The sequence below is a fragment of the Gavia stellata genome, chromosome 1, assembly GCF_030936135.1.
Source record: "Gavia stellata isolate bGavSte3 chromosome 1, bGavSte3.hap2, whole genome shotgun sequence".
Classification (NCBI taxonomy): Eukaryota; Metazoa; Chordata; class Aves; order Gaviiformes; family Gaviidae; genus Gavia; species Gavia stellata.
In genome coordinates this window covers 3408539-3552717 of record NC_082594.1, presented here as the reverse complement: position 1 = coordinate 3552717, position 144179 = coordinate 3408539, and the positions used below count along the sequence as shown (strand labels likewise).

The 144179-nt window shown below is 42.4% G+C and overlaps 2 protein-coding genes across 2 annotated transcripts; one reads left to right on the top strand and one right to left on the bottom strand.

The window, feature by feature from the left end:
• Positions 1 to 76143: 76143 nt before the first annotated feature.
• EMSY (EMSY transcriptional repressor, BRCA2 interacting) lies at positions 76144 to 114738 on the bottom strand. Its single transcript, XM_059816135.1, has 20 exons — positions 114669 to 114738; positions 111024 to 111123; positions 110332 to 110406; positions 107943 to 108118; positions 106646 to 106798; positions 102988 to 103247; positions 98193 to 98463; positions 96049 to 96191; positions 95898 to 96003; positions 93541 to 93690; positions 91837 to 92010; positions 89439 to 89575; positions 87759 to 87932; positions 86663 to 86861; positions 85118 to 85282; positions 84716 to 84871; positions 81674 to 81876; positions 79739 to 80302; positions 78362 to 78874; positions 76144 to 76808 (listed from the first exon to the last, which is right to left on the bottom strand). The coding sequence occupies exons 1-20, from the start codon at positions 114736 to 114738 to the stop codon at positions 76614 to 76616; spliced, it is 3984 nt and encodes a 1327-aa protein (XP_059672118.1). The 3' UTR covers positions 76144 to 76613.
• A 10706-nt stretch (positions 114739 to 125444) lies between these two features.
• THAP12 (THAP domain containing 12) lies at positions 125445 to 138704 on the top strand. The gene is made up of 5 exons (XM_059817879.1): positions 125445 to 125533; positions 133242 to 133362; positions 134950 to 135057; positions 136111 to 136147; positions 136432 to 138704. The coding sequence occupies exons 1-5, from the start codon at positions 125445 to 125447 to the stop codon at positions 138378 to 138380; spliced, it is 2304 nt and encodes a 767-aa protein (XP_059673862.1). The 3' UTR covers positions 138381 to 138704.
• Positions 138705 to 144179: the final 5475 nt, after the last annotated feature.

Here is a 144179-nt window from a genome sequence, read left to right as displayed (position 1 = left end):
TTTGCATTCCAGTTGTCCACATTGCAATCACACTAAGAGTCCTGCAGGGATCAGGACTGCCCTGTGTTAGGTGTGTATCAAAACATGTCTGAAGAGCTTCCAGTCAAACTCAACCAAAAATGGCTGGAGAGAAGCACAACCGGGCTCCTTCCATAGATGGGGAGGACCTGCATAAGTCCCTCCAAGCACACAGAGAAACTACGCAAAGTGACTCCATTTGGAGTATCCTTATCCAGTAAATATCTGCTTGCACATAGCTCTCACCCTGCAGTGTCTGTCGGTAGCTCACACCCCTTTTTGCAACAAAATGCATTTTGCATTGGCCAAGGGTGAAAATGTGCATAAGGCAGGGGCTCTGCACTAACCCCAAGACATACACATCTTTGCTGAATTTCCTTGCAACGGCCGTTCCCCATCTCTCCAGATCCCCTGGGGTAGGAGCTAAACTTGAGGCTTCCAGTTTAGTAACCAGACCAATCAGCTCCTCGGCCAAAGCTGAGCTGAATGGGGCTTCCCTGTATTGTTCTGCTGGCTGGATGGCTGCCCTCCTCCCTCCCTTGTGTTGGGAAAACCCATGTGTGGCTCCCAAAAGGGAGCTGGATCCCTAGGATGTTGTGAGAGAGCACCTTTCCATGATTTAGCAATTCTCAGATAACATTTAAGAGCAGCTCCTTATTGCAATGTAGGAAAGCAGAGAGGGATGGAGCAGTCAAAACAACCCCAGGGGGCTTGGCAGCAGACTTGCTGCCTCTCCAGGATGCTCTTGGATACAGCAGTAGGGAATAAATCATGCTCTCCCCAGACCCCGGCTACTCAGTGCTACCGTTTTCCTTTCATGCAGTAACATGTGTCACATATCATGTCTTTATAACTCAACCCTATATCAGGCTATGAGTGCATTCCTCCATTAAGGAAACAGCCCCCTGAGGAGGGTTGCTCCAGACAAGTCCTGTGCCAGGGAAAATGTGTCTGGGCAAAGGCGTTGGACAACCCTCCCCAGCAGCTCCGTCTTTCTCTTTGACCTCCCCAAGGGTACGTCTCCACGGATGGGTGCAGACAGATGTATATTGGCTCCACCCAAACGCTGAGCTGGTCGGCCACAAGCCAGCTCTGGCTGGGATCTGCATGGCTTCATGTGCCTGAGCTCACAGCTTCCACCAAGGAGCGTTCATGGGCACAGAGCACCCAGACAGGGTCGTCTCATGCCCTACCAGTGCCTCTCTACGTTGACAAGCCCAAAGTGAAGTCAAAGTCTGAAAAGGCAGGAGGTGACGTAGCTGTCCTATAGCGCTCCCAACTATTAAATTAGGAAAACACCTAATAAAACTGGAACCAGCCAATGCCTCAGTCCACTTGGGCTGGCAGCAATGACTCAGTAGCCAGATAGATCACGCTGTTCTTTAGTGCTGCTTTTACCCAACATGAAGAAAGCCCAGAAAGGGCAGCATGGTGTGCTAGCGTGGCTCACCACGTCTGATTTGGGGAATGGTCCAAAGATTGTAGCTAACATCACAAACCCAGGATAGCTAAGCCCAGGCTACCTGCCCTGCACTGTGCGTGGGGAGGGGTAGGCACCTATTCAGCCACAGTGTGTTGAATCATGTTCTGGCCATGCCTTGTGCTCACAGGGAAGCTGCAGCAAGCTGAAGTTGGATGTATCTTGGTCTGCGTGTCTTTGGCTTTGTCCCGTGTTACGTTCATAAGCTCGTCCGATGGGCAGCTGGGATGTGAGGGATGAGTCTTTGCCATATAGCATGCATGATTAGTCAACACAAGCAGCCCCATTTCCCTTTAGGGTCCTGAAGAAAGCTGTGGCTCTTGCAGGATAGCAACGCTCCAGGGAAGAATTAGGTTTGGTGCCTGCGGATGAAGGAGCAAGTCATGATGGAGCCAGTGTTGCAGTCAATTCACATAAATCAGTGGGTGTCCCGCCTAAGGACTGCATTGGGTGCAGTCCATTCCTCCCCAGTGAGGAAGAGTCACCCGGACCTTGCCGGGCTTTCCATTGCCTCTGCAATATTATGGTCACACTCCAGCAAAACAAAGAGGTAGATGGGACAGGGCTGAGGCTCAAGTGCTCCCTGGAAGCAGACCACAGCCCTTTGCTCACTGAGTCCTGGAGAGGGGAGATAGGCTGGGAGGGGTGCAGAGAGGCTGTTCAGCAGCCCAGGGGAGGGTTTTTTGGCTGATTCAGCAACGTTACTCATGCAGACTCTTTGGCTGCCCGCTCCTGACTGGGGCGGTTTAACAGATAAGCAGTTCCCTGATTATCAGCTGCAGAAGTGATAGTCGATTTAACGAGCCAAATATTACATTTTTCTCACAGTGGGAGGATTGTCTCTATTGGTGAGGTTTGGACAATAGCCAAAGGGGCATGAGAAATCAGCTGGGGTGCGGGCAGAGGCCATGCAAGGTAGCAGACACTCTTTTCCTGGGGTACTTTCAGGTCTTCAGCCTCCACTTGCAAAGTGCCAGGTAGTGCAGGCACAATCTGAGCAGTCTGGGGTGCACGCAGATGTAGGGTGCAGGACAGTGGTCTTCATTGTTTTTTCTGTTGTCACTGTTTTTTTCCTACCCAATTATCAACGGCAATTGCAAGGCTAAACAAACAGCCTTCCTTCTGGCATAGCTTCTCTTTGGCTGCGTCCTCGCTCCCCATTCAGGTGGCTCTGGCTTGCTGCAGAGCTAGTGGGATCTCTGTTGTTCAATTTTCCCCTAAATTCTGGCTTGAATCACTGTTCACATGAATTGTATTGCTGCGAGGGCAGAGGTCTGGAGGAGAACAATTAGCTGTCATCACTAGGTAATAATGGAAATCACAGCCAATTAATCATTATTATTCATTGATTTACAGCATTTACATTAATTATCAGTGTTTGAATATCTAAACCCCTTTCATCTAAGGTTCCCCAAAACATTGCACTCCTATGTAATTACTGGAGTCTTGTAAAATATTGAAACTGAGCCTTGGAGGAGTTAATTGAGTGTAGAAGTGTAGGTGGAAATTGAATGTAGAAGCTGTGACTCACAGTCACTTGCTCGTATCCCTGTATTGTTTGCATTGCTTGTACTGTTTGTAGAGCTCCGATTTCTGAAAACTGGCAGCTTTAGCCAGCCCTGTGGAAATAAACAACAATCTAGAATTAAAATCTGAGAAATAAATACCCTAAAGACTAACCAATACATATAAATAACAGTTACCCGACATCCCAAGTATGAAAGGTTGTGCATGTTGGAGAGGTTGCTCTTCACAATAAGGTTAATTGACGGCATAACCAAAAAAGGGCCACTTGGGGTTTTGGTTGTGTATCCAAACAGAGGGTGGCAAGACTCCAGCCAGGGCACCACTGCCAAGTCAGATGGGAAATTTGAGAACCTGTTAAGGAAGCTAAAGGAGCACGAGGGGAACTACAAATTAAAACCAGACAATAGGACACTGTTCATGCAGAAGGAAAAAAAACAGTGCTTGTACATACACAGTATTTACTTAAGATCTCTTAAGCCACCCATGCTGCTATGGTATGAAAATATATGACAAGCTGTTATGGGGTCCATGGAATATAGATATATATTTTTAGCCCATTCCACCTGAGATAGAAAAATCCAGTTTCAAAAGATTATCAGCCCAAACTCCAACTGTAGAAGGTAGCTTTCAGTGGGACAACCATGGTTATTGTATAGAAAGTTTTTGAACAAGACGCCATATACGATCGAGTTGCATATGGCCTTGGTTGAGCATCTTGCATATGGGTAAAGTATCACCAGTTTGTGAGAGGTTACCATGGAAATGAGGAGAAATAACAGTCTCAGTCATCAGGGCTGCTGACTTAACTCAACCCAACGTGCCAACATGATCCCAGAACCACATATGTGGCTCCATCATATCTCATTCAGCAAAACCAAGGGAAGGGTCACTGTGCATTATCCTACTCAGCTGGGACAAGAAGCAGAGTGGAGCTTTGATCACGCACCCTTGCAGACTTGAGAGGCCTCACTGCACAAACACATGGCTCTAACAAGACTGAGATCTTATTTCTTTTTTCTAAAAAAACACATCAGGCTGACCTGAAATCGTGGCTGCACCTGGGCTGTATGTCCTGTCAAATTTCAACATGAAAATTTGCATGAATAACCATAGAAAGCCAGCATGAAGCTGCTGACATCACTGATGAGTGACGATGACACATGTGACAGCTCCTCTGATGCCACTGATGGAGGTGCTGTCATAGGGCAGCCTGGTCCAGGGGTCCAGATTCCATGCCAAGGGAGGGCACAGGAAGGCAGATGCAGCATCTCAATGCCCGTCTCCCACCTCCAAGCATGAACCCAGACTGCTGTGCTACCAGGCACTCCAGAAAGGAGAAGAAGGAGAAGGAGAAAGAGAGAGAGGAGAAGGAGAAGGAGAAGGAGAAGGAGAAGGAGAAGGAGAAGGAGAAGGAGAAGGAGAAGAAGGAAAAGAAGAAGGAAAAGAAGAAGGAAGCTCCTGAAGGAGAGCTCTCTGAAGAAGCCTTTCTGAAGGAGAAACAGGCTTCCCTGTCCCAAATAATATTTTAAAAAATTAAGGCAAACCTTGGAGAGGTACTTGCATTCCAGAGCCATCTAACCTATGAACCTCTTAACCATGGTTATCCAATGGGGAAGAGGTTGTGATGCTACCTGGGTCCTCCATCCAGCTCAGCACAGTGAACGGCACTTACCACTGAGGACACCCCCAAAATGCTGGAGTGGGGCTCCCTTCATTAGAAGAGACTTGAAGGGATTTGAATCCTTGACCTGTATTCCAGGGACATTCTTTTGCCCTGGGATTGATATTGAGCTGTTCCTGATCTTCCATTTCATGAATGGCACGTAAACCTAGCCTTGGTTTCCACTGATTTTTGGTCCAAATACATCAAATTGTAGAGCTGAACCCAACTCTTTTATTTAACCACCCCAACAGAAAATGGCTTGAAAATTTAATTTCAAGTTGATCCAACCTATCTGTTTAGTTTCTTGTTTGGTAACTGATCCAGCAATATATATGGTGGGTTTAATCTTCACCAACCATAGCTCGACCAGCTCTGTTCTAGACAGAGGCAGTCACCCTTCAGAGTAGCACACGCAGCCTTAGCCAGGCCCACGAACTTTTTGTTTGCTAGTAAGCTGCCACCGATGTCTTTCATTTTCTGAAAAAAGTCACTGTAAATTTATAGCTGAAAGCAATTTTGCAGTAGTCCTGATGAAATACAAAGCAGATGCTTTCAAGAAGCAGAAACAGAGCAGAGCTGACTGACGCCTTCGTGGCGCAGACAACTTTGATCTGTATTTCAAAGACTGAACTGAGAGTGGATCTGCACTTCCAAATTTGGTTTGTGCTTCTTTCTTAAAGGAGTTATCCAAAACGTTGTATTTGGCATTCGTTTTCTTATAAACAGTGTAAAAAAACCCTACTCATTGTTCCTTATAATCTCTTCCCTGGATTTGGCCTATTGTCTGTGTTTAGAAATGTTTGTTCCCAGTTTTGACTCCTAGCAGATATGTCTTCGATATTTTGCTGAATGACTTCAGATTTATTACATTCTAGTTTTGGGATTCCAGTCTCAAGATGTGCCATTTTACACTTCGAATATTTAAGTTACTTCTATAGCATTACTTGATATTGGAAGGAGATCTGGGACTCACATACGTCCAGATAAAACTTAAGTACAACTGGTTAAGCACATCAAAAGCACTAAGAGTCAGTCTTAAAAGGATCCAGTATAAATCATTGCATCATTGCTATTGGAAAATGTGCAGTTTAGGTCTCAGAGTTTCCAGAACATGTAGACGGCGTTCTGACACCAAGAGAGATTACAAACATGTGTTTGTGCTTCGACAGAAAATGGGAAAGTATCAGAAAAAAGTTATTGGGAATATTAGTTTGATTCTCAAAATTATACTTCCCGTTACAGAAAAGTGTTGCCTGTCTCATGATGTGTTGAGCTGGGAAAAACATCAAAAAGGAAAAAACTTCATAGATCATTAATGAGTGCAATAACAACAAAAGTAACAAGGCACTGACACTGGTAATTAGAAACATCACCAAGAGTAATAAAATGGACTATCGTCAAAGGAGTCTTATATTAGAAAAATATGCAGATTACAAAGGGAGACTGTTAATGATATATAGAAATTGCATAATAATGTAATGATTAACAAACAGTCATCTGAAATCCCGTCTTAGACACTTAAGTAATTCCCTTATTTACGTAATGGTTGTCCTCTTATTCCCTTCCACAATATTTACTTTCCTACTTTCTCATGTACTTTGCAAAGCTAGTGACATAACTTTGAGGTTTTGGACTGTATGTGCACCTCTATTATTGAAAAAACCTGTAAAAAAGAGGTGTGGTTTCACCTGGGAGCTCTGAAAGAATGAGAACGGGCCATTTATGGCACTGGGACTGAGAAAAGAAGTACAACAATTTCTGGGAAGTGCCTTTCACTTTGCTATGTAGAAAATTGGTTTTTGTTGGGGTTTTTTTCCCAATTTCATTTTTTTACCAGAACTCAAAATTGCTTCTCAAATGTAGAGATTTCAACTTACCCAAGTAGTCCCTTTAAACACCCATTAAAGGTTGTGACATGACAGTAGCAGCACTTATAATCTTGAGCATCTAGAAAATATCCTGGTGTCAGCTGCAAATGACAGAAACACTCTTCCTGTTGCCATCAGAGTAGAGCGCTGAATTTTTAAGATGTACTTTCCATCAGGGCCTGATGGAAGGATAATAACAGCAGGCGGGAGAGAAGACTGATGGTCTTCTGGTCATTTAGCTCTTCCCATTTGGTTTCAGCCTTGCAATAATTTTTATGTCACCTTTGAATCAAATGAAGCATTTAAGGAAGTCAGATTGCCACTGGCAGATATTTTTGTTATATATAGCTAATCTCTTCCACCTACGCTCTATGGGCTCACTTTTTTCAGAAACAGGTTTTAAAGGCCTATTAAGTCTTCATTTTGGTAGAGGCTACTTTCTCTTTTTTTTTTTCCTTTTTTTTTTTTTAACCTGGCACCAGTTTGGTCTGGAATCTGAACACCTTCAAGGTCATCTCATGGAAATCTTTTTTCACATCTGGGCTCTGAGTCCCGGCCTGATGATGGGCAGGTTCATCCCATCTCACCCCATCACACTTAAAGCCCGGCAGATAATTTCAGGCATTGGTCTATAGCCGACAGAGATAGAGAGCTACCTCCAGAGGAGCCACATCACCAAGAAGTGATTTTACATATTTTAGGGCAGAAAGGGTGTTCTTCAGAGATTCTTTTCTCTCTGCACAGCCAATAGTAGAAGAGTAACTTAAAGCAGGTACATAACTTTTCAGAAGCTAAAAAAAAAGTCAGATCCAGCCATTAACGCTTCATCAGTTAGTGCAGGATTAAGCCATCTGTGTGTGTCTTTTCTACTGAAGTCAACACGGTACCTGGTCTTTCCCTTTTATTAGAAACAGCTCAGACAAACACTTGCTAAGGAAGGTCCAGAAATGCTTGATCCACCCTAGGAGACTGAGTGGGGACACAGGTGAGCTCTTCAGGATGTTCCCAACCTGTATCTCCGTTAGATTGTATGGAATCAAGACCAGTTGTTGGATCAGTCTCTAACACTGCCTCTTTCTCTCCACTGGCAAAAAAAGGGAGCACAGACATAAATATCTACATCACATACATCTATATTTAATCTGGCAAATCCCACCAATATGGTTCAAATAGAAAGCACATCTTGTGCAATTTAGTCTCAAATATTTGCAGTTTTGATAGCGCAGCTGGTTATCTCCTGCTTACTAGCAAAGGAGAAAGACCTCCAAAGCCATTGCAATGCATATGATGTTTATTAGAAGTAAAGAGTCTCTGATATCTGCTATTGAGTGATAATGTGCGAGGTTGAAGAGCAACCTCACAGTTTATAATTCAGCACACTTTCTGGTTGTCTAAAGACCAGATGTTTCAGTAAGAAGATGATGAGCAGTGAGTAGGCGGAAGGTTTGAGGAGAGGATGATAATGTGGAACTGAAAATTGCACATTCTCCAGAATCTTATGCAACTATAAATCACGGTGGGCTCCTTCAAACTGCATCAGGAGCCAAATTCCACGTACGTCCTCCATCAAAATGAAAATTTATAACAGTGGGAATAGTTACAGTCTGGCTTTGAACAAGCAGGAGTTAATCAAGTAGTGGGATGAAAGCAAATGTATTTGCAGTTTAGGGTAGCATGAATTAAAAAAAATAACTGAAGATCACCTTCTACCATATTGTTACAATGAATTTGAATGGATAAATGAGTGCAGCACATTATAGTCAATACAATTCATAGAATTAGTCTTTGGAGAAGGCAAAGATTTCTTCCTGTGTATATGGAAAAGGAGTTAAAACCCTGACTACCCATTCATCAAAATGCCAAATCAGGGATTAATAAGGAGATCCTCTTCTCTCTCTATCCTCTGCAGTGTTATGCTAAATGGACTTCTCCAACAGCAGCAGGGATAGGATAGATCAGTCTCGTCAGAAAATGGGTGACTATTTGCACAGTTTCAGGTGGATGGTATCTCTTGGGTTACAAAACCCAGCTATTTCTGGGAACAGCACCCTACATTTCAACATAGTTCAACGGAAATATAGCCCCTATTCCACCTCATTTCTAAGTCTGATGCCATGTTAACTTTACTCTATACTAGAAGTTGGCAACTTGACTTATGTTTTTTCTAACAAGCTGAAAGCCAAATGCCAATGGTAAAATTCTGGCATCGGTAAGGGCAGGGATTTTGATTTTAATGTGGCGAAAATTCCCCCCAATATCTGAACTCTGGACACTTCTCCCTCACTCCAGACGTTTTTGATCCAGATTTAAAGGTTGTGGAAGGAACTTTCTTAGGATTGGCTGGCTCAATGGACACCTCAGATGGTGTCCTCCAGCAGTGCTCGTGTCCCACAGCAGCAGTAATATTGTTCGCCAATAATAAAATGATGTGACAAGATGAGTTTTTCATAGAGGCTGGATTTACAGACCGTAGATTATTTTCCTTTAGAGATATGAAAGATATAAACAGGATGAAAGCTTCCTTCTTGCAAACATTTACATATGTGCTACGCTTCATTTATCAGAGTGGGCTAATTGACATCAGACACTTGTGTACATAAAGTTAAATATGTGTATAAATACTATCAGCACGGGGGGTCGAAAAGTAAAAGAAAGCCCTTAGGCAAACAGTTATATTTAATCAAGTGGGTGGTTAAGAAGTTACGGCTTGTCAGCCCAGGTCTGGTACTTGGCTTGTGCACGTTCTTCATGTGCAAGAGCACAACTCCTCTTTGACACGAGCGGTGGAGGAGAGATTTAAGACTGAGAGGGGGAACAGTGAGGGCAGCTCAACAGCGAGCAGCATTTTGGTAAAGGTCAGCGGAGATGTGCTGCCAAATCTCTGAGCCACCCTTCTTCAAAACCACTTTTCAAAGGTCATTCCTGCAAGTGATAGGAGGGGTTGTGCAGGGGATGAGGAGTGTGTTTCCATTGTAGCTTGGGGAGCTGCACAAATTTTGCTGTAAGTTTGGGGAAAGGTCCTGTAACCCCTTTGGAGAATAAATCTTTACTTTATCTCAACACTGTCTCTTGCAAGAAGGAGCAACACTCAAAAGATTTGCACAGCCAAAGTGATTACTGACATTGCTCAGAAGCATTTACCCCAAACACAGTGATTCTTGACTAGCAGGAAAATCTAAAAGAGACATTTTAAGAACTTTTTCTTTATAAATCACTTTCGTGTTGCCTCTCTGCAGTCCCAGAATTGAGAAATGGCATGCAAACTATCAAATCTGAGTGTAGGACATATTACAAAAATGTGTCAGCTTTTCTGGGTCTACTTCATCTGCGCGGGTAAAACCAGTTAGCTGCAGAAATAAGAGTAAGCCATGTGAATTTTTATATGAGAAGCTATCATGCAGAGGAAGGAGGACTGTGTTACTCAGCGGTTTGTTGATATGAGAGGTGTAGGTGGTGAAACAGCATCTTTCTGTGATTTCCTATAAAAGGCCTGGAAGGACATAAAACCAATAAACAAGTCTGACAGCACTCCAGGTCTGACAGCGTGCTGAATAAACCTGAGTCATGTGAATTATAATAGCTCGTTCATCAGAAACACTGGAGTGCGCTGGGAGAAAGGAAACAAAAAACACTTAGAGTTCTTGGCACCATCAGGGAGCGCACACCAGTCCGTGTCAGCATCAGTCTGATAACATGTCTGTAAAAGAGCATTGCAAAGGACAGGAGATTTAAAAATAAATATTGCTCCAAAACGCTCATAATGGATCTTGGGAAGGACTTACCTTGGTCTGAACTGCACAAGAGGATGTGATGCTCTAAGCATTGCAACTAACTGCACAAGGGGATGTGATGCTCTGAGCTTGGGTCTGGTCTCTTGGTTTAGCTTTCTACTGAAAATTGCCAGGATCAGTTCTCTGATCTGACCTCCTTCCTCAAAGCTGCAAAATCATGGCTGAGCACCCTCAAAACCCCACAAAATAGAGCTCAGCACCCCAACTGCAGTTGGCTGCAGCAGGATTGGGACATATCAGAGATCCCACAGGATTCAGCCCCAAACCAACACCTTAACAAATTGCCAGATGTAAGTGGGAACCTGCACTTTTTCATTCATAATTCTTAGAAAAACCCTTGCTTTGAGAGCTGAAGGGTTCTGGTGAGGAGGGTAAAAGTGCCTGTCAAGAATGCGTTCATCAATTCTGTAACCTCCAGGAAGAGGCTGGTACTTTGCTGTTGAATTGAAGGGAACAGGATTTCCCCTTCCTTGAGCAGTTTCACAATGATAAAGCTCAAAAGATCTTGGTTCTAATCCTGATTTCTTCTCCTCTTATTGAACAATTCATTTCACCCTGTGTTCTCAGCCTCTATATTCCTTAACAACACAGGGTGCAAGATTTTCAGAGAAAGTCTTATTTTATGTATGAATAGTACTTGGATGCAAATGATGATTTTGTTATAGAAATAGTGAACCAGTGCTCAAGCTGGTGGGTAACTTCTGCCTGTTCATCAAAGCTTTGAGGGTTGGATTGTTCAGCAAGAGGTTGCAGATTAAACCCTATGCCTTCAGTTGCAAATGCTGCCAACAATGCTCACTGCCTGTCTATTTTTACTGTTGGCCACCAAAATAAGAAGCTCAAATCTAAAATAAGAATCCAAACTTACTTCAAATTCAGGCTTGTTAGCTCTTGTGCTCTGGTTTGGATAAATTACAAAGCCTCCATAAGAGAAACCTGAGGTCTAATTAACAAAGATAGTCCAGCAGTTATAGTTTACACGCTGGGATGAACGAACAGGCATTATATTCCTTTGCCTGTGACTTTGGACCAGTTAGTTGTGGTCAGACCTAAAAAGGCTCTTAGAAACCCAAGTCCCTGTTGCTTCAGAGGACTGAGGGACCTGGCTCCTTTTGTGCATGTGGTCCGTAGTCCTTCTCTTTACGTGTAAAATAACAACTCTCCTTAGTTCAGTGGTCTGTTGTGCTGTCATATGGAGTGACGATAACGTTTTCCTCAATATTATAGTAAAGATTGGCTGTATGTTTACAAAACTTTGCCCCCCTCTTTTTTTCAGTGTTTCCTGAATTGAGTATAGCATATAATATATATATAAAATATATATATGCATAATACAGTTTCCTCTTGCAGAAGAAACTAACAGCAAGGCTGATATTTCATGCTTCATTGAACACTGTAAAGCAATGACATTTTTTAATCAGAATAAAAGCTGTTGTCCCAGATAAATATTTTTTCCCTTAAAAATAATTTTGATTAGTCACAGCTTGGATATATGAGAGTGAGATAGTTATCTTTGGCTGATTGCAAGTGATATTATGAGCTATCTTAATATTTGAAAAGTGACTCAGAAGCCCTGACGCTCATCTTTGAACCTTTGACACAGTTCAGAAGGCCAACGCTATCCTCTCGGCAAGCATCGCTGGGCTGCTCGTCGCTCATTTTCTATGAAAGAAAGGCTGCAGATGAGCAGAGGTGCAACACAGGTCTTCCGAGTCAGCAACGGGTTATCTTTCCACGGGGCCCAAAGCACCACTGTAAGTTGCAGCAGACATGGAAGCATGCAATGCCTCTCCCGTACACAGTAGTTTCCTATAGCTCAGTGTCATAACCCCACTCCTTAAGGGTTCAGTGGCATTGGCAAAACATCATCCACGGTTCCAGGACTGGGAACAACTCAATCCTCTGGCACTGCAACACTTTCTACTAGAAGAGGAACAAAATACAGAGCGTTCTCAGGGGCCGGGATGGGACAAGCTCCCACAGGAACACAGAAACCCCACAAACATTGCAACTCTCTATTCCAACTACAACACACATTTCTGACCTCCCTCCTCTAAAATAAGTACAGTACACTAAAAAATCACAATAATCCTTCCAAAACAAAACAGCCCACTGCATCTCCTTCTCCCCCAGAGAGAATGAGAGAACAAACACATGATACATTAGTCATAGGCTGTAGGATCAGAGGAGACCATGGTGATCGTCTTGTCTGACTTCTTGCGTAAGAGGCCATTAGGCTTCTGGCAGCTAATTCATGCTTGAAATGGAGAAAAATGTACTGTGGTAATTTGGAGAATTGCTAGCAATGGAAATTCAACCACATTGCCTGTTCCAAGCTGTTCCAATGACTTGTTACTTGCCTTTATTTTGTCTAGGTCCAACCTCCAGCCTTTAGGTCTCATTCTACTTTTGTTTCTAAGACTGAAAATTCTCCTAAATCATCTTCTGAAGTAAGTACTGTAAGACTGATCAAGACACTTTTTTCCTCTAGCTTTGACAGCTACACAGTGTGAGCACCTTGTGACTTTTGCTACAAGGCAAATTTTTCAACACCTTAATTATCCTTGGTTCTCTTGTCTGAATCTTTCCAAGCTTCGTTGTTTGGTTTGGTTTTTGTTTTTTTTAAAGAGACACTGAAAATTAGTACCTCATTCTGGAGACAGTCATTGTTGAATGGAAACAGAACAAAGCTCACAGTTCCCCCACTTGTGTGCTCTGAGATGCCGTCAGATGGTTATGTTCATTTGAGCAGCAACCTCCCAAGTCTCTTCCAGCCTTGCTGCTTTCCATGATCTTCTTCATCCTGTAAGCGTGCCTTTCTGGTTTTGATCCTGTATACATGATTTTACATTTTCTTATGCTATAAATTTCCCCCTTTATCCTTTGCCTTTTTCCCAGTGTTTGTATCATCTGTAAATAACTGATTATGATTTTTAGTGACACCAAGGCTTTGATCGGATTATCAAACTGCATGTGGTCAAGAAAATCTTTCCCCGAGACCTGGTGTTCACTAAAGAAATGAGTACAGAATGAGAACAGAAGTAGCAGAATATGGAAGGCTGCTTCCATTACGCTTACTTATTTCTGAATATTATCTCTGGAAACTGATGGTATTCTCCAAATGCAGACAGAGGTTCTTTGCTTAACTTTGTGTTATGTGGAACATAAGTGCCGTGTGGTGTCATTACCTTTTCACATCAAGTTTGCATCAAGAGCACCTTATTTCTGTCTTGGATAGATCACTACTTGAAACCTGATGTTTCCTTCTCTGGGCAAAAGCTCAATGGTTTGTCCACAGTCCCCTCTTTGCACAAGGATTGTCCATAGTCCTGTGGTTTTTCTTACCCACAGAGAAGGCACTCAGTTCGGCTCTTCTGCTGGCTGGTGCAGGGGTGTTGGAGACAATACAGTGCCGCCCTCCATTCCCTGCTGATTCCGGATCTCTCCTCAGCTGGGCAGGAGTTCATGAGCTGATCTGAAGCTGAGCATGAGCCTGAGGTTGCCTAAACCGGACTCGTCATCTGGGAAGTGGAAGAGGATATCCACCAAGGGTGTGTGTTCCCAGGGGCACAGGCATCGTGGGATGCTACTGCAGGCTCCCCAGCAAAGTCCTCAGGCCACAGACCCACAGCCCCATGATAACCTTGGTTGACACTGCCCCAGGTGGGGACACAACTTTAGCACCCCATCAGGGGTGGGAGAGGCAGCCTTTTTGATGCATAACCCCCTCCTCTGGCATCTCGGCCACTTGCTAGCAGAAGCCAGGCTTTCTCCAGGTCCCTGAAGTGTTTAGGTGATTACTAAGGCCCCAGATCCACCCCACTCCCCTTTCAACCATCAGCCACACCAGAAGCTGTTGGCTCCACCCAAAGCAGAACAGGGACCTCTCCTTCTGCTATGGGACCTGACTCAGCTATTCCAGACACACGGCTTTATCATCCCGCAGCCTTCTTTAATGAGTTTATCAAGTTCAGCTGGCACAAAGCAAGCCATTAACACTTACAGCAGTGATTAGAAGCAAGCAAAAATAAAGAGTACGTCAAATACAGGAGTCTCATATTCCTCGCGAGCTCATTTCCAGCAAACATTGTCCACAGCTCTTTCTCCAAGTTATTACAAACAACACCATTTCCTTTGATCCCAAACCACTAAAGATTTTGATATGAGTTGGCTTACCACAAAGCCCTCTTGCACACACACAGATTTGACCTCAAAACCAACCCACTGGTTTGGTCATTGAAGAGACAACTAACGTCAGCCCCTTCAAGTAGACAATCATGTGGGAATGTCCCAAAACAAAGACTTTCATACTCTGAGTGTGGGGTCTGACCCAGCAATGAAGCAGAACAGAACCCAAATTACCAGCCTCCCTGAAATACACTAAAAAAAAAAAAAAGCTTAATTTGAGAACAATGTCACAGCTTTCAAAAAAAGGACAAACTTTATTAAAAAAAGAAAAAAAAACCCTCCAAGTGCAAATAGTGGCATCCTGCTTTTTGCATTCCTCAGTGGCTATAAATTAGGTAACCGAGGATCTGGTACAAATGTGTATGGATATAAATAACACAGGCAGATAGCGGAGTTCTGATAAAAACTTAAAGGCAGTTCCCAGCTGAAAAAAAAAATTGCAGGGAGCCTGAATGGTGGCCCTGAGCATCTAGTATGTGAATTGCTTTTGTGAGCCAAAGCGGAGGAAGTATTTCTGCATTTGGAAACCAGACGTTTGTAGAACTTGATTCAGAATATTTAATTATTCTTGGCTTTAATTCCTGATTTTCCTCATTACAAGGAGAGACATCTAAGAAACATGCAGGTCAAATTTTACTCGCATTTATATCCGTTCAACCCCAAGCGGTCAGCAGGACCCTCCAGAAGCTCCTCCATGGGCTTGCCAGGAATGGGGGTGTTGAGCATAACTGACCCTTATGGCCCAGACCCATCTGACTCATCTGCCTCTTCAGTTCCTTGAAATCCCAGACACTGTGCCTGATGCCAAGAGGAAGCCCATTGTGTAGTGCTCTTCCTCAGATCTACTTGTCTTTGCTATCACAGCTTGTTCTTCCCTGTTCCTTACAGGACAGTGGGTTCCTGTGGAAGCTATACTTGGAAAACACCCACTGTTAGACCCTGGACTTCCCTGGCAATGCCAGGAATTGAAGTTTCCATAGGATTTCACCTTTGAATCATTCATTGCCCTACTTTTTATGAGTGTTTTATTAGCCATGTTAAGCAATGGTTGAAAGCAACCAGGCCACCTCTACTTTGCTTGAAAGAGCGTGTCTCTGCCTACTCGTCCAAGAGGACTAGTCTAACGGGTTGCAGAAAAGGACAGATATCTGCTCATGGTCTGGTGATGCTTCCTGCCCAGATATGACTTCTTTCTCAGTCACACTAGTAAAAGCAGTCTGATTCACAGGTTATAAGACCAGAGTGGATCAGTTTGATTTTTCAGCCTGATTGCCTGTATAATGCAGGGAACAGGCTCTTTCAGACAAGTTTCTATTTGCACGAAAGAATATTTGTAAGAAAAACATGGCCCTGATGGAACATGTTACAATAGATATGTTTTTTCCTGTTTTTTCCTGCACGCTGTTAATAATGTGAACTTTAATTAGTGCTATCACTGATAAAAAAAATGGGTTAATAAAGAATGTTCAGATGTAAGATTACAACTTACAGTTTGTTCCTTCTGGGGAAAAACATGCTGCTAGCTCATGATCTGGGCCAAAATGTTTATTCTGTTTGAAACACTAGAGAATTCAGGAATTTCAGAAGCAAGGACACACTGGTCCATCTCATCCTTGAGTTTGTGGTGACCTTCCTCCAGAACCGGGAGCAAGGACCAGAATGAGTTCACAGTTCTCCTTTCTTGATTTATGAATGTGATTCCCAACATAAGATGCTTGGCTTGCAGTTTAGCAGCTATTCACGAAATATCGCATATCCCATACATTTGTCTGTCCTAGCAGTCATTCCCAGGTCAGTGTGAGCCAACCAGTGTATTTTGAAGTCAGCAGGATAGAGGAACTGGGAGGGTTTTGCGCTGTTTTCATTAGCTCCAAACATTTCCTTAGCACTTTATATCATGTATTTCATCTGAGGCGAATATGTTGTAATTCTAACTGTCATGAAAGGGTAAAAAGATTAATGACTTTGCAGCAATGAATTTTACAGAGCAGGGGGAGTATATTCCCTCAAAAAATTGGAGCACCCGGAAAGAGTGCTGGCAGAAGAAGCTGCTGTGTTTCTGTGTTGTAAGAGCTTGAGGAGGTCTGATGCCCTTGATCAAAGCAGAGATTGAATCTCCGTTCTCGCATCCAGACTAAACCACTGGACAGTCCTGGGCAGGGTTGTTGTGGTACTGCCTCCTCATGATTACCTTCATCCCCTGCCCCAAAGCTTCCCGCTGAAACTATTTGGCAAATTCTTCCAAAATTTGGGGTAAGTTCAGAGATGAACAAAATAATTTTGTCTGGTGCTTAAAATTATCGATGATAATAGTTTCTCCACTTCAGTGCCTGCGGTGCATAATAAGCATTCCACCCATGGCTTGCCAGCAGGACCCAAGCTCAGGACTCGGAGTCTAGTTTCCAATATTCGGTCTAAGGGACTGCTCTCTTACAGACCACCAGGAACCACATTTAGCCTTGAACGGCCTTTCAGCAGATGACATAACATACACTATAATATTTGCTGATCATCCTGTCTCCTCGCACTCCATAATATCCTTATTTATTTGTCTCATAGGTCTGTTACATCATTTGTAATCTTGTTGAGAGAAAGACTGTCGCTGCTTACATCTTCCTACAGCACCTAGTGTAGCAGGATCCAATTTCATCTCTACACAATGCGGAGGCCAATGCTATTGCAGCTCTGCCAGCAGGTTACACACACACGCATGCACACATCAAAGGAAACATGACCTTCTGTCCCCTCTGCCATTTAAGGACTGCAAAAAATCAGGAACAACATGTGCGGGGGAGAAATTCAGAGCATGGAGACTGCACGCGAAGAGTTTACATTAAAGCCTACAAATATTGTTTAAAAGAAAACTCATAGTTGGGGGAGTTTTTATCTCTGCTTTGAACTGCGCAGCCAACGGTATTTCCCCTTCACGTTCCATATTCTCTGGGGATTATTGGGATTTTCTGCCAGACTCGAGACTATCTCAGCTTCATTTCCCAAAGAGCAAATATTTTATGTGAGTTGCGGTTACCCAACAATGCTATTCTGAAAGCTCCTTTGGAAGAAAAAAGAAAGAAGTCATCTCTTCGCTAGAGGAGTTCCTGCTCTTATCTGTTGGAGATCATTAGCTTGGAAGCACTTCACCTGCTCTGTCTCTGCCAGGGAACCTCCCAGCGGGCATTTTGAAGGCAAAGTTCCCAACAGAGGACTATTGCTGTGAGAGGAAAAAAAAAAGCACTGTTCTATTTATTGCTACTATCACATCCTACTCTTGTTTCAGTTTTGATTTGTTTCTAAAATTTCTCAATTCGCTGGGAATTTTCTTTTAACATGCTGGAAGGTTGTGACCCTGTTAGGTCTCAAGAAATTGGAAAAAGAAGCTTTCAAAGTTTAAATGCTAAATTTCACCAAAAGACCAAATATTTATTTGTTACTTCTGGCACCAGCATAATGCCAAAACCCTTCATTTAGCTGCTCGCTAACCCTAAAGATCCCTAAAATCCCATTTGTCTGTGTTCCCAGTAGCAGCACTCCATAGTAGCCTACGATAGTCTTTGGGTGGTATGAAAAAGACTGCCTAAGCCTTGGCATCAGCCTTTCAACATCCAGCTTACTCCTAAAATCCAATGGAGCTCATAAACCGGATATTTCCCTGTCTTCTTTTCAGGGTCTGGTCTGGTAAAGACACCCAGATGTTGACCTGCCCCACAAAACAACAGTGGAGGGATGTGGTCCTTTAGCATGCTGAAGGGCACTCTTATTTTGGGGAAGGAGCTGTGTCTTCAAGTCACCTGAGGGAGAGGAGGGACTTGGATCCAGCATGTCATGTCTTCCATGAGCACTTTAAGGTCACCTTGAGTTAAAAGGGAGAAGCTTTATTCCTTCAACATATTGTGTGAGAAAGGATTTAGATAGCACAAGAAGAAAGCTTATGTATCCTGAGCAATGCCTTCCACCAGGTCAGCACTGGGTGGGCTGGTCCTCTTCAGAGTCTGAAGGTAAAGCCCTGTTCTCCCATTACATTTTCTGTTTGCTATCTTAGGTAACTCTCTGCTCAGCAGCATAAGCCTTGCCCTTGGTCTACAACATCATATGGTAAATGCAAATCCAGCATAAGCTGCCCAGAAGAGGCTAGGCACCTAAAACACCACTACACTGAGCAATCCTCCCTGTAAATCTGACCCTGGTGACAACTACTTACTCATGCTATTAAAATAGCACCCAGAAAATAGTTCCCTCGGGGTAGGCGTTGTAAAATAAACTGAAAACAAGTCCCAAAAGTCTTCTCCTGAAGTGATTACAGCTTAATGAGACAACAAGTGGAGGCAAGAACCAGGTTTCCCAAGGTTGGCAAACAGATGAAAAAGCCAGGGAGAAGACCCTGGCTCCCAGCTGCCAGGCTGGGGCTCTCTTCCATGTTTTGTCATGATTATCTCGGGTGATTCAGCATCTTATCTGATAACGCACTGCTCGTTTAATCCTCACTCCGGGCATCCTAAAAATGCAGCCAGTTTCCCGAAAGCCAGGCTGACGTTTGCTTTTGGGCCTCATCCCATTTGTGCTATTTCCTCTCGGCAAAGCTCAGTAAATAATCCTTCGCTTCCTTTTATGTTCACAGCCTTCACGTCTCAGCTGACTCCTATCTTGCGACCCTCCTCAGTCATCTCCGTGCCAAGCTTTATGTATCAACCTCTTTAATCCTTTCTCACACATCTCTAGCTATCCAGGAACATGGTTCCCAGAAATGAATGACGTGCTCATGTGGAGACCTACCACAGCTGTGGAGCACACCCATATCTGCAGCTTGGGAAAGGGGTGCGAGTGAAGCTCTGCTTAAACCATCTTCATCCAGTCCCCCCTGGACCACAAGAAGCATGAAGGACACTGGAAAGCCTCCTTCCAGCCACCTTTCAGAGGCTGGAACAGATCATGGTCTTTTGGACCAACTTTTCTTGAAGTTTCAAGCAGATTTAGGGCTATTTCACAACAGTAGTGGCATGAAGGTTGTACTTCTGCCTTCAGATGTGGTAGCTATAACTCAAGATAGTGGTTGCAATTGCTTAAAACAGAATAGGTCCTTTAGCTAGAGTGGACAAGGAATGGGAGGACTAATCGGGGACCACTACATGGTCCTCAAAGAGAGGAGAGGACATCACTCATGCCTGAATTAATGCATTTGAACTTCGCATTGAATGTGAATTGAATTTTTCATAGAGGCAGAAAGGGTGAGATTCAGCTGACCCAGCGCAGGTATCTGAGTTATCAACTGAGCTGATGACATCCATCTAAAGAGAAATACGCAGTGATATGGTGCAAACCACCTCTTCCTCAAGAAGATATGTAAAATAAGGCGGATGACCCTCCAAAGTGCCTATTTCTTTCCATTGACTATGAAATGAACCTGGGCAACCAGAACCCCTGGGTATGCCTCCACTCTATACACATCAAAATTACGGGAGATGAATCTCACCTAAAATGCTGCAGCAACATCAAAAGGCTAACTAGACAGTGGTCTGTTTCTGAAGAGCAGTGTGATAGCAATTGGTAACCAGAGAGCAGAATGCTAACCTTAAATCAGAGCTGTGAATATGCTTTTAAGTTAAAACCCAGCTTTTGGTTCACTTTGACTGGCAAGGTCTTGTTATTGGTTATTGGAGGATTATGAGAGCGAGTTTGGGAATCCTGAAATAAACTGTAACATTTATTCACTTAAAAATTATCACTGAAACTGTATTTTGGAGCTGTCATCCTCCTATTTAATTTGTGTGCAAGCAGGGAGCTTAAATGATACCATATGAGCTATATGTAAAAAACAACCCCAAAACAAAAACAGAAGCAGAGGCCAGTACAAACCCGAACGAACGGTACAAAAACAACCAAGTATCCAGCAGCAGCTCCCAACTGAGAGGTCAATGAAGTTATGAACAGGGTTATGAGACTGGTGGAAATTCAATTATTTTTGAACTGAGGACATCAGGCTGATTAAAATGGAGTTAAATTTCACAAGTGGAGCCACAAGAGGAGAAATTGGGAACCCTTGCCACAGAGTGAAAACTTTTCAGTGAAACTCTTTTCTTACAAATAATAATGGAGTCTCAGAAATTTCAACTGATTAAGGAATAGTATTTCAACAAACCAAGGATTGATTTGTAACAACTATATTTGGTATAAGTGCATAGTCCCTATTAGAAATAGCTAAACCCTCTTTTAGCAACACTTTGATAGAAGCCTCCATATTTTCTACAACTCTGGATGAGTTAAATTAGAGTCTTCCTAAGAGTCAGACGGTGAACATCTGGTTTGCATCACTGAGATCTAAAGTGTGTGTTTGCATGTGTGCAAAATAACTTCATTACTAACCTCCCCCTTTGCCGCTTGTCTTCTCTCTCTGCTTGGAGAAAAAAAAAAGGGGAAAAAAAATCACATGCCCTGTGATCTCAACACTTCACTGAGAACAAGACCTCAATTTCTCACAGATTCCCTCTGAAAAACATCCTAACAGAATCAACAAGGAGGAAAAATGAGATAGTCATGAAATTATTCATAGCAGTACATTTTCCATCCCCAGAAGACGTCAAGTTTGGATTGTATTTTCCAGCCGAAGACTTGTTTCAGAGGGTTAAAAAATCTTATCTGAACTAAGGCTGTCCCTTTCTCCCAGACTCTCCAGCTGTATCTAGCTAAGTTGGTCTCAGAGGTCCCCAGGCTGGCTGGGCTGTTTTCTAGTAGACGCCCCTTTGCTTCAGATGTTTATCTGCTTTATCAGGAGGAAAGTCTGTGAACTTAGTGCTTGGAAGAAAAAGCTTTCAAGTCTCAGAAACTTTGACAAAAATGTCCAGGCATGACTGACAATAAAAATGAGGAGGGGGAATCTAATCAGAAGACAGAATTGAAAATAAACCCTCCCAAGGAGATGTTGCTAGTGGCACATACGGCACATATTTATATATGCACGTATATCACATGTACTTTATATTGCTGATTCTGAATTCAACTGATATATATTAAGTCAGTTGGACAAATCACATCTGTCCCACAGGCAGGGTCTTCAGGCTGGCCACTACCACCACCACCATTGCAATCACCCTCTTCAGGGTTTACGTCTGTAGGTGTGGTGGCTGCGTTGCATGAGTGCTGGTGATGGCTTAACTTTTTCTGATAGCCTGCCCTGGAACCGGACCCTTGCCCCAGGCAGCTGAATTGAAAACACTGTCTTCATAACAGAGCATTCAACTCAGCCAAGAGAGAAAACTTCACATAAAAAGAGGAATGGGACACAAAATCCAAATGTCCTGACACCATTTATTATCCCATTTATTATGCGCTGAGGAACTAATGGAAGAAAATGGGAGCATTTATGAAAAATCACCTGCGTGTTGCTCTTCTCTCTGCTTTGGCTGCTCCACGTTGGGTCAGGGCATGGCTCAAGGTTGGGACACCAGGAACACTGAAACCTGCTCTCCAAGTGTGAGCTGATGACCATGGATGCATGTAAAACATGTCACAATTTCTCATGCAGAATTTATGATCTTTCCTTTAATCCCAGACCTGCCTCTCCACCCCTCTGGGCCAAGGATTTAAAATGGGCGATCAAGCTGCCTCTGATGGAGAGTGCCCAGCCTCAAGCATGATAAACCCTTGCTTTGAAGGTGACAGCTAGGCTCTTCCTGCGGACAATATCTCTGTCTGGGTGCTTAAAGCCTGCGGCATCTGAAATTAGCATTTCCTACTGGGACTTTCACACACTCTTGGGACCATCATCCAGCTGCATGAATAAAGCAATCTCACCACCTGCCTGCCTAAAGGTTGGTGCCATTCGGATAGTTGCGTTGGAGAAGAACGGGCATTTGTCAGGACAACCCTGAAGTAGCACTTCATTTTTTTCAATAGTGTATATTCATCATTGATTTCTTTGCCAGTAGTAGTACATAAAATCCAGCAGATAAACATCTCTACTTTGGCTTTCAGTTCTGTGGACATACAGATGGTTCCAATTCATCTGCCCCAAATATTAGAATATTTTTCTGAATATGCGTCCTGGTATGCATAGTTATCAGTCTTGCTTCTCTTACCACACCCATGGGTGATCAGCTAACCCCATGAGAAAATGCAGTGGAAGAGTAAAGGGGAAAAAACCCTGTAGTTTCTGACCAAGGGGATATCTTTCTCCTAATGGAGTCCCACTGAAGCCTGGAAAAGTTAGACCCTTCCCCGGCCCAGAGACCACGATAGTGAAAAAATAGTGTGTCAAAAATAACGCCCTACATTGCCTTCTCTTCTGACCTGGACAATGGCAACAACAAGGATTTTTTGAGAGGAGAAGCTGTCAGATAATTAGCTATCTGCCAACTCCTGGGGCTGACTACCACCCCTGTCCTGCTCGGTGACCCAGCCTGTCTCTCTGCTTGCTCAGCTTCTGGTGCAATGAGGTAAGCAAAGCAGAACAGGAACTTGTAATGTAATGTACAAAAGTAATGGTATTACTGGGCAATAAACAGGTAACTTGTACCAGATCCACCCAGCTGACATGACCAACAGTCAGGTAGGGAAACAAATGTGGTACCGTAGCATCCTGCCAGTCCAAGACCCAAGAGGCATTTTCCCCCCTGCCAAAATATATTCCTTCAAAGCAAAAATTGGAGGAAACCTCCATCCTTGTGGATGACAGATTGAGGACCTGGCAAAGCTTTCCTTAACATGGGTGAGGTCCCGTTCCTGGCAGTTTTGTTGTTGTCACTGCTGTTTGGTTTTGTTTCATGAAATAAAGTTGATCTTTCCTCCCCAGCATCAGCATCTGATGCCATTTATCTGCAGTTGCTTATGTTAAACCGACAGTTCACTCTACACGCCTCTTCCAGACAAAAATGTGGAGGGAGTAAATGATCTTCACTGATTTAAAACTATTTTCTGTTAAACAGCCTAACCTTTCTGGCTCCATTAATTGAGTATTATTCATTTTTCCTTTTAAGCAGCTTGAATCCTAGGAATTTCTACAGACTTTACTGCTTGAGACATTTTAGCTAAGAATTACTACATTTTTTCTGTGCCCCTACGTGAGGTCAAACTTGCTCAAAGAAATACAGGCAGAGGCTGCAGTTATTTTGAAGTTGTCTCATTCAGCCCTGTGAGCTTTTGGATAAGAAAACCCTCGCAATAAAATTTATCAAACTCCCAGGGTCCACGACTTTCCAGGCAACAAGAAGCTACATTTGGGTTCACAGCTACCCGCTCTGCTCTAATAATAGTGATGTGATTTTGACAGTCGCAGTCACAAAAAAATATTTGGGAGAGCTATTTGAATTTTTAGCGTGTGGGTTTTTTTCAGGGCACAGCTCCTTGCAGATTGGTGAGGAGGGGAATTTTTACTCTGGTTTAATCCTCCAGGTGCCTAAAAATATTGTTAGACATTTAGGATCTGGTTCAGCACGCATTCCCTTTGACAACCACTGTGAGGGGAAAAAGTCACATATTTTTTCCAGTATTCAGCCTAACTAATAAGGCTTGCTGGTGTTGCTATTTTGATGATGTGTGTCCCACCTACTCAAGCCCTTGCACCGCAACTTGTGATGCTGAAATAGGTCTGTTGGTCTAGGTTTGGACTACCTTCAAATTTCTTACCATTATTGTTGTTTTGGTTTAGAGGGCAATTTTCTTTTCCAAAAAACAAACTGATGTAATAACTACCATCAAGATTTGTGCTTGTACAAAAGTGCTGTATGCCACATCAGATCATCTCCTTACACTTGCGGTAAATACGCTGTCCTAAAATAAACCTAAGTGCTCCTCTAGCTTGAAAAGGAGGCTCTGCTGTTTCATTACCTTCACGGCAGCACCATTTATGTGTATGGTGAAGTCTCGGTTAGAAGAACATCGCACTAAATAACAAGTACCTCTAAATTTCTGAACAAAGATGATATAAAGAAGATGTCTCATATCCCTCTGGAGGTTTGCAGGATCAAACTCCTGGCATGCCAGCAAACAGAGGGGGTAACGTAGAGCACTTTGGCCCACAGGCAAAATTCTTGTTAATCCAAATGTTTCCCCAAAAGACTGAGTAGGTCTCTAGGAAACAAACACCAAGAAACCAGACAGACCACATCACCTTTTACTCATTTCTCCCAAGAACTCACCCTGGTGTGTACATGCTGCAAGAGCCCTTTCACTTTTCAGCTGTGGCTGACAGAGCTACCAACAGTTTCTCCATTTTTATCACAGACATGACATTGTTCATTCCCATTGACAAACATCTGGGTGCAATCACGAATGCATCCTCCAAGGATTGCAGATTGTGAATCAGCAGGCTGCTTGACAAGAAGTCCAGCCCATCAAAACTGCCAGGTCTAGAGCATGATCCACCAACTTGTTGTCTTCTTTGATTCTTTTTCTCCAATTAATCTTAATTTCTATCATCCAGTTTTTGTCTCTATGGACACGACATTAAAACATGGCTTGTTATTTTCTGCCAGGGATAAAGAATTATTTCCTTTCTTGCACTTGGCGAGTCCAACAGGGCAGGCTAACCACACCAGGATGAGTTTATTGAAGCAAATACAAAAAATCATGTAAGAATTTGAAGTATCTATGAACAAAACTTACTAACAAGTGTGTGAGAAAGGAGGCTCTGGCGGTATGAGCACAGGTTTAGGTCCCATGAGGCGCCCACGTGAGTACTCTTCTCCTGGGGCACAGCAACCAGCCACCCTTTGCCACACTGTCCTAATAGGATATAAGACCTTCTCTATGCCACACTTGTCCTGGGAAGGCGACCATGTGAGTCATCAGAAGGGGATGAGATGAGGTGATGACAGACACTATGTTGATATGTAGGAAAATAACCACTAAATCATGTGTATATTTTGTGCCATCATACCTATGAATGTGAACAGATGTCCTCGGACATCAGATCTTAGAGCATCTTTCTGAGGGTGTATCAATGCACTCCTAAATAAATGCTTACTACATACTATAGTGAATAAAAGTATGTCAGACAGGCTTGCCCTCAATTCTGGCTCGTCGACCCTTGTTCATTGTTCTTTAGCTCCCTGGCTCTGTTCAGGCCTGAGCTCGATCCAGGAGAAGAACAGGTCATGCAGTCCTCCAATACTGGTTCAGCAAGCTTTGCACCTTCAGATGCTCCCCAATGCTCTGATCCACCACCCAGAGCATTGAACACCTTTGTGGTTTCATCTTGTTGCCACACCATGCTGATGGGATCAGCACTGCCTATGTTATTTCAGATGCTTTGAATGGAAACACACATAGAATCACAGAATCATACAATGGTTTGGGTTGGAAGGGATCTTAAAGATCATCTAATCCAATGCCCCTGCCATGGGCAGGGACACCTTCCACTGGACCAGGTTGCTCAAAGCCCCGTCCAACCTGGCCTTGAACACTTCCAGGGAGGGGGCATCCACAACTTCTCTGGGCAGCCTGTGCCAGGGCCTCACCACCTTCATAGTGAAGAATTTCTTCTTAAATATCTAATCTAAATCTACCCTCTTTCAGTTTAAAACTCTTACCCCTGGTCCTACCACAACGCTCCCTGATAAAAAGTCCCTCCTCATCTTTTCTGTAGGCCCCCTTTAAGTACTGGAAGGCCACTATAGGGTCTCCTTGGAGCCTTCTCTTCTCCAGGCTAAACAACCCCAACTCTCTCAGCCTGTCCTCATAGCAGAGGTGTTCCAGCCCCCTGATTATCTTCGTGACCCTCCTCTGGACCCACTCGAGCAGGTCCATGTCTTTCTTGTGCTGAGAACTCCAGACCTGGTCACAGTACTGCAGGTGGGGTCTCAGCAGAGCAGAGTAGAGGGAGAGAATCACCTCTCTTGACCTCCTGGATGCACTTCTTTCGATGCAGCCCAGGATGCAATTGGCTTTTTGGGCTCGTTAGAGGTCTTGGAGCTACGAAGTCCAGAGCAGAGTCAAGGCTGTGTAAATTCAATGCAAAATGTTGACTCTAGAGAGTGATAACTGTGAGCAATGAATATCAGTCTTAGACCAGGTCTCAGTCGCTGCCCCTCTGGCTTAGTGGCGTAGAAAGTATACACTTTCTATTAATTATAGAGGGAGCCTACAGTGACGTGCCTGTAATGTGGAAAGCACAGCTCATTGCCTATATTTAGGTAGGATGAATCCAGGCGCTTCTAAAATGTTTACAGTGCCTTTTATTTGCGGCTTGAACCGGAAGATAGCAATTATACATATCCCAGATGGAGAAAGATGTTTAAAGGGACGCTTGGTTATACCAAAAATCCTGTTGCTTGCTTTTTCTGTTTGGCTGTTTGTTCATTTCTCCTACAGAAGGAGCAGGAAATCTTTAGGGACTGGCTTTCCCTCCTCCGCTGTTTCCAAGAAACTGCACCTCTTTGATCTTTTTTAGTCTTGCAAAACCTGGGCCTGCCCTCGTTCCAACCAAAGCAAGTGGCAAACTCACAAGATCAGATCCTTATCTGGATGTAAATTGGCACAACCTCTGCACATCAAAGAAATTCCCCTGATTTACACCTCTTGAAGACCACAATCCTCAAGGTCTTCAGGGGAGGCGGGACCCCAAGCCCCGACCTTGGTCAGTAAATTACTTAATTAAAAACAGTCATTAAATAATCTTTAGCTGAATGTTTATTTCTCCAGGCTGATCTGTTTACACTGCTTGTTGCTGCTCTGCATCATGCCGGAGCGACAGGAGGCTACAGCAAGGCTGTTCCTGCAACGTGGTGGATTTCAGTGCCCGTGCTGCAGCTGGAAGTCTTGGCTGTGTTTCTCGCAAGAAAAAGTGCAGTCTAATGATTCAATGGGGAGAGGGAAGCGAAGAAAACACTGCAAAACGTCAGGGTTGAAATCTCTGGTGAGCAGACTCTTCTCTTCTGCTCTCCTCCCTCCTTCCCAATGGAGCAAGTTTTACCTTGAATCTAGGATTTAAAGTAAAAGAAACCCATGGTCTCCTCCAGAGTGAGGTTATGCAGGTAATTCCTGCTGTCAAAGAAAAGCTGGATTCATGCTATGGTTTTTCCCTCAGCTGGAGCCTTTATTGGGACTTTCTCTGAGCTGCCCATTTTCATGACACTGTCTTGAAGCCCTCTGGGACATTCACTATTAGGTTTATAAAGAAGAGTATGGCAAACAGACCCTTTCCACTGCACGTAGATGCCAACTCACAGGGCCACACTGTCTTAGGAAACAGCCCAAACCCCAATGCTGACCATGCTGCATTGCTCACTCCCAGCAAAGAGAGGTCATTCCCACCCCAGAGTTTGGAGGGGCAGTGCTGTGAGGTCCTTAGAGATCTTTTCCAGGGCTTCTAGCATGAATCTTGAGGTCTCACATTCTCAGGCAACTCCATTTCTGAGCTCTCCAGGAGCAATGACTTGCAGAGGATTCCTTCCTATGACCACTGACCTTAATTGCCCAGGATCGGGGCCAGGTCCTCCAGAGCATCTCATCCAGAGTTCAGCTCTCTGCTTGCAGTTCACTGTCCCAGGAGCAGCCCCACAGCTCTCTGTGCCCTTCTTCACCTCTGAAGAGGGGAATGGCAGGAGGATGGTCTCCTTAGCACATGCCATTTCAACTTTCATCTTTTTTCCCCCAAAACTATGTTTATGATGTTAAATCCCAACTCCTCCCATGAAGGCATCCCTTCAACCTCCTTATTACACACTGGAGGACAAAGTCATGGTTCATTCTCCCCTGTATGGACAACTCCTTTTCAATTCATAAGAATGGGATTATTGATACGTGCTCTTAGCGATATTTTAGAAGAGCCACTTGAAAATGCAGTTTGCGATGTAGTTCTGCCAGGGATGGGTTCTCAAACGTTGAAGCTATTCTTTCAGGAAGGTCATGCTGTCATAACAAACATTTCACCAAAATAGAAACAATACCCTGGGAATCTGAACGTCAGAGTGGAAAGTCAGCTTCCTGGCAGATATTTCTAAAGTGCTTTGAAGATGTGAAGAACGACACCGCTGCTAGGAAGTATTTATTCCCCTTTTTGTACTATGATGTTGATAAGCTTAATTTTTTTTCAGTGTGTAATATGACAGAGGTGACATCTTCTCCACACTTGGGGATTAAAAAAAAAAAAAAAGAAAGAGAGGAAAACTCTGTGATATCTGTGCTATCAGCAGAAATATAAACAGTGCTGATTTATGTATAGATTTTTCCATGGCTCTCACTACTGTGGTATCTGAACGACTTTACAAACATTTAACAGCTACAATAATTTTGTGGAACAGTGAAGTATTGTTGTTTATATTTTGCCCAGAGGGAATTGAAGCACAGAATTAATTAAGCAACACAAAGTGAAACAGGAGATTAGATACTGAATGCTGATCTCCCGAATCCCAGTTTACTGTTTCTTCTATAAAACGATGCCTGTTAGCTGAAAAAAAAAAAAAAAGAAGATAAGGTCTTTACACAGAAGCCATTTAGTGCAGTTCTTTGGCCAGAGTTGTACAACCCAGATAAGATTATCTCAAAGGTCCCGGCTAACTCCAAAGCCTTGAAAATTATTAACTTTCTCTAATTCCTTTGTGTAAGCCATTTTGTCTATATACAATCCCCCAAAAGAAGGCTTTTGTGGGTCGTGGGTTCATGTTTGTGTCTATCCCATGTCTCTCAGCTGTGTTGTGTTCCCATCAGCTGGGCAGGAGAGAGGCCCTACAAATGCTTGTCTGAGAACTCACATGGGGGAGAGAACAAGAGAGAGAAATGCTATAAATGACGCCACAGCTAGAAAAATATAAGTTAGAGCTCACAGGCTTTTCAGGCACCGAAGGCACTCAACCAAGAGCCGCAGCTCAGTAGGAAACTGGGCTTTGTCATTGCTGGTGTTTGCAGGACTCGTGGGGTTCTGAAAAGTTTGAGATGCACCTTTTACACTGCAAACCATTTCTCCCCCAGAGAGGGGTTTACCACACTATCCAGTTTTAGCATCAGTGGAGTGTAATAGCAGAGTCTGGCTGTAGATGAGACACCAACCGATGTTCAGTCAAGACTCAGCCCAATGAGTCATTCAGAAGGCAGATTTGGGGCTGCTTTATGTTCTTCACCTCTGATATTGCTTCCAGCTACTCTGAGACAGCCCTCCTGCAGCCAGAGCTTTGCCTCTCTTGGGTCGTACACCCCACATAATCCAGCTCTCTGTTGGACTTTGTATCAGGATGAGGGCAGTCATGCCCTGGTATCTGCTGGGGCTCATGAGAAGGCCCACGCCTCTGAGGGGATGGATGGGTCAGTTCGCCCCATGTCCTAACGTAGCCCACCCCACTGCTCTGAGGCGATTGGCACCCCGCAAAGTTCAAAGAGTAGCCCTGGTGCAGGAAGATATTATCAGACCCTTGACATGACTTGAATTGCATGTTTGAAGGCGATTCAAGCCAAGCTTCATGTTGATGAAGCAGTTCCTGTGATTATGGTGAATAAAGCTTCTCGCTCCAAAACTCAACTGGAAGTGAGATATCCATATCATACACACTGGAGAGAGAATGGGAATGAAAAATTGCTCTGGACCCCTGGATATATGCTTCAGGCCAAACCTCCAAAATAATTTTTTTGCTTTGGGCCCTTTTGCTATAAAAAGAATATCAACCTGCCAAGATACCTAGAATGAGCTTTATCAGCTCCACTTAGGTAATGAGGGTTTCTATGAAGAACAGAGCGGGGAGCCGCTTTCTCACCCAGTATTCCCCTTGTTCGCTGTCTGTTTTCATGGTGGCTGTCCTAGGAAGTGCTCTTGTTTTCAGGTCTTATTCACTCTCTGCAAAGGAGGGCGGGCTGACCATAAATTGGTGTCTCCCAACAAGCTGCCCCCAGCTGTTCCACATAGGAGAATAGAAAAGAAGAGACAGAGGAATAGTTTTGGATGGCTGGTTTTTTTTTTTCCCTTGTTTGTTTTTCTGAGACTTTTAAGAAGCTTTCAGGTTTAGGAGGGCTAAAACAAGATACGTTTTTTTGTTTTAATCCTACCTAGCAGGAAGACAATTTTCTTGGTCTGTAAGTCAGGACATGGTAGGAGGTTCTTAACCACTGGAGTAACCCACGCAAAGTGTTTATTTCCACACTTGGTTATAATCGAACTCTTCCCAGAGATGCAATTAAGAAATGATCATGGTCCCTGCCTGCCGGTAAAAGCTTTCTTTGTGATTTGTCTGGAGGGCCGTGGTTCGTAGTAGTCATAAAGGGGATGAGATTTCTTCTGATGCATGCAAAGAAACAGTAGATTAAGTCCTGGGCAGGACAGAAAAGCTTGATTAAAAAGTGCTATGCCTCTGCTTCGGTCTGTTACAGTTGTGGAATGGCCCTAGTCCCACTACCTGCTCATCTGCTCACCAAGCAGAGAAGAGTTTGCTGGGGAAGAAATCCCTTACACTCCCCGTCTCTAAGCAATCACTGCTGACCACTGCCAGAGGCAGGAGAATGCAATAGAGGGAATGTTGGGTATCACATAAACTGGGATTTTTGCTAACTAAAAGAAACTGCCACAAACCTGATTGGATCTATCCAGTTATCCACCAAATTCACCTTCTTTTCTCTCTTGAAACTATAGACCCAGAAACACTGATGACTACAGAGATATTGTGCCCTTTTTACAGTGCCTTCGAACCCTAGCTCACAGAAGCCAAAGAAAATCCCTGTAACACTCACAGGTTTTTTTTCCAGGCCGGATGACTGAATCGAATCTTGGGTTAATTTCATATTTGAAGGGTACAGATCTATTAATGAAAATTACGGGCCTTCCAACATCTTGCTTGCAGCCCCTGGCTCTGATATAATGTCCTTCAATACGCTCCTTAATTTTCCTGTAATCATCCGCTGCTACTTCAAAAACTAGTGTCTCTTGTAGAAAAATTTTATGAGTCATCTCATGGTATGAATAATTCCAATGCACGCTTCATTTTGCATTGCACAGAGATGACTAGAAATGAAAACTCTGGAGGGATACTTTACAGACTGACATGTAAAGGGGACAGTAAGTTCAGTGAGGAAAATAGAGCACAATGTGCATTCCTCACCAATGTTGTGTGCATCGCTGTACAAAGACAGGGTTTGAAATTGTGTTCTCATTGTCCATGCGGAATAAAGCTGATTTTACAGTCAGGAATTAAATTTCCTCTAACACAGAAGAGAAAGCTTGAAGTCAGTAGGAGGATTCAAAGGCAGATGACTGGTCCTTGATGAAAAATATCCTAAAAGAAGTAAATGAAGTGAATAGTAAAGACCTAGAAGACTACTGACTACAACAGGAGCTCATATACAGTTCGCCATGAACCTGCACTTTTACGTACTTTAGGAGGGATAATGTACAAGTCAAGAAATTCAGACATTCTTCAGCTTTTTCATCTGGGTGCCAATATACTGTGGTAGTGGAGGAAGATGAAACGATCTTAGTGCTGGTACCAGTGGAGTGAAGTCACACCTGTTCTTGCTGGCAAAACTGTAGAACGATTTTGGTGAAGTTTCAGTTGAAACACTGAAGGTTTGTGGTGCTGCAGGTGTGAACGCAGTTTGGCCCCTGATGCCCAACCTGGATCATGGAAGGAAGACTCTTTATAGCCCAGGAGAAAGAGAGTACAAGGCAGGAGCTAGGACTAAACCAGAGGTCTGCCACTCTTAGTAGAGCAGTGAAGAGATGGGAAATTGTTTGATTCTCCCTTCCAGAAGTATCTCCAGATGTCGGTTGGCTCTGCTCAGCTCTGAGGCTCCTGGGCAGAGGGAGCAGCACTGCCAGAGCTGAGGCAGTGCCAAGCAGAGGCAGTGAGAAGGACAACAGCCCCATCTCCACACCCTCTTTCTCCCTTCTGCTGGAAAGAGAACTAGACAAGTAGTAGGTCCCCAGTTTTGGACGAGATAACAAGACAGAGGCATAGGAAGGCCTGGAAGAACAGAGCAAGTTCTGGCCAGAGTGACGATGATTGCTTAGAAAGGGTCACAAGACTGATATGGTTTGCTCATACAGCAATCATACCAAGCCAAAAAAAATGTGGTGTTGTCTGGTACTGCATACATATAGAATTTCATGACTAGCCTGGTATCAAAGTATTGCTTCCTATCAACAGGCACTTGACCACAGAAAAGGCCAAATACAGCTGCATCAGCAGGAGACCTGAAAAAAACCCTCAGGGCACCTACAAAGACTTGAAGATTGTGTTCAACTGAATGTTTGCCCAAGCGTATCTGAATTGTACGTAACTCCCATGATGGCTACACTGGGTCTAATGGGATTTCCTGCTGGATAAGAAAGACCACAAAAATGATGTTTTTCTGGGGTCTTTGCTTGAGAAGGTGGCAAGAGGGGAAAGAACAGAAGAAGATTTTAATTCATACAAGCTTTTAGTTTGACACTGGTTTTGGATGAAGAAGTTTGTGAAACAAGAGAAGTCTCAGGGGTTGATATCGCTTGAAGGGTAGAAATAAATGACTTCTTTTCACAGTGGAGGTGTATCACCAGAGGACATCTAGAGGATCTTCAGTACAGTCTGTACCATGTAGTACATCCATAAATTATCTTAAAAAGGGAGTGAAAAGTGAGGGGACAATGTATGTGAAGGACACTCAGTTATTAGGAATCATAAAGAGGAAAATAACTCAAAAGTTGTAGAAAGAGGGATAAAAGTCAAAAGTAGTAAATGCTTCATTGTGCAGATTGACATAAACAACCCTTTTTTCCTACAAAGAGAAGGTCTCTGAACCACCCTTGAGCACTCAGTAAGGAGATGTTGGTGTCATAAGAGTGAGTTCTACAAAAACGTCAACTGAACACAGTTGTGGCCAAAAAAACATTTAGGAAAAGCTATTATGGGGAAGCCATTACTTGGAAAGAGATAAAAAATTACAGGATGATGTCACTTAAGAAACCACAGAGTATCTGAATCCTGACAGCTCGTTTGCTCTCTGAACTTTACTCCTCAACAAGGATATAGTAGAATTAAAATAGTTTTAAAATGATCAGAGGTGTAAAATGTTTCTTCACAAGAAGTGTAGAAAAAGATTAAGACTGTTCAGCCTCATAAGAGATTATACAAGAGAGACACAATAAACATCTCTACAAACTGGTACACCATGGCATAGAGAATAATTATTCATTGTTTCTAATAATGGCAGAATTAGGGTCATCAAATGATGTTATTGGGCAGTAGGCTTAGAAAAAATACTCAATATTCTGCCTTTTCACAAAGTCTGGAGTTCAGTTATGGACCTTCCTGTCAGCAGGCATTATGAATACCAAACATTTATACAGATCCCAAAGACAATTGCGTAGCTAAGGCAAGAAATGTTCATCAGAGGCTCTTCAACACAAATCTACAACCTGTGGCTTGGCAGAGGAGGTATCGGGGCAGTATCACTACCCTCTGGTATGTTTTTATGCTCCTTTCCTAAGCTTCCACGCCAGGAGGGATGGGGAACAGATACTGACTCAGCACTGTCACTCTTATGCCCTTACATGCTTGTAAAACAGCTTGGAAAGGTCTCTGGCCAACTCCAAGCCAGCAGAATCATCTGCTCAGTGACCCAAACATCTGCTTTCTTTCAGCACCTTCAGCCCTTGCAAACTCAACTGCTTCCCAGGAAGATTGGAGAGCTGGGGGAACCCAAGGCACTCCTTCAGTCATGTTGGCATGAAGAGCTCATATTTTAGCAGACAAGACAGGCCAGGGGAGATTTTAATCTCTGTTGTAGAGAAGCGAAGTCCCAGACCCAGTCAAGCAGTCTGGCCAAAAGCTTTACGAGGTGGGACAGTGCAGGAAGGAGTTTGGTGCCGGTTTCCCAAGTTTTGATCCCATGCCTTGCTGTCTGCAGCTCTGTGATACATCTGTGGTGCTCTGCAAGTAGTTAGTGCCAATTCTACACTAAACTGAAACCAGGAGTGACTGAACAATGAGGATTCAGCCAGGAAATGCCGATTCATTGACCTCCCAATCCACTTGCATGTAAAACCTGCTTCAACCCCTTTTACTCTGTGTCATCACTGGCTATTGTCCTCTTGTTCTGTTAATATTCATCTCTGCTACCCAGGAGATTTCTGGTTGTTTACATTTTGAAATATTCTCCCTTTTATCCCTTGTAGTGGCTTAATGTCTCATTCGCTCTTGGCTTCACTGCATTTCTGATTCAAACTTTCTCTATAAGGGGCCTTTCAAATATGAAACAGCTCTGACCAAGGCAGCTGCTGCCTTGTCAGCTTTCATTTCTACAGATGATGACTAACTCTTCAGCTTATCATCTTGGTGGATTTTCGTACTCTACCCCAGTGCTTGGATCACTGGTGTGGGATTTGCAGTCTACAAAGTCCTCAACATATTGGTCCCATTAGGACTTCATCTGCGACTGATGCCGTCTCTGGAAATGGCTCTCCTCCCAACCACCCAGTTTAATTCATGTCATTGACTTCTGTTAACATGCCCTTGGTTTACCCTGAGCAAAAGGCTGGGATTGGCATCACACCCTCCAGTCCTTGTGTGGGAACAAGCTACTGTCTGTCCTCTGGGATCTCCTCCAGCCCCACCCTTTCTCCTTTTATATCCTACAGTCATCCCTGGAGCTGCCAAATGATCATATTTTTCTGTGGTCCGGGAATGTTAGTGACGGCTCCCCAGAAATACTCATCATGGTGTGTGTGAAAGTTGCTGGTAGGAAAAAACCCTCCTCCTTCCACTGACTCTGCAGACCCTCACACATAGCGAAAGCTTCAAGGTGAGTGAAGATCCAAAATTTACATCCAGACAGCTCTCAGGGCAAGAATACTCCTTAAAGATCTGAATGGGAGAGATGACAATGATAGAGGGGGTCACCCAGCCAAACCTTTCACAAAGCACCTCTGATTGCTCTGACAGCTCTCTAAGGGCTTGTGGCACCCACATACAGGCTCCCGGCAACATCATCAGCTGTATTACACGAGATGCTGGTGGTACTACAGTAGCCTGCTCCAAACACTGAGTAAACATTTAGTAAGAGTTTTCCCTTTCCCAAAGAGCATCCCATGTACACCAAACAAAAGAGGGATGTGTCGTCACCTCCACTTAAGAGATGAAGAGCTGAGCAGGTCTAATGTGGCATAAGGGTACCCAAATCCTATGGAAATCAATAGGACCTGTGCAGCTGTGTACTTCTGAGGACTTCAGGCTCTACTTTCAAAACAATTTGGTGACTGCTGTAGAACATGGCTTTTTTGACCCTTGCCACGTGATGAAATCCTCAGGTCTGCAGGGTGCAAGGTGCCTCCTTCCTAGAGAGAGAGATATATGTATATATATGTATATAACAGAGAAAAGATCTCCAAATGCAGGAGAATGGAGACCTTCCTCCACTAGCCAGGCTGGAAAAAGGGAACATGCCTTAAGCACGTCTAGCCAAGACATGACCCTTCTTCTGCTTCAGCACCAGTACCCAGATACCGTTTGTTTCCTTGCTGCTAGATTCGATAGCCCAGTATTTCTGTTCAAAGAACATTTCCCATCCCATGATAGTAAGGAGCTTGCCAGCTTGTGTCCTAGGGAAAAGTGATAGGAGCTTTGGATTCATGGGAAATTGAAGTCAAGTCTCTTCTTCATATCCAGTGGAGCAAGAATGAGATCCTGGGTCACCTGCATGAAGAAGGACCTACGCAAACATGCACATTGTCACCTGGCTGACTCTTGTGCAGGATGTATTCAGCTCAGGCTCAGAGCTTCTCTGTGTGATCAGGTAGCAGAAGGGACCAACCTAAGAATCCTCCTTACGGCTTTGGAATAAAGTCTAATCAAATCCTTGGCTGCAGAAGATATTAACATGTTGGTGCCAGCTAGCAGAAATGTAGCATCCTCAGGTCTAGACAGTGGTTGAGTAGCAGTTCTGGCTGCCATGTCCACCACAACAGTGACAGACAATTACTAATGTATTTAGTCCGGATCTGGCAAAGCATCTTAGCCAAGATCACAGACTACTCTGTGGCAGAGCTGGGAACAAAATCTGACCCTTTGAGATTCAGTCTAGTGCTTTAACCACATGAATACATTTGTTGTGTTATCTGCTCCCCCTTTTCATGAACTCTACTTTACTGTATTTTTCATACCTAATTTGTTCCTGATAAGGAAAAAAAATACCCCCTTTCAAATGCATATTGCAATGAACAAAAAGCAGATTCATGGACCTTAAAACCCTTCCTGTTCTAAGTCTCTGTAAAATATGTTCTTTTGGTGTTCATTAATTACAAAGATTGTGAGGTGGGAATTTTAAGTACAGTAATAAATCTATTCAGTTACACCATGGTGCTGGGGATTTCATCCAAGCAGGATTTTATGTCATTAGATTAGAGCAAAAGTTTTCTGAGACACGAGGAACAAGTCAATACTTCAGGGGCTTCAGCAGTAAGTCCGTGAATGTGCTGATCCCTCGCACAATGTGTTTCCACTTCAGAAAAAGACGTAAGTGGTCCAGAAACACACCAACCTGTGCACCAAAGGGCTGCGGGATGGCTGGGGAGTTGTTGCTGGTTAGGGACCAACAAAAGCCCTAAATTAAGCACAGTTGGCCATGGGAAGTTGGTAGGTAGAAAGAAGCTGGAGCAAAACAGGGGGCAACACAGAGATCTGAAGAACCTGATAGTTACGGGCGACAAAATGAACATCTCTGTTTTGGTGGGGGTTCAACACTGAAGTCTGGACTTTACGTACTGTTCACTGCCCCAAGCCTTTAGGTATTATACCCTTGCAAAAAGCCACAGGTTTTGTTACTTGGTGTTTAATCTAAACACCTTCTGTCGGCCCTACAGATATTAACACAACATTTTGTCACTGCCTTGGTGTCTGTCATCACGTTGACTGTTGCATTTGCTGCCCCTCCATGAGGAATAAGCATCATGATAGCCTCTTCTACGACTTCCCACCAGGCCCTCTTTAAACCCCTACTTCCCCAAAAAGTTAAACTAACTACAGACAAAGCTCAGCAACCAGTGGGGACAGCTGATATTCTTCACATCTCCGGAGCCTTCATGTCTCTGCAGAAATAGTGACTTTGAAGCACAAAGCGTGCTCGCTGCTGCTTCATGTCCTTGTAGGCTCCTGTCTCGGGGACTCCCAGCCTGCACTCCTACGTGCCCAAACCTGTTTGCTGTGGGAACTCAGAACAACTTTTGCCTTCTCTTGGGAGCAAACCTCCTCACAAGTGCTGTTGCAAACGCGCTCCCTGCTCCCTGTTCTTGCTCTCCGACTGTTGGCATTTTCCATCTGTGCTATTTCAGCCACTTTGCTCTGTGTCTTTCCAGCCGGGTGGGGCTAAGCTATAAAAGGGATCTGACTATCTTCTGTCGTCTCTTGGCGCACAGCCTTGGGCTATACACAGCTCAGCTAAATCATTCCATGCATTCCTTTCTCTCCCGGGTAAGAGCGTAATTCATTGCAAAGGTTTTTTTCACCATGCCCTCCTGAGACAGAAAATTCTCTGCTTTGCAGCCTTGACACATAGGTCTCGTGATGAGCTTATCTCAAGCATCTTGTGTGCAGAAAGATTCCATGGCAGCATCAAATAATAAACAGATCTCGAAAGAGTGTGCAATGTGCAAGCAGCCAAGCAAATGCTCTGTGTTCCTAGAGAGATGTTTCTACCCTGATCTTCCTCCTGCTGCCATTATCCAGTTAGAAATAAATGGTTTGAACCAACCTCTCAAATGCCAGCATTTTATTAAACCTGATGCAGTTACTGTTCGGTGGACCATGATCCAGCTGCCCTTTCCACCACTGACTCTGATGAACCCATGGTTGCTGATATTACGTGTTTTCATTCTAAAACAGATACGGTCACATTGCATTAAAGCCACGTCCTGCTCCAGGGATAAGGACTAGCCACATTTTTAGCTTTCGTCTACAGAAACTTGAGAAGCAAGACACAAACTCACACAAACATCATCATGCCAAGAGGTTGTCTTTGAAAGTGGGTCTCAGGTTCAAGAAGGGCATTTGCCTGACCTCTAAAGCCCTTGGCAGGCATCAAAAGCCACTTTGCTAAAGGTGTTTGCCCCAAGGACAGAGCCCTGGCCTCGGGGTGGGGACCATCGGGCACCCTATTTCTACATTTCCAATGCATAGCTCTTGGCGCTGTATATATGTATTTTGTGGTTGTGTCTTCTCAGACAAAGTGTTTGAATGCACCAGTTGTGTTGCGGCCGCAGAATGGTGTTTTACACTGTGGTGGCAAGGACATGTGTCCATCTTCGGGCGCAGATGGGGGTGAAATACAGAAATACAGACCCACAGTCCTGGAGGTGACTGCGGGTGCAAGGTTTCCCAGGCAGTGCTGGAGGACTGTGTGGAGTGAAGGGTGCAAAGCTAGCGCTGGCTCATTCCGAAGCACAAATTAGCTTTTCTTTAGTCTGGGTGACCAAGGAGGCAGGACTGGGAATGATTCAGGGAGATAAACCATATGATTATGTTGACAATCCCTCTGTCTCCTGCAGTCAAAGAGAATGGTATAGGACAAGGTAAGCCAGAGTTTTGAAAGTGTGTTGACATCTAGTTGTATCCCACAAGCCTTCCATGCCAAAAGCCCATCCAAGCCCCTTATTATCACCCTTTTTCAACCCCAGGCTGGATATCCAATGTCCAAGATGGCTAAAATTTTCAGGCTCTAGCATCTCACAGCCTGGCTGGTTTGCCCATCTTGGCAAAAGAACTGAGAATATCCCAATTCTATCTGAGCGTTTGGACTGAGAAATGACATCCTTCAGCATCTGGTCTCACTGCGGACATGGGACCCTTCTGAGAGTTACACATCTCCTTCCCAGAAGATTACCACGTATGCTTATTCACTTGCACACCATATTTTTTCTTGCATTCAGAGTGGTAACTGAATGTGTTACGGAGCGAACTCACATCATCTCTGTGGTCTACAGAGCCGGCTTACTGGGGATTTGGAAAGGCCAGTGCAACACTATGCCTTTATGATCCTCTGTATTTCAAACTTCAGACCTCTGGATAAATATTTGGCTTACGCTGTGGGCAGGTTCTGGAATGTGGCTGTGAGCTGTGCAAAGATATGAATACTTGGTCAGGGTGAGAGGGCACTGCCTTTCTCCAAAGGGTCTCATAACCGGAAAAATAACTTCTTGGAACAGCCTTGCCATTGTGCATGGGATGTGCTGGATGGTCCCCAGAGGATGCCCCAGAGGAAATGGTTTCTCTCTAGCACAATTAGGAATGTGACCACGCAATCTGGGCTGTGGGTGATGCCCTCGTTAGGAAAAGGGAACTGGGATTTTCAATGAGAAGCTCAAGCCGGGAAGGAATATTTTATACGCTTTCTGATCATCTGCTCCAGGGCTTGTAGAGCACATCCTGTTTGAAGAGTCCATTTTTAGTAAGCAAAGAGCTTAACTCCCATTTGAAGTGCAGGGGATTTAACATGTGCCTCTCTGCTTTGCTAAATCTGAAACATTGAGCACATACTCAGTGTTTTGATGACTTCAATGAGAAAAAACTTCTGGGGGTCTGCTCAAGTGGTGACTAATTAATTGCAGACATACCAATCCAGATGCTTATTCCTGTAATTTCCAGCCAAATTTGGCTGTCATATTTCTTGCTGCTGGCTTTATCTCCATTTCTCTTACTAATGGACCAACTGAGGTCTATGAAGTACTCAGAATACCAATTAAGAATTCAAAGTTTATTGTCTGAAGATAGCACCACCACTGATTTATCTCATTGATACATGAAAAAATTAATATTTAATATCATGCAACAAACTTGTTAAAGTCAGGGAAAAAAGTGAGCTATGAGGACAGTCACCAAGCGCTTGGTTTTCCAGCCCTTGCTCCAGCAACAGTGCCTGTGTTTGAGGGAACTGGAGCTCCCAGTAGTGCAGGATCTCTATTTATCAGCCGTATTTCTCTTGTCACAACATTTATCACCATCTCACGGTTAATGTTCTTACTTTCGTAGGAGCAGACCTTTAAAATGAATTAAACAAATTCATCAGTGACAGAAAACCACACAGGAATCTGACCACCAAACTACGCATTGGGTATCATACCTTACCACAGAAGTGGATGCCAAATGGGTGGTCTATTATTCACAGGTCCAGGCAGCAAAAGAGGAGGAGTTAGCAATTTCTGCCTAATGGCAAAACTTCCTTCTTTGCGACAATTCTGTTAAAGGGATTGGTATGAGCACTGGAGGAAGCCTGTTACCGGAATAAAACCTTATACTGTAGCCCTGTCTCAGGGCTGGTGCTCATCATAGCAAGGGATTGGAGACCTCCTCATGCAACCAATATCCAGTACATACATTGAAGTATGGCAGATGAGATGTTTCCAGCTTTCGTGGAGCAGGTCACAGCTCAGACTTGACTTTGCACTCCCTCTTCTTGATTACGGCTCGTGCCACTGCTGATCTAAGTCGTCAAATAGGTACATTATTCAGAGCATTGGCTGTGAGAATGAACCAAGAAATATTTGTCCCTTTAGTGAACCTGGATTAAAAAAACATATTTGGAATGGCTGAGTAAGCATTAGCATGGGACACACATGTTGTTAATCTCCACATATTAGGACGCTATTTAGTTTAGGTAAGGGGCTGAGGCCCGTGTAAAAGGCTGCTCATTGTGTGGTCCGACACCGCTTGCTAGAGCCTGCAAGGAAGAAGGGAGATGCCTACAACCCACTCCCCAGGCTGTAGCCTCCTGAGGCAGCATCATCACCGGAGCAGAAGCAGCAAGAAAATGAGTAAACATGGGACCTGCATTTCGCATCAGCAAACCTCCAAAAACTGGGAAAAAAAAGAAAAAAAAAAATCATTATCATCCATCCTTTACAGATGAGCAGGCCACGAGCAAACATACAGAGATGTCCTGAGGGCACCCAGCAGCACAGAGCATGGTACCCAACGCATGATGGTGAGCACAACCCACCCAGCTACCTTGCTCTGAGGTTCTGCAAACAAATAAGTGAGATGACCCATCTCCCCACCAGCTCAGGACTGCAGCCAAAAGGCTTAAAAGGCTTATATTCCATTAAAGGAAAAAGAGATTTTTAAGGCTGTAAAAAGAACTGGGTCAGGATGACCTGAAAGCCTAGAAGATATCAGCATCTTCCCATAGTGTCATCTTCATCTTCAAACATTCTCTGAGTTTTTCCATCTAGGCTATAGGTCATTTTGCAGATTCTTTGTTACGCATGTTCATGCTATGGCCCCTCCTAACCATCCGCACAGGCACGATGTTCTCAACATCTTGGTGCTTCAATTATTGCAACTTCCTTTACTCTCATTCTGACAAATACAAAACAAAGATTTCTTGCCACTCATATTAAATCATTTTAAACAATTTTAACCATCTCTCCCAACTTTATATACCAACATAGGCTTCTCTTTTTTTAGCTCATAATCAAAACCAAGCTGGTTTTCTCTACCTCAGGCCTCTTTTCAAGTTATGCTTGCCCTATCTTTTTTGTTTTGGGTCTAAAAGTTCACATCCCACCTACCATTGATGTATTTGCTATGTCCTAGACCTCTAAGCAAATTAGTATACCTGGACCTGGAAGACATGGTTCAGTTCCTGGCTATGTCCTTCTTGTGAGATTTTGCGCTGTACTTCAGTTCCCTCACAGTATACAGAAGAATAATCCTTTTTGCCCGCTAGTTTTAACCACTTATGTCAGTTATGCCTGTTTAGTTTGTATTTATAGAACATCTCACACAGCAAAGCCCTGATCATAGACGAAGTCTTCAGACACTACCAGGACCTAAACTAAAACAATATTTTGGGGAAAATAAATTCTAGATTATCAATGGGGAACTCCCAATGATGCGAGCTATTTGGGTGCAGAAATGTCTTCAGAAATACTGAAAGTATGTAGGTTATGGTAGATGAACTATAATAAATAGTGGAGGCCTATTCTTGATGTCATATGGGGCTGGAGCAGAGGACCTCAGACTCCTGAGGTTCTTTGCTCTAAAGTTCACTGGAAGAAATCAAGATCCCCTAGGCAAGAGAAAAAGGTATTGCCAATAGCAGTCAGGGCACGCTGCAGATTTGTAGGTGTTTTTCATGCCCTCTCCAGCTACTCAACAGGAACGGTTAGTAATTCTGAGCCCGGGGATATTTTGGGAGTGTATGTATTTGCACTTACATAATTTTTTTTTTCCACTCATAATCTGATCATCTTCTTGTTCTGGGGAAAAAAAAAAAAAGCCCTGGTGCAAACAATTATTGCCCCACACAGTCAAGATTGTTTTAATTTACTCCATTACAGAACAGACGAGTCGGAAAAGAAGTCTTAGTCATGAATCTAATGCCGCGTGAAGGGAAATTCCTGGGGAGTGAATGAGCGCAGCAATATCTCAACATCTTTTTTTTTTTTCTGAGCACTCTACAAGTAAACGTCCGCTAAACCTTTTTTATTGACTTGTCATCGTTTTAGTCTGAAGTCAGCACTTCACATGCAGTGATTCTCCTCTGCACGGAGGTAGCCTGTATTGACTTTACCTTTCCAGTGTCATGACAAGGTGTATTTTTGCTGGGAGCAGAAAAAAGACAAGATTTCTCCACCACCACCACCCCACTCTGGGTCAGTATTGGCAGGACATGGTTCAAAACCTCCTGATGTAGTGATCACCTTGCAGCCAGACAGGTTCCTGATTCAGGTCGGGGTTGGATTTACCCGTGATTAACCCGCACTTCTATCTGTTAGCCTGAAAAGAGAAATTTGGCCAATACAAATAGTGTCATAGTGTTTGGCCAATATAAATAGAGCCTCAACATGTCTTACTCCATAGGAAGAAAGGCTTTAAATGGTTTAAATAGCTCCCAGCAAATTGTCCTGGGGAATACTGCAGGAAATAAGTTATCAATAGTGAACTGGAGATGATAGCCCAATGCCCGATCTTTGGTCTTCATTTCTGTATCTGTAGCTCAACAAGTGCAAGTACAGCAAACCAGGTCTTCTGGGGAAACCTGAGGGCATATTTATTGAAGGAAACATGAAAAATGGGGCTTCCTAAGTCTCTCTCCATCCCCATTTGAAATGATTAAGGTGGAAACCAGAGTTCAAATATCACTGGAGCCTCTTAGATGCACGGTCCATATTTCATCCTTCTGACTTCTTAAGCACTACTACAAATTAACTAATAAATAACAGTATCTAACACATTGCATACCACTTCTGAACACCCCAGGGCCTCGATAGTGAAAACCAGCAGTTTTTACTTGCAAGTAAGTCACTTCTTGCATTCAAAGAGCGTGGACATCAACCAATTGACCACATTGACCTGGGGGGAAAGGTGGACCCATTTTAAAGATGGGAAATAGAGGCATGGATAGGGCTGAGATCAGTCTGACCAAAAGCATCCTTGGGTTTGAGTCACCCTGGGCTCTCCTTGTAACCAAAGGGGAGACACTCCCAGAGCTTGATTCACCTTCTTGGGAAGCAGATGTCTAAAACAAGTCAGATGAATCGCAACCTAAAAGTGCCCACTTCTCTCTACTGATTGTAAAGGGAGTCACGGGTGACTTGATCATTTATAGACATCGACACAACATGTACCTAAAGCCACGTGTGAGAAATCACATCTTCTGTGGCTTGCCCAACACCTGACAGCCATTTAGCTATTGCAGCAAAGCCTGAAGCTCGTTTCAAAAAGGACATTTCTTTAACTAACATGAAATAAAACAAAACAAAACAAAGTAAAATACAATAAAATACAATTAAATATATATATATATTAAAAAAACCTGGTAGTCTGGTCTCAGGTCTGACTATTTTATCTGACTCAGACCCTGTTGTTTGTCATTTTTAAATCTCTGTAGCAACAGGAAGTCAATACATTGTGGACTACAGGATATGTAGCAACTTTCTGCTGCAATAGGCTTGCCAGCCACAATGAAAACTCTGGGGGATCTGTGGGCGATCAGGCTCGTTCTTTGTGTACGAGGCGCACAGGCAATGCGAGTGCCTTCACATCGCACAATGTGTTGCACAAAGCGTGGAAGCTTGAAACACCACGAGTGGACAACCTGACCCAAAATTTCCTGCCATTTATCTTTTGTATTACTTTTCCTTCCCACAGTTACTGCTGCACATCCGAGTTCAAAACAGCAGTGGAGCAGCTGGACTGTTCCTGGCAGGAGGAATGGGAATCTGACAAATCCCCATGAATTCGAAACTTGGGACAAATGGTATCAACTCCAGAGACCGTACCCAAATCACATCCAGCCCTACCAGGGCTACGAGCTGTGGGTTTTAGGAGAAAGTTGGTGGTAAGAAAATGGTATTATCATCTGGAGATGGCTCATTGGCCTGCGTTTCGTGGTCTCAGGACATTTCAACAGTGGTCAGGAGCCTATGAGATAAATCGTCATCCCCGTTGATGCTCATCTGGGGCAGCTTCCACTTGCAAAAGCAAGGATAAGAACTGCATGGACCTGTACCAATATCCTTAGCTCAGAGACTGCTTTTTCCTTGTCATGGGGAAGCTCCAGCAGACACAGCATGGAGAGCTGTAAGAGATGAGGGAATTTGCAATGTCTCTGAATTGAAACCACCAGAAAGCTTGAAATGACAGAGTGGTGCCTTCAGCTGAAATAAGAAGGTGGAAAAGACCCAACAAGGAGATTTTTCCTCACCCTGGTATGAGCTCTGCTCTTTGCTGGGATGGCCCTGGCTGGGTTCAGACCAGGATGGGGAGCGATGCTCAAGTGCTGCCTGATTTCTTATGCCACAGTTTCTAAGGACTCTATACCAACCCCTACCTTATGGGCACACAAGAGAGTCAATTAACATAAATCTCGTTTATTACTGTCAGTTACCTTTCCTGGAGGTATCTTTATCACAACTTTTGAGGTCAAATTCCTTGGTAAACCTACATTCCCCTGTAAGGGATCACAAATACCATACACATCTTTCACAAGCCCCTGAAGCATCGGGGTTTGCTCCAGTAATTATTTACAGACTTTAGTTTGGAGACTCAGTTTTACTGTGAAATTTTCAGGCAAATGAGTCAAAACTGGGTGCCTACAACCACATTTAGGCTTTCTGAGAAATGTGATCTCATTCACAGAACTGTTGAGAAGTTTTCTGTGTCAATGGAAAGCAGAGTTGCTCAGCACCTTTGAAATATTATCAGACTCGAAGTGTCTAAATATAGGCGTTAAAGCCTAATTTAAGAACATGGTTTAAAAATGTTGGTCTAGAAACTCTGTGGTTTATTTTTCTTCCCCTTGTATATCTACAGAATGTAAAAGGTCTAGTGCAATGACCTATCAAATACTTGTGATATTGAATATCACAAGTAGTCGCATTTCAGTAGGGTTGAGACATTTGTTCATACTAGGTTTAATGTCATGTATATGTTGTCCCATTGCATTTGGGGGGAATCTTGTTCTAAATAATTTTTTAAAATCACTATTTTAAGTATCGATTATGAGTAAAGTCCTATGAATTCCTTCAAGACACAAAGCATGAAGACCTATGTTTTTACTTTTCTTGTGTAATAAAGCTAGAGTAAACAAATATCTACAAATATATACACATCTTTTGCCAGTTTTCAAAAGCAGAGAACATTATTTTGTTAAGATGACACTTAACCAAGACATCTGATGAACTTTCACTGAATTACATGAATTTACAGTCTCAATTTAGTTTAACATCCTGTCCTGTATTTTTGTTGGGAAATACTCAGAAAAGCAATGGCATCATCTGGGACCAAAAAAACCCAGAGTCTATCAGACTTTTCCCCTCTCCTAAACAGCAACACAAGAGAATGTTTAGCTCAAGATGTAGGTTTTGAACTCCAGGCCATGCTTTTTTCTGTATTGGAGCAAAAAATTGAAAGAAACGTAGCTAACTTATCCGTTGCTTACTGAAATCTCATTAAAAATGTTTCAGTTGCCATTTATTTCTACCCAATTATTCTCTTATATGGTCTCATTGTCAGTAGGAATTTAAGGGGGGAAAAAAAGATTCTTCTGATGCATAAATTTAATTATCTCATTTTAGGATCAGCTATACATTTTAACAATCATTTTTAAAAATAACCGTGACTTTTGTTGCTGGCGAGAATTTTCAGTGGATACCTGCTGAGTTTCTGAGCATGTGTGTTATCTTCAGTAAGATGACATGTTTTCCCAGGCTTAGATTTAAGACAAATTAAGACACAATTTACAATTTACATCACTTTTTCCAAACAACCCATGCCATGGAAAGTCCCCAGCTGTGAAGGTTTCACAAAAAAAGTGATGAATTGGTATTTGGCAACAAACCCAACAGACCGTTTTAAAAATTAAACTCAAAAGAAAAGAGGGGGAGAGGAATGCGTGGTTTTAAAAAATTAACCAGCTTATATTGTCCCCTTCCTGTAGGTCCACGATCTTGCTGCACAACCAGTTACATCCTTAAAAGAAACCTTACTTGGTAACAGAGTCATGTATACAAAAGGATCACACCACACATCACAACCACGATGATGCATTCTGGGCCTGATCCAGAGCAGGCTGGAGGTGATGGAAAGACTGTGCTTGCCTCTAAGTCATCCCAAGATGCACAGCACGTGGCAGAGCACCTCCTCACTCACAAGATCCCATCTCTGCTCTACTTACCGACATCAAGTTGCATGGAAGTTGCTGGTCAGCATCTCCAAGGCACCTGGTGGCCTTCCCTGGCATATCTGAAAGCCCCTGCTCCTCAGAGCAAACCCAACCAGGGCTCTGTGGTTGTGTATCATCAACTGCAGGCACATGCAGCATGATCTGCTGTGATTGAACACGTCGTTGAGCCAGATGATATGTCCTGAGGCTGCCTCCCATCCCTTCCCCTCTAGAAGAACCTGCACCCAGGTGTTATCCCACAAAGTTGTGATCCCTTATTCATCGCCAAGAGGTGGGAACATGTGGTGTGGCTGCAGTAGGAAGACAGAGTTGGGATCAAACCAAGAGTTGCATCAAGTCCTGCAGATTCAATTGTCTTTGCACTAACAGCCATACAAACAACATGTACCTCCAAGGAATTGTAGCAAGCAACAAAATGAGCTGTAACCAACTGAATCTGGAGTATGAAAAAAATTCCTAAAAAACCAAGAAAAGCAGGCAAAAGTCTAGCTGGAAGTTGTTTGAGTTTGTGCAACAAATGCGTCTGGCCCGGCTTTGAGTGATCTTTGCCAATTTGAGGTGAAAGTGTGTGTGAGTCAATGGTTTGCTTAGGTGACTTGCTCTCTCCTGGCCTTGCAGTGGGAGCACAGCCCCAGGAAGTGTGGTAAGAAGGAACAATTTTGAGAAAGTAAAGACTTGCACAAGATGATTTGTCTTGGCAGCAACAATTTCATAGGAAGAAACTACCGCTCACCGCGGACACATCCAAGATGTCCAGCCTCCTCACAGTTTGGAGCAGGATAGCACAAGACCTCTGCCTCGGGAGAAGCACACAGCTCAGGACATCAGTGTAATTTGTTTAATCTTTTAATGCTCTGTAGGCTCCTATCTGTTAGGCTCTGCTTATTATTGACCATCAGACAACTCCTAGACAGCAGCTCTGTTTCTTTATATTCAGTTTCAGCCAAATTTGGAACAGCAGCTTAAGAAACTTGACCTCTCAGCAAAGCTTGATGTGAATCCATCCCATGCTGGAGGCTGCAAACATCCCTTAGAGGTCTTAGGAGTGAAGAGTTTAAAAGTATTTGTCGCCTTCAGACCTGTAACTCCGTGAGCTACAAAAGCGGTTAATTGGGTGTGATGCTGCAATATTACACTTTAGCACCTTTTTTGTGAACAAGGACCCAGCCTCCACCAGACACAGACATGAGACGTCCTCAGACCGGGTTTGAAAGCGAGCGCTGATAAAAGCAATTAAAACGAAAGCTGCTTTGAGGATGCAAAGGTCACTAGGTAGGAGTGAAGGCAGAAGACGGCATCATGCTAGAGCAGAGGAAATGAAGAAATGGAAGCAGCCTATGCAATGGAGATCTTGCTGCTGAAGGAAACATCTCATCATACCTCCGACTGGCGTCATTCATCTCGGAGCAGAGCCGCAACGGCAGCAGCAGGTTTGGGGGAGTTTTTCCCCTCCAGATCTGCCAGCGGGGGTTCACGCTGACTGAGAATGGCTTAGTTAGACTTGCACTGAGCTCTACCCGCGCACGAACGTGGCAGCCGGTTTGCAAGTACGTCTTGCCTTTCTCAGAAACGACCATCACAAATTAGGGGAAGATAGCTTAAAATCTTGCTAAACATTCACAGGCTGCAAGTCCTCATAGTTAATTATAGCTGAGACAACCCTGAAAACATCTGGGCTACCAAAAGCCGTGTCTGTCACACAAAACGTGCTGATTTTCGCCTCGGAAAATTTGGCCCAACACAGGACTCAGACAACTGAGTTCAGGGGCAATTTGAGCTGCAAAGAACCTCTACCTTTTTTTAATGCTATTATGCAGAACTGAGCTTAGCAGCTGTCCCAAACAAGTCCCTGAGCAAAGCAGGTCAGTAGGCTTTCACTGTCTTACAGATAAAAGACACAAATCCACAGTGGTGATCGCTTTTGCTCATTACAAGCCCAGTCTTTGCCAAATCCCTGCTCTGCCACTCCATCCCTCCTCCCAGGCTGCAGAGCAGCACTGCCTGCACACCATCCAACAGCAAAACAGTCAACCGCACTCCAGTGATGGGGGAAGTGACACCTAAGTATTGCATCTCGGGGACGGTGCTTGCCTCAGTTATGCTTGTGCTCCTCCATCACTGCCCAGCTCCGTTGACCTGCACAAGAAGAGGATGGGATGGGGCTTGCACCAGCCACAGGCTCAGCTCCTGATGTTGCTGCAAGGACCCATGCAGACCCCAATACCTCTGGAACAGATGTTTTTTTGCGGCCTCAATGTGTGCAAGGTGGGGACATCTCCAGGGGCTGCCTTGGAGGCTGTTTTTGTGTGCATGCTGATTAACAGCCTGGAAACCACCACGAGAGGTGAAACCACCGAGGAGGTGCTCAGCAACCTGCCAAGGCTGCAACTCAACCGCAGTGCAGCACAGGGGCACCTCGAAGCGCTGACAGCCGTTGTGTAGGGACAGCAAAGAAATGGTGACAATCCCTTTTGCCTCACAGGACCCAGGCACAGAAGAAACAACGGTGTTTTGATACATTTTGGGGCAGAAGATACTGAAATCTGTCCCTGTGGGCCCCTCTAGAGCCTCCTTCTTGTTCTTACAGGTAAATGTAGGGGAGTTTATACAGCGAAACTCAGCAATTTACATATAGCCATGGAGCCTGAGGCTAGTTTGAGAAAGGACAAAAAAAATTGTGTTGACCAATAACTCTTACAGATTATTCCCACACACCAGGTAAGATTTGTCTTTCATATTAAAAGACTGTGACATTTACAAACCACCATACAGTGTAGGCTTCTTGATAAATGATTGTTCAATGGCAATTCCCCAGCTATTCCAGGTCAAAAGTAAACACACAGAAAGAGAGAAAAAGAGTCTTGTGAGACTTTACAACAATGAGATAGGACTAAAGGGCTGGAGAGAAGAAGCCAATCAATGCACAAGTATAACTGGGCACACAGACATCCACGTCATTTATTGTGAGATGCACGCAGTGCTTATAAGAGAGAAAGCCAATGAAATGGCACCTAAGAGACAGATAGCAACAGTCAAGATTAATCCTTTGGGCAAAGGTAATCTGTAGCTTTGTTCTGCATTGTGCAATGGGAGGTAGTTGGGTATGGCATTCAACAAATACCCGAACCCTGGCTTTTAATAGTCACAATGATGCTCTGAGCAGTTCCCGGATATGCTGAAATTGCTCTCAGAAGGAAAAGTCCAGGGTCACCAAGATTTCGGGAAATGTCACAGAATCACAAAGGTTGGAAAAGACCTGTAAGAGCATCAGGTCCAATCATCAACCCAACACCACCATGTCCACTAAACCATGTCCCGCAGTGCCACGTCCACACGTTCCTTGAACACCTCCAGGGATGGTGACTCCACCACCTCCCTGGGCAGCCTCTTCCAGTGTTTCACCACTCCCTCAGGAAAGAAATTTTTCCTAACATCCAGCCTGAACCTCCCCTGGCACAACTTGAGGCCATTTCCTCTTGTCCTGTCACTTGTCACTTGGGAGAAGAGACCAACACCCACCTCACCACAATCCCCTTTCAGGCAGTTGTAGAGAGCGATGAGGTCTCCCCTCACCTCCTCTTCTCCAGACTGAACACCCCCAGCTCCCTCAGCCGCTCCTCATCAGACTTGTGCTCCAGACCCCTCACCAGCTCCGTCGCCCTTCTCTGGACACACTCCAGCACCTCAATGTCCTTCTTGTAGTGAGGGGCCCAAAACTGAACGCAGCATTCAAGGTGCTATCTACCCTCTTTTAGTTTAAGAGTTGAATCTCCCCTATTCGCGTTTAAAACCGTTACCCCTTGTCCTATTGCTACAGGCCCTACTAAACAGTCTGTCCCCATGTTTGAGGTATGATACCTCACTGACTGTATCCCTCTGCTGCTTAACAAGAACCCTGAAGCAATTTTTTCCCCATTTATGTCATTCAAGTATAGCCTGGTCTTTCCCAACTGCCCCAATAAACTGATTAATATAATTAAGTCATATTTTATGATTATTCCAACCCACTTATTCCACTCAGCCTGAGCAGAAATTCAGCTCCCTCTCAAACAAGGCCAACGATTTTTAGTATTACTTTCTTTCAGACTCTAAACACCCTTCAGTTTATATCGGTGAGTCAATCCCCTCCAGCTGTGAACCACTGATTGACAGCTTCCCTGGAAAAGCAGCTTTCGTCCTTCTCAGCATTGCTGCGAGAGGGTAAAAGGCAACGTGCTAAGGGAATGGTCCTCTTGCTATTAATTTTCAACGTCTTTGTCCTCACTCTGAATTTTAATGCGGACAAGAGGTGCCATCTGGGGTGTTTTATACACCGAAGTCCCTGAGCAAGTTCCCTCTGATGTTGTAAAGCAGGAGTGAGCATAAAGTTGATATAATCGCATGGAGGTGTCATCACAGGTATTGCGAGTCCTCCTGGGGACTTCACAGGTTTTGGATAAGCAAACATGTTCCCTACGCCAGGGTGGGATTCAAGGGTGGAGTGAGATATGGATGTGGATTAGGCATAAATGTAAGTATGGAGTTTATAAAATTTAGCCTAGGAGAGAGTTAGGTTTGGGTCTGTATTGAAGTGAATCCCATGAGATATAAATAGTGGAAATTTCACAAGGTCAGAGGTGCGGGCTGCACTTGGTTACATCTGGGCTGGACCAGGAAACAAAGCTTGGGTTTAAATAAACAGCTTAAATCTATGGAGAGAGTCAGTCATTGCAACTCTGAGGTCGTTTGTCCTGATCCTGAACTCAGTGACACCCTCTTTTGCTATAGGACAGATTCAGGGATGCCTTTAGCTAGACATTAACTTAGACGTACAGCGAGAGCGCTGTCTACCCATCAAAACTGTTATAAAGCCCCAAAACCTGGCTTTAGACCCACGTATTCCTCTTCCTCTACATGTGCACTTCCTGCTAAATCACTGAGCAATTTACAGATGGGCTGAAGTCTCAGGAGGATTTTTTAAAGCTTTGTTACTTTATTAGTTCTGTTTATCTTTCTGTTCCGTGATGACGGCTGAAGTAATCCCAGCCTTTATGAATAAACTCAGAGTTTCACCTGTGTTTAGTTAAAGACCACGAGGTACAATACTTCCCACAAACACAGCCTTGTCAAAGGAGTCATGCATCACGCATTGTGCTGGAAATTATATTATCCAAATTTAGTGGCCATTTGATGCCCAATGAAGCTGGTGGAAACATTAAAAATGCTGGCAGCAACTAAGGAAAACAGCTCTTTAGTTTTCATTCTGCCAAGATCTCAGCTGAAAGTTTGTTAAGAGATCTCCCAGTCCACCTCCTTTCATCACAAACTAGCTGACTCTCAACTTCTTAATTTTTTCTTAAAAGAAACTGGAGATGTGACTGGCAGATGATGTTATGTTTTTGTTTGTTTGTTTGTTTGCTTTTCCTAAGTGTCTGATAATCCGTATAAAAGATTGAAACAGAGTGTTACTGGACAAGTTTCAATTTTGCAAAGAGAAGCAATAACAAAACAAAACAAAAAAACCCCTCAATAAATCTCCAGTTTAAATGTTACATCTGAGCAAACTACTGGCATCACTTTCTGCTCGGAGATGAATCTTCATCCATCCCCCACTAAGCCTTTCAGCCAAAGTCTTTATTGGCCAAGTATAGTTTCTTCAGGAAGGTCAAGCCCTTAACCTCCAGTCCTTCTTTTCCTGGCAGCCTGGAGCCTGAATATTTTGGGACAGATGTTCAGGGCTGTGGATCACTAAGAAATAGGGGACCTGTTTGCCTTTCTCGGAGTTAGTCTGGAAGATATCATTTGAAGCTCTTTTTGCTGCATGAGGGATTTTTCATTTTTAACTAAGAGATCTGTTACCTATTTTCTTGCTGTTAGTGAAATAAACCACAAAGAATTTCTCTTCTCATTAAAAAAAAAAAAAAAGACTGGAACAGTGGTCCTGTATGGGTCTCTTAAGAAAACCACAAAACAACCGCAAAACATTCAAGGCAAGCAGAGAGCTCCATAACCTTCGCCCAGGAGAGACTGACAGCAGCAATTTGTTGTACAGGTGCACTAAGGTAATATTCCTGCCTTGGGGACAAAGAGCAGAAGAATTTACAGCCTGAATGAAACGGGGATCCAACAGAAGATTACACTGAGTTAACCACTGGATGCCCAAGCTTGGTCCCCAAACCCATACTTGGAAAACGGTGTGGAAGGAACAGGGATTTTGTCAGAAGGTCACTTATTATGTGTATCCTGAAGTGGTTGGAGTGTGAGACAGGCATCAGGGGAAACAGAAGAATAGTAGGAACAGGCAGCACTTTTCAGCTCCTGAGTGTGTGTTGGAAAGAGATCCAGCTGCACCCTTCCTCCTACTCTTCCCTGTCTGGATTCCCCAGGAAGAAAACCTGGGTGCACGTACGAGGAGGGACCCAAAGCACATTCCAGCAGGTCTTTTGGTTGAGGTGGTTGGCCCCAAGTTTAGATACCTCAGTAGACGATCAGCTCAGACAAAGCAAGGGATCCTCTGCACGTAATGTGACTTTAGTTCCCTATTAAGTTTCTGAAAGAAACTTTTGTCTTCAGCTTTTCAAGAATGCCAGAAGAATTTGCAAGAGGTTTTTGGTTTCTCTCTTGGGTACGCAACTTCCACCTCGGCTGTACCCAACACACCTGAGTCTTACTAGGAGTTTTGTCTCCTGTTTCTACTAAGACCAACAGGAATCAGACCCCCGTTATACCAGAGGCATACTTGGGTGATACAAGAGGTGTTGTGATATGGTCCATTGCATGGCCCTCAGGAAGGCAGGCTGGGAGGATCTTGTAATGCCCAGCTGGACACCCAAGTTGTCCATGCATTGAACCAGCGGTGTCTGAAAGGGCACACACCACTCCCATCCATGCCATGACACTCGAGCCAGAAGCAGGAGTTTCCCAAGAGATGGGTGTGCTTACAGCACATAAGCGTAGACCATGATCTCACCCTGCCAAGGTGGGGCTCAGGGCTCCCTGCCCACACCCTGCCTTCCTGCCCAAGCACAGCAGCAGACACCCCTGTCCCAGCCTCTCCTTGCACTGGCCAGATTGAGCACGCAGCCCTTACACATCCTACAATGAACGAGGCCAAAAGGAGAGCTGGGGAAGGGGTCTGACTCCAGTCCTGGGGTAGAAGATTCAGTTGGGAGGAAGGGAAGGAGATCTCCAAGATCTGGGTCCCTCCACACACGTTTTGCTGTTTTCTTGCTGAAATGATGTTTCATTTGGATTCCCTTCAGCAGTCCACTACCACAACACAGTTAGACTTTCCCATTCCCCACCCTCCTTACATGAGAGGCATAGCAAAGCTCTTCATGCATCGTGTGATGAACTCAGGGGAAAAGCATCAGAGGCAGGAACAGTGCTCACCTGCTTGCTGAGGCTCTTCAGCCAGCTTAAACTCACACTTTCCGCAAATAAAAAATAAGCTAGGAGAAGATGAGTACAAGGTGACCAGGCAGAGGAACACATATATGATGGTGTGAATCCTATAGGAAATCTTAGACCTTCATCAGTTAGGCTGGATGTCCCTCAAACAGAATTTTGTGTTGTTTACTCATAAAAACATGTTTGAAATTAATATCTGTGTGTTTACTTTGTCTACAAGGGAAAAAAAACCCTAGAGATGTGAATCTCTTCAACCCTATTACTATCACTCTGACTTTATCTAATGGTGGGTTTTTGTTTGGTTTTGTTTTCTATTATTTTGAATGATAATTCTTACCTTGCAAAGACAAAATACTTTGGAAAAGACATGGGTATTCACTGAGAGGAATGGTGTATTACTGTGTCTTCTACAAGTCAAGGGGGCTTGGCCATTCCGGTATGGTAGGTAAGCAATCTGCAAAACTGCTGTTGATAATTTCTGGTTGTCGGCAGAAACATACACCTGTTAGAAAGGCTACCAGTGCCCCAGGACCACAGACAAATGCCACAGATTATGCTTACAAAGTTGTTATGACACTTTTTTTTGTAGGAAGTACAGTGCAGTAGGGCTGGGTTTCCGATTTGGGTGCGCTGAGAGAGGCAGTAGGCTCTCTTCATTTCCTCTGGTCTGATCAATGCAGAGCAGTATGTGGGCATATTCAAGAAGGACAGAAGAAAGCAAGCATGTGAGTTCCTTTAGCTTCCCTAAAGAGTTATAGAGATCACCAAAGAAAATAATGCTTAGCTGCTTTCTTCCTTCCCAGTCTTCTAGGACTTAAAAAAATACATTTTTGAGAGAGAGCAACTTTTTCAGGACATGTTTTTGTTAGTAAGGGAACTGTTAACAAGGGCAATTGCCCACTGAGGGAAACCAAGATATGAGAAATGTATTAAAATACACTGTGACTTGATGATGCAATGATTGACACTGAAAAGACAAATGGCCCTGTCATTCTTCACCAGACCTTGCAAAAGAGGGTGGGAGCCTAAGAAATGGTTGACTATGGGTCCAATTTCTCTCAACAGAGATGCTACCACTGAAATTTTGTGGCTCCTGGAGCACCACACAAGTTTGCTTGTCAGCCTTCTGTTGCTATTATTGGCATTATACACATACAGGGTCACCTGCACACAAAAAAAGCAACAAGAGACAGGTTCTTTGCCTGACCCTTACTAAAAATAGGGTTCATGAGAAAAAAACAAAGATAGAAAGCATATTCTTATGTTCCTACATGAGAATGCACTTTGCATCAGTTTCTCAACATATGGTGTGCAAAGCCACATCTAGTGATGCATAAAAGATCAGGAATAATAGCACCTTCATAATATTTTCAGTTTAAAGTTGGACAGAAAGGTGCAGCTTGGTCTATATGAAGTTTCAAGGACTTCGAAGGTGTGTGGTCCAAAATAATTGGAATTCTCTTCTCTAGACAATAAGAAATGGGCAAGGACTGTCCAGCTTCTGAAGAAACTGTAGAGTATCAAGAAGACTCTAGAAGATAAGCAAATACCTTGTGAAAATGAATATCCAACCCAGCATAGTCTTTCAAGCATAACCTACTCTAGTAAACTAAACACTACGAGGACTCAGACTCTCTGTGTCAGTGTCAGTGCTGCTCAGCTACCCCTGGTACAACTCTGCCCTGGATGAACCAGCCCTCTCCTAAAGTGCCACTAAGCACAGTCTGGGAAAAAGCACAAGATGTTCAGAGACCATGTTTTGGTGACAAATAGACTTTAGTAGTATGGACATGGCCTATCCCGTGCCAGTTGGCTTCGGTGCTGGAGAGCAATCATGGGCAAGTTCGGTTTGCTAGGGTAGACATAGTCCTGGAGAATGAATTACTTGAGGCACGCTCAGGAGACAGAAATAACTGGCGCTTTTGGATGGGACAGTTCTTGTGCAACTTCAACCCAAAAGAAACGGAGGGTCCAAATTAATTTCCTGAGCCTAACAGAAACAATACTTGTGCCTTCAGGGAAAGGACTCGCAGAAATTCCAACATGTTCAGCTATTTGGGTTGAATATGGAGGTCACGATCAGAAGATACTGAGTTGTTGTTTACTGCTTCTTAGACCAAACACAACGAAGATGATAAGGACCATCAGCATCCCAATACTACCTTGGTTTTGCTGTGCAAACACCCCTTTTAGCCACTTCAGAGATTCAGCCTGGCTGCACAAAGCCAACAGCGAAGGAGCTGAAGGAGCAGTGCTGACACATGTCAAATAATTTTCGTTTCGATGAAAAAACCCTTGTATGGGCACAGATTCATACTACTCCACATGTCATGAGTGCAACCTGTTCCCAACAATGCCAGTGAGTCAGTGGCAAAGCCAGAAAACAAACATAGGATTTGAGACCTAACCTGGTACCCCCGTGTCTCCAGCAAACAAACAAACAATGAAAAAGCAAACAAACAAACAAAAGCCCAAAAAGGAAGTATTTGTGATAACGTCTGCCTGGAAATGTGGCTGTAGTGGCTGCGATAATTGATAACAATATAGACACAAAGCAGACACGCTGTCCCAGTATTTGTTGGCAAGAATTGTCCAGCAACTCAATCCAAACTGCTGAAGGGAGGGTGAGATGGGAAGGGAGCCTGAACACGTTGCACAGAGGAATTTCTATCACATGCTACGCTTCACATGTTTTTTCCCCCACCTACTCACACAGTAGGTTTGTGACTGCAATCTGTTTATTTTTAGTGGGAAGCATGAGAAGGTAAATATGTGCTCTGAGCTGATATTTTAGGCAGGGAGGTTTAATTATGTATGTGTGCTAATTGTTGTTATGTTTCTGGGTATTATTGATTTTGGACTCACTCCTACACACCCCCACGCACCAGAAGAGGAGAATAAGTTGTTTGGCTGTTATCACAAACACTCGCTGCTACTACTGTACAAACCGATCAGGGCGAGGGTTTTCCCCCCACTGGTTCTTTGCTTAAAAAGTTGGAGCTCTTGGAAGCCGCCAAATAGGTCTTGGGAAAAAAGCCTCTTGTTTGTCTGCAGGATGAGTGGAGGAGAGACTATGGCCATGCACGTTGACCCTACTCTACACTGTCAAAATGCAGCCACCAAGATGTTGAAGGGAGACAAGGACTAAGACTCTGCTCTCACACTGCATTTACTTCTTTTGCTGCAACAAGTGATGAGATCAGCTGTACCAGCACAGAAACTGGCTACGAGCTTTGCCCACCCTGCTAAATTCATTGATGACTTACACCTCGCTGCCTCCAAGTCAATGAAGCTGCTCGGGGCTCAGGTCAGTAAGAAATGGAGTCTTTCTCCTCCTGCTTACATGGTCAGTCTGCAATCCTTCAAGTAGTTGTGTAAGCACTTGGCCATGCCCCAGTCACCCCAAATCCCACAAGCAGCATGAGATTCCTCAATCATACACAGATATTTCCTAGAACACCCTTGTACGGGAATGTTTACTGATGAAAATTTTATAACCTGGTAAACTTGTGCTGAACTTGGGATCTTTATGCAGCTCTTTCCTGACTATCTATTTCATTCAGACTTCTTGGGTCAAAACCTCCGAGGGTAAATACCTGCTTTTTTAGAAACACTCCAGTTCAATTCCAAACTTGATCTACATGGTTTGGGTAACATCAGAAAAATAAAACACAGTATAACTAATGCTGAAAACCTTAAAGCAGATAGGCAAACAAATTACAAGGTATTGTAAAATGACATGATTTTGATTAAAACCAAGAACAGAAAGGCAGACCAGAGTTTAGTCTTCAAACGCCTCAGGCCAACTCGGACTAGCTGAAGACCTGTCTTAATATCAACCAAAGCTTTATCCTGTTCCACTATCTTCTAGATTGTAAATCAAACTCTAATTCATCACTGCCACCCCAAGCAAACAATCTCCTCTAATCACCTTGTCATGACAATGCATCTTTGTAAAATTGCAGATGGTCAGGGACATCTTATAAACAGGATGTAAGTGAGCGTCTATTAAAAAATTAACTAGATTACTGCAGTTGCTAAATATTATTACAAGTTTCATAATACTATGTGCTTTATGGCCAACATACAAACCAGCAGCTGCTGTTAGAGGAGTTTGTTTTTCCACTCATAATCAAATTTTGGCTTGTGGAAGGGTGTTATTTTTCTACCCTCATTCTTTTTCTGGGAATTGTTGCACCAAGCACAGACAGAAAAAAACCTGTCTTCCTAACTTTTTTTCATGGGTTTCTTTATTTTTGTCTTTAATCCACCCACCTACTCCCCCGTCAATTGCTGATAGCTCTCCTCTGTTACTTTTGTGCTGCTGGAGACAGCTCATTGTGTCTGCATTTGTATTGCTAAACCAGGGGCTTTCCCAGATCCTGTGTCCAGGTAGGTCCCCCAAACCAATTCCTGAATCCATACCTCAATGCTAATTTTTTCTCAGGTTCTTGAGTAAATTACAGCAACGTAAAGATGGAGCGTGCTTTTTGACACACATAACTATACCCAAGGGAGAGAGCTCCACCAGTCCTGCCAGGAGAAGGGCAACAACCCACCCTGCATCAGCTATCAGGGAGGAAAGTCTAAACCAGGACATGACTTTCCTGTATTACTGCAGCACCCTGAAGATCTGCTGAAGGGTCTGCTTGACTCACAGTCGAAGTATAAAGCAAGGGGCAGACAGATGAACGCAGACAGAGGAGCACAAGGAAGCACTGAGAGCAACCAGCAACAGTCGTGCCCAACAAAAGTCATCAAGGTTTCTGCATGCATTGATGATGTAGATCTGTCTGCAGGTGTCTATAGGGGAATTCTATCAAGGATAAGGCGCAGAATGGAAAAGCACAGACTTGTGGTTTTGGAAGTCTAATAGATAAGCAATGATAGCTAGCTACATCCAGGCAGAAGCAGTTGGTCTTTCCATATTGGGTGTAAGAAGACGGAGGGAACAATGTCTGCGACAGAACAGAGATGGAGTAGGTGTCCCTGAACATTTTCCTACAGACCTTTCTTCAAGGACTCCTCTATCTCTAGTCTTATTCTGTGTATTGGTGTTGGGCTGGATCCTGACTTTTGTCCTCTGTGTTTTCTTCTATCCACCTTCTCTCCTGACATATTTCGTCTGTGCTTCTCCTGTCATACAGCCATGATGCTGAACCTCAGCACTGGGCTCTGACCTCTCTTCCCCCTCTATCCTGACACTACCCATGGGGACCTCCCCCACCAGGACCTGCATTTCAAACACACTTTTCCAGAAATGAACACATTTTCCTTCCAGATCCCACCTCTCCACCTTCTGTTGACTCCCAGACCTTTGACTATTTTTCCTCCTTTCCCATCTTTGCTGCAGCACATCACTTGCTCTTTTCTTTCGTTCCCAAGTCCACACTTCCCTCTCGTAGACCAAGACCTCACAGAGTATGCAATCACACACGTGAAGTTATAAACACAGCTGCCCTAAGACCTTTCCTCTTCTACCTGCACTGCCCCCCAACCTTCATAACTCCAGTTTTTCCTGCCAGGACCAAGATCTAGACCATTATTTCACAGTGCACTGGCTTATCTCTATCTTCTCATCTGATTTCTTTTTTTGTCTCTTTGCATTCTTGGCCTTGCGCCTTTGCCCCTTCCCTGTGTTCATCTGTCAAACACCCTCTTTTCTTCAAAGCGCTGCTTAAAATTCAGCTCTGCAAGCAGCACTCCTCTTTTCTAATCACGGGTAACCCCAGATAATCCTTGTGATGAAATATTTTCTCATGTTCTGCCATGTGTTTAGCTTGACTAAAGTAGATTTCAAAGTCTCCTAGACAGGGAGTATGTCTTATCTGTAATCTATAAAATATTGTTCACATGTATGCTACTCTACATATGTTATCTAATAAATGGAATTTGCTGCAGTGTATTTATGAGGAGCCCCAAAAGGGTGAGGAGGACCAGCTAAGATGTGAAGTTAACCATTTAAAGCCTAAAACAAAGAACCCAGTGACACAAAGAGAGTGATTTTGAAGTGAGATTTTGCTGTGTACTATAAAGAAATTATTATTTGCAGCTACATTTGAGCAAACAGCTGGGGTTTGCTTCATTGCTTCCATGCAGGAGGAATTTATTCTAAAGCATGTGCTCAGATTTGTGAATAAGCACCTCACATTGCTTTACACTAACAGTAATTGCTGTGCTAACAGTTAAGGTCTTGACAACCACAGGACCATGCTCAGGACCATGCTCTGACCCTGTTTGGCTTACTGGGAGAGTTGTAGCCCATGAAGCCAGACTACCAGGAGCATGTGCACTGCCATAAGTCAGGACAGTAGGGAATGAGATAGAAAATATAAAAGTGGCTTTTGAAAATTAAGAAGAATCCAAGATGACCTTCAGTTCTGTTATAGTCACTGAAGTGGTACCTCCTGACCTTCTATGTAGTGGGAAGATCATCTGGGAATAGATGGGAAGGCAGCTTATAATATTAGACTCTCATTGAAGCATGCTCCAGCTCTAAAAACTACATCACTGCAAACATAACTCGACATCTGCCCAGCCACCCTCAGCAAATGGTTTAGCAGAACACACGGCAGCAGCTGGTGTATCTTGCACACAAAGTCAGCACCTAGATTGCTTTTCCCTGTAAATTTAAGTTACAACGTGCGTCTGTTCCTAACATCCCTATATTCCACCAAAGCGAAGAATGATTCTGGCTGACCTGCTGCCTTTGCAAGCATAGCCTTGATGCTGGGGCCAGGAGGAAGGAAAATGAATGTTATCAGCAGCTAATAAAGCCCAATTGCTGCGAATGCTCCCAAGAGAATCTTAGCGTCGTTGGCTGCTGAGCCGTGCAAACCACCATGGTTCCAGGGGAAAAGCAAGGAGTTGCTGTCATGTGCTTTCAGAAAGCAGTACATTTAAGCAATTGCTAGCTGATGTATAACACTCTCTCTCTATATATATAAAAATATATGTATTTATCATAGAATATCTTGAGTTGGAAGGGACCCATAAGGATCGAGTCCAACTCCCTGCTCCTTGCAGGACTACCTAAAACTAAACCATATGGCTAAGAGCCTCTTCCTAAGAGATTTATGTCTCTAGAAGTGCTGCAAACCTGGCTCCTGGTTAATAGCATTGAAAAGTCCGTATTATTCCATAGAGAATGCACATGCACAATAAAACTTAAGGTGAAACAAGTAATTTTCTTCTCATTTGAAAAATAAATCTCAGCATATAATTAATTGGAATTGAGGCTCATGACCAGGTTTGAACCAGTGCAGCTCTATGGCCATCAGCATGGGCTGATCGATGTACACCCTCTTTGAACCCAGCCAAATGCTCTTAATCAAGCCCTGGAAAAATACTTTATCTCCTGTCAGAACCACAAAGACCCTGGCCAACCCTCAGACATCACTGCGTGGTGATATTTGTATAGCTCTAGCTATGACTTTTAAGGATTCTTCAGTCTAACTCATAATCTGGGCCTGGAATTAGGTAATAAAGATTTTTTATATATATATATATATAAACTATAACCTAATAGCAAGATAAGGCTAAAAATGAGCACTGCTCATTATCAACAGCATAGGCTCCCTCCAAGGAGCAGACAGTGTGGGGAAAGCCCTGGAAGAGGATGTCAGTCATGTTTTATTGTTCAGGCATCACCCAGAGACCTTGCAGGGTAGGGAGGAATCGTGCTGGAAGAGGGCAATGATTTGCCAATTAAAAGCTGCCAATTAGGGAGAGAAGTTGCCGGGCCCTGCGGGGAGCTGCTGAGCGAGGACACCAGATGAGCAGCAAGAGCAGCAGCTCGGGATGGCAAACTGGCCCGAGGAAAGACACAGGGGTTGGTTAATTACATGAGGAGGTCTGGAGACCAGAGGGAAGACTCCAGAAGATGCATTTTTCTGTTTATTTGTTTTTTATTTAGCCCTAAGTCCACACAGTATCCAAGCAACTCAGAATCACAAATGGATTTTATCCTTACGCTACCCTGCGGAGTAGGGAGATGGCCAAATGTTCGGGGAGCCAAGGCGAAGAGCAGAGCAAGTGATTTATTTGCCTGGGGTCATAGAGACCGTCTAACCCAGATGATGTGAGCCCTAGTTCAGCGTCTTCACCACAAAGGCATGCTTTCCCCGAAGGAGGTAAGCTGGTCAGCAACCTGCTGGTATTTATTTGAGAAGAAAAGCCCGAGGGTAAGAAAAACACTAATAGAGCAGAGAGAGAAATTGCACACACACACACACACACAAAAAAAAAAAAATTACCTTGTTATCATAAAAGTTTTCCACCGGAAAAAAAATACATTATTATGTATGTCCACATGCTGGGGTAAAGCTCAGTGCATAGCACCATTGGGTCAGCTCATGAGAGAGAGGAGCGGGATTGAGGTGCTGGACTGTGTCCAGAGAAGGGCGACGAAGCTAGTGAGGGGTCTGGAGCACAAGTCTGATGAGGAGCGGCTGAGGGAGCTGGGGTTGTTCAGTCTGGAGAAGAGGAGGCTGAGGGGAGACCTCATCACTCTCTGCAACTGCCTGAAAGGGGGTTGTGGTGAGGTGGGTGTTGGTCTCTTCTCCCAAGTGACAAGTGACAGGACAAGAGGAAATGGCCTCAGGTTGCGCCAGGGGAGGTTTAGACTGGATATTAGGAAAAATTTCTTTCCTGAGAGAGTGGTGAAACACGGGAACAGGCTGCCCAGGGAGGTGGTGGAGTCACCATCCCTGGAGGTTTTCAAGGAACGTGTGGACGTGGCACTGCGGGACATGGTTTAGTGGACATGGTGGTTTTGGGTTGATGGTTGGACTTGATGCTCTTACAGGTCTTTTCCAACCTTAGTGATTCTGTGATGGGTCCTGATGAGAGGCAAGACACTGGTCCACTAAGGTCAGCCATGGATTTTTTCCATAGGCTGCAGGAAAAGGACTTCTGCATCCTTCCTGACCTGGAAGCCACAGGTTTCCCAGCTGTGCTTCCCACCACCTGAACAGCTTGGTGAGGGTAATGCATTTTCCCCAACACAGAAGCACTCCATTGTGGTTTTTAGACCAGCTGCTGAGTACCAATATAAAATCAACCATTGCTGGATGATCTCCTAGTCACTTGGATCCAGTATGGTCTTCCTTGCTTCAGCAAAAGGCTTTCGTGCTTAGAAGGTCTATTAATGAAAGTCCACCTGAAAAAGCAGAGTGTGGGAGATGCATTATCTATGCAAGTGTCAGAATTCATCTTCCTCCGCTCCAGGTGCTCATCCCCACTTCTCCATAAATAGGAGCTTTTAGTTTTCTCTTCCACCAGCGTTTTACATTACCCTCTGAAATGTAAGCTGGATGGCAACCCTGGAAATTTAATAAACACCAGGACACTAATCATGTCATCCCCATGACTCACGGCAAGTTTGTGTTTGGTTCCCTACAGGACATCCCATAGTTTTGTCCTGCCCAGGAGTCTTCATTTAGGGTTTCCACTGCCTCTCCTTAGAGACCATTAGAATATAACAGAAAGTGCATTGGATTCAATGTCAGGAAATATTATCTTTGCTCAGTTCCATTTCTCAAAAAACCTCGTGACGTTCATCAGGAGAGCTGCTATCCTAAGCAAAGTTAACTTGCTATTTACAGGCAGAAATTAATATGATTTCACTGCTTGCATTCCCTCCAATCCTCATTTCTCTTATATACGCCGCCTTCAGTGGTTAACATAAGTACTTTATTCCATTACAGGAAACTACCATCCTTCCTCCCTCTCATAAGGACAAATAACTGAGGATTTTCCACATATATTTTTACCAGTGAACTTAATCCCATTGCAGTTTCTTCAACCATGGACTTCGGAGAACAGTCTATTTAAGACACTTCTGAAAAGAATAATAATAGGTTTTTGATTCCTACGCGTATGACTTATAAAATGTCACCCTATAAGAGTTGCAAAAAACCATACAAAGAACGAAACTGGACTTCCACCAGAACCTTTTTTTGTTCACTCTTGGCCATCACTTCAAACATCAAGGCATGAATGGCAGAATAAGATACTAAATGCAGATTCACAAAAAGCATCATTTCTCTCTTCCAGTTGAGTCTGGGAAAGAAGTGAAGAATTCATATTTATAATGTCGTGGTACATGGTGTGACCACATTAAAGAATTTTGGGGTTTTCTGTTAGTAATTTGATTTTTTTGAGCTATTTCCTTTGTCAAGTGATCATGAAGGAGACCAGCCTGTCACCAAGCTCAAACTGCAACATAAAAAAGTGATTAAGTATTATTGTTCTTCACAGGAAACTGTGTTTGCAGCGGGATGCACTTTGTGCTGTTCCGGCTTGGGTTTGCTGCGAAACATCTGCATGGGATTGTTTATGCTCCTGCAAAACAAGAGCGAGCTTGCAGCATGGCTGCAGAAGCCTGGCTTAATTCCTAGAGAGCTTCACGCAGGTGGTATCTGATAAAGACACCTGACCCTTAGATTTGTCTTTTACGTCAATAAGTATATGTTTTCAGGGCGGGAATCATATGTTTAATTCAAAACTCACATATGTTTTCTGCCAGCTCAGTCCTTCAGCATCCATAAAAGAAAAAAACCCCAAACATACAACATTATGGGCTCATGTTTCAGAAATGAAGCACCCAATTAAACGAGTCAGTCTTTCCCAAACAGCAATCTTTCTCCACTTCCATTATAAGCAAGTTCTATTATTTTGACAAAACAATTTTTTTTTTTTTATGAAACAATAAATTCTCAATAGCTGAACCTAAAAGCAAACAGAAGTTGAAGCTGTGGCACAGAAACCCATGGAAATTATTATATTAGACTGTAGGGGAGAGGAAGCAGGAGTGAGTCGCACAGTTTCTTTCCCAAGCATCCTCCGTGGTGACTCCTTTCTGGTCAGGAGAAGATAGATCAGCACAAGGCACTAGCATTAAGAGGAAACTTTTCAAAAACGGGTGGTTTGTGGAAGAACAGGACGAATTCGAACACACCATGACAGCAAAGTGGGAACATCAGTGCCACAAATTCAGAGGAACAAGACTGTAGTCAAGACACCATGCTCAGCATGGAGTGTGTTGTGTCAACACACAGCTAGGCTGGGTCCCTGCCAAACCAACCAGAAGGTAGCTACGCTAAGCTCTCTTGGGTTGGATTATTTATGTTTTGGTATTAAAATCTGACAAATAAACCTAAGGATATTTTTGGCAAGACTCCAACAGCAGCAATAGTGAGTGTTATGTTAACATAAGGTACTACTTACTACACCGCAATAGGCAACACGTCTGGCCAAGGGAAGCAGAAGACAAGTCCGCTGGACAAGTCACACCAGACAGCATGAATTGCAGGAGGAAGACTGCCCCGTTTCACTGGGCTTCTCGTAGTGGTTTGGTGGCAACGAGGGATGCACACTCTACAACGAAGAGTATGATGAACAGGATGGGTGGAATATAATAAACAGAGGGCTCAATTCACAGACATTTGAATTTTGATAAATCAACAGAACAAAAATTTAGAAACAGAACAAATAAATCTTAAGTCTGTAGGAGAAACAATCACCACTTTCCACAGGCACAGAACCCAGGCCATCCAGGTGCATCCTGGCGTTCCCACTGCCTGGTATCCTCCAGGGCTCACGAATGAGCCTCTCAAAAACCAATGAAGGAGCTGTCATTACTTTAAGGGACACTGCCATAGGACATTGTAGCAAATGAGGCATCCAGGAAGGGTGAATGTTTTTGCAGTGCAGGCTTGCTCATTTGCAGAGACCAGTATAGTATCACCAAAGAGCACGCAGACAAAAAACAAGGCGAAGGATGAAGGCGCGTTAGATTGCGCGCAGGAGACTCCACAGGTCCTTGGGGGTTAGTATCATTTCCATCCTCGCTATTGTACTGTAAAATTTCATCACATCCCCAACTCTTCGCACATCCCATGTGACAGTGGCAGTGATTGCACGGTTGGTATCACCATACCTCTTGATGGCATGATTGACAACCTGAAGTTTGCAAGCTCGTGTCAAATCACCTGCCGAGATCATCAGTCCTAGGCTACAGAAGAGGTCCTCTTCCTTCCTTCCTGCTTCTCAATGGCACCATGGGCTTCCTCTACCTGTGGGGTAGCTCATGCGTCTTGTGTCTCTCCAAGGGCAACGCACACATGCAACTCAACATCTTGCTTTCTGCCATGCAGTCAGTGTGCCACGCACACTCCTCCCAAATCTCCCATCCCACAGCGGGCCTCTCTTCTGTGTGGTGATCTCCAAGGCATGGGAATTCAGATCTTCTTATCCCCAATTTTGAGGAAGCAGCCCCATGCTTTCCACAGCCATCCTAACCACCTAAGGAATTTCTTGGTGATTTCCAAGAGGAACTTCACTTAGATTTGACCTGAAAACCTCCATTCATTATGTTACAGCCATCCTGCTAATCTCTATGCTGTAGAGATTACTGTAGCATGACCCCAAAGTCCAGGAAAAGGACAGAGAAGAAGGGAAAGGAAAACCATGAAGTCCTTTGGCAGCCACACAACGGACATCCTTTCTGCCAGAACCAAGAACAAGGGTGTGATTTGTGATGAAAACAAACCTCACTCTCATCAGGAATTTGTCGGACAGGAAAAGTGATTCTCAGTGGCTTTAAGAACTAAGTTGGGGAATTTAAAATTTATTTTCTAGGGGTGGAAGGTGAAGAGGAATGAGGTAATGGGGTGCTTAGTTCACCTCAGTCAGGAACTTGATGACTTTGTGTTACTTTGAGAGCCTTTGCAAAATTTGCAAACAAGCGTGCCACCACCAGATCAACCATCTGGGTACAAACCAGGGCTAACCGTGTCTCACTGTAACAGGAGCTGCAGCTCTCAGTAGGGGATTTTGGTGATTCCCCTCCAGTTGTCCTGCCGGCATCTGCACACCATCATCACCCACGTCCCACTCACCATATGTAGACACCACAAACATCCAAGGCAAGCCATTTCCCAGACCACTACTTCTGCTCAACTCTCGCAAGGGGACTAAAGCTCCAGGGGCAGAGCTGTCCTTGTGTCTTCCTGCACCTTGACTGAGAAAATTGAAAACGATCCAGGTTACATTTACCCTCAACTTCAAAGTCTGCAACCCCCATTCCCAGTCTCTTTCAGCTTGAGGTTCCTATTTTACTTCCAAACGTGGCCACGATAATCTTCCACAAAGCACCTGTGCTAACCCTAATCCAACGGTAACTCCGAGCCCCACAGTACATTCACAGTGGCTGATCAGACCAGGCAATCACTCACTGAGTCCATGCTCTCCTATCATAACAATTATTTGTAATAAAGCCTCCTGACAACATTTATTTGTAATAAAACCCTATCCTGTGACCTCTGTACTCAGCCAGCTCTGGTTTGCAGCATCTTCCTGGGTTCTTTGTCTTAAGGCGCTTTGACAGGTCTTCATTGTTATTCTGGTCTCCTCTATCCCATCTATCCCAGGAGAACTCGTCCATCCCTCAGGACGAATTCAGAGGGATGCACCGAAGCAGTGTCAGTGACCAAATGAGTTTGCGTGTCCTCAAGGCAAAGCTAGCCAGGCTCCATCCTGACCAAAATCACTGCTTTACAGGGAAGGCAGCCCTCCAGTTCTCAAATTGGACCTTCTGGGCTTGCGTGTTGCACATTCACGTGGTAGGGTTGAACAAAAGCTATAAAAATGCCACGGTCACCCATGGATCTATATTACATATTTTCATGCAAAAAGAGGAGGCTGCACAGGGCTCACTAACAGCTATTGCATCCAGCCGTAGATTGATGCAGTTGAAAAAAAAAACCCAAAACATTTCTGAGCATCCAAATCCTTCTTGGACACTTTTTCAATCCTAAGAAATACTAGAAAGTGGGAGATCGCCACAGTGCTTTGTTAGTGCCTTGCGTCACCGCAGGCCAAACGTGGCCACAGGGAGAACGTATGAGCAAAAGTCCGGAGAGGAAAACAAATATCCCTATTTCTGGGAACACTGCAGCTACAAAACTTTGTTCTCACTAAACTTGTGCTACTTCCTACTTCTTGTGGTTTGTTCTCATGCTGTTTTTAACCTCTTCTCAAATCAATATAGCATTTCTACTTCACGTCCAAAACAAACCAAGGAAAAAACAGAAAACACAGCACATACGAAAAAACAATTGAACAGAAACCTTTTCATTCCCAAAAGGATTTTAGCCACAACTTAGGTCAATTCTTTTCTTTTTTTTTTTTTTCCCCCCTAATGACTTCACGTGTTCCTATTTTAACTTATTACAAAGAGCAGCACCGTAGTGCCTCTAAATGAAGAGTAGGCTCTGTTTTCTAGTTAAATAACCGAATTTGCTTTGGGGAAAAAAAAAAAAAAAAAACAAAACACAGATAAATTTCTAGCTAGACAGTCTGCTTTAAAGGTGATTCTAATCTCGTTACTACATCCTCATATTAAGAAAAATAGCTGGATAGTATGAGAAGGGGATGTCCCCCACGTGCTTTGTAGATGTAGGCAGAGAACAAATATTTTTTTAAGAGCTATTGAAGCAGCACTTCTTTTTCTTGACTCTTTACATTGGATTTTCACTTCAACCACAGTGGGATCCTGCACCTTGCACGCTCCAAAGACCCTTCACGCCCAGTCCTTGCTAGGCTGGGATGCTCCTTAAGGATGCCCTTTAATTCCCAAGGGCAGACTACTTGCAGGAGACTACAGAATTTGCTAAGCATCAGAAGAGAGATGGCAATGTAGGACAGCTCTTTCTACCATGGTGGACGATTGAAATAACTTCTTATTATTCAAGAAACCACTGAATAACTTCTACATTTTGATCTAAAAGCAACACAGTCAAGTGAACGTGAACCGGCCATGTTCCCAGCTGCAGCTGTAAGACACGTCCGCTCTTCACTGCGATGATAGATGGAAATAATTTGCTTTTTTTCTTTCCTGTGACCACTCTTCTCAGCAGATGCTAAGAGGAGAAGGGCTGAAAATTGGTGAAAGGAGAAAAGGTCCCGTAGGTGTAACTACAGAGGGAAAAGCATCTTCTTCAACCACCTGTCAGGACAAGGAGAAAGGCAATCACAACAGAAAAAAAAAAAAAAAAATCTCACTTTTGGCTCAGGATCAGTAATGCTTTATGCAGTCCCAGTGTCCAAAAAGGCACTCCCCCTCCATCCGAGTACCCCAAAGTAGCTGTTTATACTACAGGCTCTGCTTTTACTGCTTATTTCAAAACAAACCTTTGCCATTTCCTGACCAGAAAAGTTGCTAGAGGCTTTGAAAGTCAAGATATTGCTGCTTTCCACTATAAATAGCCCAGGCTCGCTATGACATCTCACTGTGACATTTAGTTCAAACAAAGGGGGGGAAAAAAATCTTGACAGGAAACAAACAAACAAAAAAAAAGAAACAAAGAATAAAATAGTTAAAACCTCATAAGGTAATGAGTTCTTGTATCTCTGGGAGAAATTAATTTCTGTATAAATTCATAACCTTCAACAAAGTGCTGTTTTCCAGCCTTTGGGACACGTAGACACCCTGTAGAAAGTGCCTGATCCTGACTTTGGAGAAGGCAGATCTTCTCCATGTGATACACAACAGGAAAATCTTATTCCAGCCTCCCTGGGTATAATTTCAAACTATTTCCTGGTATTATTTTCACGCTCCCCAAAGCCCATGGCTATCATCCCTCCAAGCTGCCTTGACAATGGTTATAACTGCATTTATTTCCCAGAGCCCTGAAAGCAGCAGATTTTGCATTGCTTGCAGTTGAAATCCTCCCACCAGCGGGGACTCAAGTCAGAAGCCAAATATCCCAAGACAAGCGTCATGCCGTGGGCCAGGTTATTGAAAACTTAAAGCAGAAGTGATTTCTCAAAGTATTTTGTATCACTGGTTTTGCAACCATTCAAGTTTCTGGGCATAAGGCTGAAGGGGGATCTTCTCCGTGGGGATAAATACCTGATGGGGGTGTAAAGAAGATGGAGCCAGACTTTTCTCAGTGGTAACCAAGGGAAGGACAACAGATAACACGCATAAACTCAAAAACATGAAATTCCACTTAAATACTAGGGGGGGAAAAAAAAAAAAACAAGAATGTGCGGCTGGCCAAACACTGGAACAGGTTGTTGAGTTTCCATCACGGGAGATTTCCAAAAACCCAGCTGGACATCGTCCTGAGCAGCCTGCCCCAGCTGACCCTGCTCTGAGCAAAAGGGTTGGACTAGACGATCTCCAGAGGTTCCTGCCAACCTCACTGGCCACGTGAGTGCATGAAGAACCATTCCCAGCCCTTTTGCTATATTCAGGTCTCAAGCACTGAGAAGTCTCTTGCAAGGAAGGGATGCAAGCATTCCCATTCTCTGCATGGAAATTACGTAGTATACACAGCTTTATCTTCTTGCAAGAAGCATGGGAGATAGCGGAGCAGATTACAGGTCTGAACTAAACTTAAGGGGAAAGCAGCTTCCTAGGAACAAAGAGAATTAGGAAAACAGAGACCCGAAACAGACACCAAGCCAAAGATACCCTGCACATTGGCTTGCTTTCCTTTTAAAAAAAGGCTGCAATATCAAAGAGTAACTTGGCAGTTAAGGATTAACTAGTCTGCAGGAAAAGTCTGGCCTGACCAAACATCCAGCTCAAAGGGTTTATGCTTATGGAGACAGTCAACAGCCATGGTGACGGCTACAGGGCAGCAGAGACAGACTCACAGTCATCTCTGGAGACAACCAGCCTGTTACGCGCTCCATACGTGTATATTTTAAAAAAAGCAGCATCCCTAACAGCAAGAAAAGCCTGCGCAAAAGGACATCCAGAGTCTTTAGTTGGCCTCTGGTAGAGACTGATGCGACGGAAGTCACAAAGTACTGGAGTCCTACGAGCCTCCGGGACAGTTCTGGCTAACGGCTGCGAAAAGCTGGATTTGTTACCGTAAGTGACAGCAATTCCTGAACAGCCTTTGCTCTAACGAGTCATAAATTAGACAGGCTCTCACACTAAGAATTTTCAAAGTTTTAGCAAAAGCTCCGTCACAGAGGATTCATGCTGGGTAGTTTGGGCATTCAAGTGACACAATTAGATGATCTTTAAAGGTCCCTTCCAACCCAAACCATTCTATGGAGTCTAAATCCCATCCGTAGTCCATGAGATGCTGGCTGACGTGCCTACCACCCTCTGAAGGGTTCAGTGATAACAGAAAGAGCCCAAGGTCCTAATTACCTGCCCCCAGGTAGATGATATGAGTATCTTTTCTTTACGACAAAATCCATTTAATAAAGGCAGCCACGGAAAACAGGATCCCAGAAAATTTCAAAACTGCTAAAAACTTACTGAGAGATGGAAAGCTGAGAAAAACATCAAGGCATCATCACAAAAAAATCCTGGTTTTCAAAAGCGGCCAAGTACTGGGCCAAACCAAAATCATAGGAAGTTTTGAGTAGGACCTGATTGAGAGTAGTATTTATTGGACAATTCTAACAGTCCTGGACTCCAAAAATTATTCAAGGCCATGCTGTTACTCTTCAGTCCCCAATGCTTAAAAACCTCTCAGTATCTTTCCTGCCCCAAATAATTCAGAGACCCTTCTCTCTAGAAACGATGAAGTTGTTCCCAGGTACTCACTATCCTATTTACAACACTTCAGCAACTTTTCACCCAAGTACAGTGAAAGAGAAAATAACCCACCACCACCGCAACCCAAGATCACCGATCGCCGCCACTCGCCAGTCACAGCTCTAGCTGCCTCAAGGTATCAGCAAGAGCTAATTTATTAATAGATTAAAACCTTAAGGTAGCAATGCAACTAGCTGTCTGCTTCATTGCCACCATAAAGATACGAGGTCACTGGATTTCAACCTCCAGCCCCTGTGCTTGTTGGAGACAAAAAGACTACAAATGACAGAAAACACAACACACCCTGGTAACCCTAATTAATTATCCTCAGTCTTGGCATTGATTTTTTTCAAATTCCCATTTCTATGCCTCTATACCAGACTAGAATGCCACTAATGCCAATTTCTTCTTGCATAAGAATGCACAAATACATCTTAAGGTACTTCTTCCCTAACTTTCTCTTTGATAAGCTATATTAAGCTCTAAATTTATCGTACGCTGTGTTGCATTTCTCCTGGAAGAAATCAGATTCACAGATTTTCCAGACTGACTTTGGGTAGGGGAAAAAACTCTAAGCCCCAGAGCACAGGAGGAAACTTTGCCCAGGCTGTTAGTAATCATTCTTCATGGTTTACATCAAACCTAGGGAAAGGAGCAAGTCCTGAGCCCAGCATAGACACAGGCACTAAACATACTGTTTTTCCAATACAGGCAAAGCCTGAAACAGGATGATTTTTCTAGTTCCTTATCTTAAATTATGATCAGAGTCTTCTCTGGATTGAACATTGTGAAGCTGAAACCATCTGCCTTTGCAGGGTACCTACGGGGATGCGTAACCACTTTCATCTGTGAAACCCTTCGACTTCAGGAATTATTTATACACTAGAGGAAAAAAAACGTATAGTCTTACATTTCCTTCTTTTTTTTAAAGGTCTTGGTTGCGTTTTTTTTAAATCCCATCTATTTAGTCATGCATTCTGTTCAAAGGGTCCTCCACATGTAAGATGACACTCACAACTGCAAGTAGCTTCTGTTTTGCTATTTTGCCCTGAAATTTCAAAAGCTCATTTTGTCAGTGGGAGGAAGACTGAGACTGAAAATACTTATACCCTGATGGTTAATTCTTTCCAGAAAATGTGTAGTCCTCCGTCATTGTACGCATCTTTAAAGTGCACATAACTCCTCCCTTGTTTCAGTACTTCCTCTGCTTTTACTTTCTTAGCATCCTTTTTTGAAAATTCATGTACTATTGCAGTGCCAGAGCACGTTTGTTAAAATGCCAAATTCAAAGCGACTCTTTCATGCTGTTTTACTCGCTCTCCAGTTCATTCAACGCTTCCTCCTAAGTTACAAGCCTATTACCTGCTAATTCCTAGTACCGAAGATTTTCATCATCACCACAGCTCACCATTCTTCTGTTCCAAGGAGGGACATCAAATTCAGTTCAGCGAGATGCAGCTTATTAGGGAGAAGGGATATGCAAATGTTATTTTACACGCTGATGTTTTATTTTTAGCAGCTCAGTGATATTTATAAGGCTGTGAGGAGTGGATACGTGGCTGCAGTAGGATGAAGTAAGTATCCCAGGGGTGGGTATGAAAAATTGGCACATCTGCAGGGCAGGACAAGGAACAGGCAGTGCTGCCTGGAGTTCATAAAAGGGGGAGAAGGCCAAACGCTCCAAGCAGGTCTTCTTACAGTTGCTCTCAAAAATCAAGTAACTAGGAAAAAAGTTAACATCTTGACCCTAAATTTTAGCTCATCTTGTAGATTCCTTATTATTAAACGTATTTATACGGTGAAGTGATGGAACAGACAAATTAAATAAGAGAATCTGAAAAAAATTCAGCTCAATTTGGGAAAGCATCAAGAGAACAGTTTCAAGAACGAATGCATCGATTACAAAAGTCTCTTTTTTTTTTTTAAATTTCTTACACAGCCCCTAGATACTCCCACCACATGCTTCAATTCACCAATCTGAAAACAATTACCTCTCACAGCAGCACTAAAAGCTTTCGTATTTTCGTATTTTTTTTTCGTATTTTTAAAAGAGATTTGCTGTCTTCAAGGAACTATCAAATAGTTCACCTTAGGTGTTCATACCTTTGCTGTAAAGTCATCACTGAAGATGCAAACAAAAGTCTTACATCGAACATCGGAATAAATTGGACCAGAACTCAACAATATACTTAATGCATTAGGAGTGTTGAATTCACCTTATGCCATTTCTTAGTATCCCTGTTTGGCTGGAGAGAACATATACATTCACCTAAACCCGAAACCATAGTGTAAGGCAAAGTTCTTGGGCAAAAGCACTTAAGAAAAATTCTTGCCCTACTTCACATTCTCATGGCCTTTCAGTCCTCGATATGCCAGGGACACTCAAAATACTGCAAGACCCCAGCTGACGATGAAAACTCTACAAGCCAGAACTGTGTGTCATCTGCTTTGGGCTTTTCGTAGCTGCGTGTGGAAAGCTACAGACTATGCCTTACGCTGGCATCTGCAAAGCACACCAGACTGTCCCATCCCACTAGCAGTAAATCTGTATTAAACGGCTTTTTGTCGTTCTGTAGCAATGTGAAACTTTCAGGACTTGGATCATAGCTTGGTCACTCTTGTTGGTCACCGTTACTTCACCAAAAGAAGAGTAAAAGCTCCCAAATAACTATGAAAACCTGAACCACCTAGAATGGCATACTGGTAGGGTTGGCTTTTTTTTTTTTTTTTACTAAAGAAAGAAATATGGTATGTTTCATTTCATATATATTCTTCTCTTCCATCCTGAGCTCTAAGTACAGCAGAAATCAAACCAATACCTATTCCAACATAAAGATAACGCAAAAATAACTTGTTTCCTACCCCACTATTCCAGCATTTGCACATTGAATTTATCAGGACACTTCTCCACCATAACAAACTACATTATTTCAGAACTAACGCTGATGGAACAGAAAACAGAAGGAAAAAAAAGAAGTGTATGAAAGTCAGAGGGACTTAATTTATAAAATAACTGAGGTTAGATGAAAAGCCACCAGCACCATCTAGGGGTTACTGCATGTTCTTACATAGGTGGATACTCAGGACAAGTAAGATAAATGGTTTTTTAGGTTTTGTATTTTTAGTTTTGAGTTACTCTAGTTGGAATTTAATCTTCACTACAGTATCAACAGTAAAATCACAGCTTAAAAAAAAGACTGACGCAAAAAGCTGTATTAGACTTTGGATGAAATCTACTTACAGTAGTACTTCAGCACCAAAAAGTGGGCAGTTAGGCTGATAGATGTATATACAATTAAATGATATGTCAAAGTCTTAAAATGCTTAGTTATTTATAATGAAATCTATACAAAACAGTTAAAAACGTGTTTTTATATACATTTGGAAAAAAAAAAGTATTGTCTTCATTAGCAGAATGTATTAAAACTGGTTCTCTTATCCCATCTGAACCCAAACCTCTCTCGGTGGCTTGTAACTATCACAAAACCCCAATGTATTGCTTCAACAAGCCAAGTCATAAGGCTAATTTCTGAAACCTACCGCTGTTTACCGATTTAAGCTTTTAAACTCCCAAAATGGTCACTTTAAAAACAGCATGTAAGAGTAAAATACAGATTTTTAAAAGCCTTAGCTCACTTCTAAATTCGGAGGTTCAACTTTGAAAGACGCTGAACCACTTATCCCCAATTTTGAAAAAGTGATTTATAGCAAAATACATTCCCCCCCCCCCCCCCCCCATTTGTATTAGAATTAACACACCTGCCTGTTTCACAGGAACTTTTGAAACAACTTGGCCTCACTTTAAATTTTATATTTAAATAAATAATCAAAGATTAACTAGAGAAGATAAGCATTTCACGCGCTTATGGCACCAAGAAACGCCTCATACACCGTTACCCTACTTCTTGTAAAGCATGAAAACAAAAATCCACTAGCAAATCCACTTTGCTACCAGTTAGTGATTCTGCTTATTCCCAAACATTCACCAACAAGAATTTTAAAAAAATAAACTATATTTTTAGGCTTATGAAAAAATCTTAACTCTTAAGTGAGCACAAGTGCAAGAAAGCTAACCAATTCCAAAATTCCTGGGGCTTTTCCAGCACTGTCAGAGACACTTTTTCTCTCACATGCTATTTAAAAATACAAATATTTATTAAACATTCTCTTTTTTTGATGGTGGTTTGCTCAACAGCTAACAAAAAGACACAGCAAAATAATGATCCCTTTTCACTGAAAGCTGTTTCAGTATCTGGGCAAGGGCTTCAATAGCACGAGCTGTAGAATTCGCTGCAGGTTTGCTTTTTAACAGGAGTACATTCCACTGTCACAGGTTTACTACATCTCCGTAACTACATCTTTTTTTGTTTGTTTGTTTTTTGGAAACAATTTTTAAGATGCAGCTTTTGCAATACCATCTTGTTAAAACACACTGATGCTTCAAGGGTCCAACGAACAACTCTAATAGGCAAAGTGCTCTAGGACATCACAATACAAGGGCATCTTGGATACTCAAAATCCCAAGATATTTTAAAGTGCACTCCAGTGTCCCAATTCCTTAGGATTGTTCAGCAGAACTTCGAGAGGGGCTGGGCTCAGTGCCGTCCTCAGTGCTACTGTCCACATCTTGTTCCATTGCTGTCTCCTCATCGTCGAGGCGCTGACTGGTGAAGTTGTTGAGCTCCAGGAGCCCGCTGGGTTCCACTACCACGTTGGAGCTGGAGTGACAAGGGATGGAATAGTGAGGGATGGTCTGCAAGAAAGAAAAAAATTGAAGTCTTAACACGCACAGTTTTCACACGTAAAGGCATCTGTGCAAACACAGGTACTCGTGGAAAAGGGATATTCGGTTTCCAAGAGCAGTTTTCCCTAGCTAAGGCCCGTTGCGTGTTACGTTAGCTAAAGCGTCAAAGCACCCTTTCACTGGATTAGGCGGTGAAAGATAAAATTTGAATAATCTTGCTCGTAAGGCACGGATCTTGGCCTTGGATCTTCAGTGAAGGTCTGTGACAGCATAACCAACAGCTAAACCACCAATGCCCACCATCCATCACTCCTCAAACGCAAAGCAGAGATAATACTTTCTTCAGCCTTATCTTTTTCTTATCTTTTTCAGAGAAGACATTCAGATATAAGGACTAGTTATGTTTTTTGTATACAATACAACACAAGCCCCGTCCCTGCTCAGAGCTGTAGCAGAATAGGGGCTGAGGAAACACAACAGATCTAAGCTATTTATTTCTGCTTATACTTTCATAGGTTCTAGAAACTAAATCTACAACTTTATACAACTGAAATTCTGGGCAGTACCTTACTTTTGAAACAGCTCATAGCATGCCACAGTGATAAACAATAGAGGTTTTCAAAATACACAGATTTGAATTAAAATAGAAATCTACCTTTGTCTATTTAGGGAAATAAGGACTAAAAACGAGTACAAAAATGATGATTTCTACAAAAGCGAAGTTAGCTGCAATGAAGATTTTACAAAGTAGCATGAAAAATTTGAAATAGCATGAAAGCAAGTTACTTTCCCACAACAGAAGTGTTTTCACTGCAACACGAATACAATACACAATAAAACCATTTCGATCCAGGCTATCATTTGTGCGAACATATACCATGCCAACTTGTCTTCGGATTCATATTATACCACTGTGGGTCCTCGGATGACTGAAATACTTTCTCGGTTGACATTCTGACCATGTATTACATCACAAAACATCATATTTAAGACAGCAAAATCAATGAAAATATCAACCATCAGTTAGGCAATGACTCAAAACATTTAGGCTAAAGAGCAATAGTCATTTTATCTCAGAAGTGGTAAGACTGGTGGTGAGGTTAACAAACTTTCTTCTGAAACTAGGCCTTATTTGCTGAACTTTCCCCATAAGTAGAACCCCACTACATTTTTTGTGCTAATTTTACACTCGGAGGTAACATGGATACTATAAAAAATTCTAGATCATAGTTCCATAGTAAGTGGTGAAGGTCACATTTTTAAGCATTTCAAATGGAAGTACTTTGTAAAACTAGATGAGCTTGGTTTGTTTTCTTAATGGAAAAAGAAAGGAAGACACTGAAGACACAGTGAATGATACAGCGCTAGAGAAACTCGAGCTCAATTGAAGAAGCATTACACGCTTTGAAGTAGTAATCCATTACAAGCATAAGTGTAGAAAAAGAACCAAAAACCGGGGAAGGAAAACAAAAACACTCGAACATCGTTCAGTTGCTATCATCACATTAGACATGAGTTTGCTCTGCTCAACCTTTGCCTTATTTGCTCTGGTCTTCTCTTACCTGGATAACAATTTCTGATGAACTCTCTTCAGCTTTCTTTTGTGATATATTCTGAATGTGTGTAAACTGGTTTGTTGTAGGCATTCCTTGTGCATCGAGTTTCCTCTCTGTTAAAGTAGGACCAACAGCAGGAGGACTTGAACTGGATTCTGTACGTGTCTGTTGCTGGGGGATGTAAGTTGCCGTCATCCCTACTGCAGTCACCCTCGGCACCTGGGTAGAAGGTGACGACTCTGCTTCGCTAGCGAGTTTACTAGTGGACATGGCCTTGCTTGGGGGATCCACTACCGTACGTTCTACGTTTGTATCAATCTGAGCTTCCACCATAGACACTCTCAAAATATCTGCTACTGCTGTCTTCACGGATGCCTGCGTGGGAAATAGGCTGGTAACTGGCAATGCCAGTTTGGGCACAGAACTGCCACCTGCTACCTTTGAAACAGAAGGAGGCTGACGCCCCTCAAAAGTTATCTTTGTAACAGTGGATCCTTGCGTTATAATTGGATGCTGCACCTGAAAATCAAATTTTTGTTGTGCATGTTACAGCTAGATTATTTTTTTTTTTTATTGAAAACCTAATCAATATTTCCAAGGACAGTATGGCACAAACAACATACTTGCTATTAGGAAGACAGTTGAAACTCAGTGTTTTAACAAAGGAATTAGCAATGATATGGTAACAGTTAATTGAAGCCTGGGGAAAAGCAGCTTTTTAGGCTGCTAGATAAGGATTGTAGCAGTATAATACCACAGCAGCCTCGTTTTCCTTTGGGATTTACATCCCCATGTGATGTTTGTTAACCCTCTTGTTTTCACATGTATTCCTGAAAGGGCCAAAAAAAAATTTAAAAAATTGTACTTTTCTGGAGTTAGTTAAAATACATTTTTTTTTTCATGTTCCTCAGTCTTTACATTTTCCCCTCCCAAGGAAAATCAAATTACTCCTGTACATGAAAGCCATATAAATTCAGGAAGATGTAAACTACAAAGGAAGACGTACAATGGAGAGCCTTAGGAGACTGCAGTGTATTCATCTTTATTTCCACAGAAATAAAAAGTGCTACGGGAACGGAAATTAATAACGTGTCATATCTAAAAATTAAAAGAAAATAATTAGGGACAAATTCCATGCACCAGTGGTGGCAGAAATTCATAAAAACTGTCCAACAAAACACGTTCGTGAGCTCTATGGATTTCTCCCCTATAACATGTGCTTCTCTTTCCTAGTGTCAACCTTCTGATGGGGTAATTAATACCAGCGGAATGAGGAGTTCTCTCTTGCCAGGACAAAACACTGCTACAGCGACAGGGTTGGTGATTTTTTTTTTTTTCCTTGAACAGCGACGTGTATTTTGCATGCTATCAATATTCCGTTACCTGGCTTGCTGGCTGTTTCTCTGAAGAGGCAGGTAGCTGCATTTGATTCTGGGGGGGCTGGGGTTGCACGTAGATTTTTTGTGCCGTTGGTGCCTGTTGCAGTTTGGGCAGCTGCTGCGTGGTTTTTACTGCAAGCACCTGTACTACAGTTTGCTGTGGCTGTGCCACTAAGGTAGGGAGTTGCCTTTCTTTGGCCATCATGTGGTGTGGGGGGTGCTGTGCATCTGGTTTGGTCTGTGCTTGCTCTTGCTGCAGGGGGGTTAGCTTTTGATGCCTTATAGAAAGCTGGGGCATTTGTGGGAGTTTGTGCTGGATTTGATCGGCCTGCAGGTGGATTGTCTGCTTCTGCTTAGTCTGGAAACACTGCAGAGTTTTCACTTGCAGTTGAGTCTGTTCCAGCTGCGGCTGACTCAGTTTTTGCTGTTTTTGTGCCTGCGATTGTGTCAGGGCAGATCTGTAAAACAGGCCAGTCTGAGGATCTAAGGTGTCCATCTCTTCCACTTCTCCTTCCTCAGTTCCAAGTTGTTCACTGTGTTTGGTAAATGCAGTGTGACTGCTTAAGGCCTTAATAAGAAGAAGTTAGAGCACGTTAGTAAAGAGAAATTTAAGTAATAATAACAACAACAATAATAATAAAAAATTGTAAGCATACACAATCTAAAAATATTTTTTAATGTTTCAACTGGACTACTTTAACTTATTTTACCATTAGAGACTCCCAATTCATGTATAAAAAGATACCCTCACATGGAGATTACACAATACGTAAGCAATCAATAGCTATTTTTATCATGTTAAGATGTGGCACGTCTCTATGTAACAACATTAACCGCATAACTAATCCTCAGAGGAGATGATGTAGCCCTTGTGTGTGTCAGACTAAGGTTCAAAGCCCCTAAGGCTGCAGGGCAGTCGGATATGAAGCAGCAGGGATTATCAAGTGGTTGAACCAGTAGCTCATTAAAGCCAGAGTTTCTCTGCACAATAAATTCTTATTTTGCTCCTTGACAGCCTAGTCATCATCTCCATGATTTCTTCCCGTATACCTACAGTCTACCCCATTTAAACAGAGATCCTCTCTTCTCATTCCTTCCTCAAAATTTTATTGCAGTTTTTCTTAGGCATTGCACAAACATTGATTTTTTTGAGGGATTTGAGGGAGCAAGATATCTACGTTATACCTTTGTATACCATGGTATAAACATGTTAATAAATGGCCTTGGCAAGATGAAGCAGCCTACTCAAATACCTGTGAAAACTACACTCTCTGACAGGGTTTTATAACCCTAGCACAATACTGTCCTGGCCCACAGCTGAAGCTCCTAGAAGTTAAAGCTCTGCAGAGTTTAGCAGATTTTGAACAACGGCATCAGAGTGGCTTCAGTAAGATTTCACCACAAGCTACACTGTTTGTCTGAAGTCTTCGGGATCCTCATGCTACCGGTCTAAATATGATCTTACTTTTTGATTCAGAGAAGTTTGCCTATTCACAAACTAAAATCCCTTAAATGAAAAAGACTGTGTGCTCTGTGTACTGACCAGATCCTGCTTCATCCCTCTTCTCCCTACACTAAGACCATCATAATCTAAAGAGTCTAGGTCCTTGCAATACAACGTATAGAAAAAAGCAGCTTGTTGCTGTTGAAGAGATGACATACAGACGAAGGACTCATCTAGGAAGCACTATCTTTTCCACAGTGGCTGTTAATACCTCTTACTTAAAAGTCTCAAGTAATCTCATTAACTGCTTTGCTTTTATCCCACCACCCTCGCCAGCAAAACAGGCAGTATTAAAATTAAGTTATTAACTTGCCCTCGCACTTAGCATTTTCAGCGGCAGCAACATGATATATTCATTCATTACAAGCCCTGGTCCTATATAATTCATATAACCTACTGCTGTTTATAGACTGTTGGGAAAAGAAAGGGTACAACCTGCTGCATGATATGGGTAATTGCGCCTGTGGAGGATGCGGGGATAGATTTCACCACAACAGAAGTCTGCGTTGCTGTCTGCGACTGAGCCACATGCTGCAGCAGAGTCCTCTGGGGCTGAGATGACTGCTGGTGGGGCTGGGACCGATGACTGACTGAAAGTAAAGAGGTCAGTGGCACTTCTCCAGAACTAACTGCAGTAACTTCAACTATCTGCTTGGCATTTAAGCTTCAACTGAAAGCATATATGAATGAAATAAAGATCTGAGTATGAAAAACATCTTTTACTGTATGCTAGCTTCAACCTTAAAGTGTAGATCTATTCTGAGAAGCCTCTTAAAGTAGCAACTCAGGGGCTTTGCTTTTGCCTCTGCTTCCTAAGTAATCACGCTTGGTCCAAACCTCCTCTGGCCTCCCTCTCCCAACACACCAACTTTGCAAGCAGAATTTAGACTCGATTTTTAGCTGGATTCTTTATACAGCACCAGCGTAACACTGTAGAGCACAAGTTATTCTGTGGTTTTTACACTGTTAAAAGCATCTGCACAATTGACTGCAATTAAGAATAGCAAGCCTTGCCCACTGAATTTCTAGCACTGATAAACTGCAAGAAATAGCCTCCAGAGCATAGGCTAGATTTGAAAAATTAGCAGTTAGAAAATGTTCGGGTATTATGAAAGCAAGTGAGGTTGATCAGAAATCACAGACCAAAAACGGAGACCTTGTCATGGGTCTATGTCACTTTTTAGAACAGGTCCAGCATAAATTATGGAGCTATGGTGATGGCTCTGTAATTACATAGTGGATTGACAGAGAAACGATCTTCTGCTGAGAAAAAAAACCACAAACCATTCTCTATTGCAGTCACTGATAAGACATGAATCCAAATTACTTTATGCCTGTCCATACTAATATGTACATATTGGCTTTAATTAACTTTCTAGTTACAAAATAATTAATAACTGAAGGAGAACAAGCAAAGTTTAAATTCAGTTGTAACATAACTTAAAAAGTTTCTAATGACCTCCCTGAAAGTTAAAAGAAAGGTCATATTTTGAATTATTATGATAATTTAACTTTCCCACTCCAAGAAAGGAGTTGGTTTATATCAATACCGGCCTGCATGCTGTGCCAGATCCGTCGTGGATATCCCCCAACAGTTCCTGCACAATTGAAAACTTCATTTAAAAATAAAGTTTCTAACCTATGTGGTTGTGTAGATATTCTTCCGAATGTGAACCAATACAGTGTTGTCTTCCTGAGTCTGCAGACAGACAAAAAATGGTGACACTAAGATGTGTGAACCGCTCCCTTCATCTCACGAGGAAGCACACGCTGAATCCCAGCTCCCATGTAGATTAAAGTGTGCCTAATCCTTTGGTCTAGGCACATGCAGGAGATTTCACAACAGATTACAGACTGTTTACTATCTTACTACTGAATTTTTAGCAGAAAATATAGCTAGGTGGATTACTAATGAATCCTAAGAAGCACAAATTAAAACAAAAGGAAAAACTCAATTACCTGCACTCCCTGGCAGTGTTCACAGAAACTGAACAAGGGACAAAAATCTAAGAGCAAAATAACGAGTTTCGTGCTGTAGCAGGAACTGCTGCTAGTCAACCCACAGCAGCCTGCATTTCTCTGGTAGATACCTGTATATCAACTCAAGGCTTATAAAAATCCCAGTATTTCAAATAGTAATCACAGCTCAAGGAAATTTTTAACTTTTGTACTTCATCCGGCTTCTAAGCTGCACAAAAGGACTTAAGTCTACAAAGATACCGACTGTAATTTCCCCTCCTCCCTGCAAAGGGCCCTATTTTACATCAACTTTTACAGCAAGACCCAGCAAAAACTGGAACCTTGAATAGAAGCACAATGCACAGTATCTGCATCAGTGAAGACAACTGACTTAATTGGAGATCACTTTAACACTATTTCTTGTACTTCGGAGTTTGTTTTAAGAGAGATCCAAAGGAGCATGACTCGAACGTTCAAAATTGAAGCCAGATACAGTAAGTGTTATTTAAAAGAATAACAGTAACATCCCCCTCAGTTCCAATTTCACACAACTTAAAAGTCAGACTATACAAGGGATGGAAGGGAGAAGGTACAGAGCAGAAAAATGAAAAATTAAAATATCCATTAGATATTTAACACTAAAAACCCTGGAGTTACAGATCTGTACTTAGACAATTTAATATAATCAAGTTTTACTCCTCTTTTCCAATGTGATTTTTAACACACTTTCATTCTCATTTTCCAAATAAAGTAAGTAGGGAGACCAGTAATGTCAACTTAAGAAATTAAAATGGAAAACAAGTAATTTGATCCTCTCATATGGGAATTTGCTCACACCTAGTGTTCTGGGGTAGTAGGGAGCATCAGAGAGACAAAGGAGTCAAGGACTTACACAAAACGAACAACCAGATAGGAGGAGTCAAGAGTTTAAAAAGTTAAGAGCTGAATCCCAATCATCATTTCAAGCTGAATAATTTATTTGTTTAAAAAGTGCAAATTTATCAGTTCAAAGCCTTCTAGAAAATGAAGAAACTGGGGACTACATTAGCATGCTAAATGCACACCTGACTTAAAAACCCACGTAGTCCTGGTAAGCAAGTAACATTTTGCAAATACGGGTTAAACTAACTCAAAGTCTGACTCCTCTTGATATGTACAAAAAATAGCATGCGGTTCCTGTAACTTCATTTTCTGCCTTTCCTTACTAGACATTTTCTCTAAAGACAAGTGGGACAGTCTGTCCTCTCCATTAGATCAGGGAACAGAAAATCTGTTCAACTAGGATGTCTTGAAGCAACAACCCTTTGTTTCAGTTAGAAACATTCTCCACTATGCCCCAGAAAAGCAGATGCAATCTCTGTCCCCTGCACAGGGTCTCAAGAGTGGAAGAAAAGACTTATTTCCTCTACAGCAAATTATAGGGAAAACACAAAAATTAAACCCATTGTAAGAAAACTCCAAAATTAAGTCCCCAGACTTCAACTGCAAACCCACCATCACACTACCTTAGTCACTTACCAGTTGTGATATATTCAGCAACTAATTCTGACTCTACTACAGCAATTGAAGGACTTTCTGGAGAATGCCTCTTTTCTTGGGTCATCTGGATTGGGACAGCCATTTGGCTCAAGTCAATGGTAGGCTGCCTTGGCTTCGATTCTAACTTTTCCTTCACTGCTTTAGAAGAAGAGAAAAACATAAAATAAACCTCCAATATATAAACCTCCAATACAAATGCAAAAATTTAATTAAATGGATAGTGAACACTATGTAATAGATTCAAACAAAATGTTACAGGATAAGAAGAAAGGAATCAAGCTGATTCAAGATAGGTGCTTTTTAATTACAAAACTTATTACTGCTGCTTAACCAAGTAATAAGCTTTGAAGTTATCCTGAATAACTGCATGTGTTTTCACACCTGTTGTCTGCTGAAGTTCCAGCAAAGCTTTTATCGTGGAAGTAGCTGACTGAGATTCACTAGATACATCCTGGTAAATTATTGTAGGGCTTGTGTCCACAGCAATTTCATGTTCTGACCAATCTTGACTTCTTGAAGCAATCACATGGACTACAGGCTGAGAATCTGTTTGCAAAAGAACAAAGGCACATCAAGTGATCAGAGAACCATTTTGGGTTGGAGGTCTCTTGTCTGGCTTCTTGCTTTATAGCAGGGCTATAGTTCAAAATTAGACCACGTTACTCATTATCCAGTAGTTTTCAACAATGCCAAGGATGCATACTCTTACTCTGCAACACTTTAGTTTTTATTACAATTGACTATGGAAGTAAAACACTGCTGATGTTATGAACAGTTTCTAGCAAAAAAACAGATGCTGTATCTTAGCTGGGCATAAAAGCTTTGGTTTGAACAGCTTTAAACTGAAAGAGGGTAGATTTAGATTAGATACTAGGAAGAAATTCTTCACCGTGAGTGCGGTGAGACACTGGAACAGGCTGCCCAGAGAAGCTGTGGATGCCCGAACCCTCGAAGTGTTCAAGGCCAGGTTGGACAGGGCTTTGAGCAACCTGGTCTAGTGGAAGATGTCCCTGCCCATGGCAGGGGGGTTGGAACTAGATGATCTTTAACGTCCCTTCCAACCCAAACCATTCTATGATGCTATGAAAGTTCAGCAGGTTTCTTTGTACGTTGAATTTGCCTCGGGTTGAACTCTTTTTCAGAAGTTTTTAGTGGTTCAGGTGATCAACATGTATTCAGCTCCTAGATTTTGATAAGTTTGTTGAATCTGAAAAACTTTTTTTAGTTTACTTGAAATGGCAGTACAGACCAACAGTTACAGAATTATATAGAAAAGGTGATTGAAAGGCACGTAAGTACACACATTTCACTGAGAGGTATTTGCTTTTATCTGATGCAGCGATACACCCTATAGTCACTCCTGACCTGGGTGTTATTTATGCCCTATTGTTTATCCTCCTCTGCCACACAAAAATGCACCCGTATCATGGCTTGAAGCCATGGTAGCATCCCCATCAGGATTGCATGTCTGATATAAGTCCTGGTGCACATATACATGTCTATAAAAGGACCAAAATTTATGCTGGTCACGTGACAGCTTTCAGTCGTGCAGTGGAGAGGTGCTTCAATACACTCAGGAAAGAGGGTGGCAGAGCATGGGCTGCCAAAAAAGCCCCCAACCTGCTACTCTGCCCACCTCTGGCAGATTCCCCAAGAAGAGGGAACAGGCTGCAGGCCACAAGCATTGTAACAGCAAGTCAGAGCCCAGCAAGAAACCATTATCTCTGCTTTTCACATAGGAAATGGAGGCATATAGTAAATAGCTCATAAAAGATAAATAAAGCCATAAGGGAAGTGAACAATGACACTCGCTGCTAACGGATTGGGTGAAAACCTGTGCTAAAAGGAGACACAGTGAGTTATATGAAACTAGCTAGCATGCTTGGGAGACAGTCCATTCGTATTTTATGCAACGCTAATACATACCTTGGGAGCTCTGGGAGGACTCTGTAGAAGAAGAGCTGCTATCGGTGTAGGTTTGTGGTTCTTCTTTCACTTCTGGGAGAGACGAGTTTCCTGTCTCTGCTACCCTTGATGCCTGCTGTAACGTCTCAGTCACCAACTGCCTAGTTTGTTCACTCACAACTGTTGCTTGAAATGTCACTGGCTTTGGTTTTATGAGAACCTAATTAGAAAGACAAATTTTGTGTATAGTAAGAGCACTCAAGAAAACAGATATAAGCAATCAGAGTAGAGGGTGCCACACACCTACATAATGTTCATAATTTACTGAAAAAGTCTACCTGTAAATTCAGCAGCTCTGATGATCAAACCACAAAGCCCAAGTAATTGGCAATGCACAAGGATGTACTTCTCACTCAGTAATTTGGAGTACTTAACACAATAAACCACTAAACAGTCACTTTTCAAGGCTGGGTACAACTATGGTGTGACAAGAGAAAGCTACGGAAGTGAGCTGGCACATGCACTGCACTGATAAGGACAAGCACCTCTCTTCTGCAGCCCACAATAAAGTCTTGAACAATCAAGACACACAAAATATTGTATCTGATAAATGTCTAGTTCTTTTAAATACTAAGTGCAACCAGAGGTAAAGGTGAAAATGAAAGCATCCAGAAATAAGCCAGATTCTCTGTATACAGCCCCACCAACTACACAAGGTTGCAGGGACAACCTGAATATATATTAATCAGAAAATAACTTCAATAAACCCTCAAATTCGATGGATGACCTATGTCCAGACTCTGCATCTTTATTTTTCATGATCTAGCCATCAGCTGTAAGACTTAAACAGGCATCTAGAGCCATGAGCAGACAGTTTCAGCTATGTAAAAGGCTTAGTAAATGCTTTTGGCTTGCTCTAGGCCTCCAGAAACAGCAAACAAATGCAAACACTGTGCTGAAGAAGTCAGAATCAAGGCCACCTCATTACACCCCTAAGTCTCATTCCCCACAGACATACATTAATCCTGCAACAAATGAGGCAACACACAGAAGAATTATTTACTTCCCATTAAAATTTAGGGGTACATGTCAAGATGGAAATGGGTCCTCACTGTACCTGCGTTTTCCCTTGCTGACCATAAACAATTTTAGTTGGGATGATTTTGGTGGCTGGCTGGACCGTGGACCCTATTCCTTTTGGCTGTGTAACAATCATTTTTGTGATGGGTCTTGTGGCAGTGATGATAGCAGGTTTTGCTCCTGCTGGCACTGCCTGAATAGTTTTCTCCCCCTGTAGAGAAGTCAAAGTTCACAGGTTAACTTTGTGACATTCTTCAGAGAGACCCACTTCTCTAAAAAAATACATATAGTTATAGGTGAGCATGTGTACCACGAAATCAACCTGCTGCTGCAACTAGACTTACTCATTACAAAAAAACATTCAAAGACCAAGAACAAAAAACCCTATGGCTTTGAATGGAAAAGCTACCAAAATCTGCTTTTCCATTACTTTACCTTTTGAGCTGCTCTGAAGGGGTGAACAAAAAAGAGTAACTAAAAGACACTAACAAGTTTTTTTCAAGTTGCTTCAAAGAATTCACATAAGTTGGAACGTCCCTCAAATCCATCACAAATGTTTTTTAAAACATCTTACTTCTATTAACACTAACTTTGGCAAGACATCTACAAAACTTGAATTGAGATTCTAAAAAGAAATTACGGATTTATTTTTTTTAAACTAAAAGTTCGCTTCTTAAAAAAAGGGCAGATTCACAGCTGTTTCACAGGAAACGTTTGACTTTGGAATAGTGCTGACATATGACTAGACTCCTGATAGTTTAAGACCAAAAGACATTGAGTGTGGGTTTTTTTAGCTCTGCACAGTAACCAACCATATGAGGAACAATATTAGTTGCCAGTTCTCCCAGTATTCCTACCAATTCCCATCAAGAAGCTGGAAATCCCAAGAACCCTACTTAGTTTCAGAAATATCATCACATCCTGGTGGTTCCCTACTGCGTAACGTCACGAGATTTCCAATTGTGTGAAAATACAGCTTTAAGTTTCGTAAACTAGAAAAGTTCAAAATCTTAAACAAAATTCCAAAAAGGTTTAAAAAACCCCTCCCTACTAAGCTCTGCTACTCAAGTAAGCTTTTAAAGATTACGTGATTAATGCATTAAATACCACAGTTCTATCTAGAAACATAAAGCACGTTCATCATTTTTATTTACTAGCACTTACAGGTAAACCCAGTTGAAGCTGGAAGCTTGATATTGTTCTTAGTACACATCAGGTTATCCAAAAAAATAACTGAACACTATACAATACTCAGGTACAGGATATTACAGTGTTACACACCGCATAAATTGAAAGGTGGTACCCTTACTGTGAAGTGTCAGTTTATTTCTGCCCTTTACATCCAAAGGATAAAGGGTTGGAAATGCAAGTTTATAACGCGTGACTGTGGTTCTCACGACAGCACAAACAAGGTAAAATTCTAGTCATTTTCTTCGACTTAATACCTTCAGGATCACAAACCCATTAACCACGGAAAAAGGGCAAGCTCAAGAGCTTTTATTTTCCTTTGAGAACATTCCCAGCTTGTTTTAAGCATCTTTCATATCCTGCAAAACACACTTGGCTTTTCAAACATCCCTGACATTGAGGCATGCTGTATCTGTTAAGGAGCTCATGCACACTTTGCTTTTAATAGGGACGTTAGCAGAATGAATGCAGCAGCCACCACACAGCCTATCACTTGGCTATCGATTTGAGACTTGAAACTCTTACTTACCCCAGCATTCAACAGCGTTGTGACAACATTTTTGCCTGGAAGCCCTTGAATTGTAGTTCCTTTTCCAGTAGTCTTTTGCACAACAATCACATTGGGTTTGGATGTCATTGGAATTGTAGTGATTTTGGTTGTAGTTCCTAAATTTTTATGGGAAAAGAAATAACGCGCAGTTTATCACATGTACATTTCCTTCCACTGTAGAAGTTGATGAGCTATATAGGAATGATTGTATTTAAATCTGACAGCACAACAACAAAAAAAAAAAGGGCAGCATCTGGAACGGGAATTTATGTCACCCAACTTAACATATAGCGATTAGATGCCCAATCTACAGATCTTTTACCTACAGTAAAAACAGGCATGCCCAGGACAGAGTAATTAATTCTATGTAAGGACAGTCAGCCCCTTCTCACAAATTACAGAGCAGACTAATACAGCTTTCTCAGGCTAGCGTGTCTAACTTTTCAAAGGCTAGAATCAGGGGGGATAAGGACACCACTAATACTCAACTCAAGGTCCTATTTGCACAGACAAATATTCTTCTACAGATAACCTCTGTAGAAGAATCTACGTACCCAGAATGTATCTCCAGTCAAGAGAAATACCAGCTCTTTCTGGCATTGAACTGTTGTAACACAAGTGACTAGTAGTGGATTGGAAGAAAGAAAAAAGAAAAATATGCTATTGTTTTAAAATCAGTTCTTGAAAGTTGAGTTCAGAAGTGGTGTGTTGTTTTTGTTTTTTTTTTAAAGGGCTGTGTTGGCTACTTCTGTTCCTCTCCCAGTATTTAATTTGTTCCATTCCCTGTATCAGTTTTTTATTTACCTGCAGTGACAGGTAATTCTGGTCAGCCCTCCACAATCTGTAAGAGTACATACACTGATACGTAGGTCATCAGTATTATCAGACTGCCGTTTCAGTATCAACTCAGACAGCTTTTTATCAACACCTTCCACTTTCTCCTCGAAGAAAGTACCACTCAGTCATAGCAGAGCTGCAAACCCAAGGACTCTCCTCAATACCTTCTACCCATCGGTCATGCCTGTAGATACTTCACTACATATTTCAGATTAATAATTCTACTAATTCTGGGAAAGGAAAGATATGCTGAGACAAGATCATGATTTACTTAATTCTAGTGACTTCAGAGGCATCTAAAGACTGCTCCCTTAGCAAAAGATAAAACAAACAAACAAAAAAAATCCCAACAAACAAACTCAAAAAAACCCAACCCAAAAAAATCCCACCACAAAACAACAACAAAAAAAGCAGGCATCCTTTCCAAACTTGTGTTGTTTCAGGATAATTGTTACCGTTTTTATCAAGAGCAGCCAAGGGTTTCCCCACATTAGCTGGTGCTCAGGAGAATAATTCTTGCATTTGCATATTAACTCACTAGTGGATCTAGAAATCTTCGCAACAACTCATCATACCCACAACAGGCTAAAAAAAGTTACTTGTTCCCAAAGAAGCTACTGTACCAGCCTTAAATATCATTTTGTAGAAATTAGGATCTGAAAAACTAAGGTACCTCTACCAGACTACAGCCCAGAGTGGTTTTACTGGATAGCTTGCGCAGCGCCTTCCAGGGACAGGAGCTGGCTGGTGCCATGTCAGCCCTTTGCTAAGCACCAACAATGGGACCTCTGAGTAATTTAAAGATATTCCTAGACAGGATGAACAGACCCAGCAGATCTTGCTGTACCTGTGCGCCTAGCTAGGAAATGCAGCAGACCTTCTCTGCGTTACCACTGTTAAAGTCCGAAATAGATACTAAGAAATTGTGACTGGTGCGAGCATGCTTGGTCCTAGTCCTAAAGAGACCCTATGTTTAGAGGCTAACAGAGAGCATGAAGGCTGGTCAGCAGACTAACAAAGATAAGCAGCAGGGTCTGCACGAAGCTGGGAGGAAAAACTTAAGTTCGAACATGGGGTAAGGGAAGGACAGGCTGCCACTGATAAAAGAAGAACAGGATAAGGTGGGGACTGCACAGCCGAAATTAACGTACACAGTTCATTTTTATTCTGGTTCTTTGGGCGTGTAGTGGAAAGAAAAAGAGCAGCCTTCAGATTACAGAATGCTTTAAATCAGGGCTAATACAGTTTTCTGATCTTTTGGCCCTCTAACATTCCTCTTTTCCTCCCAGGCTTCCCTCACGCTAGATGCTTTCTTCTTAGACACAAGAATTACTGCAATCCCTAAGAACGCTTTCTCTTCACAACTTCCACCTATTACTTTCTTCTTCATCCTCAGCTATTTTTCTTCTGAATTAACTTCCCCGATAAAGGCCCTACTAATTATTTGAGCACGTAACCCACTGAAAAGCCCTGAACAATTACAGCAAGTCTAAATTTGCTTTTGAAGTAAGCTATAATATCAAAGCACTCGTATGCCTACCAGAAACAATATTACTGCTGATAATCTTCCCTCCCAGCGTAGCCAGCGATTTTGGTACTACTGTAATGATGCTACCACTTGTTGTTTTCACGTAAGTAGCAGCCCCTGGAGTTCCAGCCATCCGAGCCCCTATAGAGGGGCTAACCGTTGGCCGCGTGTATGTTGCTTGAGTTCCTGTTTTAAAGAGAGAACAAGTTTGCTGTTAGAACATGACCCTTTACTAGTATTTGTCAAAAAGTAAGTTAGTTTAGAAAAAAAAAGAATTATTTTATTCAAAGAGGCCCCACACTGCAATTTATTACCACCCTTTACAATTCTCCTAGTACTTTTTAAACCCGCAGAGCAGTAGTCGAGTATATACCAACTTTAAATTAATGTAAGAGGTTTCTGAAGTATTTTACCAAAGTTCCATGACTGACATATTTTAATTCACGTCTTTGTGCCTAAGGCTTTAATTTTCAATAGGTGTTTAGATTCTGCCTGTATGTTTGCCACTTGCTCCCTTAGATGCCCAAGAGTTAGGCATCTGATGACACTACCAGAACTGATCCCCTCCTCTCCTGAAAGGCACCCATACTCTCACTTCTCCCATATGACAAATTGTTTATAAAGAACACCACCAATGACTGATCTAAATATCACTCTAAGAGAAAAATAAAATTTATAATGATAATGCAATTTTACGGATCTAGCATTTAGCGGTACAGAAGAAACCTCTTGACATGGTATAAATGCTGTTTTTTCCTACCTACTCCTTCCCAGAATGGAAACAGAACTGAGTCCACAAAAGAAACTTGCTCAAAATAATAATAGGAGTCAACAGCTATGTGAACATTGTAATTCCGTTCTGCTTGTACTGCTGCAGATAGTGCACTGCAGACCTTAATTGCTAAAGATCACACAGCAAAACAGCTTGTTCTAACAAGAAAGCCATGTGTTCAAATCCAAGAGAGCACAATACAGGTTTTACCAATTAAATGAAGTGCAAAACTGCTGGATTTTTTCTTATGTACTTAAGAATGTTTTTGTGAGGTACTTCAAAAGTTTAAAAAAGAATATTAACCATTAATTTATGCTAATATTCCCAACCCATGCTAAAAATTCAGGAAGTAAATTAATTAGTTTTCTGAAAACTAGGATAAAGCTGCCTTTCAAGTTTTCCTCATACAAGTTTACAACCTGAACAGTCTGCATTATTTCTGAGCTTTAATCAATAAGAAAACACAAATACAATTAGATCCCCAGAAAAACACTGGGAGTTTAAGATTCAATTTACTGGCCTCTTCATAAATTCACTGCAAGACTATGAGCAAGTCACCTGTCTTTTAAACTCCATATATGTAAAATAGGAATGATGCTGACCTATCTGCTTGAGGTACCTAAAAAGTCAGTGTAAATCGTCTAACATAAGGTGCTACAGAAGTGCAAAGTATAAGTTGCAAAAAAACTTCCTTCAAAATAAACCCAGTGGGGAAGGAACGTTCATATTTTTGTGTACCAATTCAAAGAGATCATAAGAGGAATAAAAGAGCACTCAGTGCAAAAATCCTAATCTAGAATAATTTATCAACAGGTTTGTGAATGTGCTGTTGTGCTCACTGTTCACAAGAGAGAAGTGCTTTTTTTTCCTATCATAATAAACCATGTTTGATCACCTGCATGTCTGGGTTTACCCTCCCTTCCCTTCTCAGAGCCATAACTTACCAGTGGGAGTAGTGACCAGCTTAGTTGTCATGATAGTCCCATTACTGCTAACCACCATAATAGGTGAATTGCTACTGCTGGGCAAGGTCGCTGTAACTGGTTTGGGAAGGATTTTACTGGGCTGCACCTGTTGAGTGATTATTTTAACACCTAGGAAAGGAGAAAGGTCACTGTTAAAACACAGGCACGAAAAGTTACTTTCTGAAATGCTTTCTCAGACCAAGCCCTAGTAGGCAAGTAGCCTCACAAGGCTTCTACTCTGAGACCATGTATTCCTGATCCTGAAAACAATATTTTTTTTTGTTTGGCTTGGGGTTTTTTTTTTTTTTTGCTTTTTTGTTTGTTTGCAAATAATAAAACAGTCATCATCTTTGCCTTTCATGTGCCTGTTTCAATTCCTAGCTACTCCCACTGAGGCATGGGATTCCATTCCATCGTTGATTTGGTGTAGTGATTTTTAACCTTTTCTGGTCCATGATTAAAAAAAAAAAAAAAAAAAAAAAAATCGAACGTTTCCCAGGAACCAACAGGTTGCAAACCAATACTGACTTGGTTCATATACAATGAACAATCTAAAAGTGAAATAGTTTGTCATCAATTTAGTCTGTAAATTCTAATGTGTCTTAATTGGACTTGATGATCTTACAGGTCTTTTCCAACCTTAGCGATTCTGTGATTAATTACCCTAGTTGAATTTCATCCCTCTGAATAAATTAAAAAAAGCTTTCTGCACAAAGAGTATCAGTGGGTGTAAGGAAGCAATTGTGACACTGGCTAGGGAAGGTTGCTTTAAGTAAACTGCTCTCTCTCCGCCTGATTTATTGGTTATCTTGAAGCCACAAAGGAATTGGGCTGAAACAAGCTCTGAGTACAATCAGCAAGAACAAAGAATGAGGACGCCTTAGTACAGCAAGAACTCTGCTCCCCTCTCTCAATTTGTGTAGTGGAATGGGACCTCTGTGAGATTCACTTCTCAGTTGCAAACCAGGAGATTCACATCATCTGTTCAAAAGTATATCCAGGACACTTGCATCTTATGTTCTGTTGCATGACGAGGTAGATGTATTGCATTGTATTGGTCAAATGCCATGAAATGCCCAGCCTGAATTAATCCCATCTAAATGTAGGCATTTGTATTTGTCCACAAATTTTCCTAGGTGAACAATTTTGTCCACCCAGGACATGAAACAACCTCCGGAGATGTTTTCTTCTTTCTACGTTGACTACAAAAGCAGTACGGAGCAAGTAAGCTCCAAACTTAAATAATGAAGTTAGGAAAGAGAAATTGAAGCCTGTGCATCATCCAGACACAAAACTGGATAAAAAGCAAAGTATCTGTGAAAACTGATTCACATCTTCCAGAAAGAATAGGTATGAGATGGTATTTCCAAAGAAACTTTAACTAAAAAGAACATTGAGCCTAAACCCATGGTAGAAAGTAAGGAGTGAAGCTCTTATTGATCAAATATTGCTCAGTAACTGGAGGATGGAGGCCTCTTATCTGTCTTCGTTAGTGGACATTTTTTCTTAGGCAATGGTCCTATAATCCAAAAGGAAGTTTTATCAAAGGACAGGAGTAGGGCTGTTCATTTATTCATTCTATGGTCAATTTTAACTCTTTCATCTAAATAGTATGAATATAAAATAATAATATTACTGACATGATTAATATAAAATATGGACATAAAAATACTTTGCACTTTTATAGCACTTCTTCCTTTAGAATTGGATAACTTTGCAAGCATTACTTCTTACTACATCTTAAGGAGGTAAGAACTGTATTCCACAGCAGAGTAAAGCCAACATAGAAAGATTACATGACTTGCCCAAAGTCAACTGAATGAATCATTGTTACAAAAAGAATCCAGTCCAACTTCCAGCCTCAGATCTAATTGTATTTGTTTTGACAAGTACCTCAAACGTAGGTTTTGATTTCTGGACCCAAGAAAAGAATTAAAACATGGATCAACTTCTTTTTCCAGTTGATATAGTTTAACAGCTCTTGGATCTTCAGAAAACTGGTGTCTTCCAGGTTGCCAATCACATTGCTTTAGAAGATATTTACATACCTTTCAATCTCTAAAGAGAAAACATTTATTCCTAAAGCATGGTCTGTATACCTGAACCAAACAAGAAGAGCGACAGAACCAAATTCTTCACTTATTGTTAGCTGAAAACATTAAGACATCCTGCACTATCTACTTTTACCCAGGTTTAATGCCAAATCCTGTACTCAAGTAATTATACCTTAATGATAGCTCCCCATGCACATTTTGGGACAGAATTCTGCCCTACTTTCTTGAGTTGTGGTTAGACCTCACCAATCAGCAATATGACCCAAGATTAACTCCAACTACCTGATTCCTGTTTGATCTGAATGGTGGGCTTGATGCCAGGTGGCAACTGAGATTGCTGTGGCTGCTGTTGAGCTCCAGAAGACTGCACCAGCTGCTGCTGCTGCTGCTGTTGTTGCTGCTGCTGCTGCTGTTGTTGCTGCTGTTGCTGGGCCTGTTGTATTTGGTGCAGCTGCTGTTTGGGTGACTGCTGATGCTGTTTGGGAAACTGTGCTAAGATCTGAGTTGGATTCCCAACCAAACCTTTTGGGGAAGGTAGTCTGGTAGAGGCAACTTTAATTGCTGATGTAGACACACCTGTGAAAGATAAATGGTTTAAGATCAAACAGTGCAACACGAAAGAAAAATATTACAGTTTCTTAAAATACTTTTGCATTTAAACTGTCTTTACTACTGAAAGACGCATAGATACACGAGTAAAAAAAAGCTCCCACACAGCAGAAGCGCTCCGTTCAGAGGCAAGGGAGCTTCATACAGATTTTCAATGTGGCAGCAAAACAGCAGCCAATGGAAAGATCATAATCCCAGTCTACTTCCTGCACCTTTTGTAGTACAAATAATTCACAAATATTTTCAAAGCCTGATCTTTAAGCTTCAAGAAAGCAAAATATTTATAGTGAAAATCATGACTGGAAGAAGTTAGGATACGAGGATGACAAATATCAAACCCATCAACGTTAGAAGGGAGTACCTGTTAGTGAGTGCAATGTTATTTTAAAAGAATGAATCAAGTAATGGTATGTAATTTAGAAAACTGTGGAACACACACTTTCTGTGCTGATAGGTTACGTGATCTTACAAGTAACAAAGGGATTAAAACAAGTCTGTGGTAAGATGGAAAGACAAAGTTCCCAAATAATTCTTAATACTTATTTCTGCCATTTCCTCACATAGCTGTCACAACATTTCCAGCAAAACTTGGCTTCATCTATAATTCTAAACTGCACATCCATAAGCATCAAAAAAGACAAACATAAAGTCCATGTCTTATGAAGGCAGTTTTTAACCGAGTCCCAGCTGAAGTGGAAAATAGAAAGAAAATCTCCTCTCTTACTTCTCTGCATTTACAGATGGCAGTGATAATGACAGAAATTATAAGAAGCTACAATTCTGGCAACGTAAATAAGCAACCCTTTTCACAGTGCATCATCTAAGACAGCTTATCCACTTCCTTGGTCAGCTGCTTTCATTCATGAATTTAACTTTCTTCACAGTTGGAGTGATTATCAGTTATGTCCCAAAATGTTTCACCAGCATCTTCTGCAGTGACACTGATAATCTCGAAAAAAAAAATACGTTTAGAGATATTCCACCTAATATATTTTAGAATTATGGCTTCTTCCATGATCAAACCCAACTAAAAATCCATGGTTCAAACAATATGAAATTCTGCTGGAAGCCCTTCTGCTCTGTGGATCAGTATCATCAGGATCTGATTAACAGAATCAATACAGAGGGCAAAATACCTCCTCAGCCTTGATTTGGTTGCCCAACTTTTTGTGGAATGGAACAAGAATGGAAAATATGGACCAGGAATAACCACCATGTGACACTTCTCATTGTCAGGCAGAGCATTTCTCAAGTGCTGGTCACTGAGGCCCTTTCATCCACAGCTTCCCTTCCAAATGGTTAGGTAGTGGCTGTGCAGTTGAATCAGTCAAGCCAGCACACATAGTTGGAATTAGAAATCAGAAATCTAGGAATTTTAATCTAGGCCCAATCTGGCCTTTATTTTTAAGGACTTGAGAACTGAGATGCTGATAAAATGCACGTATAAAAAGGTGTAAACACTTTTCTACCTTCCAGAATTGTCATCAAGATCAGTTACCACAAGAAATATTCTAAAGACTGGGCATGTCAAGCGTAAGTTGTACTTGTTTGATGTTAACTTTGCATGTTTTTGTAAATGGGGCTTTAAGAGAAGCAATCGTCTTCCAATATTGGAAACATCCATTTTCCATGCATCAGATAGAGTTCTTAAAGGCAATCATTTTGAGGCTACAGTGTTTTAAAGCTGCAAGTAAAATCTTCTCAAAATGAAAAGCTGTGCCACACCATCTCCCCCCATTCTCTTCAAAAAGAGGATCTGCACATCAGTTGTTGAAGTAAAGAGTGAAAGAGTTCAACAAGAACTTTTGTGGAATATCTTGGATTAGGGAAAGAAGTCTACTGATGAAACATCTCCTGTGCTTTACTCATCATATGTAAACGTAAAGTCCATCCCCCCTATGCTATTCTCAAAACAAAGTCCAATTCATCAGTGAAAGAGCTTTTATAAATATAACGTTACTGCCATACCTTGTGCTACTGTTGACATAACCACTGACGGTGTTGATGATACTACAGCAGTCACAGCAATAGTATTTGCAGTACAGGAGGGAGTGGAACAGCTACTACTGCTGCTACTGACCAAAGAGGACTGAGAAGCAGTTATAACCACTGGTTGCTTTTGAGTAGTTGAGGCAATGACTGATGTTGGAACAAGTTTCGTAACTGCTGCATAGTTGTGGGACTTTGAAAGGATGTTGGGTACAAAAGTTGAACTTGGAGAGGTGGTTACTATTATCACCTGAAAGAAGAAAAAGAACAAGAAGAAATTCATTTGTTCTTTGCATTTATTTAAAAGCGTAACATTTCAGTAATATATCTGTCTATGTGTATTTAGTTTTAGGGAGACATGTTTACTAACCATTTAAGAGTGTCATATTCACATTTGTTGGCAACAAAAAATTCAATTTGTTTGAAGAAGTGGTGATAAACATTTCCTTAAAATTAGAAGGTTTAGGTTGGTTTTTTTTTTGAGGAAAACAATTATGATCTAATTAAAGTAGAATTATCTCATATCTGAAGGCAAACAGACAGGAATGAACTGCTTGGCTTCATTAAACTGGGCCAGGAAGCCTGAAGCCCATTTTAAATGGAACTGAAGGGATTTCAAGCAAGTTTTAAACACCATTCTCCCAAACCTTGCCACATACATTAAGAAATGGGAATGAGAGAATGCATGATTTTTTTTTCTCTTTAACAATTAACAAGCAGTTTCTGAGTCAGTAATGGGAAATATTTTTTTGATCCACAAGGCTGTAAACAATATTTCATAAGTGAAAAACCTGGACTAGGTTTAAAACAATTTCTGCTTTAATTAGTGCTCTCAATAACAAGAAATTCTTTCTTATCTGTCTGAAAACCATTTGTCTAAAGACAATAAACATTACCCCTGGTGCAAGTAACAATTACAACGCCATGAACCTGACTTGACATAGAAAAACAGAGAATTCATCACAACATTGGAAGAGGTCTGTTCTTATGCAACTGACCTAGAAAACTAAGCATTTCTTAAATATTGAATATGGGGACTGTTTACATAAAGAGATTCCTTTGATTTCTGCTTATATGTACCTCCTTGTACTTACAAACACACAATTAAAATGGAAACACAGAGCACAGAAATACAACATATTTTCAGTTTACCGTGCATGAACATTGAGAAATTGTTTTAATAATGCAATTGTCCCAATAAAAATTTCATTTATTAAAAACCTTGAAAATTAAAACTAATTGATGATTTGATGTAGCAAAAGCAGATAGAAAAAAAGGTACAGGAGGAGTAAAGAAAACCTGGGCCAGCTCAAACCAAGTCTTATACTATTATCCAAGGACTACTGAAACCTTGCCTGATAGAGAAAAGAAATAATATGATAATGGCACCAGAAATAGACTGAAGTGACAGATCAAGTAGTAAGAGATTAAGAGTTTATAATTTGGTTTGGTTGTTTTTTTTTTTTAAAAAAGAGATAACCACCTGGATGGAATAAAAGCAGCACATTTCACCACCATGGCTGCCTCTGCCTCTCCTTTCCCCCCAGTGCTTAGTTTTACGGTCCCCACTACTTAGCTAAGCCTTTAATATCTTGATCTGAGGAAAACCAAAACCTTACTACCTCCATGATCTACAGCAGATTAACCACAACTGACCAATGCCTGAAAGACAAGGTTTCCACATCTGCTGCTCTACCACTTTACTGCATTCTCCAGGCAGAAGGATTTCTCTGCGTCACTCTTATTTTTGCCTTCTGCCTAACCTTGATTTAATCAAAACACTCTTCTGAAAATTGCTCTTAGGCTATGACCACGCAGACGAGCTGAACATGACACAACTTGATTCTGGTACAACGCTTGCAGGTGGAAAGATCCTACGATGTGTCTCTGGAGTTTTACCCTGTTTCTTAAATAGTTAACACTAGAAACACTTCCCAAGTGTTTGAGTTGTAGGGCCAGCTCCATTCCACCTAGGATAACTAATTTAGGAATATAGTAAAAGGACAACTTGCAGTTAAAAAAGGCAATTATTCATATTAAACTTCCTATATAATCCGCAGCCGAACAGGGCAAGTTCAGCATCTCAACTAAGTAAGTACAGATATGTAGGATGAATCTGGGTATAATCACAACTCCTGAACACTGCTGCTCTTCATTCAAAGACAGAGATAAAGCCATCAGTCCAAGATTATCACTTAATAACACTTTTTTTAATCATGCAAGGAAAAAAAGCTTGTAAAGCATTATAGTTCAACAATGATTGCTCTCCTGTGACTAAGCATGTTTGGATCTCTCTATCCTATTTCTTCTTACAAAATTAACACAGCAAAACAAAGTTTAGTGATCTTCATGTATGAAGTATATACAGAAAAAGAATTTTCAGGTAAAAATGTAAAAGCATTAAAGCTCAAATCACAACAATTATATTTTTGAGATACTATTTTCTCGTGTATGGTGAAATGACCAAAGTAACCTCACAATGGGTACCAAAACTGCATCACATCTTTTACAGCAGAAAGACTGTCTGATTAAAAAAGAAAAAAAGAGAAAACCAAGTTGCTTTTTTGTTGTTGTTGATTTTAATTGTTAAGGTAAAAACTAATTCCTAGCACACATTGAAATTAGTCCTGTCAGCATTCTTTTGAGAGACATCAAAACCTAGTCCCTGAAGAAATAAAGGCATTAACTGCCAAAAGCTTTACTAGCTAGACTCCTTCTGTGTCCTAGACAGGGGACTTTATTATAAGAGAATCCAGAAATTGGAGCTGTGACATTAGTTATTACGACAAACCTTCCTCCAACCTACTAAAATGACAAAACACTTCAGAAAGCTGGCATGCAGAAATGAAGAATTTCATTCATATCCAACAAGTTCACTCATATCTAACTGCACTTGTTTAAAATAGTACATTTCCAATTTGAGTCTAACAAGTCTGACATTTAATTTATAACTACTAAAAGGGATTTCTCCCACCAAAATGATTCAGTTAAGTATTCTGGCATATCTAAATCCAACAAGAGAGGGCAGTGTGACAAGTTCAGATACAAACACTACTATGGCTCCCTAATGAAACAAGAGATTTTCCTATCGTTGCAGATTAGCGAGACACAAATAACACTATGCAAAGCAAACCCTAAATTTTCCATGTCAGTACAAGCAGAGGCACAACTGTAGAAAAGACCCTATCAACAGTCCATTCTCTTCCTTTCAGAGATTTAATACACTCTGTCTGTAAGTACCACAGTACACAACACTCGTACTTAATACAATGCTACAGACATTTAAGGCAAAAAATTCATCCTGCCCAAAAGATGAGCCTAACAAGAGCAACAGGATGGGTAGGTTAAGCCCTGTCCTAGCTGTGGATTTGCTGCACTGAATGCAGGACATTTTATTCGATGGTTTATGCTCACTCACAGATTTCTATACGTGTATTCAGAGATGAAATTTGATTAAGGACACTGTTAAAGAACAGTGAATCAAATGAAAGCATCAAAGAGCTCTGAAGTGGGAAAAGGCCAGAAAGCAAGTTCTTTATTGCACATTACTTCAGTTAATCTTCCTTGGTTTAAAAGTGTCCAAAAATCGGGACATGGGAACTCTGCTAATCCAAACACAGTCATAAAACAATTAAGATGACTAATAGAACAAATACTGTGTGAAGGTTTGAGCTCAATAGTCAAACTCTCCCAGTTAGAAAAAAAAAAAGATGCTTGTTAGTGGCCAGACTACCATCAGTCTGTCAGTATCAAGGCTAAATTAATTCCACAGACCGCCCCCAAGTCTGCCTTAATTAATAACCATACTAAGAAGGAACTTGGTCTGAGCCACTAAACTTTTTTAAACCTTAAGAACAAAAAAGTAGACACATCTGAAATGCTTCCTAAAGCATGGGAAAATAGTCACGCCACAGATCAGGCATGTAAAAATCTCAGTCCAACACGCAATTTCAACACAGAAAACCTTTTCCACACACTGCATTCTGGTGAAAGCTGGGCACACTCAGCTGAAATAACGCAACTGATTTTGATCACTGTAACACTGCTTAATGTAGAATGAGAAATGGCACACTAGTACTGAAAGGAAAATAAAGCCCCCCAGTCTTTGATCAGCTCCAAGAATAAGCTTTATAGACCCCAAAAAAGTAGTCTCTAGACAAAAGGCTTGGCAAGGGAAAGCCCATGCCACCTCTCCTGGAATTCTACTACTGCAAAGAATAATTATAAATAAGGAAAATAGAAATAAGAAAGTTTACCTTTGACCAATAGTTGTTACCATCTGAAGGCTGTTCAGTGGCCTATGTGATCCAGTTCTCAGTGGACTAGTGTCCATATCACAGAACCCAACACCACAAATGGTACTAACTGGCAACCTTGTTGGCAGTCTCACCAGAGAGGCCAAGAATTGAATGAGCATGGAGACTGAATCCCCTCTCATCCCTAGAAGTGGTCCCTTCAGGTCAGGGTTGAGGCACATTGGTGGGGCAGTCTGGGGGAAGCTTGCACTCCCGCTGCCTGTGCTGTACCTGTTCTGTGGATAAAAAGAGGGCTTCAGTCTCCACGGCTGTCAATCCAGGTCCTTTCACACACAGGTGAACTAAATTCATACAAGAGTCTGGTTTTCTCTTTGTTCGTTTTAAAGAGGGATAACCTTATCCCAAGTGCAATCCTTAAAAAACAGCTAGACAGTTCATAGAAAGGAAGAGTCAAACATCACATCTTATTCATTGATAAAACCAGAATAAAGTAACATTTGGCAGCTTCCCCCACATACCTTCTGTGTTGTCGTGTTTGTTGTCTGTGTTGAGGGCTTAGTGAAGGTTATTTTCACAGGCGACATGTGTGGTGGTAGGGAGTTGGCAATGCTCTGCATTATATTACTCATCTTGGGGCTGCCACTTACAGGCACTGTGATAGTTTTAGTGACAGGAGTCACTGCCTTCGGGACTTCTTTCAGGAGAACAGGGGAAGAACTAGAAGAATTCGTTCGCCGTCTTTTGCGGGGCTTTTCATCGTCATCTGAGCAGCTGACACCTGGAAAAGATGTACTTTTTCTAAATTATATTTTCCCCATCTGCAGCTCTCAGTGCTTTCTAAAACACTACAAACTTGCTGAGTCTTATACCCACTTTCAAATAAAAAAAAAAGAAATAGAGGATAAATTACATCTTACGGTCACAACTAACCTGTATCACATCACAGATGGTCTTAGTCCTTGATATAGACCACACTTACAGTGCCATAAAGCAAAGAAACAAACCCTAAAAAACCCAAGCTACTCAGTTACCAGGTTACTTCATTCAGCTTAAGAGATTAAAAGAACATAAGAGCCAGCACAGGGATTTCATTCCATCTCCAGAAGTTTGGCTAATGAGACTACACACACAAGGGGGTCAGGATAATGTCATGCACGTTTCAGTTTAAAACTTTACACTGCGCTGTTGTTGTTGTTGCTGGTTTTGTTTACAACAACTGAAGTTTATCCTCCTGTCATCTTCTCTGACTTCAACCTTTGTACCTACTCTCATGCCATGCTTATCATTACAGTACCCTTCTCCCTTTCACCTCCACAGAGCATCCTGAGATCTTTTTTTTTTTCTTTTAATGACATGCTTTAAACTATGAAGGTCAAACCTCACTTTATTAGCTTCTGCCTCGTTTGGTGCATTTTGTGCAACAGATACAAAACAGCACCTAACACACAATCATGAAAAACAAAAGTAGTCCGGCCTCAAAGGACTTCATTCTTCCTCACAATCATTTACTGCACACATATAAAAAAAATCAGCTAAAATAGTCAGCTGAACAAAGGGTAACAGCATGATCAATGGATCTTAAATCCATATGAAACTTCCCAAAGTAAGCAATAGGTTCATAAATTGGTATACATTACAGAAAGACACAGCTTAATAATCTTGAAAATCTCTTACAGCTATTGGGTAGCATTTATGTTTACCAAATTAGCCAGTGTTAAACAATTTTAAAAAAGAGAGATAAGCAGAAAAGACGCAATCCCTCCTATGCAGAACAAGACTGAAGATCTTGTTCTGTATGCTTGGGGCTTAAAGACAAAAAGTGCTGTCACGGCAAAAAGCAGTCTTGCTGGTAACCCAAGCAAACGTGGTTGGCAGTCAATCTCTAATTAGGGTCAAGATCTAATTATGGCCAATCTCTAATTAAAATAACTAAATATTCTGGCATTTGAAAAGTGAAGACGCAGGAATTAACATGGACAAGAAAGTGCCCAGTAGCACAGCAAGTGATTTCTGAAAAATGGGATTCTCTCTTAGTATGAGCACCAGCTCATTTGCAGGTACACTTCAGAAGGCTGACAGTTGTACCCACACAAAGATGGGAAAGTGAACTGGAGAAGAGAAGCAAAGGCTCTATTTTAACTTTGCTTTGAACTCCAAAAAATAGTTTTTGTTGGCTGCAGCAGTACAGATGAAGTGTGGATCTACGAGTCTGGATTTCAAAGCTCTAATCAACAATTTACTTTACGGCCCTGAACAAGCCTAGCTGTGATCTCCACCTATAAAGCAGAGATGTGGTTACATGACTTTAAGGTCTATTATGAACAGGCTTTTAAGCATTACCGCGAGTGTACTATGTAAACTTATAACTGTGAAGTCACTAATCACATCAAAAATGTGCAGGAATTTCAGAATCCCAGAATCCGTTTGAATCAAAAATCCACATGCAGCTAGGATGTTAAGACACAGCTGGTTTTATGGTGGCTCACAAGAAATACTGAAGAAAAGACTATTTGTTTGTGGTCCTCATCCACAAAAAAAAAAAAAACCCAACACAGAAGTAAGAAAGTAAGATTAAACTAGCAGAACATTATTTTCTGTTAAGTATAGCTCATTTCATCTCCTGTTTTCACCGCTGGCGTTCTGTAAGAATGTTATTCCTCTAATTTCATGTTAGAAACTGCCTTTGCACAGTTTTCCCACAAGCATTTAGCTAAAAGGTACTACAGCTTGACTATAACTCACACCTGACAAGCAAGGAAGCAGAGGCACGGAGAGGTTAATGGCTCAATCAGACTGTGACTCGGACGAGGTCACGCAACAGTTCAGTGGTGAAGTCACGACTATAACTCAGGCCTGCCGAGTTTGCTCTTAAGCAGGTTTGTTAAAATTAACGTGACTGATATAACGCATTCTGAAAGACACACGATTCCTTTAAAAAAAAAAAAGAAAATGACACACGCGAAGTGTGGAAAAAAAATGAAATCTAGGGATGGACCTTTCATCCCTTTATCGTGTGTCTAGACTGGTTTTATACTCATTACCATGTAATAATTCAATAGAGGTCTAAATTAAATTTTTAAGAGGTTAAAGATTCAGGGGAAAATGTTCTTAAACTAAAGCTGAGTCATTAGTGCGTTAAATCAGAAAAATGAAAAATCTTAATGTAATGGGTTCCGTGGGTTGATATAGCCGTTAAAGATGGTGGTTTGCAGGTAACATTGCATTTATGTACAATGTGACATTTCTGACTAGCTAGAAGTGTATACAAACATGCACATATAGCATAAAGATTAAAATAATTTTTAAAATATTAAAGGTATCCACAGCAAGCATAAAAATGGCACTAATCAACGTCACTATTAATCTTTACTTGTCACCTGCATTTTGACAGACAACAAATGAGGACAGAAAGAAACTTTTTAAATTATTAGTTAAATAAAACTACCTTTGATGAGCTGGGCACACGTATGAGGACGTATTCTGCTTTTAGAACTTGCTGATTTATTAGCCAAAGAAAGAAGGGGGAGGGGACACAAGAAAAAAAGACTGTTTCTAGACGTTATGCTCTGGATTTCCAAATTTAAATACACGAAGATGGGTATCTGGTGGGATTTTCTATGGAGTTTTCACAGTTGCCCAGGAATGCAAGCCTCACTTAAGATTTGCTTCCAGATAAATCACAAAATGGCCAGAGTTAATGTAAACATAAAAATGCTTGCCATACTACTGTATTCTAAAAAAATCTAGGTCAACTGTGAAAGTGGAAAGGAGGGACCTTTTCTAACTCAAATAAGTGACTACTATGCATTATTTAAGCAGAAGGAAGAGGGAAGTCCTCTGCAGAAGCAACCAGCAGAGCCACCTTAAAGACAATTTCTGAACAAGCTGGATTAGAAATCCATTGATATACAGCAATTCCTATATTTTATTTTCAAAATACTTTTCACTCTTGTTGTCCTTGCCATTATGCTCCCTGTAGCATTTTACAGTGAGTGAATTTATCCTGAACACAATTTCTCTGAAAAAGGAAGCAATAAATTCATTCTTTAGACTAAACGAAGGCACCAAGGCATTAAAGGACTTGCCCAAGGTCAGAGCGTCTAATTCAGTCCATGCTTCAGCCACAAGACTATCCCTTTCTTTTCCTTTTGTTAATCAGTGACTAGTATCACTTACTTTTGACGTAAACAGTACTTCCACTTGGCAAGACGACTACATTGGAGGCTGGACTGGCGGGTCTGGGGGACTTCACTGTTGCTACACTGCCACTTGGAACAGGGGTAGATGTTGGGGTTGAAGTGGTACTTGTGTAGGAATAGCAAACCACCACTGAAGAGGAGAAAAGACACCTTCCATATAACTGAAGTGCAGAATGCCATTATGCTATCACTATTTTAACAACTGAAATGGAAGCCAAAGACTTATTGGGTCATTATCCACATCTTTGCCTCTGCAAGTCCTCTTACTGTTGAATACTCCCCGGTTTGACCTAAGCATGGCCATGGACTTAACGGCCTTCAAAGACAACACAGAAATCTAACCTCCCCTCCTCCCGTCCCCAGAAATCTGTGCTGCTGATTCTACATTTTTTATTCGTATTAATCTGATGTTTTACTTTACAATTTGTTACTTTTCATTTTAGCATTAATTCAGTATTTTGACCTTTCTGCTTTTCTGTAAATGACCATATCTAGACTGGTAACTGATAGAAAATAGCTAATGCCTGTCCTCAACAGTACATCAGTTGAAGAAACCGAAATATTCCTTCAGTAATGAACAACTGATTTTGCTAATCAGTTTTTTAAACTGTTGCTTATAAGTAATAGCACAATGATCCAGTAGTTCTCACAAAACCAGAATAAAACAGCCTGTTTCAAGAAGTGTTACACATTCTCTAGTTGCATGAAGCATAACTCAAGCCTATTCAGCCAAGTGAAATGGATGTGTACTAGCATTATTTAAAAGGCATAGGGAAAGCAGAAAGCAATCTTAACTTGTTAACCTGGTATGTTTAATCTGAAGGAAAAAAAAAAAACACACCAAGAAAACCAACAAAATTTTCTTGACTTTCACTAAAACTCACTCGCATTCTTAAAATAAAGTGTTCTGAAACATCTTTCATCACTTACAGAACTTTGCAAAATCTTAAGCCATCGATCTAAGTTTTTATAGTTTACAGAGCTTAACAAGGTAACCAGTGAATTTCCGCCTCGCTTTCTGGCAATTTTTTTTTTTTAATTCCACTTGCTAATGTACTCACTAACACAAAGCTGTCAGATTTATGCTGCGGATGCTGCAAAGGCACCTTTCTAAAAAAAATATATATTTTTTAGATTTCTTTGAATACTGTGCAATAAGAATTATTCAGATTTTTTAAAAAATATCTAACACTTAAAATCTAAGATAACAACTTATACTGTGACATTATTTTTATATTCCCAGAGACTGCAGTAGAATCCCGGTTTTCTCTCACCTTCTTTGTTTCCAGTTTCTGCAGGAACTGGAAGAGATGCGTTGTGCTGAACAGCTGCATTGGCAACAGCATTAGCGGTAACAGTAAAAGCTGTTTGTGGAACAAGCCGTGGCATCAGCGGCACCAGTCGACGACCTTCTATAGACCATTCGGAAGAGCTATTTGGTCCAGACATACTAAACAGAAATGCACATTCTGTAAGTATCCTGCCGAGTTTCCAAAATACTCAGTACTCCTATTGAAGTGCCTTTTTTCAACAGCAAAAGTCTAAAAGGCAGTTTCTAAAGACATACTAGAGCAATAATCTTCAACTTTCTTCATCTCATGAAAGCCCTTATATTTTTCCCACCTGACTTAGAAATCCTCCCATAGAAAATTTAAGAGTTGCTGCTTCTTTTACTGTTTTGTTTTACAGAGCCCTTCAAGGGCCCAAGGTCTGTGGATGTCATGTTCAAAACCCCTTATATTAAGCTAGAGTTGGTACACTCTCTACTTCTGGCTAACAAAAATACCTAGACATCCAATAAATTTCGGAAGACTACTGAAATCGATTAAGTTACAAGGAAAAACCCTTGGCTTCTAATGCAAATCTTGTTCTACCTGAACAGAAAAGTTTCTCAGACTTATTAAAGTAGTCCCAAACAAGCTAACAGAACATTAAATGATTTAAACACACCCCGTGCACCTTCCTCAACAGAAACCAGCCTGCTGCTCTCATTTTCTCTTAACCTAAGTACTTATGCATGAACTAGAATGTTTCCAAAAAATGCTGTTCTTATCTAGATGGAGAAGTGTTTCTGTTTATGACTGTTTTACATGAGTCATTTGTCAAATGAGCAAAACAAAAATGGCAAATTATTTTTCAATGCTGTTATGTTCTTAAGCAAATCAACCCATTTAATGTATTAATATATTCTGAAAAACAACTTCTCACATGAACTATTGCAAGCAAGTTGCAGCAAAAGCTACCACAAATTAGTTCGTAAAATGCAGAGGATCTGCTCTGTTGTTAAATCCTGATACGCTTCAGCGTTCTTCATACGTGTTCATATAATACAAGCAGAGCTACATCAGCTGAGGTAAAAATACATATTTAAAATCAAGAATAAGACTACAAACATTGCATATAGCAAAGCTAGCAAAGTCGGCTTTCCTAATGAGTTAGAGAATTATTTAAGTCAAATACTACATTACCAACCATCACTTACAAAGAATTACCCCAGGAAAAATAAAGAGATGCAGCACTTCACAATTGCATCTTGTCTGGATTATAATATCTCATCCATCTGAAGTTCAACACCTCAGGACAAACTTTATGCTTGTTCTGTAAAATGCTAAAAACAGAACTACTACTTAAAAAGGAAACTTGATTCAAGAAAAGAATCCTCATTTGACAACTAAATGCTTATTTTTCATCTTTTTTTTTCCCTTTCTTTAAAGAGGCGTAAGGAACTTGGTGGTTTTTGTTTGGTAAACAGCCTATTTCTAACTCTTTAAACTTGAACATTGAAACACTAAAACGTTAAATGTCCTTCTGCAGCACTAAACCAGTACGCTGATTTCTGTGAGTCTCGGATCAGACAACTGCTATTTGTATGATTTCCTTTTTTTCTCCCCATCACACCTAAGCTACAGGAGTCAAACTTAAAAATCAGTGGTTATAACACAGAAAAAGAAAGAAAAATACACTTACAACCCAGCTCTTAATAGTAAGATGGTTAACTATCAAAGATGCGTAAGCACTTGCCCTGTCGCTCCTCTCCACCTCTCAAAATCATGTGGAGCTTGCGAAAGCAAACGCAAGGAGGAACCAGCCCAGTTGATGCCAGCACAGCAGCTGCATCAGGCAGAGAACAGTGGACACTGATGTCATCAGTTAGCTTGCTGCAGTTTTTTTACGCTGACCGTTTTTTCCCCTCTGTGCTGATACACTGTTTTCCACTAATCTCTGCTACCTCTTTCCCTCCCTTTGTCTTTCGATGTAGTTAAGACCCTCTTAATATAATCTTTCCAAATGGATTTAAATAAAATTAAAGGTAAAACAAAAAATAATAAAGCAAACGTTCATTCTGCTTATGAATTTCTCTATTTTCTCTACTCTGTTTCTTCTGGTCTACCTTACAGAAAGCTCTTCATGGCAAAAGATTGTTTCTTATATCGTACTTGTACAGTGAATGGGAGGCCTTCAGATCCAAAATGCAACCGTACTAAATAACTGTTTCTAGTTCCCTGATGTAAATCTGATACAGTAATTCCTTCAGCCATACACTGTTTTAACTACTGTTCTTTAAAACGTTATCAATCTTTAAGGTTCTATCGTTCAGTTAAGGCATACGGCTTTTCCAAACGGTACCTTTGGAAATCACGTAGAAAATGACCTAAAACTTACTTGTGTGCAATAGTCGTTAGTCGTTCATCATTTACTGCTCTCCGAACTTCAGCACGATGTCGCTCCGTTGAAATACTGTTAGAAAAAATAGCGATATATTTTAGTCAGAGGGAGACATGAACATTTATCTAAAACCTCCAGCTAAAATGAAACTTATGAATAATCCACTCGAGAGACGAAAGGGAACGAGCACTTATGTTTAAGAGATTGTCACTGAACTTCTTCTATCACAGTGAGAAAGAATGAATGTATATTGTTCAAAAATATTACTGAAGAATAAAAAGAACATTACTGTTCATAGGGTACCCCTGCAAAACAGCTACAACCCTCCTAATGAGAGCAATAAATTTAAAGCACATGGTAGAAAAATTTGCACAGTACATGCAACCTTCTTTCTTGATGTAACTTGGGCCCAAAGACCTTGAAGTCCTACCTTGACGAAACTCCAAGCTAGCACACACTCATGAGCTAGCTGTAATGATTCTAACACTAAGTATCTCCCAAAACAGTAAAGCTCCAACCACAGAAGCACAGCTGTTTTCCTTACTGAAAACTAGGAATAAAACCTCTGCAAGATGGAGAATTACTTCTCTAAATTAAGATTTGCTTAGAGATACGGGTGACAGAAGAAGCACGGAATACCTTAAAAGAAAACAGGTCATCGGTTCTTATTTTAAAAAGGTCAGGGTTACCTAAGCACTTTAGAGAGTTCTCCAAGAAGATCCTTCTTCTCTTTCGTAAGGTCTCCCTGTGCACGTAAGGCACTGATGACACCTGCATATGCCTCCAGTTCTGAAGAATTAGAGCAAATAGTATTTTTATTTAATGCTCACGGCAAAGGAAAGAAAAAAATACGTTATTTTCAGTATTACTGACAGTATTCTATTAATTTTCAAAATCATTAAGAGGAACATGTCTTTCAATTATTTAGTGCTTTTCAAAAGAGATTGATGGTTTAGAACTCTCTCAGTCAATTACTCTAGAGCGTACAGCTTTTCTATGAAACAATTGTATCATCACAGAGGATTATCTAGTTTATAAACCCAACTGAGTATTTCAAGCTCTCTCTGAGCTGACAGTTCAGCCAGAAAGCTTGAAGAAACAGTCCCCAGATTTGGAGAGTAGCTCAGAATTCTCTAGAAGCAGGTGAAGAAAAACCTTTAAAACGTATCATTATTACAAGTTGCATGGAAAAGCTTGGCTCGAGAAAGAAATACACCGTGAAAAGAGCAACTGATTCTTCCCTAACGCCTTTCCTTAATTAGCATGGAGAACATCAGCTCCAGTTTGTTAAATACGATCATCATAATCTTTTATGCCCATTTACTTGATGTGTACAACTGCTTGAATCGGAAAAGAATGCAACACACGGAATTAAACCTGCTCAGCACAAAAGAAACAATCCAGCTATTCTTAAATGTAGAGCTGTCACGAAGATTAACTCCCAAAACCACAACTCTGATTTAATGTAAATTTATAATTCCAGGTGACCTATGTAAATGTCACGCCATCGGCGTTTTAAAAAATAGAATAGTTAAAGGCTACTGAAACTTCTGAATTTTGTCCTACCAAGCAGGGTGAAAAAACACCTAATGCAAATAATGGAGTCTGCTAATTTGCCAGAGAATGACTTGCTATTCTAAGCTCAGCGCGGTTTAAAGAAACTCCTGCTGTAAACTAGAAACACAAATTCTTTCGATATTTACATGGGTGCCTTTCATTCGGCACCCCCACCTCAGCAGCCAACCAAACCAGCAGATCCCAGTTAACCAAAAGCAAGAATAAAAGGGGCAGGCCAAAACCTAACACCTCTGAAGTTCCTTGCAAAAGAAAGACTGATGCTATTCTGAAAAGCTTTCAGATTAGGATTCCAAAGAACTAATTTACAAATCAAATCAAGGAATTGTGCTGAAAAGAAGTCCTGCTCTCCTGTCCCGATTAAGCAGACAAAACACAAAGCAGAGTCGCTTTGGTTAGCTATGCAGCCTGCACAGGGATGCTGAGTGACCTACAGAAGCATTTACAGCTTCAGTTATAAAACATTTGCTAATTAATGCAATGGTTATTACTAATATCAACATTTATTTAGACAACCATGTTACAATATTTAAGATACTAATTATTTTCCTCTGTTAACAACATAAAGTAATTCTCAGATACAACCATATAATTATTTAGCAAGGATAGATCTTTTTTTTTTTTTTCCGTTCTGCATTTTTAATAGAGGTCCTCTACACTAGGGCTTTAAAAATGCACATTCTGGCTTTTTGGAAGCTAGTGAAGATTACAGAACAGCTATAACTAGCTTCCTCACCCTTATGTCTATGTAGCAATGACTAACTGGCGCGCTCCCTTTCCAACACAAAACAGATCAAACAGCCAAAACAGGTTTCACAAATAAATACCATTATTTCAAGTGTAAGGCGCTACCATCATCCCCTTATTCAGTTATAAACCACGCACGCCGCAGAACAACGCTAGGTATTGCGCACCTCAGGGCGCATTTCAGCCTCACCTACACCATTGCATTTCACTCATGACAGATTACCCCGCTACTGCTGAACGGGCAACCAAGCAGGATGTTGGGGTGAGAGCTGGAAAAGCGGGACTCTATAAAGCAGATGAATATTGCTGGATAGGATTGTTACACAGCTATTCGGTCCCGCTGCCTGCCCTCCTTCCCCCTCCAGTCTTGTGGTCTATTTAAACCGAGAGCTTCTCTACCCTAGAAGAGGCAGGGCTGCTACAGGCTCTGATCCTCTGTTGCGCTGGCAGGGCCCTCTTGTGGGGACACAGCTCATGCCAGCAATAAAATTAAAAAAAAAAAAAAAAAGGGTTTTTTTTTTTAATTTTTTTTTCCTGTCAGCCTAGGTTATGTCATTGAAGGAGGTGTAGCTGCAGCTCTGTTTGGCTCAGCTGCACCAGCAGTGTTCTGCCAGCATACCGCCGTCAGCTGGGCTGGAAGTTGGGGGTTTTTTTGTTGGGTTTTTTTTTTTTCCACATTCCTAGCCAGCAGAGCTACGTTAACAAAATTTAGTAGCACAGATCCAGTCCAAATCTTTTGGCATCCTGCACTTTCTCCTAGTTTTCATACTTTTTGAGCCTCGTTTAAGACCTGGGGCTGTCACCTTAATGGATGTACAGCTTCGTTGCAACGTCGTGCGTAACATCTGCGTCGATGTCTGTTTCAACAGAACGCAAATCCCAGATTCCCAAGAAATGAAATAAAAAGGGCAGAGCGAGGGAAAATAAATTCTCAACTCTCAGAAAATAAAGTGGATGGCTTCATAATGTATGAGAACCTTGGCACAGTTAAGAATTGCAGCACATAATCTTTTAACATTCAAGTAAAATGAGAATGAGAAAAGCTGTGACTTGACTGTCACAGGAAGTTAGAGGCAGTCTCAACCTTCTCCCTGACATGATCTCTTAGATTATGCTCCTCAGAAGAAAGTCTGAAAAGAAATCTAAGGTTTTTTTCCCCTTTAATACTACACATCATTTAACCAGCAAAAATTCCTCCACCAAATAAAAAGAAATTCAGCTGTAAGAACCCAAAAACAACTACACAAGATCAGGTCAATGGTCTAACAAGCGATTCTCTCTCCTGTGGTAGCCAAAACTGGATGTGAGGAAAGAGCAAATATTTTTATTACCTTCCAAAATACAAAAGCACGTCTCCTTGTACATGTGTATTTACAAGGACAGAGCACCAAAAAATCTCCCAATATATATCTATTTGGCAGGGGTCTCAGATATTGAAATACATCTGAAACACTGCAAAAAGCTCCTGTTATTATGACAGTTAAAAAAAGAGAACATTGTTTTCACACTCCCCTGATAATTTGTGTAAATCACAAACCATCACAATTTTTTTCTCCTGTTGCAAGTTTTTACGATAGTACCTTTACTACTTGAACTCAGTCCCACCGTGTCAATTAAACCAGGGTTCCATGATTTTTTCGATACAGAAAGGTGTCTAATACAGAACTGAAAGACAAACGAAGACCCTCCTCTCTCACAGAGTATCCCATTGCATGTTAACAGTCGTAAAAAGAACAGCAATGCAACACTGCAACATCAAGGCAGAGATGGACCAGGGCATCCATGAGAGATTCTACCAAACCAAAACAATTCTGCTCTATTCATTTTGCTCAGGCAGAGAGCATCTGCCAAACATCATTTTAAGCCAGGGCTGTCAAACCAATGACACATGCAAAATGCAGGAAATGACTTGTAAGTTGCCTGTAGACATATTAAAGTATTTCATGGAAGCAGCAAGCAGGCAAATCTTAAAAGGGCAAACATACAGACCCACAAATTGTATCTTACTGTACCCAGTTTGCGAAGGATCCTCTTGCATTCATCTCTGCTGAGATCCAGAAGAGTTGGCCACACCACAGGCATCTTTCCCTTCTGTTTGTGCTCCCACAGAGCTCAGCCTCGCTGAAAAAGGAATATAAATGCAGTAAGCGCAAGTCCATCATTTATTGATTTCCCAAGCCGATTAATGCAAACTCTCCTCAGCCTGCTCACAACTCCACCGACACCTTCGCTCCCATCCCCGCTCCAACCTTTGTAATGGCATGCTTTGCCATACAGGAATTCAGCAGTTTCACAAGGGCACGGACTTCCGATCCTCTCTTGCTCAGATCCATCACCCAACCCGTTTTACCGAGTTTCCTATCCCCTTCTCAAGCCTTTTTTTCATGCTGAAACGCTCCCCGAATTGATGTTCAAGTCTCCTCCCTCTCTTTATGCACAGAGCACCTATTATAAGAACTCTTCCAGTTAACCGCACGCCCCCCCTTCCCCCCGGGGAATGCATTTAGCACTAGCCTATTATATGACAGAATGGCAAAAACACCGTGAAAATTCGCTTTCCACGTACCAACACCAGCCCCCCAAAAAACCCAAACACGGGAACACCCCCTCGCCCGATCGCATCTCGGCGAGATTCCGGGGGTGGCGGGGAAAGAGGGCGCATCTCTCCGTTGCAACGAGGATAATAAAGGAAAAAGAGGAGCCGGAGGCGAGCGGGGCGAGCCGGCCTGTGCCAGCCCGCTGCCGCGCCGCGCTCCCCGGGCAGGGAACGGCACAGCGGGGGGGGGGGGGGAAAGGGGCGGGGGGGGCACGGGGAACAAAAGCCCCGGCGCCCTCGCACCTTCCAAAGCGGGGCTAAAAGGAGGGAGGATCTCCCCCAAGGGCGCCCGGAGGCAGCCACCGCCCCGGGGACTCCCCGGCCCTCGGCGCGGGGGACCGGCGGGAGCCAGCGGCGCTGGGTCCCCGCCGGGCTCGGGGGCGGCCGCCCCCGGGGCCCCCGCCGGCAGGAGGGAGGGATGGAGCGGGCGGCGGCCGCTTCCCCGCGCCGGGCGGAGGGGCAGCGCCGGCGGCCTGCAGGCGGGGGACGGAGCGCTGCCCGCGGGCCCGGGCGGGGACGGCGGGTCCCCGCCGTCCAGGGAAGGGGAGCTGCCCCTCTCCCCCAGGGGAGCGCCCCGGGCAAAGTGGGGAGGCGCGGCGGCGCTGCCGGGGAGCGGGACCCACCTGCCCGGCCGTGCCTGGCACATCGAAAGGCTCCTCGGCGGCAGAGCCCCTCCTCCCCCCCGGTGCCGCTCTCGGGTTTGTTTAGTGGCGGCGGCGGCGGCAGCAGCGCTTCCCCGGGCCAAGATGGCGGCGGGACACACTACCCATGCGCGGCCGCCGCGGAGCACGCCGGGAGTTGTAGTCCCCGCACCCCCACGCCACCACCGTCGCCGAGTGAGGAGATGGAAGAAGCGGGTGCCAAGATGGCGCGGGGGGAGGGCGCGGCGCATGCGCGGCGGCGCAGGGCACGCCGGGAGCTGTAGTTCACTCGGCGTTTGTCGACGCGGTGGGAAGCGGCGCCGGCCGTCCCGCCATGGCCCGGCGGCCGCGTTACGGGCGGCGAGAGGGGACAAAAACCCGCGCGCGTTGTCCGCCGGGGCCGGGGCGCGCTGCAGCGCCGCTGCGAAGCGCGGCGTGGTTGAAACGCATCCCGCGTCGCCCCAAACTTTAGGCATTGACGGCTGCCCGCCGCTTCTGCGAAGAAATCCGGCAGGGTTGACATCAGCCCTGACGTCATTTGGCCGTTTCCAGCTTTCTGACTTCAAACCCGCAGCGGTTCCGCGCGGTGCCGCGCAGGGCTGGAAGTCACCGCGTTTCCGCGCAAACAATGAGGTCATACAATCCACGCCCTGAAACGGCGATCGCGACCGCCGCGGGGGCTGTTCGCTGCCTGCGGTAACTCCCCGGGGAGCGGAGCGGCCACCGCCTCCCAAAAGCCGCCAGCCGCGGTTTGGGAGCCCGGGGCCTGGCAGCTGTGTTATATATAGCAGCGATTATAACTTTTTTCTGCAGAATTCCAAGAAAAGCAGTAGTTACATCTCTTTAAAAGACCTTAGCTCAGGTCAGCAATGGAGAAGAAAGCATCTCCGGGCTGCAGCTGTAGGTTACAAACGACGCGTCCACCTGCAGCGAGAAAACAAAAAAATAAAATAAATCTCATCCACGAAACCCTCTGCGAGGCGATCGCCGGTAAATCGGACCGAAGCCCTTTCCGGATCAGCTTTGGCTTAGCGGGTCTCCATCTCACAGGGCTTCGTTTTGTGCTGCGGGCGCTTGTTTTCCGCGCTTCGTCTCGCACGCTTTCCGATTTGGCAAAGCAGATGGGTGCCCTGGGGACGGGCAGTTTGATGAAGAGGAGGGCAGGGCTCCTCCTTATCCTGCTCTCTCCCAGAAAATCTTATTTCATAGTTCGCTTGCAGAATGCCAGAAACAGCTGGATGTTTGCTGAGGTGAAGACAAGGCGGGTGGACGGTGTTCCTTGAATCCCACCACCTCTTTCCAGCTCTGCGAGTGCTGTTATTCCCACCCAACTATAGATAAAAACGTTTCTTCCCTGTGATCATTGACAAACATTTTCTCGCTTGCAATTTCCTATTGTTCTTCACAGCGGTATGAATCTCGAGGACTTGAAAACAATTATGCTGAACAGTAAATGAGAGCTAAAACAATTTTCCTTCTTTTTTAATGGCCTTCCTAAACAAGAACCAGCTGAAAGCAAATAGCATCATCTCCGCATCATATTACCTAATAAAAATAAACGTCCTCAGCTTTGCACAAAACTGAGGAAGGTGCGGACCAGGTTAGTGCCAGAAAGTTGAAATTCGCCTTTGCAGGTCAGAGGCAGCACCACAAACTCGTCTGGAAACATGTCTTTTAGCTGGGTTACTCCGGTCAGCGGGAACAGGCGGGACAGCCTCGACGCTTTCCAGAAGAAAAGAACCGTTTCAAGGTTTATTCATCCATTGGAACCACGGTGCTCTAGCAGAGTGCCAGTTTTATAGCATCTGAGGTGTTTAACAGCTGACCTGTATATTTGTAGAATAAATCATTCTGTGAGCACGAAACTACCAAAACCTCTTAAGAAAATTTGTCTACTAAAAGATACATTTGCTGAATGTTTTCTTCGAGTTTGTGTGTTTATTAATGCACTCTGCTCATACACGCTCTCCAGTGAAATCTCTGCTAACAACGCAGCTCGGAGAGAGCACAAACACATTTTCTCAGCTCTGCTCAGCGCCTATATTCATTAAACTCAATGAGATCAATACGGCGGGTTTTTTTAGATCTTTATTTTTTTCAAATGTGGATGAAACTGGCCAATGGGATCAAAAGTTGTTGCGGGCAAGGTGGACAGACAGACGCTGACGCTCAGGTACGTACATATGTATGTACTCAAGGAAATGGTAGATGTTTGGTTTCCTTCGGCACACAGAACAGGAGAGAGACATAAAAAATGAGCCAGTTATGTATGAAGTGTCTGAAGCTGCGATTGCTGCGTTTCTACAGATGTTGTAAGATGATTCCCAAGAATACGTCTTATTTTTATTAGGGATGAAGACCCAGACTTGGAAATATGCAAGAGTGGTCCAGAAATTCCGAAGGCCAAATTCTGCTTGTAGTTACGGCAGCACCATCGCCATTTGCTTCAGATTAACCTACCAACAATTCTCCGTAACCCATAAAAATGGGAGGGATGAGATACCATGGACAAAGCAAAAACAAACCCAAAACACATAAACAATGAGACCTGAAAAGCGTAAGTAACCCGAACCAAGGCCAGAGCTCTGCGGCGGTTGATCAACTGGGATGGATCCACCAAGGTTGTCCCAGCAGGCTCTGGTCAGGAGGGTCTTCTTGAGTCAAAAAGCCCTAAGCAGTCCCAGGAGCAGCACAGATATTTCCGTAAGATTAAATTAAGGTTATCTGGACTCAGAATGACTGCACGCAGCCAGCTTGGATCTTCTAGCCTAATCCAGGGAAGTCACGCGAAGGAGACTGAGACTTGACAGCATTTCTTTATGTCTGATGAACAACATGTCAAGAGCGTTCCAGTTATAGGATAAAAAAAATGAAAATAAAGACAATATGGTTTAGGCTTACTTCATTATCACAGAAAAATGGCTGAATGTCCCACAGGTGAAATTTTCTCAGTAAATTCATATAAAATGAACGGCTTCCTTGTGGGTAAAGGAAGAAAATGCAGAATGTGAAAATGCCAGCGTTCTTTCTAGCCTTAGTTGCTTTCCAGATGTTAATCACTGTCTTAGTTCTCATTTACCTACACCTTCAAACTCTGAGCCATCAGTTAAGGAGGCCCAAAATTCCAGAGCACTTTCTGATTTGTTTTGCTTTCTGAACAGAGAGAAACTTGTCGATAGCAGCAACGTTTCATCGCTTCCTAAGGAGGCAAGTCTCTGTAAAAAAACACAAGGTAGAAGTAGTTTGTAATAATCTATTTTATTTTGCGGTGGAGGCAAGCTAAGAACTCACACAATTAAAACAGCTTCAGGCAGTAAATCACTGAATTTTTGTAGCTTGGTGATATTAGGCTGGTACCTTAGCTCTAAACGTGTTAACAACAGCTCACCGTTAGCTTTCTGGTTAGAGCCAGCAGAGATGAAACTGGGACTCATCAGGACCTGCAGTATCCTTCGTCCTATGGTGACCCACTGAGCAATCCGCGACAAGTTGTATCACCTCTCTTGTGCCTCTGTTTCCCATTTTTTTAAGGCATTTTAAAAACTAATGGCAGACAGTGATACATAAAAGTCGTGTTATTATTTGTAGCAGCATCCTGCTGGGTCTTCTTTTTAAGAATTTGCTCAATCATATGCATTTAAGCAAAATTTGTTCCTCCTTCTGGTAAGGGAAAGAAATACAGTGACCATCAAGCACTCCTACTTTGTATTAAGTTCTCGACGACCTGACATCCTCAGATCCCCCATCAGCTTAAATAATACAATTCTTATCAATTACAGGCACTGGTCTAATGAATTAAACTTTCTGGGCACTTACAGAATAATCTCTCTCTCACCACACTTCCTTCTATCCCCCAAGACAACGGAAGGGGGAAGACAATGAGCTGTAGCTTGGAAGCATCAGTGGGGAGACGGCCCATGGGAGGAGGAGGGATTTTCACGTGGAGAAGGTGATTTGTATGCAGCCCAGGTCACCAGGACAAAGCCACGCTTCTCGGCTCTTGGGGGGCTCGCGGGAAACGAGCGCAGCAGCCTCGCTGCGGTTATTAACTGCATCTCCGCTCGCATCGCTATGACCTGGTTGATACAGACTCCGAAATAATCCTTTTCATTCAGAGCAGCCTTTCCTGGGTAGAAGAGAGGCGCATTGGCTTGGTACTAGATGAGAACCGCGCACAGCTACTGCAGCTGCCACTTTTCTGTCATAAACGGTGAATTTTCAGCTTTCAAGAATCTTAGGTTGCTAATTTCAAAAGTAAAATTGGAAAATCGAAGAAGAAAAGCAGCCTGCCAGCAACTGAGAAAAGAAGAAACCCACTATGGTTTTATAAGAAGATGAATGCAACATTGTAGGTAATTTAAATTTCTAGGGAATTTAAAGATGGTTTAAAGCATCTTCCATATCTTGCGTAAGAGAAATAACCTACATTCAAACAAAAGTTAAATTATTTCTTGGTCTTTTTTTGTTTCTGAGTTAAATGGCCAAACCAATGGAGTTCCCACATCTCTTAAGAGGTTATTCAGTGACTCTACGCTTTCCTGACACAAACATCTCCAGTTTAATTTCATTCCATCACCCTCAGACCACTCCTAAACTCTTTCTTCCTCCTGAAATGCTTTCCCCGTCACATTTTTTCTCCTGGTTAAGATAAGTGCAGAAGCCTCAGCAACATTTAGGCGCTGGCAGCTTGCCAGAGGAGCCTTTTATATACAGCCTTGTCAGATACAGGGATTGTCACCCAGGACTATTTGTATTTAAATCCACAAAGATATTTCAACTGCTTTCACTGAAGATAGCTTTGTGTTGTCAGTTAAGAGAGAATTTTTTTTCCCCCCTATTATAAGTAATGCATATTCTATTCAACATACTTATTTTACAAATTGTAAGAGCTTCAGTGCTGAAAGTAAATTCAGCAAGGCTTAAATCCATCAAAACGCCACCGTGCATCACACTGAGCACCTATTTAAACACTCCGCTACACCGAGGCAAAAACTTGATTATATAACCTCAGATAATGAAAAAAAACCCCTTCATTTTGTCATTCTGCAGCACGTCAAAGAACGAATTGAAGTCCCTCTGCAATCTAGGGAGACAGATGTAAACCTCCATCCTCTTTGTAGCGTGCTGTATTGGTGAAGAACGTATAAACTCCCTGGGAAGAAAGCAGAGCCACTTCTCAGAATAGAAAGCGTGGGAATAAGGCGAAATATTACAGTTACCGCTCTGCTGCGCAACTTGTGTCCTTATCTACGGTCACGTACGCATATTACAAACCACAGGTAACTCTAGCATACTTCTGCAATTCAAAGAACATATCCCAGATTAGCATTTAGCAAAATTCAGCCCCGCTAGGACCTGATTTGCGTTGTATTTTAGGGCAGCTTGCACATTCTCCCTCGAGTTGCACTTTTAACCCATCAACAGACTGTGTGTTGCTTCGAAGTTCAAGACAACTCATCAGGGAATTATTTCCTCCTGATTTTGGCTCTTTTTACAAGGCTAGATGGACTATACAAATGCTGGGGAAGCAAGTGAACTTATCAACTGTAAAGGATGTATTTGATCACTCTACAGAGACCAGACAACAAAGGCAGCTCCATAAACAACAGGAGAAACAGTTAATGCTCGTAATTACCTAATGGCCAATGAAACTAGGCATTTGCTTATCTGGACAATCACCGACCTTGTTTTTCTTAGCAATATAATAATTTATAAACTCTTTATGCCCAAGCGTTTTTGAAGGATCCCATTCTTTTGCCATACCCTGAACACCTTGCAAATGAAAGTTTACTTAAACATACAGTATTGTTGCAGGGTGAAAACGGCAATGGAGAAGGAAAGCAAGCTGGCGCCGAGCTTGCAAGCCAGGAAGAATAACATTTTTGTCACTGTGCAGCTTTCACTGAAACTTTGGGAAAAGCTCAAGTACTTTTTAAGAGGTTGGTCTTAACAGCGGTGGTTAGCGAGGCTTGCGCAGACAAATAAAGACAACTGATCTCTCCTGGGTCAGGGCAAGCAAATAGGGAAAATAAAAGATAACTCAGATTCCCTCACTTTAACTCCTTCATGGTGATACGAAAGTCTTTCTGTCAGCATGAGCTGCCCACAGAGCAGCACGGCAGGCTGTAATCATCTGCTTGGGCTGGCTGAAACTGCAGCAGCTCAGGTGGGCGCGAGGACTGGACTGAGAACGGTGCTTACAATTTAGAAGGCTGCTTTGCTGTGCAGGGAGGGAAGCAGCTGTAGGCCAGAATACAGACCACTAGGCGTAAATCGCTTAGTACAGGTCATTTGGAAAGCTGTGCCTGTGTACGAAACCACGTCATTGGGGCAGACTCTGACACAACACCCTCACATAAAAATACAGCGCTGCAACGCCAACGGCCCTCTGGAATTCCTCATATTGAAGACCCGATACAAAACCTATGAAAATCAGCATTCTTTGAATCAGAATCATAAAAAAATGCAAAAAAGATCCCAGTGATAGAGGGAAAGTGCAACGGGAATTGGGTCTGATAACCCCTGAATATCATCATAGATGTTGCTAATCTTCATTTGCAAAAAAACTAACCACGAGGGAGAAGCCCAGATGCTGCATTACTCCAACTTCGGGTTAAGTTGCATATTGGTCACTACTATTGCATACTCGGCGTGCACACACATAAGTCTCAGGTCTTCTCTCACACGGTGTGCAGCTTACGTTATTCCGCACCTCTGCCTTCCCGTTCTTCAGAACCGCAGGCAAACCCTGGACAGAAGCAACTTGTTTTTCATCCTCTCATTGCAAGTTTCAGCACAACTCAAAGGGAGCATGGATACAGATACACAAAAATACCTCTACGGGATTAACCTGATGTCCTTTTAGTTCTTACAGACAGGTTATCCCAACAACAACGTGGCTGTAAGACTTGCAAGAGAATATAATAGTAGTAAGAGTCATGAAAGCATTTCAGACTTCAAATATTCTCTTGCAAATAAACTTTTAATAGCAGGAAACCCGCAGTACACAATTGTACTTAAACAGTAGAATCAGAAAGGCATACCGACTTTCACCCTGTGAAAGAGACATGCAGTTCATTTCCAGAAGTACATTAAAGAGGTTATTTTACAACCCCTATTACGTGATAGAGAATCCAGGATTTAAGATACAGCTGACCTTAAAGACACAGCAGGGAAAAAAAAGCATAAAAAATCCACACGAACACACAAAATTCCTTTAATTTATCCAGAGAATACAGATCATCGGTACAACACTACTAATAGAGTGTATAATCCCTATTCAATGTCAATAGACAGAAACACTTGGAAATGTACTGTGAACAATAATTGAATAATCTAGAGGACTATTTAAGACACAAAATCACCAGCATACAAATTGTATATGTACACTTCAATGGTTACTCTGCAGGGAAAAAAAAAAAAGGTTTCGATGATTTCGGTACTCTACAACAGAAGCTAATTTTTGGAATTTCCAACTAAGTAGTAATGTAAACTAATTTTCTTTAAAAATAATGGACTTCTAGTAATATTATTGGTTTTTGAAAATAATCAAGTTCATTTTCTTTCCATTACATGGGAATCACTTAAAAATTAGTCTCCCTGTAAAAAACATCATCCAGACGACTTCAGCAAGTTAACTTTATGCACAAGTCATTGCATTCATTTCATTAGGAAAGCTCATATGCTTATATATACATTTAGAAGATAACAGCCATAACATGCTTGTATATTGATTCAAATGATGCAGTATCAACAGAAACTTTGGTCAGAAGTAGCTGTTTAGAAATATGTGCCATAGTTAATTTCTTTTTAATATTGCCATTATAACATTCTGGGTTTGCTTGTTCAGAACCCTAAGGAGTTTCAACACGCACGGGCTTTTGTTCGGTAAATCAACTTGGAGGAGAAAAGGCCCTTCAATCTTGGGTAGAAGATACTCATAATTTTCTTATTAAGGGTGAAGAAGTGGTTTTCTTCCCACTGAAACAGGTTTTAAGTGTTTTTAAATTCACGCTAACATTATGCAATCATGCTGCTGAACTAGTACTGCAATTGAAAATGATCCTGCTCTCTTTTTTGTGTTCCCTTGCATTTATGCAGTCTGCATAGCAAACCAGATGGCAGTTACCTGAATTAAAGCTAACCAAAAGGTAAATGAGTGTATTTAAGAAAAGGTTACTTATCTGATTAACGCCTTTACACAGTTCACTGTATACAAATGTTGGCAATTGCGCAGAGAGGTGAAAGCAGTCAGATGCAGCTAGTTATCTTTAGCATTGGCTTAAATGGCTATTCAAAACTACTTAAAAGGAGTGAACTCGGCTACATGCCCAAGTTAGAATTCTGGCAAAGAATTAACACCAAATAAATTGATGTTATTGAAATTAGTCTAATGAAACATGCTTTGAGACTCTAGTTTGAAGGGGGCTTGACGGCAAGGCTTCCTCCTGTAAAAGACAGCTTTTGTCCTACTCATACTAAACAAAAAAATCTCTCAAGTTTTGAAGCCAGCCAAAAGGAATCGAATGAGCAATTTTCTTTTTGTTTTTCCTTTATGCATTTTCTTGAAAAGACACATACTTTAGCTATTTCATATATTTGGATTATGCTTCCTAAAGCCCAACAAACCTCCACATCAGGATGATTTTCATGCGATTCTAAAGCTACATAAAAGATGTACCTCAGCTGACTTCTTAATGCCACAGCACTATTACACACGAAGCATTTATCATATGTCATCAGCATTTATACATTTCACAGCTGCTACATCTACTTCCTCAAAATACCAGCAGGCCACATGTGGTGAATGAGTCTTTTTCTTCTTCCAACTACCTAGTTCTCTGTTTCCTGTTTCTTTTTTCTAAGTTTTGTTTCATATTTACCTATGACAGACCCGACAAAGCCTTCACGCTAGGTATACTCCCCGTTTGGTTACTTTATTGCTTAAAACACTCGTGGTTTCTCTCATTATTCACCCGGGCTGTGGAGTAATAGCATCTTCCTAAAAAGCAAAACAGAAGAAAACAGACGAGAGAAAAAGATTATCACCTCATTTTGCATCCTAAGTTCATTATTAAGGTAAACATACCCAACGTAGCACATCTGCACACGTTCTCCACCCCGGCGCGACCCAGCAGAAGACAGAGCCCCCCGCGCCGGCACCCGCGCCTCTACGCATGCGCGGTGCCGCTAGCAGCCGCTGCCCATGCGCAGGCGCACCATCAGCCCGCGTGCGCTGGGTGGGATAGGGCAGCGCGCCTCCCCGACGCATGCGCACCTCTCATCCGGGCCCCGCCGGCGCAGCGCGGCGCATGGGCACTCTGCCGCCGGCGGCCGGGCGCGGTGCATTGTGGGAAGGAGGCGGCTCTTGTCCCGGCGGAGGGTGGCGGTGAATCCTCCCGGCCGCTCACAGCAGTGTAGAGCCGCTTCCCCCCCCTACCCCCCTCCTCCCTCCCTCCCCCCCGTCCTCCTCCTCCACCCCACATACACACCCCCCCCTCCTCCCTCCGGCCCGCGGATTTAAAGGGGCAGCGGCGCCAATCCAGGGGACCATGCCGAACTTCTGTGCGGCTCCCAACTGCACCCGCAAGAGCACCCAGTCCGACCTGGCCTTCTTCCGCTTCCCCCGGGACCCGGTCAGGTGAGACCCCAGCCGGGCACTACCGGCGCCGCCTCAGGAAGGCAGCCCGCGCCGCGGAGGGGCGGGCTGGGGTGGGGGGTGGCGGTCGCCTCTCCCCTCAGGCCCCACCGGCCCGCAGCCCTCCGCTCCGCCTGAGGAGACACCGCGGCGGGGAGGCGCCTCCCTCACTCCCTCTTCCCCCGCAACCCCTCTCCGCGCCTCCTCACCTAGCGGGGGGGGCCGTCGCGGTACGGGACAGGGCTGCTCGGGGGCGGGGGGTAGGCTGTGAGGGGCCGGCAGCCGCCCGGAGCTGCCGGCTCTCCCGGCGGAGGCCGTGCGCGCTGTGGCGCTGGGGGGGCGGGGCTCCGCGGGACCCTCCGGCCTGCGGCGGGAGGCGGGCGAGCAGCTGCGCATGCGCCAGCGCGGCCGCCGCTTCTTTTCCTCCCCCCCCGGGGGGCGGGAGGAGGGGGGGGGGGGGGTTGGTGGCGGCGGTGGTGCCGCTCCGGGGGGTGGCGGGTGGGGGGCTGCATGGCCGAGAGGGGAGTGGGGGCTGAGTGAGTGCCTGGCCGTGAGGGGAGTGGGGGGGCTGAGGGTGTGAAGGAGTGCCTGTCTGTGAGGGGAGTGGGGGGGCTGAGGGTGTGAAGGAGTGCCCGTCTGTGAGGGGAGTGGGGGGCTGAGGGTGTGAAGGAGTGCCCGTCTGTGAGGGGAGTGGGGGGCTGAGGGTGTGAAGGAGTGCCCGTCTGTGAGGGGAGTGGGGGGCTGAGGGTGTGAAGGAGTGCCCGTCTGTGAGGGGAGTGGGGGGCTGAGGGTGTGAAGGAGTGCCCGTCTGTGAGGGGAGTGGGGGGCTGAGGGTGTGAAGGAGTGCCCGTCTGTGAGGGGAGTGGGGGGCTGAGGGTGTGAAAGAGTGGTCGTCTGTGAGGGCAGTGGGGGGCTGAGGGTGTGAAGGAGTGCTTGTCTGTGAGGGGAGTGGGGGGCTGAGGGTGTGAAGGAGTGCCTGTCTGTGAGGGCAGTGGGGGGCTGAGGGTGGAAGGAGTGCCCGTCTGTGAGGGGAGTGGGGGGGCTGAGGGTGTGAAGGAGTGGCCGTCTGTGAGGGCAGTGGGGGGCTGAGGGTGTGAAGGAGTGCCTGTCTGTGAGGGCAGTGGGGGGCTGAGGGTGTGAAGGGGTGCCTGTCTGTGAGGGCAGTGGGGCGCTGAGGGTGTGAAGGAGTGCCTGTCTGTGAGGGCAGTGGGGGGCTGAGGGTGTGAAGGAGTGCCTGTCTGTGAGGGGAGTGGGGGGCTGGGGGTGTGAAGGAGTGCCCGTCTGTGAGGGGAGTGGGGGGCTGAGGGTGTGAAGGAGTGCCTGTCTGTGAGGGGAGTGGGGGGCTGGGGGTGTGAAGGAGTGCCCGTCTGTGAGGGGAGTGGGGGGGCTGAGGGTGTGAAGGGGTGCCTGTCTGTGAGGGCAGTGGGGGGCTGAGGGTGTGAAGGGGTGCCTGTCTGTGAGGGCAGTGGGGGGCTGAGGGTGTGAAGGAGTGCCTGTCTGTGAGGGGAGTGGGGGGCTGAGGGTGTGAAGGAGTGCCTGTCTGTGAGGGGAGTGGGGGGCTGAGGGTGTGAAGGAGTGCCTGTCTGTGAGGGGAGTGGGGGGCTGAGGGTGTGAAGGAGTGCCCGTCTGTGAGGGCAGTGGGGGGCTGAGGGTGTGAAGGGGTGCCTGTCTGTGAGGGCAGTGGGGGGCTGAGGGTGTGAAGGAGTGCCTGTCTGTGAGGGCAGTGGGGGGCTGAGGGTGTGAAGGAGTGCCTGTCTGTGAGGGCAGTGGGGGGCTGAGGGGTTGCCTGGTTGTGGGGGGGGGATGCTGAGGGGGCCAGGGGCTGCCTGGCTGCGAGGAGCTGCCTGTTTGTGAGGGGAGTGGGGGGCTGAGGGAGTGCCTGGTTGCAGGGGGGATGCTGAGGGTGTGAGGGAGTGCCTGGCTGTGAGGAGTGTGGGAGGGAGGGAGAGGGTGCCTGGTTGTGAGGGGTGTGCAGGAGTGCCTGGCTATGAGGGGTGTGGGAGGGTGTGCAGGGGTGCGGGAGGGTGTACAGGGGTGCGCATCTGTTGGGGGTGTGGGGCAGCAACGGGATGTATGACTGTTAGAGGTGTGGGGCAGCTGGAGGGGTGCAAGAGCAATGGGATGAGGCAGGGGAGCCCCTGCCTCGAGGGGAGCCCGTGCAGGGCCAGCACTGGTTCAGGTGGTGCAGTACGACTGACAGACTTGCATGTACTGAGGTGATGTGTTGCTGGACGATGAGGTGTGCGCGTGACAAATAGGACACCAGTGTGACAGACAGCTATCACAGGATTGCAGGGATGATGGTTGGTGGCGAAGCAGCATGAGCAACAGCAGAAGTGATGGATGAAAAGCAGGGATGGTGCACTGGTAGAGCAAGAAGTATGTGAGTGTGAGGCTGTGGAAAATACCATGAAAAAGAAATCATGCACTTAGATGTAGAAACCCCCAGGTAGAAGCTCACCTTTAAATCTGGATAACGCTCTTAAAATTATTTGACTTAACTTGCTCCTCACAATTTTGGAAGATGCATAGGCGCTAGAGCAATACGTTACCTCTCTCCTAACAGTAGGTAATTAAGGCTGAAATTTTTGATGATTTATACATGATATTGGCTTGTTTCCTTCCATGAAGCTGCTTGACCTGATTTTTGGAAAATTTCAAAACCCGTGGGAAATGTGGGTACGTCGGGTTTTTTCCCTAAGAAAACAGTCCCCTGTAAGAGATTTCAAAAGAAGATACAAAAAGCTCATATAGGTAGTAGCTGCTGCTTAAAGTTGTGTTTTCAGATATGTCGTCAAGCTCTGCTGGGTGAATGCAACGCCTTGTGTTAAAGCTAGGATCACCAGACCTCTTTCTCGTGCCCATACACTGCAAGGTTTTGTAGCACAATTCGTATTAAATATGTTTATGCTTTTAATGAAAACTGAAATAAAAATAGTTGATTGCCTACTCTTAACATCTCATTTGTGTGATTCGCTCCTAGCATTGCCTCTTTCCACCCTCCATCCTGTGAGAGCCGCAGGTTCTTACACAGTCAAAGGAATGACCGCAGTTTGTGCGGAGTTGAAGAGGTTTGGTGCTGTCTGAACTTCAGTCTTCATTTGTAAGGAGTCCGTGCTGTAAAATCTGAGTCATGTCAAGTTGTGCAAAATTGGTCAATACGTGACAGTTTATTGTATGAAGAAAATACCCCCTTCAGTTTATATATTTTCTATTTAAAGACACTTTGAATGAAAGTTTTCCATGGTAGCAATACAGAGATAGATTAAAAAGTGTGCAGTCAATTAAATGATGCACTAATTTTAAAGATTGATCTTTCTTTTTTTAAAAAAAAAGTATTTCAGAATTAGACTACTGCTACTTTTAACCACCATTTGTGTAAGTTTAGAAATGAAAACCTTTTGAAAAAAACAGCGTGTGTCAGCTACAGTGAGTTGAACAATACCGTTTTATGGAGATTTTTTTTGCAGACATTAAAGTGGATTGCAAGCATGGTTTTAGGAAGCGTGTACTGGCTTACATTTCTACAGTGTGTGAGTAAGCATGCTTTCTGAGTGCATGACTACTTCATAATCCCCTTGAAGTAGTTCAGGCTAATACGATTAATGTTCCGGTAACAGAATAATAGAAAGTAGAGTTAAAATTGACCCGGAAGGATCACCTAGACCTTTCCACTGTCCAAAGGAAGGATAAACTACACCTAAACTGTTTCTAGCGTCTTTGTTGTGCTCTTAAAAACATGCAGTGACAAAGATGACACTCTCTTTAAGTTCTCTGCAAGTTTTTTTTTCCCCCTAAAATCTTACACCTTTCTCATTTAAACCTATGTTAAAATGTCCGAAGTTGATCATACATTCTATTCTAACAACAGCATTTAAAGATTGATAAATCCATGCAACCTTCTGGCGTTGTAGACTGGAGAGTGTTAATGGTTTGTTCTCCGGTTTGAACTACAGCAGTCGTCTGCAGTTGTACATGACAACATGTTGCTTGTACTGCTTGCTGTCATAGAAACCTCTTACCGTTATAGGTCAAACTGCTCTGACGAACAAAGTGCTTTATGCCAAAAATGTGTTGTTCGCACTTGGCAGCTTACAGTGGGAAAGTTGAGTATAACGGCATTAGAATGTATCTTTAAAAATAAATCTTAATTTTAAAAAAAATCATTGATAAGTTATATACCCTCAGGTAAATTGTCTCTACTACCTTACTGCTTTCAGTTTTTCCACAATAACTGAATAATTGCCTTTACATTTTCCCAGTTCAGTGCTAAGCAGTTCCAGTTAGACATTCCAAGTCTCATCTTCCAAGTGTTAGCAAGTCTGTGCGAGCTACCCAGTTAGTTAAGACTAGCTTCATTTATTGTCGCTACCTGAGAAGATGAGAAGGGGTGCACAGATTAGGCTTTGAAAAAGAACCAGCTGCATTTAATGGATGGTATGTAGTCTTTTCATATCAAACATCAATGTAAATAGCCTCTGTTACCCCAATAGGGATGCATATTTTACAGTTTTATGCAGTCTAGGCAGTGATCCCCACAGTAAGATCTGTCTGTTTAACTCTCATCTGTGTTTCTGACTGTTCGTCATAGTGGTTTGAGTTAAGGTGAGGTGTGAGTATTTAGAACAAAATACTTCATAAGCAAAGAGATGCTATTCTACTGCAGTTGACCAATGCTGAGGTAACATAAATGGGTTACGCTCTATCTGCACCTCAGTAAAGTGCCATTTGGGCTTCCATGAGATGTCAGCAGATCTCTGAAAATGTAAAGTTTGTGACTGAAGAAAACCACCTTAAAAGCTAATGGGCGATACCTAAGCAGTGGTGTAATATATTGCATTGAAATGGCTTTTAATTTGTGCCAAATATTTTGTAGCTGAAGCACTTGTGCAACAGTATACAGTGAGCGGTAGTTGAATACTAAAAAACTGGAGAAAACTTTAGACGTAATTTTATTCTAAAATCTTTTTAATTGCTGCTTGGATAATACCATGCAGAGCTATGTTGGGTGATTTCAGGGGTCTGACCTTCTTTTTCTTTGTTCTTCCATTCCTCGTTCCTCAGAGAGCATTCCTTTTGGAGCCAAACTCGTAGCAAGACTGAAGGGCCGAATTCAGACTCGGATGAAATTTGCATGTTTAAGCCCAGTCACATAACCTCCACCATCTCCCTGTAGTCCTGTAGCTACCTGAGAGAACATCAATGCTCCAGCCGTTGCCAGTAGAGTTTCCTAGATGTCTAGAGCTCCAGTTACCCATCCGCTGCTCTGGTGGAGTGAGGAGCTTGGGGCCCGTGTCTGATCAGGATCCGCAAACCAGGGCTCTGTGTGCCAAGGGCTTCTTTCGGATCGTGTGCTCAGGCAGTGTTGACTTCAGCGCAAAAGGCAGCGGCCACAGCCGCTTTTGTGTGTATGTAGAAGAAGTTGGGAAGGAAGAGGAATATTTGGTTTGTGACAGCCTGATGCGATCGCGTTTAATGAGTTATGTAGTAATCAGCACCCGCACAGAAAGTATGAGACCCAGATTTTATATAATCTGCACGCTACAGGTCTCCCATGTAACAAGACTGTGTTTATACCGTTCGGTTAAATGAAGAACGCCGTCCTGTTATCTTGTTGGGGTGATTGCCCTGTCTAGGCAAGAGTGCAAGATCTGTGGTGCCAGAAACTGGATTTTTTTTAAAACATTTTTTTTCTTATTTTAAGTCATTATTAAGGATACTATGTGTGGATCTCCAAGAGCAATAGTAGAAATGATTCCTGTTTTATGGCACTTGCTGCCACTGTTATTTTGATATTTTGCGTGAACGAAAAATTAAGATGCACAAAGGGTTCAACCAGCAGAGATCAGAATCCAAGATTCGCCCCTTTCATCTTCACAGTTGCCCTTTATTGCACTCGGTTAAAGTAGAGGTGATGGTGAATCCACTCAGAGCTGTGGATTTCCTCATTTGAGCTGCCCACCAAAACATCTGGCGAGACAGCCTTCGTTCCCAAATTGTTCAATAATCACTAATTATTTCTCTCCCTCCTTGCTCCTGTGAGCAATATGTCTGTGTTTGCAGTCAAAGATAATAATAAAATTGCTTTCTCGTAACTTTAGCTGGTTCTTGGGTCGGGACCCATCTTCCTTTTAATTAAGGAATAAAGAAGACGGTTTAAAGCCTTATGTTTTTTACTGGCCCAAGTAATTCTTTCACTTTTATGAATTTCAGCAATGTTGGGTTGTGGGGAGAACTCCCCCACTTTGCCTTACTGAAATAGTAGACTCTTCATGTAATTTCTCTGTGTAGGTTCTTGGAACTTTGCGGACATTGCCAACATGTACCAATTAAAAAAGAAAAAAACCCAACACAAAACTTTAAAATATGACTCCATGTTGAAAAGTATGTAGCAAAGTGATGGATTGTGAAGTAAAATAAGTCACTGAGACTGTAGCGGAAGTTCCTTTTCCTTTTTGCTGTAGAATTATTGGGATATTACTGTAATTCTTTATAACGTAGTTGTCCCTGGCGTTCTTGAGTTTGTCTGGGGAAGGATTTACCCTAGGAGGAATGGGAGCTTGTGAGCTTGTGTAACCACTCTGTACAGTTTAGAATAATGAACAAATCATCAGTCCTGTTCACGTGAAAGTTTTTAGTCGTCCGTATTGTATGTTTTCAACTCTGTGTTTACTTATGTGCCATGGTAAATTGGTGGCTCAGTGATGCCATAAGGTGTAAGCAAGTGCATTAAAATAATGCTGCTTCAGAGGATTACTTTTGCAGGAAGGAAATTACTTTTTTGTTTTGTTTTGGAAACTTTTAAATACAGAGATATCAGTAGCTGCGGGAGTCTTGTTAATTTATACAGATATTTATATTTACTGCACAAATAAACCAGCAGATGAGTTTTACTGGAGTAGCAGTGCAGAATCAGTCTATGCATGTTGTTGCTCAAAAATCCGTAGTAAGAAAGTGATTGCATAGACCCCGTTGGGAGAAATATAATCTGACTAATGCATTTGCATTAATTACTGCAAGTGGTTTACTCACCAGAGGAAACAGTATCTTGCATATTTAAAAGGAGCCCTATTAGTAGGGGAGATGTTTCTTTAGCTTTGTGCTATGTTTCAGAGAACTGATCCAAAGCAGAAGTAAATGTTGTAAAAATATTCATGTAATGAAAACTTACTTCAGGCGTGTGAGCACTGTCTCTAGAATGAGTGCTTTTTTATTTTTATTTCCCTTTTCAAAACTCTACTCTAACCCCCCCCCAATGACCACAATAAATAAGAAAAATGCTGTATTTTGGAGGGAGGCAGAGAAGGCAACTATTTTAATAGCTGCCTTCAAAAATTTATGGCTTTAGTCTACAAGCACATCTCTTTTGTTTTTTAACTTTTCTTTGTAAGATTAAATTCTTAAGAATTAAATGGTCAGGTTTCATAAGCCACTGTATTACAATCTGTTGTGTGTGTGAGACAAAGGCAAGAATGTATAAATTAAGGGAAAAGATTCCTGAATTTGCTGGGGTGGTGTTAAGTGGTGAGCAAAAGAAGAAAAACTAATTCTTAAAAAGATTTGATGGTACATTACAACGGAAGATGTACAGAACTTGCCTTAGACTTGTGTAAAGGGCAGGGCTCCCTGCACTCCAATTTTGAGTACAGTTTGAAATTGTAGGAGATTTCTTTTTACCGTAAAACTAGCTAATTCTTTTGCTTACATGCAGATGTCAAAGATGGGTAGAGAACTGTCGAAGGGCAGATTTAGAAGATAAAACTCCAGATCAACTCAACAAGCATTACAGATTGTGCGCTAAACATTTTGAGACTTCTATGATATGTAGAAGTGTAAGTAAAACCAAGCATTTGTTTATTGCCTCTTGAAAATGTGATTAACGTTTTTTCATCAGAATGCTGCATTTTAATCTTTGATCCCCTGAGTAACTGGTCCCTGGAAAAATTAACCTCTTAGTCTTAATTGAGATCGTTGTCATGGGCCACGGCACCACACGGACTCACAGTTGTTGGCACAAAGGATGAGGTAGAAATGAGCAGTTGGGAAAGAGAAAAGCAGAGCTGCTGCTGCGGGTTTAACATGTTTGTGGAGCCCTGGTCTCCGCTGCAGTTCTTTCCTCATGCAAAGCAACGCTCACTTTGTTTATTGTCACTAGATGTTACAACATTATATAAATTTATTGGGTGTAAGTATGTAAGTTTGCATACCTCTAATAATTTAAAATCATTAATGTGCTGTTACTGAAGTGTGTACAGGGTGTGGTTCAGTTAAATTACACTCTGTTGTGGCCAAGACATTTAAACATTCTTTGCATCTGTCAAGCTTTTGGTTCCTGTTGCATTTTATCCAGCTAAAATCATGGCATTGTTTGCTGTTAATGAAATAATAGCTTTTAATTCTTCTTGTTAACACAATAACACTGATTTTAACAGCTTACGTAACAGTAGAAAATGGTGGATTTGGGGCTTTGTATCAAGTTTTAATTTCCAGGCTGAATTTTACATTGATACGTAGGCAAAATCAGTCCTTTAGTTATGAAGGATAACTAAAATACGCAGGTCAGTCTCTGAGCTCCTGGTGGTCTTACATGTGACAGGATCCCTGATTAGCCAGCATCCCAGAAACGAATGAACAAATGAATGTTGGAAGTAATTCTGAATCTGAAATGAAGCTTCATGAAACTCAGTTTGTTTAAAATGCATTTCAGTCTAATGACAGGTATAAACATAATCAGTTAAAATTCTGTACTTACTGGAAATTAGCCAATTTAGATGATGTAAGTTTACAATATATCCAAATATAAAATTTTACTTAAAATATTTTTTTTTAACTGCTAGAAACATTTACATGACCATCTAATAGTCTTTTATTCCTCCTGCTCATTTGACAGATACATTTTCCTTCAATATGATCTTTCATGGTAGTGTTTTGTGGAATTCATAAGTCTACATAAAGAAGCAGTTGAACATTTTCATTGCGAAAATGGTTGTGCGATTGTTTCTAGAATTGTGAAATAAGTGATCAAACCCAAAGCTCAACAGTAACAAAAGTTTTCCTTTCTGATGCATAGGTGTCTTTTTATCCAGAAAAAAATATTATAATATTACAGTATTAATTATTGCATTTGGGGTCTTTGATGTGAAGATAATGGGGAAGAAGAAGTGTTTGTGATTGGGATTGGGTGGTGGGGTTTTTTTTAATATCTGTCGTCTTATTTTCAGTGTTCTCTTGATACCCCAAAATGTGAATTGCATAGCTTTCTCTTTGTTTTGAAACATCAGAAAGTGAAAATACTTTTTAAAAAAAGGAAGAAAAAAGAAAAGGAGGGAGGGCAAGGCATCTGAAATTCTGGGGGCTTTTTGTGCACACACAGTGAGAACTTCCCAAAGATATCCCTAATCTAGATGTCGTTTTTACAGAGCCCTTACAGGACAGTTTTACGTGATAATGCTGTGCCAACTATATTTGATCTTACAAGTCACCTGAACAATCCCCACAGCAGACATAGGAAAAGGATAAAAGAGCTGGTAAGTTTTGCATGTAGGATATTTTTTGTTTTGTTTTTCAATATTAAAACAATAAAGGCAAGTAAGTTCATGTGAAGCTTTTGCATAAAAGTGTCAAATAAGAATATTTAGTGCTTGAGCGTTTGCATTTTCTGTACTGCCTGTTCTAGTATCTTTTTGTTGATTGTAAGTTAAATGCCCAAATATTAAGCTGATACACATTTTATCTACTAAGGAAGATTTAATTAAATAATCTGGAAAATGAAATATGTTGATCCAGAGCTGATTCTGTCTTCCAAAGAAAGTGCATAGCTTCCTTTTGCTTGTTATTGCAGCGCTAACTGAATACAACTTACGCAAGGTACCCTGAAATTCTCGCTACATATTGATTGTGATCTTCAGTTCACCCGTTTAACTTTTGAAGTCTGCATCAATTCAGACATGCTTGTTTTAGCTTATTGTTCTGAAAAGATGATCCGAAAGATGATTCTGAAAGATGAAACCAAGATCAAAAAGGTTTTTTGTGGAATTGTGTCTTGTCAATACCTCTTCTGTGTCATTTATAGAAAAAGTGTCTCTAGGTCTCTGTGGTGATAAGTATACTGACATTTAAGAGGAATTCAACTCCTAAACTCTGCTTATATGTTGGAAAATTACAGACAATTTCTAACTATTTCTTCATGAGTTTGATTGAGTCTGTTTATTGACTGAAAATAGAGTTAAAGATGGTTCTGTCTACTGACAGTGCATGTTCATATTGGAACAGAATTCTTTAATGGAATCTATTTATTAATAATTATACATATTGAACAAACTCCCAATGTAAGTATGGGAACCTTAGCAGTAGTAGCTATTCTCACGTATTTAGTAGATATGTCTCGTGGCAGCAATAAACTACCTGAAGAAACTTTCTTCTCTTGGACCTTCTAGCTTATTAATAATATTTGGTAAATATTAGCACTCTTAAAAATACTGTAGATGAGACCATTTTATCTGATCTTCATGTGTTTTAATATTTTAAGGTCATGTGCTAGACGTTATCATCAATATAAGTTGTTTTTTCTTTTTTTAAAGAGTGAAGATGAAATAAGAACACTGAAGCAACAAAAGAGTAAGTGGGCAAAATGATTGAATTCATAAAAACTTTGTTTACGAAGGCTGACAAGGTAATGCAGGACACATAACTGTAAGTTTATGTATATCAGGAGGATCATTGAGTTCCTGCTTGATTCAAACAGCCAGCCTAAACTTTTTCTGAAATACTCATTCACTTTTAAACTGGAAACATTCTTCTCTGGACTCCAGTTACTTAAATGTAATGGGGATAGTAAGGGAAAGCAAATGTTATGTTTTAATCACGTTATCTTGACACTTACAGTATTTTACATTTTGTAGTTGATGAAGCTTTTGAACGGGAACAGGCAACTCAAGAATTGAACGAAAGCAATGAACAAAATACTGTCTCCGAGGAAGGAGGGGAAGAACAAGAGGAAGAAGCTGTCCCCTTAACACTGGAAGAAAGAGAAAACAAAGATTACCTTAAATCTTTGTTTGAAATTTTGATCCTAATGGGGAAACAAAATATTCCTTTGGATGGCCATAATGTTGATGAGCTTCCAGAAGGTATTTTTACTTCAGATAACTTTCAGGCTCTACTGGAATACAGAATAAATGCTGGAGATGAAGTTCTGAGGAAACGATTTGAGATGACTGCAGTCAATCTTGAGTATTGTTCGAAAACTCAGCAGAAACAAATGCTTGAGATCTGTGAAAGCTGTGTTAGAGAAGAGACACTGAGGGAAGTAAGAGACTCGCACTTCTTTTCTATTGTCACCGATGAAGTAGTAGACATAGCAGGAGAGGAACATTTGCCGGTGTTGGTGAGATTTGTTGATGATTCTCATAATCTAAGAGAAGAATTCATAGGGTTTTTACCATATGAGGCTGATGCTGAAATGTTAGCTGTTAAGTTCCACACGACTATTACTGAAAAGTGGGGTCTAAACATGGAGTACTGTCGAGGTCAAGCCTACATCGTCTCCAGTGGGTTCGCTTCCAAAATGAAAGTTGTGGCTACAAGACTCTTGGAAAAGTATCCACAAGCTGTGTATACGCTGTGTTCCTCGTGTGCCTTAAACGTTTGGCTGGCGAAATCCGTTCCTGTCGTTGGTGTTTCCATTGCATTAGGAACGATCGAAGAAGTTTGCTGTCTTTTTAATCAGTCTCCACAGTTACTAGTAGAACTGGACAACACAATTTCTGTTCTTTTTCAGAACAATGAGGAGAAGGGTAACGAGCTGAAGGAGATCTGCCGTTCTCAGTGGACAGGCAGGCATGATACTTTCGAGGTTTTAGTGGACCTCATGCAAGCATTGGTGCTGTGCTTGGACGCGGTAAGCAGTGACTCATCCGTCAGGTGGAACAACTTTATTGCTGGTCGAGCATTTGTACTTTCAAGTGCATTAACAGATTTTGACTTCATTGTCACTATTGTAATTCTGAAAAATGTTCTGTCTTTTACAAGAGCATTCGGAAAAAATCTCCAAGGACAAACATCAGATGTGTTCTTTGCAGCTAGCAGCTTAACCGCAGTGTTGCATTCTCTGAATGAAGTGATGGAGAATATTGAGGTTTACCATGAATTTTGGTTTGAGGAAGCAACAAATTTGGCTATGAAACTGGATGTACAAATTAAACTCCCAGGAAAATTTCGCCGGGCACAACAGGGGAACTTGGACTCCGAGGTTACGTCAGAAAATTACTACAAAGAAATCCTTAGTGTCCCCACAGTGGAGCATATTATTCAAGAATTAAAAGATATTTTCTCAGAACAACATTTAAAAGCTCTTAAGTGTTTATCGTTGGTGCCCTCAGTCATGGGGCAGCTCAAATTCAATACATCCGAGGAGCATCACGCTGACATGTACAAAAATGACTTGCCTAATCCAGACACTCTTTCTGCTGAGCTTCATTGTTGGAGAATCAAGTGGAAGCACAGAGGAAAAGATATTGAACTTCCGGCTACTATTTATGAAGCACTTCACTTGCCTGACATTAAGTTTTTCCCCAACGTTTACGCGTTGCTTAAAGTCTTGTGCATACTTCCGGTGATGAAGGTGGAGAATGAAAAATATGAAATAGGACGAAAGCGCTTGAAGGCCTACCTGAAAAACACAATGACAGAGCAAAGGTCAAGCAACCTAGCTTTGCTGAACATAAACTTTGATATCAAACATGACTTAGATTTAATGGTGGACACCTACATTAAACTCTATCCAGATAAAGTGGAATTTCAAGAAGACTTTATTCCCTCAAACAACTCTGAAGTAACAGAAGATGCTTAATTTTTTAAGCTCTAACCAATCTGTTGAAACACCTTTTTCTTAATTAATTTTCAACGCTGAGAAAAAAACCTGTGAAATCTTAAAAATCACTGCAATTGTATTTCCATTTTAGGTCTTGGACTGAAGAAGCTGTGGTCAGTGACCCACGTTACATTTTGTTAGTCAGCATTAAATGCGTGATGCGAACAAAACCAAGCCTGAACGTAAGCCCATGCTCTTGGCAGAGGTTCTTTCTACATCTGATTGACTTAACTAGGTGCTCGTTTATTTTATTGCATCTTGGGAAAAGTACGTTGTGATTGTAGATCTGATGGGGCTGTTACATATTTGCTCATGAATTAGGGTAAGAAAAAAATCTGAGAATGTTAAAAAGAGTGTAATCCATTTCATTTCTGTTACTTAGGATTTTTTTCTTTTTGAAAACAAAGTCTTTGATGTATATTTAATTGGCGTTTTGGAGAGTGGATTCAGCTATTGCACGATTCCCGTGCTGTGGACTGTTTTCGGTGTAAAGTGAATGTTAGTGGTATAGAGGTACGTTTACGGTTTCATTGGAAGAGTCAACCTCTTTAATCTCTCGATGACTGTTTACATTCCTTTGTGTGAGACACAAGTTTTTTTCTTTAGGCTTTTAACAGGCGTGGCAGGAATACTGAAATTCCTAGAAGACACTAAAAACTTAAAATTTATTCCACAAACGTTTAAATCTGTTCGTTCTATCCTGACTCTGACACAAAATCGTTCATCTTATTGTCTGTTTATTTCTAAACTCACCTAGGAAAGATTAAAACAAGAGTTTGTTGTTTGTCTAAAAGTAAGATTGAAAATATTGCTGTTATTTTTGGCAAGAATAAAACATTTTTGTACAGTTTATTGCAATTTAAAATAAAATGTGAATTGCTTTTTACATAGTATTGAATTTCTTAGTAAAGCTGTGCCTCTTTGAGAACCTGTATTCTTCTGTAAGGTACCTTTTAGTTTTGGCAATTTTTTCTCCATTGTTTTTGCAATTATAGTGAGTGGCGTTGTCTTAAGACATGGGAGACTTTGTGTAATAGCACTTCTGATATGTATGTTCTGCTGAAGGTTTTTTAAAGTATTTTGATATAGCACTAAATACAGTGCTATTGATTGTCAAGTTCTGTCTGACTGAAACAGGTAGAAATAGATTAAATTTGAAATGGTTGAAAAGTTAAGTTTTGCAGCTACCCTGATGCTTGCCAATTTTATAACTTATTTGCAGTTGTCCTTTTATCTGCTTTCCAGTTGCAGTGGGAAGGACCCCCAGCAACAGAAAATTGAATGTTTGTACAGACTATGACAAATACAGTTCTTAATGTTTGACTGCATTAAAACATTAAGAATAAATTTGGAAAAAAAACCCCACTTCACTACGTAAGCTTAGATATTAAAGTGGCTATGTACATCTTCAGAAATGCTTTTGGGAGCTTTTGTTTACATTGGAGTAGTGAAAGTTACTCTTAAAAAGTATTATCTTTTCTTTCCACTGCTATTTGTATATGCTTTCTGGCATGCCGTCATGTTAATGCAATTGTTGCCTCGATCAGTAAAAAGTGTTTTACCTAATAGCTTGCTCTGTTCCTCTGAATATATGAAAATAGCCCAAATCTATGTTAATGCTATTTAAAAAAAAAAAGGTATTTGTAAATTAGAAGTCATATGGAAAATTGTCTTTTTTAATGAAGATTTCAATGACAATTTTAATAAAATAAATTTTAAAAAATCTTTCCCATCCTGGGAATGTCTGTGAGTTCCCCCACTAAAGACAGCAATGTGAGGTGGTCGTGACCTCTGGGATCGTGAGCCCTGTATCAGTGAAGTCAGGTCGGATAAGCCCAGGCTTACTGGCTTAACCAGAGAAGGAAAATGGATACCCAGTGCCATGTACTTGGCCAAAAGAGCTGAAGACTACTTTCTGATGGTGTAAATGAGATCTTTTTGACCGATGTACTGAGACCAATTGAAGGGAAATGCAGTAAAACACTCCTTTAGCTACTGAAGTGTCTTCTGGAGCGCAGCCGAGACACAGAGTTGTGACTAGCGTTGCTAATTAGCTGGCTCCAAGAGCCTCGATGGCTTGGTGTGCTTGATGATTGCACTGCCTGTCACAGAGATGCTTAGATTGTCTGTAATCAATCAAAAGCTCCTTATTTAGCCTATTTGAATTGTCCTGTTGGTGCAGAATGCCTCATTTTTATCTTTTTTTAGGCACATCAGTGCATTGCTTAGGAACCTGTAACAGGTAGTCGGAATAGCGATGTCTTGGCAGGATGCGGAGGAGCAGAGGCATAGCAGGTTGCAATGGTAGGTACCCCTTTAACTTGGGGGTTTGTGGAGGAAAACCATTTACTGAAACTATAGTGGCACCCATCTTATTGCTTGGGGGTACAGAGAAAGGACGCAACTGAAGTGGAATTTAGTAATATTTTAGAGAACACTATTGCTAGAGCAGGTCAGAGACTGACAGAGAAATGTCTGAAAATAGGACAAATAATCACTGAAGATAATGTTTCATTCCATTTTTTTTTTAATGGATTCTTGAGACAGAGGGAATTTTCATCTTAAATACCCTGCCAGTTCAGGGCAGTATGTATTTCCAAAGTGTATCCGAGGTATTTACCTTGCTTTGACCTGGCTTTTTGGCACATTCTATGTGCTGAAGCAATATGTTTAAATAATTTTAAGTATCACTGCCGAGAAATTAATGTATTTTAGTGGAAGTGGATTTTCCTTAGCTGCTCAGCTGATTGTCTTTTGTGAAAGCAGTGCTTGTCTTAAGAACATACAAACTCTATTTCCTTTTCCCATGCACAGAGTTCCTGTTGGAATGCTACATGCTACTTTTCAAAGAAGTAACAGCGATTTCTATCTCCTGCAGTGTTATTTCTGTCACTGGCTGCAGAAATCCTGTAACTGCTTGTTCGTCTGCCAAGGTTCTGCTGTAAAGAAGCAGAGGACCAGAACCACTTCATGATTCTGGGTGCAGCGATCCTGTTCCCTGCCCTGCGCTCTGTTTCTGTGAAACACTGCAAATCTCAGAGTTGCCAGAAACATCCCAATTACTCTAAGAAAGTGAAAATAAATCTTTTTACTGGACCTGTTTCAATAAACACTTGCTAACCTCGAATCACAATAGGTGTTATCCCAAAGCAGGCTTAACGTGCAATAATTTCCAGACCTCTAATGCTCCCTCCTTTCTCCAAGGAAAACAGTTTTTACAGAGAATAGCAATCTCTCCAACATTTTGCCTATGTGTAAGTAGTGATGCATCAGCAAAAAAAAAAAAAAGGAAGTTTTAGATCTACAGCAGTTTCAAAATATGTGCCTGTTCATTATAACTTTTGTCTACTTTGCAAAATAGCACTGATAATCAAATAGAATTCAATGTTCGTGTTCCATAATGCAATAATTGTTCGTTTTATTATTGCCATAGTTGTCCAATGTTTCTATTTATTTATTTTCACATAGCAAGCTTACCTTTTTTTTCTTAAAACCGTGCCTGTGTGTCTTCTGTTTTAGCTGACAACATGGTTATCCCTGGAAGTCTCCTTGAAGGCAAGGCAGGTACTAGTAAAGTTTTCTCAGCGAGATGGAGGTGCAGCAGTGACAGAACAGGTGCCCTTGTAGTCCCCTACTCCTCTTTTTTGTAGTTTTGTAGTGTCCCAAAACTAAATATGTCATTTAAATCGTTTGCGTGACTGCCCATGTGATCTTGCAGTGGGTGATGCTCTTATGTTGCAGTGGCTACTGCGTAAGTATTTTGCGTAAGGATCCCAACGACTCCCCCTGCATGTTAATTAACATCAAAACTCTTGAGGAATAAATCGGTTTCCTAGTTGTAGAACTGGGGGTACAGACTAAAGGATGGCTTTTACCATCTCCCAAAGCCACCCATGGCTACCTACAGACCTCCCACAAACCCTTCCGCATTCATGACCACGAGCTCCACCAGCACCAACACTATAACAAAACATTTGTGTAGGCAACATAGGATCCTTCTTGCTGAGAAGCCGTGCTGTGAGCCTGCAAGCACACCATATGGAATCCAGACCAGAGCACAGGCTTCCCTTCCAGCAGCTAGAGGAGAGCGTCCTGTGACAGCTCTACCCCTGCTAAAAGATGCGGAGCAATGCTGATTAACATTTAAAAACAGATCCCTGTGAAAGCCAGGGATGAGGCAGTTCAGCACATCTGCCAATAGTTTCAGGTGTCTCATGGCGTCTTTCACTGAGAGGTGACTACTGAGTCTCTGATTATCTGTGACGGTCTACAGTTAGAGCTGGGACTACACACACAACTGCTAGAGCCTGAAAATTCAGCTTCTGTAGCCTCCAGCCAGCAAATGTCTGAGGATCTAGGGAAAGGACTGTCTTTCCTTGCTCCTGGAAGAACTGCTAGAAGGTCTGCTCAGCGAGAGAGCACCTCTGGCATAGCCCACAAGCCTCAAGGGGATTTTATAGCGGGTAGATTCTGGCAACCAAGACATTTCAGCATCTACTGTCAACAGGACATGGCGTTTGAGGGGAAGAACTTACCACCAGCACCTGGCTTTTTTTGTCCTCTCTTCCTCCCAGAACAGAACTTCAAACTTCATGGCTGTTTCCTAGTGAAGCAGCAGGCACTTTTGTACTGTTAGCACTTGCTGACTTGATGAAGGGAAGATGTTTATGAGCTATTGGGAAGGAGGGAGCATGAGTTTGGGTCATGAGGGAAGCAGGAGAGGGGTGGGGAGATACAGGAGAGCTGGTCAAGGGCACCAGTTCATTGGTGGTGTGATGCTCCAAGCCTGTGTACTATGTAAGCCCAGAGCTAAGCCCAGATGGGGTCCTGGTCTTCTCCATCCCCATCACCAGCCTGCAATGATGGCAGGCCGAGCAGACCAGGGCTGGAGGGCTTTCTGCTGCTGACAGAAGGGGAACCTCACACCAGGCATGGAGGAGAGGCGGCTGCGAGGAGGCTGACAGTGCTGGGGAGGTTGACCCTGCGTCCGTCCCTGCGGGTCCACCATCACGCAGGCAGCCAACTAAAGGCACGCTTGACCTCTCTCCTAAGCTGGGGGACTTAACAAGTTGAAGGTGAATCATCTGTTTTATTAAATCAGAGGCCGCTTCAAGGACTGCAGCCCAATTATGCCACGTGTTGTACATGCCCTGAAAAGAGTATTCGTGGAGAAATGGGATCCATATGGGCAGATCCTTACTGGTGAGCACGTCCTGCTGAAGAACAGCCTTGGGTATTTGCCTGCAGAGATCAGGCTTAGTAGGATTCAGGCCTTAACACTTAATTTATAGTGTTGAACAGCTCTCAAGGAGAGGGAGGGATGTGTAGGAGGTACGGTATAAAGTGGACGGCGCTGTGACATGCATTTCCCCCCCAAGGAGTGAGGCTTGCTGCCTTCACCTTGGTGTGAGGCTCTGCGCTCCAGGAATGAGCAGGAATATCACGGTCTGGCCCAAATGCCTCCCTGGAGGAAAGAGACAGATGATATCATTGTTGGAGTTGTTTGGACATCATAAAGGTACTTACTGAAATGAGAAAAATATGGTTTTAATTCCTTTTTTAATAATGAAAAAGTAACGGAAAGCTACGAGTGCCAGGAACCTCACTGAGAAAAGAGTCTTTGCGCCCTAGAGAACTTCTCTTTGCCTAATGAATAAGCACTTCTAAGTCACTTTTTGGTTCATTTTTTGTGTGTATACGTATGTATCTAAAGTACGTAAAGCCAGATGAAGTTACTTGTTTGTCTTGCAGATGTCAACTTTGCTGAGCAATGCTTTG

Bases quoted from the DNA above. Each gene is read 5' to 3' on its own strand.
- THAP12 (XM_059817879.1), top strand. From the start codon at position 125,445: ATGCCGAACTTCTGTGCGGCTCCCAACTGCACCCGCAAGAGCACCCAG. The intron at 133,363-134,949 runs GTAAGTAAAACC...TCGTTTTTACAG, and splicing joins CTTCTATGATATGTAGAAGT to AGCCCTTACAGGACAGTTTT. The intron at 136,148-136,431 runs GTAAGTGGGCAA...TACATTTTGTAG, and splicing joins AACACTGAAGCAACAAAAGA to TTGATGAAGCTTTTGAACGG.
- EMSY (XM_059816135.1), bottom strand. From the start codon at position 114,738: ATGCCTGTGGTGTGGCCAACTCTTCTGGATCTCAGCAGAGATGAATGC. The intron at 96,004-96,048 runs GCCCAGCAACAG...CAGCAACAACAG, and splicing joins AGCTGCACCAAATACAACAG to CAGCAGCAGCAGCAGCTGGT. The intron at 84,872-85,117 runs GTGTGAAAACAC...CTTCTAAAGCAG, and splicing joins GGAACTTCAGCAGACAACAG to TGAAGGAAAAGTTAGAATCG.